At 34.6% G+C, this 113,744-nt stretch overlaps 7 protein-coding genes across 9 annotated transcripts; 4 read left to right on the top strand and 3 right to left on the bottom strand.

The window, feature by feature from the left end:
* The first annotated feature begins 2,408 nt into the window (after window positions 1-2,408).
* On the top strand, window positions 2,409-7,164 carry LOC132293381 (S-adenosylmethionine synthase 2). Its single transcript, XM_059790837.1, has 2 exons — window positions 2,409-2,639; window positions 5,646-7,164. Exon 2 carries the CDS (start codon window positions 5,648-5,650, stop codon window positions 6,818-6,820), a length of 1,173 nt encoding a protein of 390 aa, XP_059646820.1. The 5' UTR covers window positions 2,409-2,639; window positions 5,646-5,647; the 3' UTR covers window positions 6,821-7,164.
* A 200-nt stretch (window positions 7,165-7,364) lies between these two features.
* LOC132293383 (thioredoxin-like 3-3) lies at window positions 7,365-10,105 on the bottom strand. Its single transcript, XM_059790838.1, has 3 exons — window positions 9,867-10,105; window positions 9,658-9,683; window positions 7,365-7,870 (listed from the first exon to the last, which is right to left on the bottom strand). The coding sequence occupies exons 1-3, from the start codon at window positions 10,038-10,040 to the stop codon at window positions 7,651-7,653; spliced, it is 420 nt and encodes a 139-aa protein (XP_059646821.1). The 5' UTR covers window positions 10,041-10,105; the 3' UTR covers window positions 7,365-7,650.
* A 25,259-nt stretch (window positions 10,106-35,364) lies between these two features.
* Window positions 35,365-37,706, top strand: LOC132293379 (pentatricopeptide repeat-containing protein At2g29760, chloroplastic-like). Its single transcript, XM_059790834.1, has one exon. The coding sequence runs from the start codon at window positions 35,449-35,451 to the stop codon at window positions 37,402-37,404; it is 1,956 nt and encodes a 651-aa protein (XP_059646817.1). The 5' UTR covers window positions 35,365-35,448; the 3' UTR covers window positions 37,405-37,706.
* On the bottom strand, window positions 37,557-54,028 carry LOC132293380 (uncharacterized). Of its 2 annotated transcripts, none has more exons than XM_059790836.1 (17): window positions 53,872-54,028; window positions 53,647-53,747; window positions 49,266-49,311; window positions 49,015-49,184; window positions 48,731-48,848; window positions 48,528-48,610; window positions 47,239-47,298; window positions 46,785-47,033; window positions 44,576-44,672; window positions 43,928-43,978; window positions 43,717-43,797; window positions 43,264-43,335; window positions 42,716-42,778; window positions 39,402-39,557; window positions 38,303-38,360; window positions 38,124-38,213; window positions 37,557-38,050 (listed from the first exon to the last, which is right to left on the bottom strand). In XM_059790836.1, the coding sequence occupies exons 2-16, from the start codon at window positions 53,745-53,747 to the stop codon at window positions 38,155-38,157; spliced, it is 1,464 nt and encodes a 487-aa protein (XP_059646819.1). In that variant the 5' UTR covers window positions 53,872-54,028; the 3' UTR covers window positions 37,557-38,050; window positions 38,124-38,154. The 2 variants fall into 2 exon arrangements, with proteins under 2 accessions (XP_059646819.1, XP_059646818.1); XM_059790835.1 differs by having other exon boundaries at window positions 38,161-38,213.
* Window positions 54,029-55,396: 1,368 nt separating this feature from the next.
* On the bottom strand, window positions 55,397-61,380 carry LOC132293378 (uncharacterized). 2 transcript variants are annotated; one of them, XM_059790832.1, is made up of 5 exons: window positions 61,141-61,380; window positions 59,514-59,661; window positions 57,714-57,801; window positions 55,864-55,930; window positions 55,397-55,778 (listed from the first exon to the last, which is right to left on the bottom strand). In XM_059790832.1, exons 1-5 carry the CDS (start codon window positions 61,204-61,206, stop codon window positions 55,725-55,727), a joined length of 423 nt encoding a protein of 140 aa, XP_059646815.1. In that variant the 5' UTR covers window positions 61,207-61,380; the 3' UTR covers window positions 55,397-55,724. The 2 variants fall into 2 exon arrangements, with proteins under 2 accessions (XP_059646815.1, XP_059646816.1); XM_059790833.1 differs by having other exon boundaries at window positions 59,514-59,656; window positions 61,141-61,378.
* Window positions 61,381-71,354: 9,974 nt separating this feature from the next.
* LOC132293377 (probable xyloglucan endotransglucosylase/hydrolase protein 32) lies at window positions 71,355-73,247 on the top strand. Its single transcript, XM_059790831.1, has 4 exons — window positions 71,355-71,678; window positions 71,765-71,865; window positions 72,241-72,458; window positions 72,729-73,247. The coding sequence occupies exons 1-4, from the start codon at window positions 71,480-71,482 to the stop codon at window positions 73,093-73,095; spliced, it is 885 nt and encodes a 294-aa protein (XP_059646814.1). The 5' UTR covers window positions 71,355-71,479; the 3' UTR covers window positions 73,096-73,247.
* An 11,494-nt stretch (window positions 73,248-84,741) lies between these two features.
* Window positions 84,742-89,238, top strand: LOC132293376 (ACT domain-containing protein ACR10-like). Its single transcript, XM_059790830.1, has 6 exons — window positions 84,742-85,283; window positions 85,553-85,771; window positions 86,255-86,360; window positions 87,237-87,573; window positions 88,029-88,313; window positions 88,844-89,238. Exons 1-6 carry the CDS (start codon window positions 85,130-85,132, stop codon window positions 88,979-88,981), a joined length of 1,239 nt encoding a protein of 412 aa, XP_059646813.1. The 5' UTR covers window positions 84,742-85,129; the 3' UTR covers window positions 88,982-89,238.
* The last annotated feature ends 24,506 nt before the right edge of the window (window positions 89,239-113,744 follow it).

Raw genomic sequence — 113,744 nt, 5'->3', positions numbered from 1 at the left:
AAATTAGTTCAAGGTACATTACAAAAAGCTAATATATATATTTTTTTAACCTTACAAAAAGCTAAATGGTATATATGTATTTTCATAAAAATAATATTCCGTTAATAACCAAAGGGTTGCTACTTGCTTTCTTGTCCAATATCAATTGAATTGACACACAATATTATATGCTTTGGTAAATATTGTTCAAACACTAATGAATAAGAGTAGTGCTATTGCGAGAGCACTCTAGTAAAAAGTTTAAAAGAATTCGCCCTTATAAGTCCCATAATTCCTATATTTAGGGATTTGGGAGAGAATTAATTAAGAACTAATCCTTTACAAATAAGGAAACAAATCAAACTTTTTTTCTCTCTCTTCTCTCCATATTCTCTCTCTCTCTCTCTCTCTCTCTCCTCTCTCTCTCTCTCTCTCTCTCTCTCGGTTAACCCTCCACCAATCTGCCTATTTTTCTCTCTTAATTTGAACACATAAAATTTTTAGGATGAGACTATTCCAAAGCTCAAAAACATGAAAAAAAAAAAAAAAAAAATTATATCAAAATATAATTAAACAACAGGTAAAATTTTTGTGATGATGTTATTCCAAATCTTAAATACGCGAACAAATAAAAAAAAAATCTCAAATAGAATGAAATATTGTCACGAACATGATAGATCAAGTCTAACTTATGAGAGCCTAGTATGTCAGCGAGGAAGGATCGAATGCGGGTGGAGAGATTCTTTGATTGAAATACAAAAGGTTAACTATGAAAGAGAAAGAGATAGATTCTTTGAGGGTTAACCAAAAGAGAGAAAGAGACAGATTAGTTGAGGGTGTTAACCAAGAGAGAGAAAGAGAGAACGTGGAGAGAAGAGAGAGAGAAAAAAACTTGATTTGTTTTTTTAATTGCAAAGGATTCTTTCTTAATTAATTGTCTCTCCCAAATCCCTAAAAATAAGAATTGTGTGGCTTATAGTATCCATCGTTTATGGTTAGGACTGCTCCCCTAGCTTTCGTCTCTCAGTGTCAATGTTGGCCCAACCAGAAATTCCCTCTGCCCCTACCGCACTCCAGCTTGGTAGTTTCCACCTTCTGTCCAAGGTTGAGCCCTGGGATTTGACGGCGGACTTAAAAAGCCACCTACAGACGGTTTACGCCCAATCATTCCGGATAACGCTTGCATCTTATGTATTACCGCGACTGCTGGCACAGAGTTAACCGATGCTTATTCCCCAGATACCGTCATTGATTCTTCTCCAAGAAAAAAAGTTCACGAGCTGTAGGCCTTCTACCTCCACGCAGCATTGCTCCATCAGGCTTTCGCTTATTGCGAAAAATTCCCCACTGCTGCCTCCCGTAGGAGTCTGGGTTGTGTCTCAGTCCCAGTGTGGCTGATCATCCTCTCGGACCAGCTACTGATCATCGTTTTGGTAAGCTATTGCCTTACCAACTAGCTAATCAGACACGAACCCCTCCTCGGGCGGATTCCTCCTTTTGCTTCTCAGCCTATGGGTATTAGCAGCCGTTTCCAGCTGTTGTTCCCCTCCTAAGGGTAGGTTCTTACGCGTTACTCACCCGTCCGCCATTGGAAACACCACTTCCCGTCCGACTTGCATGTGTTAAGCATGCCGTTAGCATTCATCCTGAGCCAGAATCAAACTCTCCATGAGATTCATAGTTGCATCACTTATAGCTTCCTTATTCGTAGACAAAGCGGATTTGGAATTGTCTTTCATTCTAAGGCATAACTTGTATCCATACGCTTCATATTCACCCGGAGTTCGCTCCCAGAAATATCAAATATAGCTATCCCTGCCCCCTCACGTGAACCCCACGAGCCTCTTATCCATTCTCATTCAATCGCGGCGGGGGAGCAAGTCAAAATAGAAAAAACTCACATTGGGTTTAGGGACAATCAGGCTTGAACTGATAATCAAGCTTATAAGCGCGAGCTCTTTAAACTTTTTGCAAGAGCACTTTTGCAATAGCAGTACTCAATTAATAATGAATAATATTTAGATCCTCACACCATATATCGTACACATTCTTGATGTGAATCAATAATAAATGAAAACGTAATCTTTAATTACTAATCAGATATGGTGGATAGATACCCACTTACCAAATCAGATATGGTGTAAATATTGGTATAAATCCTCACTAGTATTGTTCATTAATAATTATATCTATATTTATATTATGTAATTTTTTTTTTATATTTTATAATGATATGATGCCTCTCTTGTAATACCTTATAACTTACCTAGAATATATACAATTTTCCTTCTGAACCGAATAATTATGAATTTTTTTTTTTTTTTTAAAACCAATAATTATGGATTTTTTTTTTTCTCTAGTGTATCCGGGAAAAAAAAAAAAAAAAAAAACAAAAGGAGAAATTTTTGATCAGACGTGGGCATCCCCATGGAACCCACAATATAGAGTTTTGATCATTTGTTGACGAAACCATAAGATGAGACTCTGATATCTGATCCCACCTACACCGTTTTTAGTTTGGAGAGCGGGTCAGACGAGATCGCACCCTTATATCGGCTTATATATAGGATGTCTCCTCAAACTTTTCTCTCTTCACATTTCTTATTCTTTTACACATTTCTGCTTCTTCACATCTCACAGCTACCTAACTACACACACAGGTATGTACGAATCGAATTCAGATCAAATCCTACTGATTCTATTTAGTTCTAACACAATCTTGATTGCTTTTGTTCATTATATTAGATCTTTTATTTGTTCTTTGAACGATTATGAATCTATGATTTACATTTTGTTCTCTTTCTGTCAGTTTATATGCTATCTGATTTTGTTCAACAACATTTTTATTTTTTATTTTTTATTTTTTATTTTTTTCCTTTTTAGCAATTTGATTATGAAAGTTCATTGTTGTCCTAAAATTTGTTTGACCTTTCTGATATTTTGTTTTTGTTGGATCTTATCCCTCTGAAGCCTATTGCTTTTTAATTCTAAATATAATATATATACATATAATCAAAAGTGGTTGAGATTATCCACAATATATAATATATAGAGAGAGAGGTTTGTTTGTATTTAATGAACTCTATCTGATAAGTAATTGAACATAGACTGCCTTATTGATACCACTGTTTGTAGCCTCCTGCTTTCATAAATTGATGTGTGTCCTTGTATCCTCCTACTTCCATAAACTGATAATGCTACTGTAATCAGATTTCAATTATCCTATTTATTCTGCAACTAATTTTTCTATAGGATTTTGCCGCCTAGAATTGGAAAATTCAAAATATATGCAGTTTAAAGGGTCACTTGAATAGTTTTGCCCTTTGTTAAGAGAAGGAAGCTATTGAATTTAGTTATTAGGGTTTAATTTTATGAAGTTTCAGACCATTCTGGCATAGATTGAGCTCTGATATAACAATGAATTCATTGGCAATCATGTGCACATAATGGATTATAATTTATAAATCCTCCACGCTCTACTTGGTGCAAGGCAGAACCTTGGGTGATAACCCTATGTTCTCTTAATTCCACTCGGAAGGTTGTCTTCTGTTTGTTACAGTATGTTTGATTGCTTGAGTTCACTTCAAGCAGGTGCTATTGACGATTTCTGAGATTACCCAAACTGGTGTTTCATGAAACACTTTTAACAAATGAAAATTGGATGAATACTCTGCAGCTTTAAATGAACAAATATCTAAATCTAGGATTTATATGGATTCTTTGTTCGAAATTGCTTTGGTTTGTTCTATTTGAGGGATTTTCTTTTTCTAGTCCATTAGGAGGAAAATTGAATAATGTAGGCATTTTGGTTTTGTTCTCTTCTAGAATACATCATCAAAGATATTTCATGTAGTAGGGTGAGGTGACAGGGATGAAGTAGAAGAGGTTAAATAGAAACAAGGATGCAAATTCTTGCTGGTTAAGTGAAAGTCTAACCTCTCGGAGTATTCTTTTTTAGGAGAGAGTTGATTTTCCTAGCACTGGATGGTGATTGGAAGATTTTATGAATGAGACAATCATATAATTTTGAGATGAACCCTCTAAGAAATAATACACACCTTTGTGATTTAGCAACATGGTGTCCACCATAACTTTCTTCTTTTGTTGGCTAAAATTAATTGGTAGAGTGATGTGTGTTTTGATAATTGGTTAGTCATTGTTTGATCAATGCATTAAAGGTGGCTAACAGCAAAAGTTCATGAGACAGTGGAGGAGTGTGTGTGGATGGTGTTAGTCATGCATGAAAAATTAATTAATTTATTACATGCATATATTAATGAAGTCATATTGCGGTTAAGAAGAAAAGTAACCATGACAAAAACTTGAGGTTACGGAAAAGTAACAACTAAGAAATGAAAAGGTGGTAACAAGGTGTGTGTGAGCTGGAGCCGGAATGGTTGAAGTCAAAGGCATTTGCTTATTAGCTAAGGTTACTTGAAGGATGGTCTTGGTGAATTGTACTGTTGGTAAGGCGGTAAAAGGCCTTGCCTATAAATACAGGTGAACAGCAGTGAAGAAATGGCGTGAAGAAAAAATGAGTGAAGAGAATACAGAGAAAATGTTGAGGGCCAAGAGTGAGTGTATTCTTTAAGAAGAGTGTGTCTTCTACTAGTGAGTGAGTGTGGAATACCTCTTGGTAATCTATTGAGAGTTGTAATATTCTCTTTTCTCTAAATAAAAGTTAGTAGTTTTCTTCACCCGTGCGTAAACCTTGTAATTTGTTGAGTGTGTTATTTTCATCTTATTTTTCCTTTTGTTGCCATTGCATATTTGTGTGTGTGATCTTGGGCGGATTAATTCCTAACAAGTGTTATCAAAGTTAATATGAAAGGGATTAATTCATAACATTCATGTTTTCACTTTTTAGATTTACTATATTTTTTCTATCTAATAAATCATTGTTGTATCCGGTTGATTGTGGTGTTTATATTCTTATTATATTACACAAACCTACAATGCGGAAGAGGTAGCTTATAGCTATGAGAAATATGGTGCATGCATTGTACTTTTGCTCATATTATTTGTATACTGTTTCTTACTTCACACTCATCTCCACCCCTCTTCTTTTTGGGGAGGAAATGGGTAAGGCAAGAGTTCCAAGGACAGCTACTATTGAGGATCCCACGGTCATTGGGGTGGTGGTGCCTGAGATTTGATCCCACATTGCTTTCTAATAGGATGCAGCATGGATAGAATGGAAAGACGATACCCTTGGAAATTATATAGAAGATTTTCACAAGAAGTCGAAAGTAAATTTGAGCCAAATTTACGTACTTTGAGCTATTTAACCCTTCAATGCAGAAGCAGCATATGGAGCAAAAATATTATGAGATTTTCATCCATGGATGAATATACTGGATATTTTTCAACCAGTAAAGCCACAAAGACGACTGCATATGGAGCAAAAATATTATGAGATTTTCATCCATGGATGAATATACTGGATATTTTTCAACCAGTAAAGCCACAAAGACAAGCATTTTGTTCTTCCTTTTGGATTATATTTGTGTTATACACGCGACTCATGTTTTCCCTGTTATTATTTTATTTTTAAGTGGAATTTAATTTTTTTTGGTGGAATGATCCCTGTTATTCTTGATACTTTAGTTTTTCTATGTTTACTAATAAAGGATTAACATATCTTTTGATGCTCTTCATCAATATAGATATGGAGACCATCCTCTTCACCTCGGAATCTGTCAATGAAGGCCATCCCGACAAGCTTTGTGATCAAGTCTCAGATGCCATCCTTGATGCTTGCCTGGAACAAGATCCGGAAAGCAAAGTTGCCTGCGAGACCTGCACGAAAACTAACATGGTCATGGTCTTTGGTGAGATTACGACCAAGGCTAAAGTAGATTATGAGAAGATAGTTCGAGATACTTGCAGGGGCATCGGGTTCACATCACCTGATGTTGGTCTTGATGGCGACCACTGCAAGGTCCTCGTCAATGTTGAGCAACAGAGTCCTGATATTGCCCAAGGGGTTCATGGACACCTTACCAAGAAGCCTGAGGAAATTGGAGCTGGCGACCAAGGCCACATGTTTGGCTATGCTACTGATGAAACACCAGAGCTCATGCCTCTAACTCATGTCCTTGCGACCAAGATTGGTGCCAGGCTTACTGAGGTGCGGAAGAATAAGACTTGTCCTTGGATGAGACCCGATGGTAAGACCCAAGTGACTGTTGAGTACCGGAACGAGGGTGGAGCCATGGTCCCTATTAGAGTTCACACAGTTCTCATCTCAACCCAACATGATGAGACCGTAACAAATGAGCAGATCTCCAAGGATTTGAAAGAGCATGTGATTAAACCTGTCATCCCGCCCCAATACATGGATGATAAAACCATCTTTCACCTTAATCCCGCAGGTCGATTTGTCATTGGTGGACCGCATGGTGATGCAGGACTCACCGGACGGAAGATAATTATTGACACCTACGGCGGCTGGGGTGCTCATGGTGGAGGTGCTTTTTCAGGGAAGGATCCTACTAAGGTGGACAGGAGTGGTGCATACATTGTTAGGCAGGCAGCCAAAAGTGTGGTGGCTTCTGGACTTGCTCGCCGTTGTATTGTTCAGGTTTCTTATGCGATTGGCGTGCCAGAACCACTTTCTGTGTTTGTTGACACTTACAATACAGGTAAGATCCCGGACAGGGATATATTGGCTCTGATTAAGGAAAACTTTGACTTTAGGCCAGGAATGATCGCAATCAATCTTGACCTCAAGAGAGGAGGCAAATTCAGGTACCAGAAGACCGCTGCTTATGGTCACTTTGGCCGTGATGACCCAGATTTCACTTGGGAGACCGTTAAGATCCTCAAGCCAAAAGCTTGAGTTCATGGATTAGCCTTGTAATGTTCTCTGCAAAAGGACTTCCTGTGCCATCTTTCTGGTTGCCGAGGATAAGAAGCTTCATTGCATATACTTGTAATGTTGAAGTTCATTTCTCAAGGCTATGGTTGGGAGGCAGGAATACTTGTGCTTCAAGTCAAATCGTTACAATTATAGGAGCCTAGGGTGTTTGGTTCATTTTCTTTTTGACCTTTTTTCCTTTTACCTTTTTCTTGTTCCTGCAAGTAATTGTTTCCAGCAAATCACTTGTTCTGTTGCTCTCTTTTGTAGGAATTCTTATTTGAATTTTTCAAATTTTGAATTTATCAACCAGTTCTTATGGACTAGCGTAGTTTAATTGATGAGCATTTGAATTAATTGATATGCTTCATCTCCAACAATCTACATTTCCTACTATTTCTTCTTTCGGTTGGTAGAATATCTGTTCTCTGAGAGGCTATCAAAATTCTTGAGAGCAGTGGTAATTTCCACATCTTTGAGTTGCTCACCAAATGAAAGTTATGTGACTCTTAACTAAGGAGCATGGTTACCAGGAAATAAAAGCAGATTGGACAATGAGAATGGCCTAACCAACCGTGAGTCTAGTATACATTATAAGAAACTCTTCGCATAATTTAACAGAGCACATGATCTTTACAGCAAATAGATTTAATAGCTGAAATGTTTGTAGAGCTAAAGCTCGGTCAATGCCTTTAGGAGTGCAACCACAACCGGTCATGGAGCCGCTCCTCTCCAGCACCGAACATCTCATCAACCCTTTCACCATCTCGGTAGAAATGGAAAGTAGGCACATACCGTATGTGCTGTGTTGTTTAGGAGTGCAACCACAACCGGTCATGGAGCCGCTCCTCTCCAGCACCGAACATCTCATCAACCCTTTCACCATCTCGGTAGAAATGGAAAGTAGGCGTATACCGTATGTGCTGTGTTGTTTCTGGGCATTCATCAATATCTGCATATATGAAAGAGAGCTTTGGGAACTTGTTGCTTAACCTGCAGAATGCAGGGAGGATCTGGCTGCAAACATGACACCTGCAAATGATAGACCAATTAGCTTGATAGTATTATGAATACCACAGATGTATTAGTTTGAAGAAAACAAGAAAAATAAGTGGTGAAGAATGGCCCTGCTGAAGCCCAAGTTCATATTTTACTAAGATGATCTTATTATATGCAGTCAAGATTAATTATCTTGCTTTAACAGGATTGGTATCCGAACTTCAAAAGAAATGGATATACCACTGAGCAAGAATATTTCTATGCCCACTCTGTGAACAGATATTATGATATATCAAATACTTAAAAACTGGCTAGCTTTAAAGTTCAAGAGAGAGAAACTTGAGGACTGTCGACCTGTATGGTGTATCCCGTAATTGATTTCTTGGTTTTCTGACATCTCATGGAAACTTTCTTGGTTTTCTGGACTCAGTTTTTATCTTGTACCACTTTCTTGTCAATCTGATCCACCTATGTTTATCACATTGGACAGAAACTTTCTTGTTTTTCTGGCCTTAGTTTTCATCTGATCCACCTATGTTTATCACATTGGTCTGTATAAACATGCCAGTATCAACATATTATAGCTGGTATTCAACCCGAGTCGCCACATGGCATCGGCCAATGTGCAATGGCACAAAGACCAAATTGTTGAGCGGTGACTTGGCACTTCCTCAGAGTGATGAAGGCCATGCCAAACCGATACTTACAGTCAATGGAACAAGTCCAGCCCCTTGAAAAAAAAAAAAAAATGGTACCTTAAAGTTCAGGGAACATATCATTGCTGCTCAGCTAAGTATCAGCCCATCAATACATTTCACTAGAAGATCCGGGATTGCTCAACCAAAACTAACTTATTTAAAGGCATGATGTGTTTCATTTTTTTGAACTTATTTTGTAATCAACAGGTAAGTTTGCCCAGTATAAAGATTAATAAAATCAAGATAATGACAAACTTCAATTTGTTAATAATGTATCCTCTGTACAACTAACTCAATCATAATGTATCCCACATAGTATGTGAGACATTTATCATCACAGCTGCTGTCTGCTGACCCAACGTAAAGCTCCAAAGAGAATTTCAAAAGACCGTGGAGAAGATAATTGAGGCTATGATAAATCTGATTCAGGTGTCAAAAGTAGTATGAACCGAATGCAGTCCTTTCAACCCCGGCTCAGAAGATCATGGAAAGTGCTCAGAATCCACCATCTAAACCCCCTTCCCTAAATGCCCAATAAAAATTCAATCCATGTTCCATATTTCAATAAGATGGCTACAGTTTTCTCTTCCTAAACATATCACCATTCACATATCCCAGAAATAGCTCTCTTTTGAGATAAACTTTTATAATCTAAAATTCTATTTAATACATAAAAGAAGAATTTTCTTTTACTATAGTGGTAGCCTCGTAGGTAGGGAAGTGGACATATTGAAAATTGTTTCAATAAAATAAGGACAAAAAAATTGTAATCAAATGCAGAAAAACAAATGAAAAGGGCTCAAATTTGTACTTCAAAATAAATTTCAAGTTTTTTTATGATATATGAAATGACAGGATATTTCCACAATTTACTCTTCATAGGCAAAGTTTCTTGAATGCCTTGCACCTTTTCTTTTACCAAGTACTTAATAGTCAGAGTTCAGAAAGCAGTTTACTGGACTCCTAAAAGGCTACTCATTATGTCAATTTTCTTTTGAGCATTACACCTAACACCTTGAGTTCACATACGATTCACACACAAACACTGACGAAATATGTTAATGAAAATGAAGCTAAAAGGAAAAAATATTAAAGAAAGGTTTAAAGAGGCTGTTGACATACCAAGATGCACCATAGTTGATCACTGCCTGAAAAAACATTTCCAGAAGCAAGTATGAGCACCCAAACAAAAGAAGAATTAGGGGAAAAAAAGAAAAAGAAAAACAAAACAAAACCCAATTTAAATTTTAATAAAAGAAGGTGCCCAAAATTTGGTAATCCAAAAGTTGGATTGCAAAGGAGAAATGAAATTTATAAGTGGGTTTGCTTACAAGGGTTTTGGAAGTTCTGATATGGTGAAAGATGTCCTTGAGGTTTTCATCGCTTGAGGCACTCGTAAGGTTGCCATGGCGATTGCTGGGCAGATTCAGTCCGGTGCCCTCCAGACCTTTCTTTGCCTTGTTGTCTTCGTCCTTCCCTATTTTCAAACCAACATTACCCTCCATTTCTTCTTTGCCTCCACCTTATGCCTGATAAGAGTGATAAACCTTACAATTATAAGGTGAGGTAGCAAAATTTTTGTAAATCCTATTTGGGTGAATTCCATGAAAAATAAAATAAATAATAAATAAAAGAAAATAAAAGAAAAAGAATAAGGAAAAGGAAAAGGAAAAGGAAAAGAGAAAGAGAAACAAAACCCACTCAACCAATCAAAGTAATTCCCTCATGTTTGAAGGGATTTTGTGAGATCAACTACCTTCTTTTGCACAAAACTCAAGATTGAGCGTTAAGTTGAGATTTTAATACAACTTGATTTAAGATTTCGTGTTGAGTTATTTTGGTCATTTTACTGTGGAACACAAAGAAATCTAAAATTTAATCATCAATAATTAAACGAAGAAAATTTATCAAATACTAATTTTTAATTTAAAGATTAAGGTTATGTTTAGTATGGTGGATTTGAAGGGGAAGGATAATATTAGTTATGAGGGAAAAGGAAGAGAATGAAAGGGAAGGATAATTTTAACCCTCTATCGTGTTTGGTTGATTAATAAAGGAAAAGAAAAGGAAGTATAAAAATCATGTTTGGGAAAAGAAAGGAAAAGAAAGGAAAGAAAATGAAATTTACTATTATACCCTTTTTCATTTTAAAAGATATATATAGACCAAAAGTAAAAAAGTAAAATAGACCAAAAATAAAAAATAAAAAAAAAAGTAAAATAACAGCCACGTATATGGATGATATACCACAAGATTTTAGGGCAAATCATTCCCTAATCTTTCCGCCTCGTTCTCAACTCTGAACTCTCTCTCTCTCTACTACAGCCGCTGTCTATCAAGAATCAAAAGTTCAAAACCCATATATTTCACTTTATCTATCAAGAATCAAATGTTCAAAACCCATATCCGCATATCATTTCAGATTGTTCAAAAAATCAAAACCCATATCTTTCAGTTTCCATCACCCATTGTTTGAATTCGGGTTCGCCGTTTGCAAGCTTCAGCCGCTGGCCGCCACCATTCGCAAGCTTAAGGTGACGAAAAGAGGGTAAAATTGACATCACAAATATTACATCAACCATTGCCTTCCTTTTCCTTCCATTTCCGCCCATTTTTGGGAGGATAATCAATTCACTGTACAAAGCAGACCATAACCCTCCAAACCCTTCCCTCTTCTTTCCTTTCCTTTCACCCATTTTACCCAAACACAATTTTTTAATCACCCTCCATCATCTTCCCTTCCCTTTCCTCCCATTTCCACTATACCAAACTGAGCCTAACAAATGTCCCGATGTTTCCTCTCTCTATGTAGAGGCTTCTCTGCAAGTGCAGAGTATTTTCCATTTTGTGGAGCAACAATGGATAGTCAGTGGATCTGCTTACAGATCTATTCCTCTCTATGGTTTCTTCCATTTTGGGTGGGTGTTTTCATGTCACTCACTGGCTTGCCGGCTGTTTTCAGTGTCTTTTGGGCTCAACTATTGGATCCTGTGGGTTTATTCTATGGGGCTTGCTGTATACATATCTCTGGGTGTGGCCTCACATCTTAATTTGGAACCTCATGCTTGTTTTTCCATCCTTTTTTGGACTCAAGTTCTTTGATTTTGGTTCCATGTTGTCTCGTTTTATCATCGATATACCTATAAACGATCAAATCGGTTTACTGGCTTGGGTACACCAGTATCAATTTTCTACTGGGGTTGTATTGTTACTTCTCTTTTCTCATCGGAATTTCCAGTTCATCTTTGCCTCTCTTTCCTTTTGATCCTGGTATTGTAACGGTTGTTTTCTTATCCTGTTTGGTGCTAAATTGTAAATTGTGTTGTTTTGGGTCCTGACCTCTTTACTGGACATCCATTGTCCCTTTCCCTCCGAGCGTCACATCTCTCTGGGTTTCCATGCCGGATCTATGGTTCAGCAGTGATGAACCTCCTTCTCAAACCATGGAGTTTGCACTACGGTGGGGTGTTATTAGAATCCTTTCAACGATGGGCCAATGTTTGGTTCATGGAATTTCTTATGCTTTCTGGGTTTGGCGGCGGTTTGAGGTGGCCATAGGTGTCTCCGCTGCTTCGGTATCGCCGGCACAAGCAGTTCCTGCTATCTTGGATTCCGGCGAGCAATTCCTGTCTTCTTTCAATGCGAAGTACCGTGCAATTGTCAAAGGCAATTATGACGTGGTCAGTTGTGCTTGTGCGTGAAAGACACGTTATGCTTGTAGGGCTTATCTTTGTTCCCGTGGCCCTAGTTCTTAGCCTTTATAGGCTCCTTGGTAGACTCCTTGGATAGTTGGTCTGCAATATGAATTTGATGTTTCATCTTCTATGAAATATGCATAGTTGTACCTTTGATATGATTGTATGTGGTGACCGCCTTACCTTCGCAAGAACACCTGGTATTTTTCTTTTATGTTTTTATAATATATTATATGTTTGCCAGGTTAAAAAACAAAAAATAAAAAATTTAAAGATTAAGAAGTTAAGCTCATAATTCTCGTGACACTTTTTATGGCTTTACTCTAAACATTAATAATTCATAATAGTAATTAATCAAACGCTATCAGTTCAAAATACATATATTGCTTGAATATATATATATTTTTGGGTAAAGTGCAAAAAATCCCCCTGAACTTTGCTCTCTCTCCCAAGAAACCCCCTTGAACTTTTTTTTTTTTACAAAAAACCCCCTAAACTATTCTCATTTTTACCAAAAAAAACTTAGGTGACACTATTCCGGTAATTTTTGGTTGTGCCTATATACTGTAAATTATAAATGGCAATCCTACCCTTATATACAGTACATATATGTTGTAGTGTGTGTGTGTGTGTGTATATAATAGAGTACATATATATATACACGTATATATCTTCCGGTAACCACATTCAAAACCCAAAACCTCTTGCTGATTTGGGACCCGATTTGGCAACTAAAACCAAACTAATCACAAAATCAACCTTAATTAAATCATTGCTCTGGATTTTGCTTTTGTCGTTACTGTTTTTCCTCTCCCGGCAGCCATGGCTACCGGAATCCGACGCCGCCATGATTGAGTTGTCCACAATTATTGGGTTTGAAGATTTGGACAAAAAATATTTATTTGGAGAATTGGAGGTGATGATGGGTGGGTGTGGGCTGGGAAAAAAGTAACAAAGTTTTGTTTTTCAATTAAAACCCTAAACCAAGATCACCAAATTCAACCACAAATATGTCACCTAAGCTTTCATTCTTTGACAAATTGCCATCTCCCTTTGTGAATCTTCACCGATCTGATAACTCAATAATCACAAATCAGTGTTGTTGCTGGAAAGAGAGACTTTTCACCAGACTGAAGCTCGCCGGAACTGTTGCTGTAATTGGGTCTCGGCGTGTAATACCCCTAATTTTAAAAGGATAGTCTCGGTATTTATTTATTTGTTTTAATTGTATTTTTAATTATTTAATTGATTATTTGACTAATTGCTTATGTGTTTAATTGAATTAGGTATTACTTGATTATTTGATAATGTGTCTGTGTATTATTTGTATTTGTTTATGTGTTAATTATTTAATTAGATTATGTGTTTAACTGATATTTTGATTAATTGTAAATTAAATATTTTCTTTTCTTTTATTATTTTATTTTCTTTTTCTTTTATGGTTATGGTTAGTGGTAATGGGCCAACCAATTGGGTCCCATGGATTACTTGGATAGGAGGTTGGATGTGTATGGATTATTACCTATGAATAGTTGTGTATGTATATATATAGATATATATATATATAAAGGAAAATAATTTATTAATTACTTTTATGGTAACTTGGGTAGTAATATTTAATCTGATGTATATGTTTTATATTTAAATAATAAAAATATACATAGATTTGATACGTGTTATGTTTTAAGTTACTTTAAAATATTATGATAACTTAAATATTATTGGATAATCCATTAATAAATAATGGAATGTTTATAATTTATTTATTTAATAAACATATACATAAATTATATACGTAACATATTTTACTTACCTTTTTAATATATATAACAGGGAAAGTAATTTATTAATTACTTTTATGGTAACTTTGGTAGTAATATTTAATCTGATGTATATGTTTTATATTTAAATAATAAAAATACACATAGATTTCATACGTGTTATGTTTTAAGTTACTTTATAATATTAAGATAACTTAAGTATTATTGGATAATCCATTAATAAATAATGGAATGTTTATAATTTATTTATTTAATAAACATATACATAAATTATATACGTAACATATTTTACTTACCTTTTTAATATATATAAAAGGAAAAATAATTTATTAATTACTTTTATGGTAACTTGGGTAGTAATATTTAATCTGATATATATGTTTTATATTGAAATAAATAAAAATATACATAGATTTGATACGTGTTATATTTTAAATTACTTTATAATATTATGGTGACTTAAGTATTATTGGATAATCCATTAATAAATAATGGGATGTGTATAATTTATTTATTTAATAAAGATATACATAAATTATATACGTAACATATTTTACATACTTTTTTAATATTTTAATATATATATATTTTTTTAAGTTGACTTGGATTAGGAAAAGGGTTAGGATTATTTTATTTAGCTTATAAATATATAGGTATAGGTTGTAAAAGGGGGCTAGAAATATTCACGTGATATATTCTAGAGAGAGAGAGAGATAGAGGGGGAAGAAGGGAAAAAACCCTGTAGAGAGAAGATCAAGGAAGAAGAAGTTAAACTTTCAATCCGAAAGTTTAAGGTAAATTCTTCTTCTATCTCTTTCCCTTTGATTCGTATTTCTGTACATGCCTAGGAAATTTCAGGATTTATTAAACACATAAAATTAAATAATTATGCATGTTTAATTGGATTAGAACATAGGTTTTATGAATTTGGTTCATATCTGTTCTTGTGTTATGAATTGATAAATGCATGATTTTGATTTGATTTCCGGTGTGAATTTTTACATGTTTAAATTATGTATTTTTCATATCTGTGGAATGATGGAACGTAGAAACATGTCTAGGATTCCTGAACATTAAATAGGAACTAGGTTTGGGTTTAAATAAATTTAAATAGACTCAATCATAATGATGCTTGCTATTTGAATGTTTTAAACAAACGAATGGATTTAATCTTTTAAAATGTTGTAGCAATTGAGATTAAATGTGTAGGATGAATTAGACATGGAGAATGCTTATTCGACGGTATAATAAAATATCAGGACATATGATATAGGAAGCTTAAATAAATAATAAGTCATTCCTATTTTGTGATAACTTGATATCATATTATTAAAGTTATTTCTGGATTGTTTGATGTATTTCCTTAATCGTTACATCAATTGTTGTTGGATTGTGTGGTTTAATGCACCGGTATGGGACGGTGGCATTCTAGGGACGGATTAACTTATCAGTTAAGTCCTACCTATTTTATATAAGGGAATGGATTAACTAAAATGTTAAGTCCTACTTATATTTAAGTCAGGTCAGCTGAACAAGTTGAATGACTTATGAATGATTAATTTATTACATAAGGGAATGGATTAACTAAAATGTTAAGTCCTACGTATATTCAAGTCAGGTCAGCTGAACAAGTTGAATGACTTATCGAGGATTAATTTAAACTAGATAGGATGGTTACTAGATTATATATATATAAGTATGGTGCCATGATATGAGCTTGAGTCTCAGGATCAGTGGTTAGGACGCGTATATCGCCGGGGATGTGTAGCTAGATATAGTGTAGTTGTGTACCCTGGTAGGTCTAGGTACTCATGCCCACTATATGTGCGTTTTGCATGTTGCCTACTATTCAGGTTGAGACAATCCCATAATCTAGTGAGGTTCCTTTAGTGTGTATATATATATATACGGACTACTAGTTACTGTTGGATTGACTGGGATGTATACGTGTATCAGATCTCTGCTTGGACTGTAGTAAAGTAGAACTTGTTTGTGGGCCTGACCCACCAGTATTTTTCAGGTGTTCGTCAGGAGTAGAGGTTGTTCGTACTGCGCGGGGATCAGTCTACTTCATTCTTCCGATGCTACATAGGAGTTCCTTTATGATTCAGTTTCCTAATTTAGACAGTTATTGCTGCGATACCCCTGATTTCCGGATGCGGGTTGGCCAGGCCCACGCCCGACTACCCGAGGATATCAAAATAATTAGCAATAATCGAACACATAATACAATTAAGGAAACAGGAATAAATAAAACTGCTGAAAAGAAACTAGAATGATAATCCAAACTGAGAACCTCAAAATAAAATTTTATAAATAAAGTATTAAATCTTATACATCCAACTTTTCCAATTCCAATACAACTCGGGAATCCATCTGGTGGACCCCTAATCAAAACCAATACTGGAAAGCGAACAACTGAAAAGAAGTCCACTGCTAAACCATGAAGAAATCTCCTACATCGTCGGTAGAATGAGTAGTCGTCTCTGCTCAGCACGCACAAACTCTAAGACCTGGAACCGTCCGTTACCTGAAAAATAATAGTGGGTCAGGCCTACGAACAAGTTCTATCCTAAATACAATCAAAACAGAAACCCGATACGCAGATACATTTTAGATGTCCCAACAATATCTATATAGTCCGTAATAGATAAATATATATTCACACTACAGACTCTCACTAAACTATGCTGAGGGTCTCAACCTGAATAGAAGGCAACATGCAATATGCACCTAAGTGGGCATAACTACCTAAGCCTAACAGGGTATACCTCAACCAACATAGCTAGTTACGCATCCTACTGCATATACGCACCCTAACCAACGATCATGAGACTCAAGCTCATATCGCGGTACCATAAAAATATATTTAAAATCCATTCATATTCATCCATAGGAAATCCCATAAATCGTTCAGCTTATTCAACTGCACAGACTTATAAAAGAGATCCAATAAGTCATTCAGCTTATTCAACCGCACAGACTTAAAAATAAGGAGAATTATGTTTTTATAATTTGTACCCTTATTCCAAAATAGATAGGACTGAGTAGTTTGAATCAGTCTGTCCCTAGTATGCCACCGTCCCATACCGGTGCATACAATCCACAAAATCCATATAATTGATTGAACAGGTAAAACTGTTCACCAATTAAAATCCATAAGGTAGGAATTTAGCGTTTTAAGCTAAACCATACCTAGTATGTCACCGTCCCATACTGGTGCATACATTTCTCCATATCTATGTAAATTACAACATATAAATAATAAGCAACTAATTTACAGTCCAAAACCAAATATCCAAATAATTGCAGAAAGTAGATTAACAATCTCGCAATTAAAATCCAGTACTAATCCATGTAATTGTATTAAAGAATTTAATATTCTAACAATTAACATCCAAAGCATACATAGTTCCAATCTAAAATAAAAACCTTATCATGCATTTAAAACAAGTTTTATTAACATACTGGATCCCATTAAATTGCTAAAATTTAATTAAGCAATTAATCCGTCTTCCATCCGTTAACAGTGTAGAAAATTTATTAATTTTATACTGTTTGTCCTATTGATTTAAAAATCAACTTAAATCATTTCAAGGTTTTAATCACACCCAAAATTAACCATTTAATCCCTCTGTGAAATCCCATTAAATTTCTGAAATTTAAACAAGCCACTCAGTTCCTTTCTTCTGTTAATAACATGCACAGTTGTATATTTTTACACTGCTTCATCCTTTATCATAGAGACTCAAACCATGCAATAATAAGTTTTTTAACACTTAGAATTAACCATTTAGACCCTCTGTAAAACCCCATAGTCAACAGAACAGTTCCCTTGCTCCAACAGTAAACAAACTTTTCGTAAAATAAAAAAAAAAAATCAGAAAACACTATTGAAAAGAGCCTTCTCCAAAAAACTGGAGAAGGCTCTAAACTCCTAGAGCCTTCTCTAAAAAAAATGGAGAAGGCACTAAGCTACCTAGAGACGTCTCCAACTAAGGGAGAGCATTCTCTAAGATTCAAGAGCCTTCACTAAGTTTTTTTTATTTATTTATTTTTATTATTATTTTTTTTTTCTGTAACACACACTATAACACCCAAAACCACAGAATCTGCCCATCGTTTACTTTCCTACCATTACATCCATTACGTCTGCAGATATATTTTATGCCATATGAGGATTTAAAGTTTCATTAAAACCATAATTAGAAACCCTTGTAAACTTCCAACCCCTTCTGAAAAATGAAACTTCTCCAAACAGTGCACAAAGAAAGTAAAAACGCAGAAAACATCAACTAGAGGAGAGCCTGCTCTTTGAAAATTTAGAGCAGACTCTAAAAGAACCTAGAGCCGGCTCTAAACCACCTTGGAGCCGGCTCTTTATAGGTGGGAGCCGGCTCTTGGTTTTCCCAGAGCCGGCTCTCTCCCATCTGTGAGCCTCGTTCCTCTTCAGCTTCATCTCTGACCTCTGCTTCAACTTCGGCCTCTTCCTACCCCTCTGTTCTTTCTTACAACTGGTCTTAGCAGTCTAAAATATATCCAGTAGCATCCCAATGGTTTGGTTCGACAGTTGGATTTTATTACAGTGACTTAAAACCTCTACCAATTCATTATGCGTTAACATCAAACTTGACCTTCGATTTGCAGACATAACTACAGATAATACTAGAACATATACAGGTAATCAAAATTGATCTTAACCATCCTATATATATTCTATGACATCCTAATCCCTTGTTTATAACAATACGAATTAAATCATTCATTAAAACAAAATCAATCTGTAAGCTTAAAACAAACCAAACACAAGTCATTCAAAAATTGTTTTAAACAACCATATACATACTGATAATCAACTTGACATATATTTCGCATGCCAGATTAGATTAATATTCAATTAAAATCCTAGAAACATCTAGGTATGTACAGAACACAGGACAAAGGGATAGAGAGATAATAGAATTTGCCTCTATAGTTTTGGATTCAAAACTCTGTTGCCGTCGTTCTAAGTTTTTCCAGCGATCCAATTCACTGTTAAATCTCCTATTGCTTCATCTTCCCTTCTCCTACGTCCGTCCTTCAAGCCATGGCCAAACCCTCACCAAAGTTGCTCCGTTTGTTTCTCAAAATCTCTCTTTGTTCCTCTCTGTTTTCTCTCTATAATTTTGAACGTAAATAGGGTATGTGTTTGCTAAAACCCTAAGGTGACATACTGCTCTTTATATATATATAGACCTTACCAAAACCCTACTCCCTGTAGGATTAAAACAGAGCCCTCATCTAAATCCTAGTCGGCCCATAAACAAAGCCTACGTTTAAAATCTATGTCGGCTACACTTAAGTGACGTCTAAAAACTCACTAAACTTAATTATAATAATTTAACCTAATAATGAAATTAATGCAACAAAATAATTTAAACCCAAAAATTATAAATTAGTCCAATTATTCAAGTAAGAAAAATTCAATTAATGCAAATGTCCCAATTAACAATTTAATTCGAATAAACACAATTAAAGAAAATAATTCATTTAAATAAAACAATTAATCAAAATACCACTACTCAAATAAACAATTTGACACATAAGCACATATCCACAAAAATCAATTTATAAATGCACATAGAACCAAATTTAAATTCCAATTTTATCCTTTTAAAAATTAGGGGTATTACATTCTTCCCCCCTAACAAAATGAATTCCGTCCTCAGAATTCACGAAACTCTGAATTATTTTTATGAAAATTCATTTCCATGTCATTGTGGATGCTGCCGCTATGCAGGAGCTCCACTGAATTCCAAATCCTCCAAGGAAACTTATGAGTTCCATATCAAGGAAACATAAAAGTTATACAACACGTAAGTTGTAGTAAGCAACTTCCTATCCGTACCCAAATTGTTTAAACAGGGTACAGATCCACATTCCTCCAAGGTACATAGCATAAATGTGTACAATTTCCATGCCTCTCATCCTAACGTTTTAAATCACGCATCGATAGGCTACCGCCGAAATGGAAAAACACCCTCCATAAAAGTCAATGTAATGTTTAAAAAATTGACCTTCCTCAGTAATGCACCTTACTTCCAATAGAGAAAACATCCCCAAATCAACTATTTCCCACTCCCATTTTTGATTTAGGCAGTGGCAAAAATCTCTAACGATCTCCGGTTATCCATCGTCCACCTGTCTAGCAAGTGTTACTCGTATAGACAATTATATACATGTCTGTCCCCAAACCTGATCACTAGAACTGACATTTGATGTCTTGATGTTCCTGATAACCATCTGAGGGCACTGAGAAGAAATGTCGATTGTGAAATCGCATTCATTTTGACAGCACTAACAAAATTACAAATCGCCCGTCAGTACTTCAAGCTCAATCATATTAGAGATGGTGTCCAAATCACTACATCCCTCTACTTGCCGATTCCCAAAACTTCGGCTTCATACCATGAAGCATTTTATTTTGCACCGGGATGAATAAAGAACTAAGAGGTATGAATCTCAGTCCTTATATCTTCCTTCCCGTTTGTCTACTGAAAGTACCAACTGGTCTGGTACCACCAGCTTCTATCTGCACCCATTGCTTACCTCGAAGCATCATTAAAAGTTAACCCTGCAACTGTATTGTTGCATCACCAGTAAGTGATAAACTCACCGATAATAAAATGAACTGGTACTTCCAGTCATCGTAGATTAACTCCTTATCTCATTTCACTTGAATATGAAACATTTCCCATCCTCTATATAGTCATCGGTATCGAAGCAACAGTTAAATGTTGCAAAAGATACCCCCTAAAAAATTCCCACATTCTATACAATGTAGAAACTTTGGTTCCTCCTCCAAGTGCAACCCCAGCAACTCCTTCAAATGACACCCTCGAAAAATCATGTAGTGATTGCGAATAGACTGATGAAAATTTAGTCAGCCCACTGTTCTCTCTCGGTGTCATTCTAACAAATACTTACCAGCACAAAATCCTCCGTCCGAACCATAGTGGTATTACAGTGATCTTTACCTACCACAACCTCACGAATCCCCAAAACATTAACAACCACCATCTCTTTATAGCGTTGTACCAACAAATCCCTACCTAGCATAGAGTAAATGAATCTAATCATTGTAGATTATTTAACTCGTGTTGATAGTTTAGCTATCCCTTCCCAAGTAGCATACCACACTGATGCATATCCAGGTCCAATAGATTGGCTAGAAGTTGGCATCTCTACCCAATCCTATGACCCTATATCCATAAATCCTAGTGTACATAGCGCTATTACCCATGTCATCACAATAATAGTTGGTTGATCACATACTTGTGTCCCCAACCAATCCATACTCCCCATCCGAACAATTTAACAAAAATAAAACACGTAATAACAAAAACGAAACACATAACAATCAAAGATGAAACACATAGATACACACAATACAACAAACAACCAAAATATAATTATACTTAAGACATCCTCCATTCCAGAGAAGAAAACCTCCTTTGAACTCAAGTTGTCAAATTTTCTCACATAAGTTCATTTTATAGTTTCGTTGGTAATCATCCAACCTTGAAATCCATCTATAACCATAGCTTAAAAGCAACATTCTTTTGCCTAAGCAAATATCCAACGGCTTAACCCTCATCTTCCTTATACTTGGAATGCAAACCATCCATCGTGGCTTTACAATGCTACATAGAACGTCACGACCTAATCCCCATTCACTCCAGAATGTGATATAAAATCACGTCTTCGTTCTGATAAGAACTCCATCCGATTCCCAAACTCTTAAAGGGTACTTTTCAATTGACTCTCTGAGAGACGACACGAAAATTCATCCATATGTAGATTGGTTCACACCAACTCTACTAGTATCATTCACTATACTGCTGGTGAATGAGAGCACCCTCGTGCGATCCCTCATCCTCAAGCTTCAATATCCCCTTTCTTGAAGATGATGTATCTCCTCCCTTAGGATCCTCTTCGGAATCCTACTCTTCGCTTGTCTCCTTTTTTAGAACAAATGAAAATGTGTTGGCCCCGACATGCGGCGACCTAACACCTACACCCTGATCCGTTCTTGGCGTATACCTTCTAAGTAATGCTAACCTTGGAACTAAACCTTCGATCCCAAGTTCTGTTTCTGGTAAAGAACTCGAAAACCTACCCCTTCACTCCTTTGCGTCCGTATCACTTTTACTTTAACAACCCGGATTTCTCAACCCGGTGCGTTAGTGATGAACCGGAAGTTGACCCGATAACGGACCCGAAATGCGGAAGCGAAAGAAGCTAAATGACCTCAAGAGATGTACGTCATCCCTAAGGCCCAAAAATGACTTTCCATGAAACCACGGAACTCAAATGAGCCAAGCAAATGAAGCAAGAATGCCTAACCCGAAAAGAGATGAACTAAGGGCAAAATGGTCATTTCTCACTGAAAATGGTGCCACCGTGCACACCATTGGAAGGACAACGAAAAATGAACAAAATTAGACTCAAGAATCGTCTAATTCTGAGTCTGGGCAGAAAAAATATGAAATTCCAACACTCGATGCGAAAGTTATGAAACAATGACTTAAATTTTCTAATATTTTCATAATAAACTTTGAAAACAAAAGTACATAGAAAAAGAGATACATGTCATTGGCTTCCGGCCTCATCTCATACATGTTAAATACATTGAAAAGAGTGCACTTACATACACTTTACATATACGAATCAACGAATACAAGTTTAAACAAATAGGGCTACAAAGAGGCATCTTATGCTAACACTTGCATAAAATAGAAATTTAGAAACTGTAAGCCATCCAAGGAGCAATGGAATCTTCAAATCCTGAGTCCTGTACCTGAAATATGCCCCAGTATCGTAAGGGTGAGTAACATAAAGCTACTCGTAGGAGATGAGCATGCATCTACCTAGCATTTTACAATTTTATCACATTATAGTGAAACATGTTAAAGGGGCTCATGCCACCTAACGTCTATGTCAAGATTAGACCCAGGGAGTATCCTAAGCTACCTAGATCATTTATATCATAATCACATTGTTCATGCAATTCAAACAACATGGAAACATGTTATACAAGGCAACAAGATATAAATTCTCAAAGTTTTCAACTTGAAATCCAAAATACGAAAACAACAAGTGTAGGTCATGCCACCTAACGTCTATGTTCAAAATGAATCTATAAGGTCATTCCTAAACTATATTTGAACATCAAAACACAAATTATGATATCGATGCAATTTAACCAACAATGGAACTTCCAATACAACGCATGAAGCATGCTTTCACAAAGCTACATCTTAAGCTCAAAATAGGAAATCAAATAAGGAACAACAAGTTAAGATATCATCTAGTTATCAACTTGAAATGAAATACGAAATCAAACAAAGTGGATACTCGGACGTCACGCCGGATCAGACCGACAACATAGTTACTTTAGGGTTACTAGCCCATGGGTAATCTCTCTATGTGTGTACTAGACTATATATATGGACAATCCCCCGTACTAGAACCAAGTCCTAGCCGTAACCAAACAACGACATCCCCAAGTTTCCAAAATCAACAAATTGTGCAACAACGTATATATATCAACATGTATATACAAGATATCAACTATTTACCAAGCACAATCCAAATTTTGGAAACTTATACAATACATGCTCAAAATTCACAACTACTATGGCATGTAAGATGTCAAATACAAAGTGTGCAATTCCTTACACATAGTAACAATATATTCAATAAGGAAAAACATATTCTCATGAATATAAAAGTAACAACTGTGTTATCCAATGCTCAAAAGTAATCAAGTGAACATACATCAAATCCAAATCCATAATTTAAATATAGAAACAACTTTCAAAATTCAATTAAATCCATGGAGTAATAAAGTAGAATTTAATTAAACATAAATAGTTAAATTCTCTAAATTCCAAGTTAATCCAAATAACCTCAATTTAATATATATTAAAAGACATGTCATGGTCATCATATATAGAACATCAAATGACAAGTTAAGTGATTAAAACACTTAAAACAAAATTAATCAAGCTAATTAATTAATTTCCTCTAGATTTTTAAACAATTCCAAATGCCCTCAATTTAATCTATATTAGAGAACATGCCAAGGCCTATTTAAATACCACATTACAACTTGATTTAATGCTTGATACAACCATGAATTAAACTTTCACTAAAGATAAATATTAAATAAAAGTTGTAATTCTTAATCAAATGATCCAAATTTAATATATGTTAACCAACATATCTAAGCATAATTTCCTATCATGTTACAATTCAAATCAAAGTTATATATCATCATAAATTTTAAATCTTATACAAAGAAATAAAAATTACTAACTTTCGAGATTTGTTTCAAGGCATACATATATGTTGTATAATCATGGCAAACACACAATACAACACACAAATAATCCTAAAACATTCCCTACCTCAATTGGAATGAAAATCCCAATTACCATCGAAATGAAATCGCCCCAAATTTTCGGTCCACAAAATAGATTTTTCAGCTTGCTACCTTCAACTTGTAAAATTCATAAAAAATTCAATTCTAACCCAAATTGAATGAATCCAAAGCCCAATGAAAACTTTAACACTGTAATTTAATAATATCAATTTAGTTTAACAAAATATTTTCCCAATTGAAACAGTTTTGACCCACAACTTTGAAACAAATTCTGCCTAGAAAACACATTTTCAGCCTGTACCTTCCAACTTTGAAAATTCATGAAAAATTCATTTGACATTTAAATTGGGCAAACCTAATTTATTTTGGAAGTAAACATATGATAGTGTAAAACTGAAAATTTAAGCCATGATCCAATGTCAAAAGGTTAGTGAAATAAATCATCTAAAAATATGTTTTCTAGTGCAATAAAAACATGGACAGCAGATAGTTTCAGATTTTTAAAAAAAATTAGAAATGCTATAAAATCATGAAAAAATTCTGAGTAGTGTAAAACCCATAGGGGAATTTCCAGTAAAAATTTCAAGGCAATTGAAGCACCACAGCTCCATATAAAAATTTATTTCCGGACCGAAAAGGAAAAGTTTCAAATTTCCAGCAACTAGCTTGCAACTTCAAAAATGCATAACTAATTCATTTTAAATCCAAATTACATGAAACCAAAACTAAATGAAAGCTAATTGAGTATATTTTCATATTCTATATTTAATTTGATAAGATTAATTTCAAGTAAACACAGTTTAAGGGCAAAATATAAGTTCTTCTCTTCCATGCATGTAAAACACTCAATAATGACATAAAAATACTTCAAAATAATAGATCAATACCTCCCTAGAGAATTGAATCTCTAGATACCAAAGCAAAACTAGGAGTTAGGTTAGATCCTTCAAGGGTTTTGAAGAGGAGGATGAGGGGAATAAAAAGTATTCCAAGCTTTATGGTCTAAAGTAAGTGGAAGGGCCTCAAAGATCAAGGTCAATGCCTAAGGGTTCAAGCTCCATCCATGGAGGCTAGGGTTTTCTTGTAAGGAAGAGAATGAAATAATGTGGTTAAGTGTGAGTGGAGGAAATAGAAATCCTCCACTCACTATGTGCTCTTACACCATGGTCAACATACACATTTATGGTCAATTGCACAGAAACCCTCCTTTAAAACCATAATTCCAAAGTGACCCAAAGATATTTGCAAGACTAAATTATGAACCTATACTTGTCACCAATCCATGGCTCCTTCCTAGGCTTAATCCCACACCTACACTTGTCAACCATTCAAGCCAACAAGTGCACCAATCCTAGGCCAACAAGTGGGTGAATCCTCACCCTCCAAATGTCATCATCCAATGCATTAAAGTGTTTACACACAAATGTCAACAAGTGGACCAATGAGAGTGGGACACTTGTCACACTTTTCAAAAATTACAAAAAGGTCCTTTTTGAAAATATCTTCCAAATTTAATTACAAAATGGTCCCCAAGATGAAAAATAATTACTTTATTTAATTACACTAAAACCCCACAAGTTAAGAATAATTACACTAAAGTATGCATTAATGCCCCTTTATGAAAGAAGTAAACAATCAACATTCTTTTCTAGAAAAGTAAAAATACCACTATCATGGAAATCAAATATCATGAATGCATGCAAAATGGGAATCAAATCCGAGCACAAAAAGTGAGGTTGTTTAAGAAAAAAGAATAAACGAGAAAAAGACAAAATGTGAATAGTGTTCGGAAAAAATAAAATATGGAAATGATATAATCCCCAAAGGAAGTTGTCAATCCAAGGAAAAAAGTCTCGGAAATCATTCCAGAGCACTCGAGACGACATCAAGTGATGAAAAACCAAACTCAAAAAGGAAAAGATAACGGAAAAAAAAATATCTGTTAAAATCTGAGAAAAAGAAAAGGAAGAAAAATGACCGGGTCATTACATTTACCTTGAATCCCATCCTCTTCCTAGTGTCAACCATACCATAACTATGGAATATAATTGACATCAGCTCCTCTTAACGAACCATAAAAAAGAGTACAACGAATCCTAATATGGCTCTAAGTTTTAAGAGACGCAACACGAAAGTCTTATAACGAAAACACTCCTAAGGACACTAGAACCTGGAGTGCTCTTATACCAACTGAGATACCCCCGGATTTCCGGATGCTGGTTGGCCAGGCCCACGGCCGACTACCGAGGATATCAAAACAATTAGCAATAATCGAACACAGAATACAATTAAGGAAACAGGAATAAATAAAACTGTTGAAAAGAAACTAGAATGATAATCCAAAACTGAAAACCTCAAAATAAAATTTTATAAATAAAGTATTAAATCTGATACATCCAACTTTTCCAATTCCAATCCAACTCGGGAATCCATCTGGTGGACCCCTAATCAAAACCAATACTGGAAAGCGAACAACTGAAAAGAAGTCCACTGCTAAACCATGAAGAAACCTCTTACATCGTCGGTAGAATGAGTAGTCGTCTCTACTCAACACGCACAAACTCTAAGACCTGGAACCGTCCGTTACCTGAAAAATAAAAGTGGATCAGGCCTACGAACAAGTTCTATCTTAACTACAATCAAAATAGAGACCCGATACCCAGATACATCCTAGATGTCCCAACCATATCTATATAGTTCGTAATAGATAAATATATAACCACACTACAGGACTCTCACTAAACTATGCTGAGGGTCTCAACCTGAATAGAAGGCAACATGCAATACGCACCTAAGTGGGGATGACTACTTAAGCCTAACGGGGTATACCTCAACCAACATAGCTAGCTACACATCCTACTGCATATACGCACCCTAACCAACGATCCTGAGACTCAGGCTCATATCGCGGTACCATAAAAATATATTTAAAATCCATTCATATCCATCCATAGGAAATCCCATAAATCGTTCAGCTTATTCAACTGCACAGACTTATAAAAGAGATCCAATAAGTTATTCAGCTTATTCAACCACACAGACTTAAATATAAGGAGAATTATGTTTTTATAATTCGTACCCTTATTCCAAAATAGGTAGGACTGAGTAGTTTGAATCAGTCTGTCCCTAGTATGCCACCGTCCCATACCGGTGCATATAATCCACAAAATCCATATAATTGATTGAACAGGTAAAATTGATTGAACAGGTAGGAATTTAGCGTTTTGAGCTAAACCATACCTAGTATGTCACCGTCCCATACCGGTGCATACATTCTTCTATATCTATGTAAATTACAATATATAAATAATAAGCAAGTAATTTACAGTCCAAAACCAAATATCCAAATAATTGCAGAAAGAAGATTAACAATCTTGCAATTAAAATCCATTATTAATCCATGTAATTGCATCAAAGAATTTAATATTCTAACAATTAACATCCAAGGCATGCATAGTTTCAATCTAAAATAAAAACCTTATCATGCATTTAAAACAAGTTTTATTAACATACTGGATCCCATTAAATTGCTAAAATTTAATTAAGCAATTAATCCGTCTTCCATCCGTTAACAGTGTAGAAAATTTATTAATTTTATACTGTTTGTCCTATTGATTTAAAAATCAACTTAAATCATTTCAAGGTTTTAATCACACCCAAAATTAACCATTTAATCCCTCTGTGAAATCCCATTAAATTTCTGAAATTTAAACAAGTTACTCAGTTCCTTTCTTCTGTTAATAGCATGCACAGTTGTATATTTTTACACTGCTTCATCCTTTATCGTAGAGACTCAAACCATGCAATAATAAGTTTAATAACACTTAGAATTAACCATTTAGACCCTCTGTAAAACCCCATAGTCAACAGAACAGTTCCCATGCTCCAACAGTAAACAAACTGTTCGTAAAAAAAAAAAAAATCAGAAAACACTATTGAAAAGAGCCTTCTCCAAAAAACTGGAGAAGGATCTAAACTCCTAGAGCCTTCTCTAAAAAAAATGCAGAAAGCTCTAAGCTACCTAGAGACGTCTCCAACTAAGGGAGAACCTTCTCTAAGATTCAAGAGCCTTTTCTAAGTTGTTTTTTTTTTTTTTTTTTTTTTTTGTAACACACTATAACACCCAAAACCACAGAGTCTGCTCCATTGTTTACTTTCCTACCATTACATCCATTATATCTGCAGATATTATTTATGCCATATGAGAATTTAAAGTTTCATGAAAACCATAATAAGAAACCCTTGTAAACTTCCAACCCCTTCTGAAAAATGAAACTTCTCCAAACAGTGCACAAAGAAAGTAAAAACGTAGAAAACATTAACTAGAGGAGAGCCTGCTCTTTGAAAATTTAGAGCAGGCTCTAAAAGAACCTAGAGCAGGCTCTAAACCACCTTGGAGCCGGCTCTTGGTTTTCCCAGAGCCGGCTCTCTCCCCTCTGTGAGCCTCGTTCCTCTTCAGCTTCGTCTCTGACCTCTACTTCAATTTCGGCCTCTTCCTACCCCTCTGTTCTTTCTTACAACTGGTCTTAGCAGTCTAAAATATATCCAGTAGCATCCCAATGGTTTAGTTCGACAGTTGGATTTTATTACAGTGACTTAAAACCTCTACCAATTCATTATGCGTTAACATCAAACTTGACCTTCGATTTGCAAACATAACTACAGATAATACTAGAACATATACGGGTAATCAAAACTAATCTTAACCATCCTATATATATTCCATGACATCCTAATCCCTTGTTTATCACAATACGAATTAAATCATTCATTAAAACAGAATCAATCTGTAAGCTTAAAACAAATCAAACACAAGTCATTCAAAAATTGTTTTAAACAACCATATACATACTAATAATCAACTTGACGTGTATTTCGCATGCCAGATTAGATTAAAATTCAATTAAAATCCTAGAAACATCTAGGTATGCACAGAACACAGGATAAAGGGATAGAGAGAGAATAGAACTTGCCTCTACAGTTTTGGATTCAAAACTCTGTTGCCGTCGTTCTAAGTTTTTTCGGCGATCCAATTCACTGTTAAATCTCCTATTGCTCCATCTTCCCTTCTCCTACGTCCGTCCTTCAAGCCACGGCCAAACCCTCACCAAAGTTGCTCCGTTTGTTTCTTAAAATCTCTTTTCGTTCCTCTCTGTTTTCTCTCTATAATTCCGAACGTAAATAGGATTTGTGTTTGCTAAAACCCTAAGGTGACATACTACTCTATATATATATAGACCTTACCGAAACCCTACTCCCTGTAGGATTAAAACAGAGCCCTCATCTAAATCCTAGTCGGCCCATAAACAAAGCCTACGTTTAAAATCTATGTCGGCTACACTTAAGTGACATCTAAAAACTCACTAAACTTAATTACAATAATTTAACCCAATAATGAAATTAACGCAACAAAATAATTTAAACCCAAAAATTATAAATAGGTCCAATTATTCAAGTAAGAAAATTTCAATTAATGCAAATGTCCCAATTAACAATTTAATTCGAATAAACACAATTAAAGAAAATAATTCATTTAAATAAAACAATTAATCAAAATACCACTACTAAAATAAATAATTTGACACATAAGCACATATCCACAAAAATCAATTTATAAATGTGTAATGACCCGGATTTTTCGGATAAATTTTTTTCGTTGTCTTTTTCCCTATTTCGTCTTTTCCTCGTTTGTCACTCTGTTTGCGTAACCACGCTTCTTGTGTTCAGAGTTGATTTTTGACTTCACGTATCTTCATTCTCAATGATTTTTATGAGATACGTATCTTTACTTTCGTGAGAAAGTACTCTGGTTGCTCCCGGTGCCCATAGGGGCATGAATGTCAAGTTCTTTGGAAACATTTCCTTTTCTTGAGGTATTTTTCGTAAATATCTTTTGAAGATATTTTATTTCAGGGGAATCTAAGAAAATATCTTTTGGAAAATATTTTCATTCTGGGGCAGTTTCGCAGTTTTCACTTTTTAGAGGGGGCCATTGTGCAATTAATGAAAGTTATTGTTCAAAGCCTTGTTTTGAGCCTGGATCCTCGTATGGAATTCATTTTCACATTTCGTCGAGTCGTGGACTCTTAGAATTTCCTCCTGGGCGATGTTTTCCAGTTTCTGGGTTTCTGACCCTGGTTTGCGCCAAACTTGTTTTGGGCATAACTCTCTGCTCGGGACTCAGTTTTCGACGTCGTTTCTTCTGTTATTCATATTTTCTCATTTGGAATCTTTTTTTCATTCACGGAGTTTTTCCGTTTGAGCACGTCTGCTCGAATTTCACTTTTCTGGACCCGGCGGAGCCCGTTCGGGGCACTTTTTGAGTTTTTCTATAAATATGAGGTCTTAGAAAGAAAAATCAGATTTCTCTCTCTTTCCTCTCTCATGGCCGGTCCAAGCTCCTCCCATGGCTGCCATCTTCTCTCTCCTCTTTTGGACTTCTTCCCTTCATTAAAAAATGGTGATGCCTTTATGTTTATTGTTCCCCTCGGCGAGGCCATCGATTCCAACTAATTGGAATCTCGTTTTGGCCATTTCTTGAGTTCGGGTTTGAAGTCAAGTTGTGTTTTTGATGGGGCTTCCTTGGGGGTTATGATCACCGTGTTGTCCCCGACAAAACCTAGAAATTTCGTCGGATTCGGAGCCGTTCCATTTTGGTGGGAATTTGAGATTTCATCTCAAATGGAGGTAGGGAATGTTTTAGGATTTTATATGTATTGTATTGTGTGTTTTCCATGTTTATACAACCTATATACATGCCTTGTATCAAATCTAGAAAATTTGAAATATTTAATTCTTTGTGTAAGATTTAATTTTCATGATGATGAGAAATTTGGATTTGAATTGTGGTATGGTAGAAACTCTTGTTCTAATATGTTGGTTAACATATATTAAATTGGGATTAATTAAATAAGAATTACTCTTTTTAATTAATATTTATCTTTTGTGAAAGATTAAAGTTTATGGCCGTACCTTGCATGAAATTGAGTTGTAATATGCTTTTAAATTAAGTCATGGCATGTTCTTTAACATACCTTAATTTGAGAGCATTTGATTGAGTTTGAAAATTTAGAGACTTTAATTAAGAGAATTAATTAAAATCTAATTTTGTGGTTTCATGGGCCTAATTAAGCTTTTATGTGAATGTATGTAATAACCATGATATGTCTATTAACATATATTAAATTGGGGCTAATTGGAAATAATTTGAAATCTAGAGAGTTTAATTATTTTGATGTAATTAGATTCTATCTTGTTTATCCATGGATTTAATCATGTTTTAGAAGGTGCTTCTATTTTAAGATCATGGATTTAGACTTGTGAAGTATTCACTTGATTGTGTTATATGCATTGAAAGGCATTGTTGTTAAATTTATATTCATGAGAGTATGTTTCTAATATGAATATATTGTTGGCTTGTGATTTCGTAACATTATGGATATGAAATGCTTATTATGCACAATTGAGAGTTATATTGCTAACTTGTTACTATGTAGTAGTAATATGTATAAGTTATGAACTTATTTGGCTTATTTTGGAATCTTGTAACATTGTTGAATTGAGATGGCTAGGGTTTGGCTCTAGTATGGGGACGTGAGTCCTCTAAGTCATTGAGATAGTGCGCACTTAGGGTGGTCTTCCCTGTGGGTTAGTGCCCGGAATAACCATTGAGGTCTCGGCAAAATTCCGAGCGTGATGTCCAAGTCTTCCACTATTTGTTTTCGCATTCAATTCCAAGTTGACAATCATGTTTACCTTGTTGACTTGTGGTTTTGGCTATTGGCGATTTTGATGTTGTTAAGTACATCCATACTAAATTGACATATTTAGTTGATTTCACACTTTTAAATTTCTAGTTGATAACCTGGAGAATCTAGGTCTTGATGTGTGGTATTAGATATTCTAATTATGCTAAATTGTTATATTTAGTTGATGTTGTATTTTAGACTTCAAGTTGATAACCTTGAGAATCTATATGTTGTTGCTTTGTGTAAGCATGTTCCTATGTTGTTGCTTTGTGTAAGCATGACTCTATGTTACTAAAATTGCATGAATGAGGTGATTGATGCTAGAAATGATCTTAGGTAGTTAGGATGCTCCTTGAGTCTCACCTTTGACATAGACGTTAAGTGGAATAAATCACAATAATTAAATCATGCAAACTTGTAAAATGTAGGTCGATGCATGTTCTTTTCCTACGAGTAGTTTTATGTTACTCACCCCTACGATACTGGGGCATATTTCAGGTACAAGAATCAAAGTTGGGGTCTTCATTATGCTTGGATGGTTTGTGGACTTGGAGACTTCCATTTTTGTGAAGGTTGGCTTGAAATGCCAATTGTAATCTTATATGTCAACATGTGTACATGAGTACACTCTTTACGATGTATTTGACATGTATGAGATGAGGCCGGAGGCCAATGACATGTAATTTGTATCCTATGTAATTTTTGACTTCATGGAATATTATGAAAGTATTGGAAAATATTGAATTTTTGCTTCACCATATTTGCATTGGGTGTGGAAATTCCATTTTAATTCTTCCATTAGCATGCATTCACCATGTATGAAGTATGGCCAAAGGCCAAACGGCATTTTGAAACCATCTCATGATTTTAAATTCCAAGTTTTCGTTCCAAACTTCGTTTTTAGCATTTTGGCCGTTGGGGGGTCATATTTTGTATCGGCCATATTTTTTAGCCATGGACCATTGTAGCACATCTTATTAGGTAAGTTACGTTTACGTGCATGGTTGTTTCTGGGCAAAGATTCTTTTTTGGTGAAATGAGCCTCCTACGGACTCATTTCACACTTTTGTTGCATAATCTGACCTAGGGGTATTTTAGGAATTTCCTTTGGGAAATAAATTCCGCTCTTCACATGGTTGAATGGAAAACATGATTTTAGGGGGGGGGGGGGGTTTCTTTTTTGTGTTTTTCCAGAAAATGTCATCTTGACATCGGAAATCGCTTACGAAGTTCAGCTTTCAGTTTTCTAAATAGCAGCTTTTTGGACCCTCTGGACCAGTTTTCTTGGGAGGGCACTTTAGGCATTTCATAGTGCGTATTTTTCGATTTTCTTGCTATCCATACAGAAAACTCGATTTTGAGTGGGGTTTCTTCTTTGTGTTTTTCCATAAAATATCATCTAGGCCCTCAAATTTTCATTTTTTTCAGGAAAAACCCCTGCTGCAAGGTTTTTGGGCTACCCATTCTGCCTCCTTCACATGTAAACGGTTAGAAAAGGCTTCGTAATCGGTTACATGTGCATGGGCAGTGTTTTGGTCGAGGTTTTTGGTCTTCTAACCGGTTAGGAAGGCTTGGTAACCGGTTAGATGGCATTGGGTTGGCTATTTTGACCGTTTTGCCCATGTTTCTTCCGTTAGCCATATCTTCTTCATCCGAATTCCGAATCAAGTGATTCTTAAGTCTAAATTCATTAATTTTTCGTTGTCTTTCCAATGGTGTGCTCGGTGACACCCACTTTTAAGCTAGAAATGACTTTTTTGCCCATAGGTTCATTCTTGCTCGTTTTTTAAAACGTTGCTTCCGCATTTAATTCCTTTGGTTTCCGTGACCTCGTTGAGGGTCATAATGGTGTCTGAGAGCCATGTTGTATCTCTAGAGACCGTTGTTTTGTCTTTTGCTTTCGCATTTCGGATCCGTTATCGGGTCATCTTTCAGTTCATCACTGACACACCGGGTTAAAAAACTTGGGCCGTCTCAAAATGCACATAGAACCAAATTTAAATTCTAATTTTATCCTTTTGAAAACTAGGGGTATTACAATTGCTGTCATTTGTTTAGTTTGGATTTTCTAGGGGTCCACACAGTATGGATTCCCGAGTTGTATTTTGGAGGATCAGTTGTATCAGAAGAGTTTATTAATTAATGGAAATATATTATGAGGTTTATTATTAAATTATCATTTTAGTTTCTTGTACTCTATGTTCGTTTATTATCAATTTGTTTTGATATCCTCGGGTATTCGGGCGTGGGCCTGGCCAACCCGCATTCGGAAATCCGGGGGTATCACACGGCGTCTCGCTGATTTGTCACTTGCAGTTGGCCGTTGAGAGCTCAAGCTCCTCACTGGTGTTGTTGCTAGAAAGAGAAATTTTCATCGTTCTGCAATTCTCGCTTGAGTTCCTTCTCTACAACTTCGTTGGAGTTGGTGGGTCTATGAAGGTGAAATTGGCCGGACTTGATCACGTTGATGAAGGAAGCTATAGCTCTCACTGATATTCACGATGAACATGCCTTATCATCTTACTAGTAGGTCTCATCGATTTTTGCTGTTTTAATCGGTTGTTCTTTAATGGAAAGATGGGTTCTAACTAAGCCGGTTCAATGTTCGAACTCCGGCCACTGATGGGTCTTTAATGTTGTTCCGGCCATGGTAGTCATCGTCCTAATTGCCGCAAATGCTATGTGACTGTTACTTGGCATCAATGGTGGAGTAATTAACGAACAAACCAATTGATGGTTTTTGTCGCTCAACACTGGTTTGGTGCTAAAACGATGCAGAGGAGATGATGAGGTTGGAACCTAGATGTTGGTTGTGATAAGGCAGTGAGCTGTTCAATTTCTATTGGCTTTTGAGATTTTTTTTTACAAATCAGCAATAGAAATTAATAAAAAATTAAAACAGGGCTCTTCAATTAAAGGGTAAAATAGTAATTTTCTTTTTCCGGTAAGGCCAACTTAACCTAATGTCCTTAAATGCAACTTTTTAATAGTTTAGGGGGGCACTTGTTAAATGAGGGGGGTTTTGTGTAATTCGCTTATCAAGGAGGTTATATATGCACTTTACCCTATATTTTTTTAAAGTTGGTAACTAGTGTGGACTACTTTACGTACCGTGCCACTTGACCAAGCAGCTAAATTCAGATAGAATTTTGGTTCTCTCTAGCTTACCCAAGACCGACTTTATTAACCAATGTGAGTGTCATTGAGCAGTAGTAGTTGTTACGGTTAATTTTCTTTGTTTGCTTTCATGGCCCAAGACCACTATGAGTTCAGCCACCCTGACAAAATTACTCAAACTGAGCCGCCCACACCTTTTCCTAACACACAACTGCACAAACATGAAAGAAGTCATGAAGTTCCATGCCCATTTCATCACAAATGGCCTTTCCAATGACACCCTTTTCCTCAGCACTGTCCTATCCTTCACTGCACTCTCTCCTGCTGGGAATTTAGCTTATGCCCACTTAGTTTTCAACCACTTAGATGCTCCAAATTTGTTCATGTTCAATACTATGATCAGAGGTTATGCTTCTAGTTGTGATCCTATACAAGCCATCTCTCTTTACATTCGACTGTTTCGATCCGGGCTCTTTCCCAATAACTATACCTTCCCTTTTGTCATCAAAGCTTCATCCCATATTACAGACTCCACGTGTGGACATGCCATCCATGGTTCTGTTATTAAATTCGGACACTTATTGGATCTTCATATATCGAATTCACTATTACACATGTATGCTAGTTTTGGGTTCTCGAAAGAGATTGTTAAGTTGTTTGATGAAATGCCTGAACCAGACGTGGTGTCATGGAATGTTGTCATTGATGATTATGCTCAATGTGGATGTCTTGGTGAGGTTCTATACGCATTTGATAGGATGTGGAATTCTGGGGTTGAACCCAATTCAGTCACTCTGCTCGGTCTTCTCTCTGCCTGCTCAAAAATGGGTAATTTGCATATTGGGAGGTTGATTCATTTGTATATAATAAAGAATGATATTCATGTTGGTGAAAATCTAGGAAATGGGTTGCTTGATATGTATGCAAAATTCGGAGATATTGATTCAGCTGAGAAATTGTTCAAGAGGATGCCTGTGAAGACGGTGTTTTCGTGGACCTCAATGATAGATTGTTTCATACAGAAAGGTGAATTAGAAAGTGCCAGTGTGATTTTCAATCAGATGCCTGAGAAGGATACAACTTCTTGGAATGTGATGCTTAATGGGTTCATGGTGGCAGGCAATATGAATTCTGCGGAAGAAATTTTCAAAGCCATTCCTGATAGGGATTTGGTTTCATGGAACAGCATGATCGTTGGTTGTGCTCAGAACAAGAAATATGTAAAAGCCCTGGAATTCTTTAGAGAAATGCTGTTTTCAGGAGTTAAGCCGGATCGAATAACGCTGGTTAGTGTGTTCTCTCTATGCTGGTTTACAGGTGCATTGGAACTTGGTGAGTCCGCTCATGCTTGTGTGGAGAAACAGAACATAAAAGGGGAAGAAGTTGAGGTAGCTTTGTTGGACATGTACTCCAAGTGTGGGGCTCCTGAGAAAGCTCTGAGAGTTTTTAATGGCATTCTAAGAAAGTCTGTGCTGGCTTGGAGTGCCATGATAGTTGGATTAGCCATGAATGGTCTTGCAAATGAAGCACTCCACTTCTTCCATCAAATGCAAATTGCAGGAACAAAACCGAATGAGGTCACTTTCATTGGTGTCCTATGTGCATGCAGTTATGCGGGGCTAGTTGAAGAAGGTAAATGGTTCTTCAATGCAATGGACCAGATTTATGGCATCAAACCAAGGGCCGAGCACTTTGGTTGCATGGTCGATGTTCTGGGACGTGCTGGGCTGTTGAAGGAAGCAGAGATCTTTATTCAGAATTTGCCGGTTAAAGTCGACGCTAGTGTCTGGGGAGCTCTACTCGGTGCGTGTAGAATGCACGGTGAAGTTCAAATGGGTGAAAAAGTGGCAAGAATACTGAAGGAAATGGATGCAACTCATTCAGGTCAATATGTACTTCTCTCCAACATTTACGCTGCGGAAAACAGATGGTTAGATGCAGAAAAGGTGAGGAAGGAGATGAAAGCTTCTGGAGTGCAGAAAAAGCCAGGTTTCAGCTTGATTGAGCTGAAAGGGGATATGCACCAGTTCTTGGCCGGGAATACTTATGCCGGAAACAGAAATAAATACGCCATGGAAGTGGAGATCACTGAGAGAATATAGAAACACTAACATACCAAAACCTAGCTTCTTGATAAGAATGCATCCTGGGTTGATTATGATGAACTTAAGCCACGACACCATTATAAGAAATTTTACCTTTCGTGGGGTGTGTTCATTGTATGGAATTAAGGTTGTGTATAATGACCGTCCAGTGGTGCAAACAAAGAAATTCAACTGATTAACAACAAATGAGACAAAGATATTGTTGAAAGATAGAGCTTGAAATTCAAGTAGAGCTGTGTGAGCTGGCTTCTTTACTTCTTGATAATACAAAATCTCTGAATTTGTTTCTAAGTTGACAACAGTTCAATATATAATATATCTCTGGGATAAAATGGCTTTTAAAAGTTGTGGATATTGTTGGCTTTTTCCAATTTTCTTTTCTCATGGCTTTTTTCTCCCCCTCCCCTTTTCAGTGGCAATTACAATGTGCTTTCCTCCAACCATCTGAATTTGAGATTGAGAGGCTGCTACTTGTATTCGGAGATGGCATCCACTGTTGCTATTATAGAGAAGCTTGGATGCTTGGGCAAGCTGGCTTCACGTATAAGAGCAGATCATCCTCAAGTCAGTCAATTTCAGAGAATGCACCAGGTTTAAACTTCTTGCAAAGTGATTCTGCAGCTGCTTCTACTCTTGCTCGATCCTGCAGCCAATTTTGCAAAGGATTTTATTATATATGCGTGTGTGTGTGTGTGCACGCGCGCTTAATGACTTACAAAACCATTAGTCATCCTTGTGCAACCATTCTTATACCTTGCCTTCAAAACTAATCACGAGATGCCCACTTCTGGATTTGCGATAACAACCTTGATGTTTAAAAAAGAATAAAATAATTAGAAGAAAGAACAAACTAAATGTGTCTGACAACCAAAAAAAAATTCTAAAAAAGACTTACCAATGTAAAGATCTGGGAATTCAAGACAAAGTTTTGATAGAGGTTGAGTAGTTTCTAGCTGCAATAAGTGGGGCGCATATAACAATTAGATGATACCACTAAACATAAGAAGATATTACATGATTATCCAACCAAAGCATTACAAGCCACCCCTCGTTAAAAGAAGAAGAAGAAGAAGAGAAAAAAAAAAAAAAAAAAGCATTCATCAGATATCAATAATATGCAGTATCTGCACTGTTCTGCTATCTTGTAGAATTTTCAAAATTCCCAGGTCTTGACATCTTAAATAAAATCTTGACTGGTTTCCTTTCCCCACAAAAGTTGTGTGTGTAAAAAGGAATTCAAGTAAAACAAGAAAAAAAACGGATAAAAAGTCAAAACAGCCAGTTGCATCAAAGAATGACAAGCAAAGAGGATCATTGCTGTAGATTACACCATGCGGACTGGTATTTCCAATGTTAGTTAAAACTTCCTTCAAATTGTAATTTCAGACAAAGAGGACAAGTTCCCTCAATAACCTAAGATAACGCTCCATGTGTAAATATAAACTAAAGAACAAAGATGTAACCAAGAATCAAAAGGCATTCTGCCTTAAGATTTACACCTCCCCTTCTAGGGTATGCTACACCTAATACTTTCACCTTTTTAAGACTTGTGCCTATGACTGGGACAATTACTTTATCAGACAGGACCAAGCATAGAGCAGCAGAAACAACATACAGGATCAAGCCAGACTAAACCCAGTACAAATCGTTTGACACACAAAGGCCAATAATAGCACATAGATCTATGTGCCAAGAATTATATATGTACACCAGCCACATAAAAAATGTTTTCCGTCACACGCAGTCCGAATTGAAGTTAACAGGTCAGATGAATGAGTTTGCCACCAAAACATTAGAGAACCCAAACCACAAGGGAAAACTAAGGAAAAGGTAAAGAAAAAAGCATTGTCCAAATTCATAGAGGGTATACCAAGTGTAAGCAGACATGGGGTGACAATTATATGCAAACAGAAATTCTTCATGCTAGCAGACTTAAAATCACAAAACAACAAAAAGAAGTTAGAAATTGACAGGACAGTAACTTGGACACATACATCTGAAAGAGTTGTTGTCAAGTGCTTTGATACAAATGATTCTGCCTGTACTAGCACACCACTACTACATCTTGATAGTTCAATCAGACAATCCCACTGCCTGTCCAGCTCGGTAACATTTGTTGCGGTAAGAACTATTACATTTAAACACTTGATCTACAGGAGAAAAAAATTGGATTGTCAGTAATTCACAAATTATAATTTCACTTCATAAATCAGTCTCAAACACACACACATGCAGCACGTAAGAAAGAGCTCTAGAGGAAAGAATAAAGATTTAGATCATTCACACTTGAAATAACTATGCTGGAAATCAGTGATGGTGAAGGCAGTCATTCCTCATCTTTTGAATTCTACAGCAATTAACAAATATTCTATGAGAAAGTAAAGGACAGCATTGCTTACAGACAGGTTCAAAATAGCTTTGTCGACCGATAGGATCTATTTTCATTGGTGAGTATCTTAACTCAACAAACCTCAATCTCCTCTACATGGTAGGTGAACCAGATCTGTTTTCATGAATATCCCAATTCTAATTTTAGTTTGACTATGTTGAAGGATTTAAATATTGAAGTTAAACCCTCTATACAACTTAAGCTTTTAGAGTAAATGGTTGTTAACATGGTATCAAAGCCAAACCAAGCTTTTGATTCGGTGTCACACCAAGCACCCATCTAGGTCATTACTGGGCCCTCCTGCCGTTAGGGGAGACGGGTAGACAGGGTGCTCCGATTGCAACGAGAGCGTTGCGAGTCCGGGGTGGGAATAGTTTAAGCTAGTGGAATATAGAGGGATCTTGTCCCACATCGGATCCGGATGAGAAAGGACTTGGGCATATATGGGCGGGTATGCAGTATTACCCAACTGCTTAAGTTTTTGGGTTAGAAGACAAGTGTCCAACCCGTTACAAATAGTATCAGAGCTGGCAAGTTCTTGTGGTCGAACCTTACCGTCACCCTGATAATTAAAATTGAAACACGTGTTGGACCAAAAAGAAGGCCACACACGAGGGAGCGTATTGAAGGATTTAAATATGGGTTAATTTCACTAACACTCCCTTAGGTTTGGCCAAATATCACATTGAAACACCTTTCGAAAATTATTATCACTCACATTACAAATGTTTGTTCCGTTTTTCACTCACACCCCAAAAGTTACTTTTCAGAGGTGTCAGACCACTTTTTATATGTTAAATGACATTACTACCCTTTTGACTATGTGTTGACTTAAAAAAGAGTTGAAATGACTTAAAAACCCTTTCCCACTTTATAAATTTACAACTATTATTATTATTATTATTATTATTATTATTATTATTATATGGGGAAGATAAACTTGTCCCTATATTTTATGGACAAAAATAATCATATTGGTATGTGACACATCATAAAAAATATGGGTATTAGTGTAATTTTAATACCTAAGCCTCATCCTACACCCTAATCACACCAAATCGTTTCTCTCTCCTAAGCCCCTAAATCACAAACTCCATCGTCTCTTTCCTAGGTTACTAGCAGTCGGTTATAGGGTTTTGGTGGTGGTGGTGGTCTGCTATGGGAATGGTGGCGGTGGTTGTGGTGTGGGGTGGGGTGAGGTGACTAAAAGAAAGGCAGGAGCATAAGCTGACATGGACATGTGAGACTACATAAGCTTTATTGATGTGCTAGGTTTTGATGCGGCAGCGGTTGTAGGGGTGAGTGATGGTTATGTGGATGGTTAGCTGTTGATTTTGCTAGTGGTTGTGGAGATTGGTGGTTCATTTGCCGAAATCGATTTGCAGCTGCAGTGACGATCTGCAACGACAGTGGCGACGGTGAATGCTTGCGGCTATGATTTGCAAAACCTATAACACCGGCAGTGAAGTTCTGCGGCGATGGCAGCAACAATCTTCCGTTCAAGCACTTCACCGTCGAACCATGCACAGCTTTGCTAAGTGAAGGAGAAGGCTCCTGACCATATCGCTGACAAGCTCACTGGTCCGGAAGTGATGATAAATTGGGCCAGAGTTGGGGAAACTTCATCCTCTCTTCATGATCGAAGGCCTCTCGAGCGGTTCACTGTTGTTGATTGTTGTTGGGTTTGTAGATTTGGGGGAAAAAGCTTCAAAATCTGGTATGGGAGGGAAAGGAGGCGACACGAGATATATATATATACATATTTGTCTTGTGTGAATCGAAACAACAGGAGAAGAAAGGTGTCGGTGACCGATGAGGCGATGAGGACTTCGTAGGTTGGCCGGATAGTGTATCGATAAACCCTTCTTGTGAGGTATTAACTATGTGAACTTCCTTCCCTTATTTGAGCCGGTCAACAATGGTGATCCTTTCTGCACATGCATCAAACTTGTAAAAGTACATTGGAGTTGCGAATGGAATATGCATAAATATGGTGGTAGGGGTAAAATGGCCATTTTGGTTACTTAATATTTTGGAATAAATAGAATTAAAATATTAGGGGCAAAGTTGTCTTTTTACATGTTTTTAACGGTGTTAGTGACGAAAAAGTAAAATTGGACCAAAGTGAAAATAATTTTCGAAATGTGATATTTGACCAAACATGAGGGGGTGTCAGTGAAATTAACCCTTTAAATATTAACGTTACACTCTCTCAAACAACTTTAGCTTTAGAGTAGATGATGGTTAACAGACTAGAACTTGCTAAATGTATGTTGTTGTTCATGTAACAAGTTAACTCCATTAAGTAAGGATGAAAAAGGAGAGTTGGAAGAGAGAAGTTTGTGGATAACAGAGACCATAATAAAACTTTCCTTTCCAGAAAGATCTAAAAGCTTGATAAGTCACATTTTAATTCCATGCCCTACTGAGTAAGGAGGGTAATCAATCTCAATAATATTCGATAATCATCGAAAGGTGACTTCTCAATGTATCAACACACATATATATAAGCATCAAATTAGAACCCTAATAAAATTCTAACTACTAAAAATAAAACCCTAAAATACTAAAATATCCTAAAATTAGAGCATTACTGAAAAACAATAAACGAAAATCAACACTAATTATCTATCCTTGTCCCAGCTCCAAAAAGCTAGTGCATCAAAGCAAACGTTAGGAAAAAATCAAGTTTTTTTTTTTTTTCCTTTCCAAGTAATTACAGTAATCAAATTTTCAGTTCATAATACAATTAAATGCTCCTCCAGAGTTTTCAGCAGAAAAAGCCAAATTGAAATTCCTGCAACTTGATTAGACTATTATGAAATGCACGACAGAGTATAATAACTTCAAAAAGACTTTCGAAATCACCCAAAAGAATAAATAAATAAAATCACCATATGTCGGATTCTTAAAACATACCAAAGGCACAGGCAACATTTCATGATGCAGTAATTCAGTGATACCCTCTGGTAACTGAGCCATCTGAAACAAACAATACAAAGAAAGAAGAAAGATTAGATCAATTCCAAGTTGTATAACTCAAAACCATAGCATATTGTGCTAAATGGGGTTGGGCCTGAAGGCCCTGAATGATATATAATTACAAATAACATATTATACACACACACACACACATATATATGAAGTTGGACCTTGATTACCCAAGAACAGCTGGAATCCAGGTCTGACATGTGTTTTCTAGCCTATATATATTTATATGGAATTGGACCCTGGTTGCCCAAGAACAGCTGGAATCCAGGTCTGCCAAGTGTTTTCTAGCCTAGCTCCGAGCAGGACATGCTATATAAACTATGTGATGGCATAAAGCCATCCTTCCATAATAAAGCACAAGTATCTTATTACAGAAAGCATATTTCAGCCAACTGAGATGCATTGTACAATCAAAATAAAATAAATTTCACAGCCAACTCTTTGACATCATATTACCAACTCTTTTGACATATTACCTCATTCCGATCCCCAGTGCATTTGTCACCTATAAGATGCCTAAGATATTCTTCAAATTCTTCATCAGGAGCCTGAAATAGACAATCGAATATATACGGAATGCAGTTAGTACTACCAACATCCAATTTAGAACAACCGATACATTTAATTATATCGTTGAATATCACCAACTACTGGCCAATTTGGCTGTTTAAAAAGATTCACAAGTTTAAATCTCTTCCTCTAGTAATATCAGTAGAGTAGGAGAACCGATTAAGTCTCAATAAAAGAAGGAATTTTAACATGCATCATTAAAGAAAGAAAAACAATTTAATCTAGACATAAGCCTCAACTATAATATAGCACAAGGGAATTTTAACATGCATCATTAAAGAAAGAAAAACAATTTAATCTAGACATAAGCCTCAACTATAATATAGCACAAGGGAAGTATCTCTTCAATATATACGCACCAAACGAACCCCAAATGCTTTAGCAACTCCTGCTACAGTAACATCTGACTGTAATGGGCCAACCCCTCCATATATAAAAACCTGAAATGACCAGCTCAAGTTTGGTCCACAAAAAGCATCAGAGATTACACACACAAAAGGCAGTGATTCAATTAATCACAGGAAATAGCTTTTTCACAATAGAGCTCTAAAACAAACTGTAAAGGTTTACCATATCTTTTGTAGACTTCTGCCGTTCAACTTCTTCAGCTACAGAATCTATCTGAATTTGGAAAAAAAACAAATTGGAACTGTAATAAGAAAGTCAAAAAATGAAAACTAAAAACTTCTTCCAAATCCATCGACATTTAGAGAAACAAAATGCTTATGATTATTTAGCAGGATATTCGGTCACAGTTTATTGACACATTTCCATATAAATATTTCAAATAAAATTTGACTAGTTTGGTAAGCAACATAAATACTTGTTGAAGAAACTAATCTGGAAAAAGAAAGATAATGTGAGTGTGTGTATTCGTAACTTTTGCCATGCCCAGGCAAATGGGAGAATGAGATATATATACCCAATATGATGTAGTCCAAAGCCCCAAAACATCAATAGTAATTTTAGAATGTAGAGGAGATTCAATTTTCATCATCTGATTTTTTTTTCTCAAAACCAAGAATCAGTAAAAATCTATTGCATTAACAAACAACTACTGGTGAAATGCAGCCAAATATTTTGTGGGGAGGCAAAGATCCTGATTGATTAAATCATTTAAATAAATCCAACGAAAAGAGTTGTATTACCTAGACAAAGCTATACTACCTCAAATTACCAAAAATAGCTGTGTCAAAAAATTATTGTTTGGTAACTTACATCATTTCGAACGACAGCAATTTGTGATACCACCCAACCTATAGAATGGAGCTTTCTACACAAGCTTGGTCCCAATTGATCCTCAACGGTGCCAAACCTGAGCTATGGAATCAATAGAAAAATATCAGATACTTGATTGACAATGAATGACAACGTAATATAATGTGTAAATTTGGAGGACTATCTTCCCATAAGGAATTAATGAACTTCAAAAAGATGCACATTGCATCGAATGTTTTGACTTTCTGCTGCTATGTCAGGCAACCTCACTCAGATTATGTTCAACACCCACAACTGTGTGTGGCTTAGAATTGCTGAAGTCACACATCAAACACCTAACTTACATGTCACATTCTAATATCCATTCCCACGTCCATGTTAAATAAGTCAACAGAATGAATTTCAATGTAAAAAGGAAATAACCACATAGAAAGAAAGTCAAAGTGCTAAACTGAAATCATTGTCATCATTGTCAAACAAACTGTTAACTGACGATTACAGGATTAGCCAAAGAACATTGAAATAATGAAACATTAGCCCACAAGTACCAAGGTTATATATAGCATTGCTTAATAAAAAAACTATAACAGAAACACAAAAATCATTGACCGAGTGCTCAAAATTACATGAAACCAACAGAAAATAGAAGACAAGAATCAGACAAATGAAATAGTAGAAAAACGATGCAAGTACTTGAGAGTCATACTCTAAGGGCTCGTTTGGCAACCATTTCTGTTTTGCTTTTCTATTTTCATCCGATACAGAAACAACGTTTTTTTTATGGAGTGTGTTCATTTGTGATTGGAAGCATGTTTGGTAAAGTAAAATTTGTTGCAAGATTTTTCGAAGCAAAAACATGAAAATATGTACGGTAGCAAGATTGAGTACCAAAATGGCTAGTTAAAAAAAGCCTGCAACATGTTTTTTGGTACTGTTCACCGCTACAGTGCTTTGCTACAGTACGAAAACATTAGGCAACACCAATTTTTTGTTTCCTGTCTGGGCCTCTTTTTGTTTCAGCAACAAATGCGGTAGCAGCGGTACTATTCAAGTGGCAACAACGTAACCAAACATGTTGTGATTTTAGTTTCTCTACAATACACCACCTGCAACACAAAACACGCAACAAAAATGGTTGCGAAATAGGCCACAAGTCATGTAACTTCATCCCAAATTAGTTTTGGATGGCCTATCTGTCTCTTTACCTTCTAAGAAAAATGTAAACTAATCTTCCTGACTAATATGGGAATGGGACTTGTAACTTTTAAATATAAAGAAAAACAGTGTTTGTTTCATACAAAAAGATATAAGGCCATGACATATGTGATGAATGTGTTCTTGTATGCATACAGATATGTATAATTGTATATGCATTGTAAACACATAAATTGATGACCCTTCTCATTTAATAACCACTGGTACCTTTTGTTCTATGTTCTATAAATATGAACAAACTTTTTAAAAAGTCTATATGACATGTACTTAGATTTTTTTTTTTTTTTTCCACACTAAAATAAAGTCATGTCCAAAAACCAAGATTTATTTCTCACAAGTTAAGACTGTTCAAGAAAGGCCAATAATTTAGGGGGATAAAAACAAGAAAGGCCAGTAATTTGTCTGAAATTATGAATTTTACTTCAAGTTATGAACACATCCAAAATGAGTTGGACACTTCTCTGGAAGTGTTCAAGAAGTGCCTCACTTCTCTGGAAGTGTTCGATAGGTGCCTGCAATTTGTCTGAAATTAAGTATTTTTCCTTTAAGTTATGGACACATCCAAAATGAGCTGAACATTCTCTGGGAGTGTTCAATAAGTGACCCTGTCCAACAAAAATACAACTCCTCTTTAGAAGTGTACTTGCTTCCAAGGCTACAATAAACTTGAAAGCTTAATGAAGCGCTCATTCAAGTGGTACTCAGTAAAGCAGAAGTGGCTTAAATCAGTGTAGTCCAACCCCATATTTTGGGGATTAAAGCTAGTTTATATCAAGTTGAATTGAGTAGAAGGAAATGGCTTAGTGAACGTAAACCAGCATGGAGCTCATTTCCATAAACCCAATGTAATAAACAAGGAACATGGTGAATCTCATCCTTGCAAGTGAAAAGAGTACATCGCAAAAATTTTAAATAACCACAGAACAAATGAACCAGGAAAAATAAACTAGCATGGAGGCTATTCCTAATAAAGGTGCAATAACAAGGAGCTTACAGAATCTCATCTCCCACAGCAATGACTGAGGCTGTGAGCATGTGATTTTGCCGCAAATTTACATTTTCAAGGTCATTGCTAACACGTCCACAGACAGGAGGAGAAAACTTCTTTGCTCTCCCTGCTCTTTCTAATCTTCCGTCTGGTAACAGATATGCAGGTTGAAAATTTTCTTTGCTGTTGGCAGACTTGCTGATGCACAATAATGCATTTGGGACTGTGTCATGTATGCTACCAATTGAAGTGTAACTGTGAACAAAAAGAATAACAAAAATCAAAATGTTTAATGTGAATCAACATGTAGAACCCAGTACGACTTAAAAAGGAACTGAGCAAAATATATCTTTTCACCAGGGATCAGACAAGTACACCTCAAAAGTGTATCCTACATCGATAATGACAAAATTGAACAATCAAGCACAAGAACTTTTCAAACCATCCAGAAGAGAAATACCCTTGATCATAAAGACTGCAGTAGTGAACCTTGCAAGTCAAAAGAAAGGCCCAAACATCTCTGTCAAAACAACAAATTAACCCTTCAGATTCCCCAAAGAAAAAAACCAAGTGAACAAAAACAAATTTTAAACTCTATAAGCACCATTATGCCTACATGGAAAGAATAAGTAATCTAAAAGAAATGGTTGCAAACAACACTGCAGTGACTGTAGTGGCATTGGATGCTGGATGCAATCATAGTGGAATATTAGCAACTATTCTATTTCTACTTCATTTATCATTATTATAAGCAACTAAAGGCAAGATTCAAGGGGTTTAAGAAGTCAGGAAAATCAGCGCCAACAAGAAACTTCACAAACTGGTCGAAAAACCTTATATGATAGCTCAGGAAAAGATTACCTCCAGCCACAGAGGAAAACACACAGTAAAAGGCAAGGATGATGTTTCCTCTAGCCAAGCGGAAAAGGGGAAAAATAAATGAAGAAAGAGAAAAGAAACTATCTTGTGAAAAATAGATCTTAAATTCCAAAAAAAGGTCATTAAAGTTCCCCGAAAGTGCAAGAAGCCCAACGTCTAATTCCATCACATCCACTCTGTAACAGGCTGCTGGTTGTGCAGTATGCACACCCCTAAGTTCTTGTAGAAAAAGGGAAAATATATGAGCAAAGCTTTTTATCTTCTCCTTTGCGTAGAGTAATTAGGTACAAGGGTCATGAATGTTGATATTCACCCCCTTTATCCACAATATTCCTTTTTAGTAGTATTTATTTTCTTATCTCCAAAAAAAGGGAAAAAAACACCATCACTGGGTATTTCAAAGGATTACAAATTATAAGAATCTGAACTGAAAATTTTAGGCTTCACTTGTATCTAATTGCACGTCGTTTTTACTTTTTGTATCACAATTAAAAGCCTAATTGCTATATCAAAATTTTAAAACCTCTATTGATGTTAAGTATTTACTGGCATAAATTAGCAGCACTAAATACTAAATTGTATTTGTTTGATAAAATATCCAATGTTTCAGCTCTTAATTTGCTCAAATTACTAAATGAATGATTTAAAAATGACAAAAAAGAAAAGAAAAGATATTAGTGGATCTGCAACAATCAACTAAAAGTGTAAATGGCAGTTATTTTTCTTTTTATTTTCTACACTTCCTAGGTAAGGAATGAGCAACTTCGCTCCCAAGTCCTTGCTGTTTGCATTTTATAACAAAGAAAAAAGGCATAATTAGTGTTCTAAATAAATGCTAATGTGAAAATCTTATGGTACATGAAGAGAGACCTGTATGACCAATCCAAGATAGGATTCACTCTCATGAACGGTGGCCATCCAGGTGAACTAGGGGAGAATTGTTCTTGGCCTACCTGGAAGATGATGATCAGATAAAATGGTAAACTTTCATTCCTTTTAAGCCTTAAAGGGCATTTATGAAGCATTTGAAAGAAAATCTAATTGGTACAGAAACTTAAATTGCACTTGTATACCGCAGTAGGATCACCAATTCGGACACCAAGAAAGATAACTCTTATTGGCTGAGTTCTAAGGAGAGCCTCCAAACCAGATTTGAAATCTTGGCGAATGATATCCATTTGCATATGATAACTGCTCAAATGGTAATAGATTAAATCAATGTGCCAGAAGTATCAAAATATCAAGTAGTATAATTCTTATAATCACATTATTACACACGAGTACTGGAACCGAAAGGGGAAAAATCAAAACTTAAAAGAAAAACAGAATAGTAAAGAAAGAAAATAGCTTCTCTCACGTAGACGACGTTTCATAAGTGAAGGAGTTTATTTCAGGGAAGGCAGAAGGGCTCTCAAAATATATTGTCCGTATTGGAAATGTGAATTCACGGTCAGTGAGATCCCCATTGGAGTGACTTTGTTCCCTTTTATGCAAAGCATAGCCAGCCCTAAGCAGGTGTAACAAAACCTGCAAATCCAAGTACATTGTCAAAGACCAATGAAAAACAAACTATTAAGAGGTTACTCTTAACACGTATAAGAAACTTACAGTTGAATCCTTTCCTCCATTGAAGCTAAAAGCAACTTCTTCAATACTGTTGATGGAAACGACGTCAGTGCTTACAGACTTTCACAATAAAATGGATAAGGACAATGAAAATTATCGTCATGCGGTTCAAAAGAACAAGATAAAATAAAGCACTTATTGAGTATTACCATAATGACATTACATGCTAACGGCTCAAAAGAACAAGATACAAGTAGAGCAGATATTAACTGTATTTTTTCCTTTAAATGGTGTGATATATCCTAACAGCGTGACTATAAACAAATATAAGTATGCAATCTGACGTAAAACCTGTACTATATTACTCGGCTCAACTCAACTTTTTACTCGGCATGAGAGAACTAGCATTATATTACTCGGTTCAACTCAACTCTTTTTTTTTTTGGTATGTGGCTCAACTTCACTAGACTTGGCTCCAACTACTAGGGATTGAATACAAAGATCCATCTTCACTAGTTTACTCCTTGTAATTCCGAGTCTCACCCGATAGACAATGACTCAGCCGAGTCATCACTGTAATTCAAAGCTTCTAGACGAAGAAGTGACACATTACAAGAAGTTAACAAGGTTACATTGTCTCATCCCATATATTGAGAAAACTTGCACGTCTTGCTCAAGACAACACCGTTATGCAAGTCATGAAGAGTTGTGTGAGGAGTCAGCGAAACATATCATAATACCTCAATGACAGGCAATGAGAGATCAGCTCAATTATGCAGCATCCAAAACCCAACAAATTCAGGTGGATCTTCTACATAATCCTATCCAAGAAAGTCCGTTGCTTTCTCAGCTACTCAAATCCAAATAAAAGTTCCCCTACTCACCCAAAGCTTCATACACCATTTCTCCTCCGAGCATCAAGTACCAAATACTTGGTTCTTTATGTTTGATACTCTGGTATCTTTAACAAATTCAAATTATATTAACATGATTGTGCATATACTGTAAATCTATTGTAGATCTAAATGTTCTATGCTGTTAGATCTACACCAATGCATTTTTTATTTTGTTTAAAAGCAAATAAAATATATGATGCACGGGCAGCTCGACTGGTAAGGCCCTTGGGGGTACTCCCCTTAGGTTGGTGGTTCGAGTCTCTCTAAAGGTGAGACGTGGGTTTAAATGATACAGAATGAAAGATCCCACTGAATTGAATTGGGTCCATGAATCTAACAAATAGTGAGAATTCTTGATTTCTCTCAATATCTCTCTCAATTCGAAAATCCAAGATTTGAATTGACGTCCTTTCATTGATTCCTCATAAATTGCAATGATTTATCCTACAGATTTTATTTCAATTGGAATTTGGTTATTCACCATGTACGAGGATCCCCGCTACGCATCCATGGCTGAATGGTTAAAGCGCCCACCCCCCCCCCCCCCCCCCCCCCCCCCCCTTACCATTAGCAAGAACTTGCTTCAGTTGCATATCATAAGGAATTCGAACAACTGCTTCAAAAACAGTATCCAGAAGTACCGCTTGCGGAACTTCAATATCCACGGGCTTATTAGCTAAATGTGGTTTGTAGGTAAGCGAGTGCATCCAAAGTTTGCAAACCATCCAAGAGTTCAAGGGTGGGTTGATTCATCATTACCCAAAAAAAAAAAATAACACAAAACAAACGCATGTTTTGTGTCTTCAAAAGTATGATAGATTTGTTAAGTTTCAAAATATAACTAATGAATGATGTGTCTTTTGGTATTAAGTCCCTACTTCTCAAAGGGAGGTTAGGGGTTCAAGCCTCAATGGAGGCATGGGTGTGTGAGTACCAACTAAAAAATAATAAAAAATGATGCGTCTTTTGGTAATTGTTTTCACAGAAATTCATGTAATGCATAATAACTTTCTTTGATTCTTGCATAAAATGCATTAACACATGTTTTCTTTACTAATCAAAGTAGGTAGCACAAGCCAACTGCAATAAACTAAATTATTATGTCAGAGAAACAAACGAACCATAGCAACAACTAATGGGATTTCAAACTGACTAGCATCTGAACCGCAATATACTAGAATAGGAACTCACTGGAAATTGCACAATGATTGGATAGCCTCAAGGGAGCTTTGACACTTTACTAGTATCGCAGTATCTTACTAGTATCATATATTTAATTGCTACTTTATACTTTCTATTCTATGTCTTTTTGAAGAATCGTCGTTTTTATTAATAAATTTATGTTCAATCTAAATTTATAGTAACCGTAGTGAATGACATTAACAACAAAAACTAGAAGAAACTTGGAAAATTTCATAATATCAGTGCAAAAATGTGCAAGTAATGTGAGTCATTTATAGTAATTGTAGTGATAATAACACTTAACAAAAATCATAATAATAACAACAAAAACTAGAAGTAACTTGGAAAAATTCACAATATCAGTGCAAAAATATGCAAGTAATGTGAGTCATATAACTACTAGACTATCAAAACTTATTAGGAAACACTCAATTTTAAGTATATTATTCACATCGAATAGACACAAAACAAGAAATCATCCAATCCTCTTGGCATCTAACCACCTAGTAGGAGTGAAACAAACGGTTGAAATTACATAAACTAGAATTCAGCACCATACTAAATTATCAACCAAATATATATATATATATTTGAAGAAGAAAGGCCATTACCAAGAGCTATTCATAGAATTAAGGTGCTGTATACAGTGAACTGGGTAAAAGCTGAAAACCTAAAATCTGGCTTTTCCATTTACACAAAGTAACAGCCTTAGACCCAAGCTTTCCTTCTCACACCCAGGCCGATATTTACCATTACACCAAACAAAGGTTACTAATAGATACCATCAAATTATATACTCAATTTCTAGCCAATGAACTCAACTTCTTATTTCATGAAAATAGAAAAGAAAAAGGAACAAAAGAATAAATCTACTAAAGAAAGAAGGAATAATGATCTTCCCTAAAGTAATCCACCTATAACACATTTTAATAGATGCAATGATGGTTTGTTGAGTGTCTGGTCCATGGATAGCTAGTTGGTCATAGATCAAAGCACTCCAACTCAGGAAGAGTTTTAACTGCCAAAAATTTGAACAGAATGTGACTTTGAAGATGTTGTCAAGTAAGTAGTTTAGGAAGATGTTAACATTTAATCAGAAGTTCCACAAGCAAAGTAAAGTAATTTTGATTTGATTCCAAGATAAGCCATTGTTGACCAATCTCCTGTTAATAATGGCATCCTGGATCAGTGTTTTCTTCGTTGCTGAGTAGCTTTTGTTAGTTCTAGCTACTCTATGTTATAAATTGTACTTTTCCTGTCCTCTTTATCCCTTATTTATTTTTGCTTATTTTTTACAATTTTGTTTTCCACAAAAGGATATAGTAAGATCCATAAATAAATTCAAGAATTTAACATACAAATGTGTCATGGAAAGATTAACAAGAGAAGGCCTGAGGTAGACAAATACTCCCTCTATTATGTTACTGACATTTCCATAAAAGTCCTTGAACAATATATCTACAACCCTGTTATATTTCACACCGGGCGAAATGCCAGTGACACGTGTCAAAACATTCACAACGAAGCACAAAATGCAGCACTTAAGACAAAACTAGTGAAAACTACAATCCGTATACATACAAGGATACTCAGAATTCTTCCCGGCATCCACATCTAACAATCTTTATCCCCCTAACAGTCATAAACTGACTTGAAGATTAATTCACAGAATCTTCAATGATTAAGGACACCCAAATCATATCACTGTGAGAACCTTTACCAACATGAACTTTAAGGCAGGGAAAAAAAAAATGTCAAATCATAGTGGATAAGGAACTGCACATGCGTGTACTGATTTTAACTCTCAAGTTTCATAAAATTCCAATCCTGCAACAATATCATGAAAAAGAACCAAATAATCAAATAAACCATTGAGACCAATATGACTAAAATCAACTCATTAAATTGACAAAGTGGCATACACACAATGACTTTAATTTTTGAGTTCATGAATCTCCAGAACCATAACAATGGAATAAAAAATAAAAAAATGCCCCAAAATCAAACAAACCTAAGAGCCCCATTGAATAAATAAATATATATATATATCCCTACTTTTGGGGGATAAGTTTGGGACGCATGAAAATTAAGGCCCAACTGAAACTAAAACTGAAAAGCAAAGATAATTGGATTGAGGTAAAAGTACGTGCATGCACTGATTTTTCACTCCCAACCCTCAAATCTCCGAACCCCATATTTGTGCCACAAAGAAACACAAAAGGAAAGAAAAAGAAAATAATATAATTAGTGATATAAATTTATATAACGAAAACAAAGCATTCTTGATAATCAAAACCATACGAGAACATAACCGAAGAAAAAAAAACAAACAAGATTGAACTCACGAGTACAGGGCAAGTGCTCTTTGGATGACATAGATGGCGTTTTTGTACTTGGTTTTCAGCCTTCGATCATCACATTCTCTGATTGCTTCTTCGATCTCCATCTACATATATATATATATAATATAATATAATATAATATATGCAAGAAAGATAAAAATAAAGAAAATGGGGTTGCGTAAATTGAAGATTATATTCAGTTCGTTGCAAGTTCGCAGTGAAATTCACCTGTCAAACAGTTTCAAGCACTGAGGTCGGAGGGCTCGGAAATGGAGGAATATCTTTTTCTCTTTTTTTCCGTTCTTTCTTCTGTTTTTGGGTTTTGTCTTTGGCCTTTATCGTAACAGCCTTTTCTGATGCGAGTCCAACAACGTGGTCTTTAGATGCCACATAAAACATATCATTTATACGTTAAGCAAAAACGGTCTTTCACCTTGACCATAAATAAATAAATAGAATTTTATATTTCGATTACATATCTATTTTTTAATACTACGTATTCTACAAATATATTTAAAGTTGAAATAAAAAAATAAAAGCACCATAACTATGGTGTTAAGCGTTAGCATGACATCTTAAAAATGTCGATAATTATTTAACATTTATTTACTCATAATTTTAAGGGTATTCATACAATGAAATATAAAGAAAACTAAAAACAATGAAATATGAGAAACGAATGAGAGTGAAAAATGGATTGCGCAATTCAAGGGCATTCACGTTAGGCTTGATTTCTTCTTCTTTTTTTATGTTTTTTTTTTTTTTAAGAATTCACGTTAGGCTTGATCTTGCACCAGATAATGTCCACCTCAACACAGCCTTGCAACACAATGTCTATTGTCTAATCCTGTTGTCAGGTATCTGTGTGAATGTGTGTGTGTATAATTGGTAAATTATTATTATTATTATTATTATTTGATGGAGACGACCTGATCCAAGAGCACCAATCTATTGTGTCATCTCGGAAACTTCATTAAAAAGAAAAGAAGAAAAAGGGCTGTTAAGAATAATCAAACGAGGGTTCACCGTGTTTGACCAACAGACTTTTATTCAGTAAAGTCACTCACGGCTCAGGCATTCGTAACCCAAATAGCTTATCAGTAATAGTATAACTATGCAGAATTTAAATATTGAGAATTTAAATATCAGTATACTTTTCTTCTCCCTCTTCGTTTTTTTTTTTTTTTGGTACAAAATAATAACACAGAGGTTATATTCATCCACCATCTTTTTACTCCCAACATCTCAAATATGCCATTCAATATTCTTTTTCCTATTCGTCTTGGATGACTTTATCAGACCAAGTCTTTTTTTCTCGAATTCTTTCTGCCTCACTTTGGTTGAACCATTCTACCATAAGCTTGGGGTCCTAGAAACACATTATGTATGATATCAACATGGAACCTTTTTGGGTGTGGGTGTGGGTGTGGGTGTGTGCGTGTGTGTATATTATTATCGCAAGAAACTTACAAGGACCCATTACGAGAACTTGTGGCACCTAGTTCAGTCACAACTTGTGGCTCACAAGAAAACAAGAACAAGAGGAGAGTCCAATTTATCTTTCGGCTGTGCATTACTTGAAACAGGAAACCCTTGTGACAAAAAGGAACTTACACAACCTTTGATCACATACAAAATGAGACGCAAGTCTAAAACCACCCAAACTACAAAGCCATATGCAATGCTGGTTTCAAACTTCTGCACAACTCTTTCGTGGTATAACATAAATTCTGCAGTGCATGATGGAAGCTGATTGCCCACTTAGAACTGACAACTGTCAGAAAATCATTCTATAAATCTGGAATAATCAATCTACTCTACATCTTAACAGGTTAAATACAATTACACAAATGTTTACCTGTATATGGGAAGTGGGAACAATACAAAGTTAATGAGAGTCTAAAATGCACTAGAAGCTAGATCAAATTGTCAGTGAGGCTCCTCTTGTTTATGCAATCAAGAAAAAGAGAACAGACTACACTCTTAATTATCATTCTATAAATCTGGAGGTTTGCCTCTTAGTCATAAGCATCCACAAATGTAACTGCACAATGTCACTGCGGCTTAATTTTCACTCCAATTCAGTCATAGAGGCCTTCTTCATACCAAATATCAACCAAAAAATCCACCATCTCCTGCAGACACCATAAATAACTGAACAAATCAGTATCATACTGAGAGTGAGATAGACAATAGACGTTGATATTTAAGATTACATACAGCTAATGGTATTGGCTGGTGAAAAGCTTCAGTAGATAAAAGCAGATCCTCATAAGCTGTGGTCCAGCTGCAAGAGAAGACTATAAGGTCACTCTTCGATGGAAACAAAACATTATTAAAAGTTCATACAATTGTAATATGGAAAATTATCATATAACTATATCCTCAATGGTGTGCATATCAATGACCCCATCTTACGGGAAAATTCTCAGTTCGGTTTTAGCATAACCTTCTTACTGATATTTTGCTTCCTCATGCCTAAATGATTTTTTTTCCCTTTCTTTTCTCTCTACCAGTCTCGAAACTGACCTAGGGCTTGACAGTTCAGACCATTTTTTTTTTCCCTGCTGAGGAACAGGTTGGTCGAGGAGTCATAGGAAAAAATAGAAGGGGAATACTATTAAAATGCTTAAATGATTAAAAGAGACCCTCATGAGGGTTTACATAGGAAATATAACCTAAGAAATTATGGAAACTAAATATTTGAATTTCCAATCATGCAAATATACTCAGCTATCCTATTATAGTCTTGCACAAATTTCACATTAATTAAACCTGTTTTACTTACAAATAAAATACACCATAGGATTCAGTATATCTAACAACTGTTATACAACTCCCACTAATATTTCCTATAATCCACCTCAAACTCATGGGAATTCAGAAAAACCTCTATTAGTTTACCTTAGGTTGACCCCAAGTAAATAAATAATGTCCATGTTAAGGAAATTGAATATACAATTTCCATATTCTACTAGCTATCCTCCATGTTATTTTATTGGTAGTATTTATTTTCCTTAATTACTATAAAAGAAAAAAAAAAAAATCACTCTTTTATGGAATCTAATTTTTTTTGAACCATTGATTTTGTCATTTCATTTTCCTCATGAAGTGAGAGTGAATCATTACTGTTTTTTGTTGAATTAAACTGAAGATGAGGGGACTAAAAGTACACGATACACATTGTGTTTTTAGTAACTCAACTCAACCAAGACTTTTTTCCAGCAATTTGGATTCCATTATATGAACATGTTTCATCATTCCACTCTATCCAGATTCCAGGGCCATAAACTCCATTAAAATTACCCTTAAATTCAGGCCTGGCTTATAGCTTAGGATGTAAGCTTCGCCCAAAATGGATTTCAGGCTTATCAAGTCATCCAAGCTCAACTCAGTCCAAGCTAAAAGGCGGCTGAATAAAAATATTTGGGCCCAATGAGCTTGCTTCAGGGTTAATCTGGGCCGAACTTGTATATTTGGTTTCCATGTTTAAGGAAATTGTTAAAAACATGAATTACCAAGTATGAGAAAACGAGTTCAAGCAATCACTTTGTGCAAAATGATCTTAAAATTAGGTTTGAACTTTGTGCAAGATGATGTTAAAATTAGGTTTGACTCCTAGCAGTACCAGCAATGAGCTTTTATTCAATTGCTAATTGTCTCATATATTAACCCTCACAAAGTTTTCTTACAATCACACAAAATAAGTTTCAATAAAGCTCCCATTCTTCATTTTCTATAAGTCAAAATTATAATCCATAATCCTAGCCTTTCTAAATGGATATAAATGAATTCATTCACTGTATTATATTCTGTTCAGATTTTCTTCGAGCAACCGACTACTCCTGCCTCATATACACTTCCCAGTTGGTCAAACACATTTAATATTCTTGCCAGATATCAGAGTATTCACTAAATAGTCTAGGAACCTAAAGAAAATTGAAATTATAGTAGATTTCCATGCACATAAAAAATAAATAATTTGACCATTATAAGCAACACTGAAAGCATCATTGTGCAAATCACAAATATGCTAGTAAAATTCAGAAAAATAGAAATGAAGCATTTACCTCACAATTGGTTCTCTAGGCATTATCAGCGATCTTTGAGATCGATCACCAATCCACGCCCTTCTCCTCTCATGCCAATCTATTTCAGCTGCATGGCAAGGCCAATTCATGCTATTAAAAAAATAAAAATAAAAATTACCTGCTTATTTTTTTAATGGTACAACAAGAATTATGAGAAAAAAAGAAACGAAAAAAAACAGCAAGAGGCAGAAATTATGCGCTAGATATAATGGCCACGGCAAAGGTTCTAAAAATTGTAGCATTGTCATGTCAGACACAATAATATAAATAAATTCTCGAAAGAAGGATCTAAAACCCGAGTTTGACTAAGATAATATATCCTTCTATGGAAGGAAGAATATCATGTTAAACACCACCTACTTTAAAAGTTTAAGCTATAAGAGAGTGTAACTTAATAATTTATAACTGTGTGGCCTAATTTCGGTCCAACATGTGCATCAAGAACAAGCTATAAGGTTTGACTCAGGACCTTCCACTGCAATGATACCATGTTAACTACCATCCACTTTAAAAGCTTAAGCTATTAGAGAAGGTTTAAAAACTTTAACTTAATTATTTATACCTCTAACACACCTCTCGGCGTCAATACATTGTTATTGCTTAATTATCATTGTGTGAAACAAATGAAACTATAATCTGCTCTCAATGTCCTGCAGTTTTGTTCAAGGAACTTTATGCATATTGGCCTCTAGCAACACAAAACGAGGATTTAACATAAACAGTACTACGGCAGAGTTTATACGACAATCCAAGAAAGAAAAAAGTCAAACAAGGTTTCCAGCTCTCGCTTAGAAATGTTTATGCCCAAAATTGCCTTCAACCAGACTTGACACCAGAAGTTCTTGCTCGTCCATAAAAAATAAGAACTGCAGATGTTTCTAATCGGTAATTAGCTAAAAGTTTGATCCAGCAACAACAAACTGCTGGTTGACTTTTAAGAGCTGCCTAGGAAATCCAGATGTAGGACAGTCAACTGTGTAAAAAACAAGCAAACCAGCTGGACCAGACAACTTTGGAGCACCAACATTCATCACAAACTTTCTGCACTGTATCATAGAGCAATAGAATACTTCATCATCATCCTTGCAATAAAATACTCCTTCAAACTAACTTTTATCAGTGCTTTAAACAGCTAAAGCACCAATTTCGACCATGTAAAAGAATTGGCTGGTTCAGACTGACAATTCTGCAAATGACCTTCTACAAAATTAAACCAAATTATCAACTATGTTTTCCTTACTTGCAAAATATATTACAAAGCAAAAACTGATGAAATGTCTGCTAAATTTACCATATCATTCATGGCTGTAGATATATCGAAAAGAAACATTAAATATGATAAACGGTATATTTGAGTTGCAATATAATCTTTTACATGTTTACTTTGAATATTGACAGTTATAGGCAGTAACTATACTCCAGGATTGCTTAATAACTTACCAACACATATTATAAATTTGGAGTTCACGTGTCAAACACTCAACAATTAATTAAGTTTGAATACACTCAACAATTAATTAAGTTTGAATAATCGTACCGAACTAAATTATGCTTCAAGGTTTCATAACTATCAATAACCCTTTTGATCATGATTAGAAACTAGCAAGAGTTGCAAAGACAATCAGTGTGCTCCAACTTCCAAGTACAAATTTATAAACAACATAAATTAGTGAATCCATGGTGATGAAATAAAGTTTATAAGAGAGACAAACAAAATTTATAAACGACATAAAATAGTGTATCCATGGGGATCAAATAAAGTTTATAAGAGAGACAAACCATGGTTTATATAAGAATTGTGAACATCTTTTTCAGTGGAGCTCTTGTTTTCATTGACATTTTTAGAACACCTTGAAGGCTGCCTTTCATGGAAATGACAATTCTTTCCATTGATATCCATCTTGTCCATAAATGAACATTGCCTTTCCTTGCACCACATCCACATGAAAGGAAATATTAAGAGGTAGTTCTTTTGTAAGAAACAACACAACCACATAGCTAGTAATTTACAACGCAGGAAAAGATGCAATCTCAGGCAATCAAATGAAATGTTTTGGTGCAGCCATCCATTAAAGATTGACAAAAACTGAAATCAACAAATCAAAACAAAAAACATTCTCAAAATTCATAAATCAAGCTTGTTATGAAAAATAGCCAACTAGTTCCATGTTATCTCTGGATATTACCCTTTAATGCATAATAATTTTTATCCGGCACAAATTTAGTTGAACTTGTGCTCCACTTCGAGTATGTTGTGATACACTGATCAGAAAACCTGAAGAAACCTAATTTGTGGTTGTGTGTTAAATCAACAAGAAAAAGAGTCCAGCTACCTCCAGGGGCTTCTGAAATATCAAATACAGTATGGTTTTGGGCCAAATATATGGGGTCAAATGCACGAATCTTTTTTCAGCACCCCGCTATACTAGGATCCCATCTCATGATAAACTCTGATATTTTCATAGCAACACCTACTCGCTTTTTGGCCTTCCCTTGGATCTTTGACCATCTTGAATTTGAACCATATATTCTCAGTGGGGTGGTAAGTCCTTATTGGAGGGGTGACCAAATCAAGAAATATGATTTTCCCCCACCCGCAACGGTGCAGTGCCATAGAGAAATCAGCCACTGCTTTGATCTGTATTTCAGACTAAAAATTCACTAAACCAATAAAGAAGACAGTTATCAATTCCTAAACCTAGAGTTGACTTTCTGTACTTCTTGCATCAAACTACTACCCGAAATCATAGACTGTGTGTGTATATGTATATATCATCACAAGTACCCAGCATTTTTTCGAAAATCCCCTACTTTAATATCGAAAACCTAAAACCTTTTATATACACAAACCTCAACACTTTAATTCATTCAAATTATACTTCTTGCACAAACAACTACCGACCCAAAATCATAGATGCCTGTGTGTGTGTGTGTGTGTGTATGTGTATATATAATCACAAGTACCCATCATTTTTCTAAAATCCCCAACTTTAGTATCTTAAACCTAAAACCTTTTATATACACAAACCTCAACTCTTTAATTCATTCAAATTACAGGTCATTGAATATAATGAGACGCTGGATTCTTCAAGTAATAATATATCATTTACGAGTACTAAAATACATATTCTTTGTCTATGCATCGAATTACTATCAACCCAGTGAACATAAAAGAGCCACGAGCATCAACTACGCAGAAAAATCTATGAAGAAAATAATAAAAGACACCAAAGAAAGAACCACACCAATCTGATACCAAACTAAAAACATAAACTACAGAAACCCATTAAATTGCACGAAAGTAAACCACAAAATTTCATTTTAAGCTAAACCAATTTAAAGAAATTCAAGAAAAGTAACAATTCGGATGCAAGAAAAAGAAAAGGAGATTGAGTCTACTACATACCTTTGTTTCAATTCCGAACTGGGTAACTGTGGATTCTGAGAGGGTTGAGCCAAGTTTGGACTTCATATGACAATATTTGGTTCTAAGATTTAAGATGGTTTTTTTTCTTTTTTGGCAAGAAAGGTGATATGATGGAGATTTTGAAGATTGTTTAGTGTTTACTAGAAAGATATTGATTGACCACGATATGCCCAAATTCCAAACTATACAGTCGAGTCCGGTTAAGAATGCCCACGTTATTGTCTCCTATTTTGCTAGTCACACCCAATTTTTATAATCGTATTTAATTACCTACAGGGACGGAGCCAACGAAGACCTAAGGGGGCACGTACCCCATGAGTTGGTCAGCAATCTACAATATATGTGGTAATTTTAAAAAAAAATTCCATATGTATGAAAAAATTTATATAGTGCCCCCTCAAAATTTGTAGTTCATAAAATTATATTCTTATTTTTTATTTTACTCTTCACATTTCTTAAATTTTCTTAGTAGAAAAAGTCAAATTTTTCTTCCTCAGTTGAAACTTTTTAACTATTTCCTTCTTTCATTTTTATTTCCTTTTATATTTTAATAATTTTCTTCTTCTTTGTCTTTTTGAATTTTATACTTGTTATATATATGTGTGTGTATTCCGTATTGTTTTTTTTTTTTTTTTGTTTGGCAGTGTGCCCCCTCACTTGAAATCCTGACTCGTCATATGCTTCGTTTGGTAAGATAAAATTAACTATAAAATATTAAAATATTTCAAATATTTCGTCAGGTAGAATTAACTAGAAAAAAAAAAAACAGAAAAGAGAAAAATTATAAACCTTTTTAGAGTTTGAATAGAAGGAAAAACAAAAACCAAAAAAAAAAAAAAAAAAAAAGACAAAATTTTGTTTTCCGCTGCCTATTTTTTCCCAAAAATTTTCATAACACGCGAAAATATTATTTTCCCTTTTATTTGACTTTTCTATTTTATTCAACTAACTTGTTTGTATTTATTTTGGGGGAACTATTTCTTTTGTCAAGGAGTATTTTTATGAAACAGTTTTTTTTTCTTTCAATAAAATATGATATGTTTATCTTTTTTATAATTCACCAACTCTTAACCCTTGATAGACATAAATGGTGATTAATAACGAAAAAAATAAAATATCTAATGTGGAAGTTTAAAATAAAAGAAAAAAATATTAATATTTCTTTAATTATGTCTAATTGCCTTATTTTATTATATATATATTTTTTATCATCAATTGCACAATTAAATTTTAACTAATATAAGGATTGTTTTGGTAAGTGGCTTTCTTTTCATTTTCATTTTACCCAACTTAACAAAATCATATTTTCTCGTAATTTTTTTGAAAAACTTTCATACTAACAAAATGCATAGTAGAAACTTAATTTTCTTTTCTTTCACTTTCACTTTCTATCGTAAATTTCTATCTAACCTATAACTTTTCTCACACAAAACACAGGAAATAATATTTTCTCCTAAAAACAGCTTCTTTTTATTTGAAAATCCTATTTTATCCAACAACCGAAGCATGTAAAAAATTAACTTCTTTATTTTCTAAGTGGGTTTCTTTTCTACTAAGTTTCAAAGAGGCAAGTTCTCTAACAATTTCTATTTTAGTAGACTTCTAGAAGGCAACTTCTCTCCAAATATGTTATCTTGCAATACTATTTGGACGATTTTATTTAATTTTTGTTCCAAATATATACATTGTATAATTTGTATCAGATACATTATATACCTCTATTATATATACAAAGAATAATATATATATTTTTCTGTTTTTGTATTATATGGTTGAAAGCCCATACATCCATGAGCCCAAATTTTGAATTTTGAATATTTTTAAATTATTTTTAGCTTTCTTATTTCTCTTAAATGAATAGTTAGTTCTACATCTATTGTTCTACTTAAGAAGTATTGAAGTATTGTTTTAATTTAAACAATTTAAATAATTATACTATTAAAATTTAATAATTCATCATTTTATTAAAACTTTGATAAAAATAGACATCATCAAACACAAATTTATTTATTTTTTTAGTATTTGAAATCATAAGAGTAATTTTGGTATGCACAATCACTTTCTTTTCATTTTCATACTATCAAAACTAACAAATTAATATTTTTTAAAAATTTCCCTGAATAAATTTTCACACTAACCAAATACTTCATAAAAAATAACTTTTCTTTCATTTTCCATTTCTTTTCCTTTCTTGCTTATTTTTATCTAACCAAACGGAGCTAATGGAATGAGAAAAATGGAGGGAAAAAAAATATATATATTGATGTGGCTTGTGTAATATACAACAATTTTATGAATTGAAACGTGACAATGTAACTTAACAGACCGTTAGAGATTAAAAAAAAAAAAAAATTACATAATATATGTGGCACTGTATATTTTACACAAAAGAATGTTTTAACAAATCGCTGGAGATACTCTAAGAAATACACACACCAATCTAACACTAGGGTTGATTTTGAAAAGATTAGGGCATGTTTACAAACACTCTTACTTTCTATTTTTACTATTAATTCCTAAAAACGCAAAGTAAAGGTCCAAATCATGTTCACTAGTATAATTTTATTTTTTAATTTTAAGAGAGTAATTCCATTTTTAATGAAGAAAAAACGAAAATAAGAATTTGTTACTTTCTCTACTTTGCAATCCTCTTCTTCTACTCACCCATCATCCTTTTGTCATTAAAATATTATTATTTTTTCATCCTAAGTAATCAAAATCATGATTTTACTTTCTTAGAAAAAGTAAAATTTAATTCCTATTATCATAACAATAACTATTTTGAGTAATGGACATTCACTTTACTGTTATATAGACTTTAGGGACCAGATGCATTGGACTCATCCGAGCCATAGGCCCATAAGTATTGTGAGCATGCAAGGACATATTGTGCACATATAGCTTGAATGAATTCGGTACACAGTGCAATGGTGACTGGGCGAATCCAATCCCTTCTCTGACTTTAGGTTTTTTCTTTGCTAAATTAATTGGGTTAGCATTTTGCAGATCCACACTTAGTCATATTTAGCATATTTAGGGTTTGGTCTGTGCCAAAGCCCAAACCGTCATGCTGGGCTAAAAACTATAATGATGACTCAATAATAATGGTACTTTAAATAATAAATTGGCTTATTTTAAAAGTTTATTTTTTAATCTAATTTATTAAGTAAATTAATTACATGTGTTGATAATTATTGTTCATATCCAAAATATCCTTCAAACTCTTATTTCACAATATTAAATTATTCTTCTTAAATCAAATAATTTCTTTATTAAAAAATTTAAAAAAGTTTCAATAATAATAATTATTACTTTCAAATTATAAAATGCATAACAAAGTTAAAAAAAAAAAAGTCCAATAAATACAAGACTCTCATCTCAAATAGACTCGCCCTAGCTCAGTTATATCATGATTGAAATTATTTCATCAATAAGATCAAAATTATTTAGGTTTAAAAGGTATTGACTAAATTACGGAAATAAGGTGGGGTTGATTAATTTGTTCTGATTACTTCATTCAATCTTTTATTATTTATTTAACAGACTGTTGATTCTGGTTTATATCTCGAGATTCTATTATTCAAGTCCGCCTTAGATGCTATCAATTATTATAACTAATATTATTATTGAAGGGATTATTTTTTTTAGAAAGGGAAATTTCGTATTTGAAATAAGAACTTAAGCATTTTCAATATTTTATTTAATTTAACTGAAGTTAAAAATAAAATTTAAAAATAGATCATTTTGTTATTTGAGTAATGCTTTTAAGAAGTCTCTTTTACGAGAGAAGAGTTATGAGTGTTTCCAATTTAATCATTAGATTAAGTCATTTTTATAATATGTAAAAAGTCAAATCAATTATTTAATACATCTAAGTTAAAAATTCGGAAAACTCATAACTCTTTTTAACAAAAATAAATATATAAAACGTGATTTGGATATGGTACGATTAAGTACAATAAAATCAATCACAATTAATAATTTGAACTTAATAAATCTAATTATCCAGTAATTACAAACATTATCATGAAATAAAAACTAATGTTAGACTCCATTTGTTGCGATACAAAATATTTTTATTTTTAGGTCAAAATTTTCTTTTATTTTTATTTTTTGGAGTTTGGTATATGGTCTAGATTGAGTCTATTGGGAGGAACGTGTAAAATAATTTGTTAAAAATTAATAAATAAATTATTTTGTTAAGTTTTTATATTATTTTTTTTGTAAATATTTTACGAATACCAAACACTTAAAATTTTTTTATAAAAAATTAGTTAAAGTAAAAAAAAAAAAAAAAAAAAAAAAAAAAAAAAAAAAATTGATTCAGAAGTTAGATTCAAGAAAAAGAACATGAAAGAGCGAGACTGAGAGTAAAATAAGTAGATGTGAATGGCTCGAAGTAACAAGTCATTTTGAAAAGTCTCGTACCAAAACTATTTGTTTACACTCTAGAAAGCCCAACAAAGTGTCGGTAAGGGACGTCAAAGTCCAAGTCTCTCTCTCTCTCTCTCTCTCTCTCTCTCTATCTATCTATCTATCTATCTATACATATGTACATATATGTATACATATATATATCTAAATACTTATCATTACAATCTTAAATGAAAAAAAAAAAAATTTGAATAAAATATTTTTACGAGACCAAGGAAAAAAAATTTGTTGAATAAATTGTCTCTTTTGACTGGATAAAAAAAAAAAAAAAAGAAGTAATCATTACAAATTATCTCTTTTGACATGAAAAAACCCCAAATATATATATATTTATCGAAGAAATCATTTTTTTGTTAAGATTTAAAAAATTTATCTCTATTGAATAAAGTATCTCTTTTGATAAAGGCCAAAAAGAAAAAAGTTTATTTTAATCGAATAATTTTTTTCTTTTTACAACACCCATAAAAAATTACCAAAAAAAAAAAAAAAATTATTTCTTTTGACTCGACTAAAGAAAAATAACTTTATTGAATAAATATCTCTTTAGATTGTATTAAAAAAAAAAAATCACTAAGAAATAAATTATCTCTTTTGACAGATAAAAATAAAATTATTAGTATAAAATAATTTATTTTTTTTAGAGGACCTCCCAAAAAAACAAAAAGAAAGAAAGAAAAAGATAGTGAAGAAGATTTAAAAAAAAGAAAAAAAGAAGTTAAGTTATATAAATGATAGTTATGACATTATAAATTAAGTAATAGTGTTTAATGAATTCGAGAATTTTTTTATTTTTTTATTTAAAATAAACAAATAAATAAAGTGTAATCGGAGAAAAATAAAGTAGTCTCAAATAAGAAGTGGATTGAGTATACAAATATTACTACTGTAACCATTAAAGAACCGACAAAAGTTCCCCCTTAAGACATTTTGCAATTCCAGCCTCGTACCGGAATTTCTTCTTCTCCCCTGTTCGCTATTTTCTATATGATTTTTCCAAACATTTATTTAAAATGTAATTAAGCACTTCTATTTTTTTTATTTTTTTCCATTTTAAAAAGCATAAACATTTCTTTTTGAATTACTGCCACTTACTCTACCTATTATCAGTAAAATATGTGGATGAATTTTGCGTGTGATTGGTGTGGAGTCTGGACACAAGTAGAGACAAAATTGTGCACAAAGTGGGTTGTGAGAAAGTGATTGGTCATCTCTTGAAATACCTCGAAACTTAGGCACCAGAGACCAGACCATCTGGTCTACCACGTCTATATATATATATATATATATATATATATTACCATCCAAATTAAATGAAATCACGATATATATACCAGAGACTAAGATCATTAGATTTACTGCTCCCAAGAATATACAATTAATTTACCTTTTAATTGCTATATCATTTATGACTCAACATTTTTTCTCGTTTCAGTAACTTATGATTCCACATTCTTTCTGCATGTTTATTGTCTTTCAATGAAGTGCCATAAGGATCACTTGTCATTTTTTTTTTGAAAGGAATGTTATTTATACATGTGTATTTTGTGTGCGTATTGTGCGCACACAGAGAGAGTTTTATGTTTAATGAATACATTGGTCCTAAATATCACATAATAGAACCAATCATAATCCTATATTTGGTCTGGATCTTTAAAGTTTTTAAAGACATCAAAACATTAAAAGAACAACTACTTTAAAACGTTTTACAAATTATAAATAATGAGGCCAAAAATAATTGTGTATTTATTTATACAATATGTATGTTGCAGTCTAAAGAATTTTAGAATTATTGAAATATGTGAGTATAGTTTTGATTTGTTCATTTGCTGAAACTACTGAAACAAGTCCCAAAAAAAAAAAAAATGTTAAAAAATTATGCTAAATATGTTACCCTCTATATAATTGGAATTTCAGTTACCAATTCTTAATTAATCATTTACTTTATCACATGGTATTAACCCGATTGTAATTTTTCGCTTTTCAAAATAGTCTGAGTTTTTTTTTAAATATATATATATATATATATATATATATATATATATATATATTTATATTTTCCATCACATTTTAAGAATCCCATGCTAAATAGAGAGGTAGTAGTACGTACCATCAGTAGTGGGCACAATTAGGGATGTCAATTTTTACCGCCCCGTCCCGTCCAGTTAATAACGGATATGGGAACACTTTTTATATTGTTGGGGCGGACATGGATACAAATTTTGTACCCGTTGCGGGTCATGGGGTGAGTAAGGGTTCCATATACATATCTTAGGGGCCCCGCCCTGCCCCGCTAAGCATATAATTATATTTAATATATATATATATATATATATATATAATATTAATAACTTATCTTAGCGACTTACCCAGTTATCCATCTCTTATAATCTTAATTTGGAATGTAAACTTGGTATTAAATTTGCTTTTATTTTAGTTATGGTGGAAGTTGGAGCTTAAAACTTCTTGTGACTTGGTTGTATTAAACTTTTATTTTTGTTTATTATGTTATCTGAATTAGGTTATGTGAATGTTATTTTTTTTTATTTTTGTTGGGATACATAATTTGAGTAATGTTGTTTCATTCCTAGGCTTTTCACATTTAAATAGCAAGAGCTTAAGTTTTAAAAAGTAGGAGAAAAAAATTTATTAGCAAGGCGGGCACGAGGGCATAGTATTTCTTAATAGGGCAGGACTGGACATGAAAATCCAACCCGTCGCGAGTCTCAGGGCAGGTATGGACTTGACAAAAATTAAAAAAGGTGGGGCCGGATTTAGAAAAAATCGCTTCAAACCCGCTCTGTTACCACCCCTAGGCACAAACCATGAAAACCAATAGTCGGGCTTCCTGAAATTTAATTATTTTTATTTCTGTCGGTAGGTTTGGATGGGCCCATCCCTTTCCCTTCTCGGATCTATATCTCTGTGTGTACAAAATACTACTCCTATAGTTTGTATTTATATATATATATGTGGGCTATGTATGGCCGACACAACAGTACAACCTCTTAGGTGTAAATCTTTCAGTCCAAAAAAGAAGCTGTAATATCTAAAGTCATGGTTTTGTAGGTCCACATTACGTACCAGTTTTTGGGCAGGCGATGGTCAAAGCATCAAAATTAGCTACAGGTCAAACATGGTGGTATTTTTTTTTTAAACCTCCCAATAAAAAAAAAATAACGACAAGGCATTTTCAGAGAAAGTTATAAATGGTCGTATAAAGATAAACAAATCATGAACCAATAAAATAAAAATGAAAGAACAGGCTTCAAATTTACTAAGAAACAATGCAACAGCGAACCACCAAGGGATGAAAGCAACAATGGGAGTGACCAGCAAACCACCAAGGGAGGAAAGTAGCAACGATAGTGACTTACAGATCAGGCCATCGTTAAGGTAACTATTTCAAAGCTGCATTCACAAGGCGCCGCCGATAGAGAAGAAACCCTCCAAACCCTGCACAAGAGGCAGGGACAACAAAACCCACACAGAGGCGAGGATCACAAAACCCACACAGAGGCGGGGACAACAAAACCAGACATAAATCGGAGATCTAGTTAAAAACAAAAAGCAAATCTACTCCGTTAAGTCAGAAACAAGCCTAATATGAGTAGATTTAACAAAATAACAACAAAACGGTACAAAAAACCACCCACCGAATGACTATGTACAACACGTCAAATTTATTACGTCCCATGGGAGGGGGTGGGGAGCAAAACAAAGGGAGAGAATGAAGGGGGAGGCGAGTGCAAAAGAGTGAGAGAGAGAGGGAGGGGGAGAGGGAGGCGGTAGGCAATGTTGATGGTTGTGTGATCTTTTGATTCACTAAAATCAAGAGGCTTAAAATCGTTCTGGACAAAAATAAATAAATAAATAAATAATCGTTCTGGACATGCCAAATCTTAGTAGTCTTTTTTAAAAAAAAAAAAAAAAAATTAGTTATGTGATTTAATTAATTTGATAATTGGTGGTAGGTCTTGATCTTTATTGTGCTAGTGTCGTACGCCTCCATATTATAGACACAAAATATTGTAGGCAACGTACCATACCAGTCCATGATCTCAATCTTTTTTTGCCGATTCGGTTCAGACTTGAAGCCCACAACATTAGTGACACACAATAAAAAAAGTTCTAATGTTCAAAGAGGTAAGATTAAGAGTCCGATTCTTACTACTGTCAATAAAAATTGTTGATCATGTGTCACTAGCAATGTTTAGAGTAATTAAACTACTATGTATGTTCTGCAACAAAGTTTTGCTTCCTCTATTGTGGGATTCCTAAAAAGTTAGATGTGTGCAATTTTATCTTTGGATTCGAAAATATTATTTCTTGACTCGAACTCATAATCTTCAAATCACAATAAAACTTGAAATGCTCATTAACTATTCAAATTTCTCAAAGTGTAAGAATTTTTTTCCTCCAAAGTCATGAGAATCCTGCAGATGTCGAATATTATTTTATAGTGTTTGGTTTAAACTGAAATTAATGAATAATATGAACATGTGGTCTTCTTTTTTTTCCCAATTTTGTTGGAAATTAAGAAAAACCAAAATTAATTGACTGTTCAAATTTTTTCTTCTCTCATATTATGTTGAACAATTATTCAAGCAATCTCTATTTTTCAGGGATGAAACAAACTTATCCATAATTTAATTAGGTGTGACAATGTATGGACTAATTTGATTTATCAATCACCATTTCATATACATTCTTATCAAGAGTTCATTTCACAAGTCTATTACATTTCCAATCTGCTTTTTATATAATAATCAAAATTGTACTGTCTGGTCCCATTAGAAAATGCCTCATGACCGTCCCCATTAATGGACCTCTCAGGATCAAGTATATCACAATTCGCATTTTACAATCAATGAAATCAGAATCTGACCCACATTTGGTCCTCCACCGGCCGGAATCTTTAGTAATTGAAATAGTGGCAAGGTAAAAAGATTACACTAGTTGGGGTAATTCAAATTTGGTGCATTAAAGGCTTGAGACAGACAAACATGTTGCTTTCAATAAGGATACAGGGTAAGGGACTTGGAGCACTAAGTCCATGTTTCTGTGGAGTCACAAAATTATAACTTCAGATTCTCTGCGATGCACCACACATTGCGATGTATCATGAATAACTGTGATCGCTCATACATGTAGTGGTACACTAATTGGGATAATTCAAATTGGTGCTTTAATGACCGAGACAAACAAACATGTTGCTTTCAATAAGGATTTAGTCTTGAGAGACTTAGAGCACTAAGTCCAAGTTTTTCTAGGAGTAAAGAGTCTCAGGTAATACTCATCACTGTATTATATAACGTTATACTTTAAAGACGACTGTGATCACTCGCACCTACAGACGTTTGAAGCTGAACGCTCCACATATATTAATAATCAAATCATCTTATATAAATTATAATACAACACGGAGTCACAAAACTATACATGCAACACAATAGGGGCACATTTAATAGGTACCCATCTACCTCTTCCACAGCTCACAGCTCATCTTCGTTACAATGCTTTTCCAGCCATGCAACCAAAGCTAACAGATTTTCCCATAAAGGGGAAAAGTAGTTGTGATGAAGAAACATTAAATAATTCTCAATACTTTCTACTTATTACTTTGTCTGTAATCATGCATCAAACCCTAGATGCTGTTGATATCATTCATATATATAACCGTATACGTATCACCTTATAATGTTGGGCCCCACTAATCTTTTTTATTTATATCAAGTGTACTGCCATGCCCTTTTCTCCACATACAACTTGTCATCAATTATCTCTCTCTCTCTCTCTCTCTCTCTCTCTCACTGCATTTACACATCACAATAATTCCTCTTTCTCAATATAGTCTCTTGATCCTCCTCATCTTCATTCCAATTTTATGGCTTTCTTTCTCTCTCTCTTTCTCATTCTTATGTTCCCTTCAAGCAATGTTGGTTTTTGGCCACCTTCTCCTGGCTACTACCCAAGTTCCAAATTTAGGTCCATGACCTTTTACCAAGGGTTTAGAAACCTATGGGGTCCTCAGCATCAAAGTTTGGGCAATAGTGGAGTAAAAATTTGGCTTGATAGTACTTCAGGTCTTACTTAGCTACAACTTTTCGTGTCAATTTTCTCATTTTCTTGGTGATTTTCTTCCATTTTCTTGATTGTTTTCTGATTATAGGAAGTGGGTTCAAGTCTGTTCGACCGTTTCGATCCGGGTATTTTGGTGCCTCCATCAAACTCCAACCTGGTTATACTGCAGGAGTGATAACAGCTTTCTATGTGAGAAATGGACTAAATCTGAATTCTATTGTTTTTAGCAAAAGTTATCCTGTTTATGAGCTTAATACTTACTATATCTATGCATATATTTATTATTATTAATTAATGTTGCACGAATGTCTGTACGTACGTATAAATGTTTAATCAATATGACTGGTAAAGTTGGTGAATTAGTATTAATCATTGTGTCTTATTAAATTCTTCATGTTTTACAATTTTACCCTCTTAATTTCTCTCCTAATGACACAATTACGTACTGTGAAATACATATTTGTGACATGTTATAATGTTAATTATATAAATGTCTAATTTAGTATATATAATTTTTAGAGGCTCAATTTTTATATCCCCTGTTGATAAATTGTGCAATGGCAGCTTTCCAACAATGAAGTTCATCCGGGGTTTCACGACGAGGTGGATATAGAATTTCTTGGCACAACTTTTGGGAAGCCATACACGTTGCAGACCAATGTTTATATCAGAGGCAGTGGGGATGGGAGAATTATTGGGAGAGAGATGAAGTTTCATTTATGGTTTGATCCCACAAAAAATTTTCATCACTATGCTGTATTGTGGAGTCCTAAGGAGATTATGTAAGTGGCTTCATCATTGCCAATTTACTACTATATGTTACTAATATGCATGTTTTTGAACCTAATAAATGTTTGTATCACATTAAAATTGGTTGCTCAATTGTGATTTAAAAGTCTAAGTGGAAACAATAGCAGGTCTGACCCTACCTAACTCTAACTCGTGCAATAGCGGGTGTCTCTTGCACTGGCTTTGCCTTTTTGTCGTCATAAAAAAGCAAAATGTTGGCACTCGTTGTTGAATTTTTTTTTGTTTTTTTTTTTTTTTTTCAGATTCTTCGTGGATGATCTGCCCATAAGAAGGTACCCAAGGAAGAGTGATACAACCTTTCCACTGAGGCCAATGTGGGTGTATGGTTCAATATGGGATGCCTCATCTTGGGCTACTGAGGATGGCAAATACAAAGCTGATTACAGATACCAACCCTTTGTTGGGATGTACACCAATTTCAAAGCAAGTGGTTGCTCTGCCTATTCTGCGGCTTGGTGTCGACCGGTCTCTGCCTCCCCATATAGCTCCGGCGGCCTCAGCCGCCAGCAGAGGATGACCATGAGTTGGGTCCAAAGCCACTACATGGTGTATAACTATTGCAGGGACAGTAAGAGAGACCATTCACTTACACCAGAGTGTTGGGGTTAAAAATTAACTCCTTTTACTCTATATTTTCACGTCTCTTACAAGCACTTGTTTTGGGGTGTCTTGAGATGCGTGCTATAGTCCTACAACTATTGGGGGATTAGCTTAGTGTCCAAGTCTCCAAAAAAAAAAAAAAAAAAAAAAAAAACACAAAATTGAAAACTTGTGTGTGTGTGTGTGTGTGTGTGTGTTTGCTTTAATGGTACCATTGGTGTACATTAGTGTGACCATACAAAGAATGAGAGGTGAATAAGAGACAGAAGCCAGATGGATGATGATGGGGTCATGGGGTTTGAGTGAGTGCATTCACTTATGATTTCTAAATAAGGTAAAAAGTTGTGTCATGTGCAGGTATTGGATGCCATAACAGTTAGTGCAATTTATGATTGGGGGATGGATGTTTTCACTTTGTTGTTCATGTATTATATGAACACTGTCCCACTATTTAACATACTATTATCTCTTCTTTGCAAAGAGAAACTTCAGAGTTCAAACGACAAATTGTGAGTGTGTAATTTGCTTTCTCTTCCCAAAGAAATAAAATAAAAATGAAAAAACAATTATCTGAATGCTGAATTTTTTATTGGCCTTTTTATTAGGTATATAACTCTGCGCGTGGAGTAGATTGAGTAACTTAATTTACACTAATTTTAGCCAATTTCTAAATCGACAAGTCTAATTGGAGCATATTTTTGTATTTTATACTTAATAATTGAATCAGATAAAAATTAAAAAGCATGGATTGAGCTTAAGTTACTAATATTTCAATATGAGTTATAATTTTCATGCTATTGGGAAAAAAAATAAATAAATAAATAAAATCAAGAGAAAACAATCGCATGGCATCCAATTGGGGTCCACAAAGTCGCAATATAAACTGAATTTGTGATTCAGGCTCCACTTGCCTAATACTCCTATTCGATGCCAACCTGAACTGAAGCAAAACCTGAGCAATAAAAAGAGCTGATCAAGACAGATGGATTAAACAGTGAGCAGTTTTATTTTTTATGTTAAAACAAATAAGGCCAAATCTTGGAGGCACTCATTTGTAATACTAAGAAATGAGATGTTCCTTCTTTGTTGAAATTAGTATCCTTCTAAAAGCAATGTCTCAACCATAATATATATAAAAATATTTTAATTATATGATAAAGATGATATTCCACTTGTGATACAATAATTAGAATGAGAAATTGACTAGTGTTTTAATTGAGTGCAATAATTAATTAGTTGCAACATTAGCAACATGAGCTAATTGATTGATTGATTGATTGCTTACATGTGAACTCAATTCTTGTCTATCAATAATTTTTTCATTACGTGCAGACACTTTGAAAAGTTGCAAAGTAATATACAAGTCACAAAAGTGTTTGACATTTATGACTTCTGTTTTTTTCACCCCTGCAATTGGTTCCATTTTTATTATTATCCTGTGATTCTACTTTTTTATTTTCTTGTTAGTGGAACTTCGACGTTTCACATCGTTTAGAAAGAAGTTGCTGGCACTTATACGTGGGAACTTCTCCTAATTATGTAGATGCGCGTTTTAAAAACTAAGCACATCAAGTGTGCAAAGCGAACAATACTCAGAAAGTGAGACGAACCTTTTTCAAAAAAATTGAGAAAAGTTGAGAGGCTCCATTTTCAGACTTCTCCTAACTGTGTATACGCGCGTTTTGAAAACTTTGAGCACAACAAGTGTGCAAAGCGAACAATACACAGAAAGTGAGACGAACATTTCTCAAAAGATTTGAGAAAAGTTGAGAGGCTCCATTTCCGATAACCATTATTTGATGAATTACAGGGAGTTGAAGCAAAACAGAAAAGAAGAGAGCAAAAAAAATGTCAATTCAGCACAACACATCCAGTGTGGCCCTTAATAAAACTAAAGGGGTGACATGTTTCTTTTCCCAATCAACAAATAATCAATGAATCTGAAGGCAGAGATTGCTTTGCAGTTCAATAATGCAAAAGCTTAGAGGTGCTGCTATAATGCCTAAATGAAACCAAAGGGGGTCGTTGGTGGGGAGCTTTTAAACTTTAAATGCAATGAAAGGATAGAATGTTTCCCCAAACAAACAGATATGGTTATGCATGAGTCCATTTCCATTTCTAACCTTCTCTCTCTTTTTGGCTTGTGCAATAAGAAGCAGTTGTGAAGAATCTTTACATATATCTCATCCTTTTCACAATTATTGTGACTTGCCAACCAATTCCTGCCACATAACACAAAGTATTCGGAATTGATGGACACGCTTCCAATAACATTGAGAAATATTTAGTCACAGTCCTATCATCGCAAATGAGAAGTTACTCAGTGGGACTAAAGAAAAGAAACAAGATTCACAATCACCTTTTAATCAATTGATAAGGAGACACTCAGTATCTGTGTATGTGTGTGTGATATGTATATATATATACATATATATGGATGATGTATAGCAGTGGGGGACTTGGGAGGTTGTCCCCTACAATGGCATGTCAAGTCGAGGTTGAGGCGTTACATCCACTGTCCCAAAGTATGGAATGACCCATATAAGTTAACACCCAGAGAAGGATGCCTTGTGAGCATCATTGCTTCCAAATCATGAATGAGGCCTACTTCTGTTTTTATGTCCTTTTTTTAATGTTGCCACTCTTTTTAAAAGCAGAAGATAAATGATTGAGATTCAGAAAACTCAAACCAAATAATTGTGAAAAAAAATAAAACTTGCAGCATGAGTTTGGAATTGGTCTACCCATCAACAAAGTTGGAGAAAGGATCGTTGAAATCCATTTCAGTAGCAGAGAGATGGTCAAAAGCCTCTGTACTAACTACACAATTGTCAAAGTGCATGTAAAGGGAAGCTTGTGAAGAAATTTTTTCACAAACTCCATTGATAATAGGCTAGTGATACATCTACCAAATTTGGAGATGCCAAATGGTAAATTTTATAAGTGGTGGCGTGAATCCCATAACATGATGTCAAGGTGATGTCGTATGGTAGGATCCATCCTCCCACACGTCACCCTAATTCGGTATCTTTTAAATTCGGAATGATGAATCATGTTTTAAAAAAAATACGGATAGAGTTTTTCAAGATGAAAAATTATTAGGTAGTGTTGTACCATTCAACACTTAGGGGTTCGGTTTAATTAAAAATAATATTTAAATTTCTTTCTTCACTCTTATGAATCCACTTTTCTTTTAGAAAATAATTCAGTATCAGGAATACCATGTTCCATTTTTGACCATGCCAAAGGATTGTTTACCATGCCTCTTGTTTAACCACGTAAAAGGATGGTTAGGAACTAATATGTTAATGGATGGATATTTATTTATTCATTGGTGAGTAGGTGATTTTTTCTAAACGTTTAATGTGATTCAATTACAAATACACATATTATTTGTAATTACAAAATTAAAAAAATAATAAATAAAGTAAACAACAAATTTTTTTTTTTGAATAAATTCAGCCATCATCCTTGTTTTTCTTAATTATTACTTTTTTTTATTTTGTAATTAAAAATTACATGTGTATATGCGATTGGATCACATCCCTACCATGATCAAATTGTTGAGTATTGTTCATCCCTACCTTGATCCTGGATGAATCCTCTTAAAATGAACTAGGATTCTATCATGTACGGTCCAACGCATAAAGATTTACATCACCCAGTGTGGTCTACTCGGCCTTGAAACCTCCTCCGTATGATGTAATCTTGTAGCCGATAATCTATATATATATATATATTCAAGGTTCACACCGTTCACCGCATCACTTAAGTAACAGAAGCATTTGATTCATATGATCAACTAGTCTATTATTGTAAAAAAAATATATATATATAAAAAATAAAAAAAATCTAAAATAGTGTATTATACTAGAATTTTTTTCTTATCTTTCCCAACGGAATGATGGACTTTGTTGTGATATGTCTGAAAAACCTTATTGGATTGGGCCTCTTTTTCGAGTACTACTTGGTTTAGGAAACTCCTGTTCAACATTGGGCCCTATTCTCCACAGCCCCACAGACGTAGCTATTGTTTTCAACAGATGGGTATTGCTTCGACCATTCTAAATAGATAAAATGGTACTCTGTATTCAGGCCCAAAGTGAAAACTCATGAACGGGTCAACCCAAAATCTAATAAACTTGCTAGGCCTACTGGGTCTATTTTCAATCCATTAATCAATAAAAGAAAATAAAAATACTTGCATGGTTTTAGAGAGAGAATTTTATTAGTCATTTCACATTTGGTCTGGTTGCACTCATTGGAGTTCTAACTTCTAAGCTTGTAAAGAGAGGCATAAAAAAACCTAGTGCAAATAAAAAAGTGAAATTAATTGAAGCTATTGCTTGCTTTTCACATTAGTCAATTTAAAGCGAAGGAAGATTGAGGCTTATGAACAGCCTTACATTAATGTTTTACACAGGCATTTGGATGTCAGTAATTTATGTTGTTTGGAAGTATGGTATTTAAAACGGGGAATTTGTAATCGATGGGATTTCAAATCCCATTTTTTACCTATTTTAAATTCTGTCCAAAAAATGCAAAATTTGATGGTATTTGGTAAAATATCCTAAAATTAGGTTTTTTTTTTTTTTTTTTTTTTTTTTTTTTTTTTTTAATAAAACTCCATTATCTATAAAATGATTAAAATGTATGGTGATAGTGGGGAAGGTAAAGAAATGGAGCACGAGTGCAGCAGGGGCGGTAATGCCACTCCACCAACCAAAAACATTAAATTTGTGGAGAGTGAAACCCCCCATTAAAGCTTTGGAAAAAAAAAAAAAAAAAAAATCAATTAGTAGGGCCCTTGATTGATTCAATAAATAGGACAGGTTAATAGAATATTGCAGAGGTGTTATCCCTTTCAATTAACTGGCAAATCTACCATCCCGATTCTGTGGGGACCTTTTGCATCTAACTTTGCTACCTGCGACCACTAGGAGAAGCATCATCCTTAATTGAATGCAACATCAATTATTGTTACCCTTCACCTTTCTTCAATACCATCTGCCACTTCTTCTTCTTCTCGTTTCTTCAATTGTATGTAAGTTAATCATCACATTTTAATACTTTTTTGAATCAATGCCTGGACCCAATTCAGGTTGGATCAACATTCAATCTAACCTACCATTGAACATGTATTTTAAATTCTAATTTTTATTTTTGGACCTACTCAACACAAATAATAAATAATAATACAATATATATATTTGTTGTTAATTGTTGTGGCTACCAGCTGTAAAGCATGTTGTGTAACTTATGTGACCGGTCCAACACCCCATGGGGAGTTTTTATTTATTACATGAAATTAAGTCCCTAAAAATTTATTGTGATTATTTGATGTTTAGACCATCTAAGCCCCTAAATGTGTCACACTCAAATTAGTTAGGAGATTTAATTAAGAGAAAATATGGAACTAAATTAAAGGTGGTTGAAGAAGCTATTTTACTGTGTTTAGGTGAAGTCGTTTCTTTTTTCTTTTTCTATTTCTTGAGTCTAGTATTAGGTGAATGGTTGTTACAAATCATTGATTTTTCACACAAGAAAACTTCACCCTAACACCTGTAAGAGCCTTTGGAAGACTTTACTTTTAATGCAGTAATTCCCCCTTAGAAGATAAGAAGAATATACGTAATATATATATATACTATATATAATGTTTTATTACACTTCTAAGTTAATAAACATTTGTCTTCCATAAGACTATGAGAGAGCCTACACACCCTTGATTTTCTTTCCCATTGGTATGCTTCCAGGGTGGCATTTGGTCCAACTCTTATAAATAAATACCTTTTTGTTGTCTAAAATGGACTTTGATTGTGGGCAGAAACACGAGGCCAGAATTTCCCCAACGCTTGCCTCCCTCTCCAGCTCTCTCTTGTTGACTGGATTATATATATATATATATATCTATATATGTATGTATGTATATATTTATTAGGAAAAATTACATATAAATGGAGTCAAAGTTCCATATTTACTTAGAGACTGAGTCAAAGTTCCATATTTCTCTAAAATGGATTGCTGAGGTGGCACATGGTTTTTTACTGTTTAAAAAATTGTGGTGCCTAAAATGCCCTTCCTTAACAAAAAAGTAGTACCTTTAGTTCAAAAAAGTAGTACCTTCAGTTCAAAAAAGTAGTACCTTCGGAGAAAAAGTAGTACCTTCGCGGGTGTTTAAAAAACATGGTACCTGAACGCCAAAAAGTAGTACCTTCAGTTCAAAAAAGTAGTACCTTCGAAGAAAAAGTAGTACCTTCGTGGAAGGGTATTTTAGGCACCACAATTTCTAAACAGTAAAAAATCATGTGCCAACTCAGCAATCCATTTTAGAGAAATATGAAACTTTGACTCAGCCTCTAAGTAAATATGAAATTTTGATTCCATTTATACGTAATTTTCTCTATTTATTATATATGTATGTGTGTACTTTAACCACATCTTATGAGACTCCCCATGGTCCATACGTTTCCCACTCGCATTTATAACCTCAACGTCATTATGCAACTTGGTTTCCTATACCCTCCCGGTATATCACACTCTGTCCCCCTGCCTTAATTATCCTATGTCCCAACCAAGTGAAATTGAATTTCTTTAGTCATTCTTGATGAAGCTTAAACAAATATCTTTCTTAATTCTTAATTTTCCTTTTAACAATTCATAAAATAAAAAAAATAAAATAAAATAAAAACTTTGATGCTACATTTGAGACTATCAAATCAACGGCTTTTAACAAATATCATATCATTGATCATTTTTTATTTTTATTTTTATTTTTTAAAATTCAAAGCATCGATTTAGTGTTCCTAAACACAAATTGATTGATCTAAGACTAATTTTGTGTGATTACATGAATTTGACCTTTACATTAAATTTAGTTGTACCTCTTTTATTATCTGATCTTTGTACATGTCACTCTTCAAAACAACGTACTACACAAGCTCAACTAATATTTGAATTTTTATGCATTACCTAAAAAAGAAAAAAAAAAAAATGGCTGGTTTTGACAAACCATATATGGTTAACATTTTATTTCAATTTATTCGGATCACAAATTTAGCCTCGGCTCTATAACCTTTACACGTGTTAAGCTAGGGTTAGGTTGTTAATTAAATAGATCAAAGAATTTGAAAATTCTTGGAGTCAAAATCCAACTTGATTGCGATATTATAACCCAAGTGCTCAGAATGTGTGGTCAGTGGTGGGGAGCCATTTTTTAGATTATTTATATGTTATATATATTAAGAATTATAAAGTTAGGGTTTTAGTGAAAAGTATGTGGACTACCACTCGTTAATGTGTATTGTTGTGATCCTTTAATCTAAAAAATCTGTAAACATCTATGGTGATGTTGAGAGGGAACTGACTTAATAGTACTTAACTGGGTTATGTATGTATGGATATGAAGTTTATTGAATTTAATGTTGATCCCAAAAAAGCCATAACATATATAAAAAAATTATTGGAAAACATAAGGTGCTGATTTAATCAAACTTATCAGCTTATGGTTGTCTACTAACTGAATATGTATGAAATTACTAATTATAAACTTTCTAGAGACAAAACTAGATTCTACTTCAAAATTTAATCATTATGATTTTCATCATATTAAGAAGTCAAAATCCACAGTTGAAAGTGAAGTATTTGATTGTAGAAAGAAAAATATAATAATATTGTAGGTTTAAGTGTGAATATATATATATATTTAAGTGTGAATATATATATATATATATATATATATATATATATATATACTAGTATACCGAATGTGGAAATATTTTGTTAAAAAAAAAAATTCCTACATTATGCAATTGTTAAAATTATAGAATCAAATGTGTGCAATTTTAGGTGCACACAATACTATTATCTTATTTAAAATCCATAAATGTTAAGACTAAAATTCCTGACCACCCGATAAATCAGTGGTACCTGAGTCTTTATCTTCACTGACGAAGGAGGATCACCTGATGAATCAGTGGGACACAAGTCTCTATCTGTATCCACATCAAGAATGGACAATATCCCATATTATAAGATTGGTTTCGTGTGATTTGTTCCACCCAGTAATGTCCGGTTTAAGGTTTTTGCTTAGGCAATTAAGGTAAAACGTCATCTTCACTTTATATGTACATATTTAATTGGTGGTGGGAAATAAAACCCTCCAATGGACATATTTTAAATGGCAGTGGGAAAGCAACCCCCTTCCTAATAAGTCCATATTGTGAAATTACTATTATATATGACAAGTCATAGTCTTTGCCATACTCAAGTGGGACACAATTCCATGACTAAAAACTTTATAAACAAGATTCATGTACTTATTATAGTGTTCTCTATATATGATTTGTATCTCTATCAACCATTTATCAAAATATCAAATTCAATTTTGATGTAATATTATGTGGTGCCAAGCCAATCAATAGTTTTGTAACCTTTTCATGAGACATGCCTATCTATGGGCTCTTCAAAGTCATGCCCAAACCCAAAATTTATTGCTGATTTTATTATTAATTTTTTTTTTTTATTGAAAGAAAATTCAGGATATATTTCAGAAAAAAAGGAATTAACCATTAACAAATACTTAATAGCTATATGCATGAATTTCTTTATTTTGTAATTAGAAATCTAAAAAATCATAAAAACAGAAGAAAAAAATGAATAAAATTATTGAAATGTATTTTTATAATTAATGGGTGGTGGCAGTGTGGCAGGTGGAGTTTTTTACTCTCCGATTCAGTTTAAACTCAAGCTTTTCTATTTTTAATTATTTATAGAAACGTGATAGCACAGGTAATGTTTGATTTTTAATATGCACCATCATTATGAAGCACTTTCTGTCTAATGTCAAACAAAGAAAAGAACAACATTATGATGCGCACCATAGCAATATAACATTGGGCCTAACTCAGAGTGGAATATTCTTAACCCTAGATTCTAACTTTGTTTAGTTTAACCAAGAAGATTCTATCACTCCACCGTGGATTAAACAATCAATATATTGGGAATCTACAAAGACTTGACCGACCCCCTTTTGTCGAGCATAGAGACATGCTTTCTCTTTTCTATATAAACAAAAGACAACGTAAAGACATGGGGGTGTGTTTAAGTATGATTGTTTATAATGCTCCTTATTTAGGCAAAATTAAAAGTCATAATTAGGTGAGATAATAAGATTAAACAAAAATGGTTTTAAATTTTGAATATATTTAGGCTCGTGTGAGATTGCTTTTGTAGCATCTAAAATTTCTTCCAATTTTAAAAAGTGAGTTTAGAGGTGTTTGGTGATGAAAAAAATGGTGTTTTTAAAGAGTAGAGATTTAATTTAAAATTTTCTTTTTGATGAAATTAAAAATTGTAACATTTTAAATTGCCTCCTGGGGTAGAGGGAGATATCTATTTTTTTTTTTTATATTTTATGAAATAACTAAATGCATGCGTTCTTTGACGCATGCTTCCTTGAATGCATATACCAAATCAGTAAATGTAAATTAAATTAGGATATCATACACATACTCAATATAATTAAGTTAAACATACTTGCAAAAGTTTAAACTGAATAAATTCAATTACCTGTGGCTGTTTTGCTCTTCAACATACGTCTGCTTTGATTTGTTTTTCCTCTTCACATCTGCTTAGATCTGCAACATCAAGAAAATAAACAACAGAATATTGCTTTGATTTTTCACTCTCCCCACTTTTGTTGAGATGTCTATTCAATGGAACTAGACTAAACCCAATTAAATGCATGTGTAAAAGTGGAGACTAAGGCTGTATATATAGATATTATTATCAAGGAGTCAATAAGTTACCCCTATTATGTGTAATTCGTGTCATGATAGGTAATTATATATACTTTTTATTCATATCTGAAGACACAAAACTAAGGTACATCATAACCCAAAACTTTATAAATATCACATGTGACTAAGGTACATCTATATAAATAATGTAATAAAAGTATTTAAAACAATATTGTTTATCAAACAAATTTAAAATTATTTAGTAAAAATAAAGTATAAAGAAATTTAAACATAGAAGTATAAAAAAAAGTTTATATAACATATTATTTTTTTATTGATATAATTTGATGACAGCTTTACTAATAAAAGGATTTATACCATTACACCACTAATGTCAATTGCCAAAAAATAGAAGAAATTTCCATCATTCAGTCATTATTCGGAATAAAAAGAAAAGAGGGAGGAAATATAGAAAGAATAAAGCATCCCTCTTGCATGAATGGCCTATACTTTTTCATGCGTTCAAAATTAAGTGGAAGGTATAGGGGAATGAAATAAAAACTGCTTCATAATATCATTTTTATCCTACAATTATTTACAAAATTATTGTATTAAATCACACTTTATTTATTTATATAATAAGATTGTATGAGTAAAAATATATAAATATATATAACCTTTTCGTTACCTTCCTTTCAACTAAATAAAGAAAGTGTTAGATTGAAAAAATAAAAATTGAAAATACAATGACAATCATTTATTTTCCATGAATGCCACCCAAAAAAAAGAGGCCTATGTTACACCTACATGGTAAAATGATGTGAGAGGCACTAATGACAGGAGTTTAATTGTAAAAAAGTGAGAAGTAGGTGAGAGAATAAGATTAAACAACCGAAAAACAATCGTATTGTAGAGAGAGAACCTTTCTTGAACTGTCCGTCAAGAAAAGCACGTGGGGGGACCATCAAGAAAATAGGACACGTGATGGCGGCTGCAAAGCTTGGGGGACGAGTCACGTGATATGTACCCTAATTTCTCGCGGCACGAGTTTGTTTCAAGTTCCAGTTTCTCTCTAAATGATATAATGGAGTTTGAGTAAGTCAGTCACACCGACATTTATACTTTAGTAATAACTACCAGTAATTTTATGCCATCTCAATACCACATGACATTTAGAAAAATAAAAAAAATAAAAAAAATACCACATGACATAGAGAGAGTTCGGTCGCAGACTTATAAAAAATTATTGTTGAAATTATAGCGGGCCATTTGTCAATTGGGACATGCAAATAAATGAGTTTTTTTTTTTTTTTTTTTTTTTTTTACCTAGTAAAAAAACAAAGGTTAATTTCTTTATTAATTTTATTATTTAGTGGTCAATTAATTATTGGGCGAGTCAAATACTCTCAAGTAATAATTTTTTTTTTTTTTTTTTGTATATTATTTAGGTGTCAATTAGTTATTCGGCGAGTCAAGTACTCAAAAGTAAAAATTTCTCTCCATATTATTTAGTAAATGAATACTCACTTTTCTTATTATTATTTTAAGAATAGAAAATAATAATTCAACATCATTCATTGTAGTAGGGTTCTGTTTGTTTTGATATAAAATATTTTTGAAAAAATATTTTTTATTTTTAATATTTTTAAAAATAATAATTAAAATTTAACAAAAAATTAAAAAAACAAATAAAATTATTAAATGGTACTTAGAGTTATTGTCCTTGGTGTGAAAAATTATTAAATAGTCCTCTTTTATTATAATTGTCCTTGGACCCTAATTAAAAAAAAAAGTTCCCTCTTTATCTTTTAATCAGACACGAGAGAAAGCTGTGCTCCTAGTTCTACACAGCTCACTGAGAACACCAATATCTCGTGTGTCGAACTGTTAAAGGCACACAGTAGATAACGAAACAGCACCTAAGCACCAGTTAATCACAAGAATTAGCAGAGAAACGCAGATCACCCCCTTGTCTCTCTCTCTAATCTCTATATGTGTGTGTCTGTATATATACATATATATGTCTTTTCTATACACACATGTCCGGTCAATGAAAAACAGTTGAATTTCTGTATTGAGTATGTAAAGGAGACACAGGAAAATAAGAGAAACCCAATTTCTCTCTCTATATTTCGACCACCTATGCTTCGTCTTAGTTTGTACAGAGAGAACAGGCAGAGAAAAACATTCTAGACGGAAAAATATAGAGAGAGAGAGAGAGTGAGAGCAAAGAGCAGTTGAATCTTTGTCTTTGAAAATTTCAGGGCAACAACACCACCAACCACAAGAAGAAGAAGAGATCGATGGGAATTCTAATAGACGACGTAGTGATAATCAGACAGTCTGAAAGAGAAGGAGAGCCAAGTGTGATTACTGTCAATTGCCCTGATAAGACTGGCCTCGGTTGTGATCTTTGCCGTCTCATCCTTTTCTTTGGTTTGAGCATTGCCAGAGTTGGTATGTCCATTTCTCTCTCTCTCTCTCTATATATATTATTTGTTAATTTCTCTCATCTTTCTTTAAAATTTTGTGAACCCAGTTAATTGGATTTTGTGATTTGTTTCTTCGATTTGTTGGGTATTTGGGATTCTTGTGAATGTTCATTTGTTGGATGTTAAAAGACATGAGAAATGGTGCTACACAGCTCTCTCTCTCTCTAGAACTTTTGTGGAACAAGTGATGCGTGTTCAAGATGAGTTAATCTGTATATATATTGTGTTGTATAGATGTGTCTACCGATGGGAAATGGTGCTACATAGTGTTCTGGGTGGTTGGGAAGCCGAGTACAAGATGGGGTTTATTGAAGAAGAGACTCTTAGGGGTATGCCCTTCTTGTTCTTCAGCTTCTGGGATCTCTTTTTACCGATCCGAATTGCAGCCGCCCAAGCCTCCTGATGTGTTCCTCTTGAAGTTATGTTGCCATGACCGAAGAGGCCTATTACATGGTAATTTAACCTATCCATATTTTTAACCTTGATACTTCTGTTTGCCTATTTCTTGTGAAAATTGTCTCTTGGGTTTGATTTGAATTTGTTTTGTTCGAGACTCATTTTTCACATATAGGCTATATGTTTCAATTATTGAATTTTGATTTTATATCTTTTTTCTCAGTATGCTAGGTTTTGAATATAAGCATCTCTTCTTGTTTTAAGTTTAAGTGTGGCAATTTCATTGTTCTTTATTTTCCATACCTTCTGTTGGGTTGCATATGAACAATAGGGAAAATAAAAGAAAACTTAAGCCTATAAACAAAATTTTGGAGCAGAATGAATTACATGATTTTTATTTTATATATAGCTATTTTGGGTCTGAATTCATCTGATTCACCCTTGTTCTTCTGTGTCATTTGTTTGCTACCTGCGCATTTAGATTCTAGGACGATATCAATGATTTATTCGTCATTGAGTTTTGGAGAAAATTTTGGGCAGATGTGACGGAGGTGCTATACGAGCTTGAGCTCACTATAAAGAGAGTGAAGGTATCCACCACCCCAGATGGGAAAGTGATCGACCTGTTCTTCATCACAGATACCAGGTTTTAAATTCTTGACAGAGTCTCCACTGAAATAATATAAATAATTTTCTGTTCTTTCTATTTTTATTATTATTATTATTATTATTGAAGTTTATACTCTTCTTTCTTGAGTAAGTGAGTGTAGAAATTCTTAATTATTCAAGTGACATTGATGCTATATACTGTGTTCACTGAGTGGAAATGATTTGATTATGTGGACATCACTGAAACAGGAAACCTAGTAATTATTATATTTTATGGGAACAAGTTTGACCCGCATCATTTTGAAGCAAACACTTTGCCTGCTTATCCTTCTTTTAAAAAATGGAATGAGGGATGAGATATGTAGCGGCTGACTTGGCCTGTCCAATCAGTTGACCACCTCCAGACTTTAACAGTTGCACTCTCATACTAATTTGTGATTACCACAAATCTGCACTTCATTTAGAAAAGTCAAAGACTATTACAATAATATTGTATATGAAATTTTGGTTACTTAGCAACTAAAATTGTGCAATAAGTAGATTTTGAATTGTGGTCATGTAAGCAGAACCCAGTGGATGGATAATGGGTAAAAGGAATTTTTGATATTCAAAGGACTGCAGGTGCATATTTTCATTTTCATTTTCATTTTATTTATTTATTTTTTAGGGTGGGTACATCATGAATTCAATCTGAATTGTATTCCTCATAAAATGAACAACTTTTCTCAGTGATATGCAATTCAGGTTTTTGTAAAAGGACTATTAAATCTTAGTAGTTATCCAAGTTATCGCATTTTTTGTGGATGGATGTGAGTAAATTGAGGGGAATGTTCCCTCTCTTAAGCATTCTTGAGTTTATCTTGTTCTTTACGCTCCTGAACTTATTGTAATTTCAATGTCATCTTATCACCAGGGAACTTCTACATACAAGAAAGAGGCAGGAGGATACTTATGACCATTTAAAATCTGTTATGGGGGATGCCATGATAAGTTGTGACATAGAAATGGTTGGTCCTGAAATTACTGCATGTTCACAAGGGCTTTCTTTTCTTCCTCCTGCAATCACAGAAGACAAGTTTAACTTAGAGATGCTTGATGAACGGCAAAGTGAAAGGCTCACCTTCAACAGTGTATCTATCACAATGGATAACTCACTCAGTCCCGCTCACACGCTTGTCCAAATTGTTTGTCAAGATCACAAAGGTCTCCTTTACGATATAATGAGAACTTTAAAAGATTACAATATCCAGGTAGATACTTCTGATATTATAATTTGATATAAATAATGAAAATACCCTATAATGTTTCCAAGTTTAGTAGGATAAATACATTCAATATTTCTTGTACACTTTGAATAATTTTTACTCCATCAAGTTCTATCTACAGTAATTTGCAATTTTTAATGCATTAAACACATAGTAAAAGTGTACAGAGTGGTAAGGGGTCACGTTCTTCCTATTCAATACTCCATTTCTACGTTTGCTTTGCTTACAATTTGTGCATCCATATCAAAGACCATATAGCCCAATCTTATCCAATGGTGCATGACATAACTGCACTTGCATACCTAGCATCCTTGTAGCCTTACAATTTTGAATCCTTCTTTACTTTCTTATATATTTCATATTTCCAGACATCCTTTGGTTCTTAAACTGGAACCGAAATTTTAATTTTTTGTTATTTGATAATGATTAATGTATACCAGATATCTTATGGGCGCTTCACGTCGAAAGAGAGAGGTAATTGTGAGGTGGACTTGTTCATTATGCAAGCAGATGGGAGGAAGATTGTTGACTCTAGCAAGCAGGCTGCATTACGCTCTCGTCTTCAAATGGAACTAATCCGTCCCTTAAGAGTAGCTTTGGAGAGCCGGGGACCTGATATAGAACTGCTGGTAGCCAACCCTGTGGAGTTATCTGGCAAGGGTCGACCTCTCGTTTTTTATGATATCACCCTTGCGCTCAAGATTCTCAACACTAGCATCTTTTCGGTACTTCCTTATCTGCATACTATAGTAGTCAAAATCAGTACTTCTCCATCTGCATAATATAGTAGCTCAGAATGGGATTGGTACTTATTACTTGAAAAATCGGGATTCTCTATTTATTTACTTTAAAGGCCAATTTAAAAATTAATGCATTATAACAGTTCATTGTTGGAATTTTTAGCCTTGCCATGCATCATTGGCCAAGATGCTCCTTTGATTGCGTACTTAGGCTTTATTAGATTGGAAGTTGATGCCATAATTCCAGGAATTGGGTGGCTTGGAACTGCAACAATGCATTATCCTTGTCTTCCCACCTATATTCCATGGTGCGTTGAACTTAAAATGGCCCTGTTTCCAACCATCCTTTTCATGACCACAAATTTATTTTGGTTGTGTATGAAATGGTTTTGAACAATTTATTCTAAAATTTTTCCCTCAATCGGTTCCTTAAGAATAAACAATTATTGTAGTCAGTACTTTTTTCCCTTTCTCAGCCCTTATTCCCCCGTAAGTTGATCTGATTGCTTTTCCAGGCTGAGATTGGGAGGCACATGATTGGAGATCGGGAATGGGAAGTTTACAGAGTTTTACTTGATGAGGGAGATGGCTTGTCTATGCCAAGGAACATGATTGCGGAAGCAGTTTGGAAGATGTTAATGGGTTGGGAATAATGATGTATCAAGATATTATTCCTCCAGGATTGCAAAGGCTCCTTCAACCTCTGTATAGTATACCTTTTCCCAGTTATATTTACTGGGTGTAAATATGGACATATATTATGAGAAGGTTGAGCTGTACCAAATTTTAATTTGCTACTTCTGTAAGACTAATTCTGTAGTATGAAAATGAGATAGATAGTGGATAGAAGGGGTGTGTAGCCCTCCTGGCATTGTAATATTGTATATATAAAAGCTGCAGTTAGAGGGAATTATGGTGCCATTACACAAATGCTTCAATATATCTGAAATGCTTTGATGGGTTGTTTTGGATTAAACCATGCTGTCCAACAATACTCGTTTTCTTTTTTAAAATGAATTCTGTTTGTATAACATTTTGTATACAAGAGGATGACAGATTTTTGGTTCAAAATTCACAGGGACATCCTAAGTGTGAGCTGTCCGAAAGATCTCTATGTAGAACTATTATGTGAATTATACTACAGTTTTCTTGCATCTCTGTGATTTTGTTATTTGGATCAACTATCTTGTATATACACTATTAGTTGTTCCTTATTTTGATCATGAATCGCATCTTTTGTCCCTCTTAGAGCACCCCATAATCCACTGCCGGGCACTTGCAATTCCCCTGTTCCACATATACCAGAAAAATTCTCTGGGGTTGGCCCTAATAGTATTCGAACTTCCGGCCTTGAAGAGGTGAGATGAGATCTTCAGGATATTGAATCCTTCCCATAAGTAAGTATTACTTTTTTCTATCTTTGACAGGTTGACAGGTATGTCTTTCTCCAAATTGTCCTTCTCAAAGTTAAGTTGCAAGATCTTTTTAACCCACCTTGGTGGGCAAGATTCCTTAATACATTTGATGGATAGTTTTCTTGACAGAATATGTCTCTTAAACAATTGCTCTAGGTCTTTCTTAATATTCATCCAAGTTGAATAATCTGTCTTAGGTTGTGCTTTCATATATTTTTTCATTTTGGAGCTGACAAAGACTTAGTTATAGTAAAAAGGAAACATATATATTTACCCCTTACCATTTGGGGTTCTTAATAGACATGATTAGACGACGCTATACGAAAATATCTATAGTCACTTCAAAGGCATCTATATGCTTAATAAACTGTCTACTTATATTTTGTATCTAAATGTCATTGTCATTTTCACACGAAGATATTTTGGTTGTATTTATCTTTTTTATAACAGAGTTGTCTTTGAAGGAGTCAATACTAAATTGAATTTATGTGGAGCCCCAACTTTGAGTTCCATATAGTTTGTAGATATTTGGTAAAAAATCGTTTTTATGATTAAAATTACCTGTGCTCATATTATTTATGTACTTTCACTGAATGACCTGTGCAATGCTATTAACTTCTGACTTCTTATTGTTCATGTACCATCAGTATGCCAATGTCCCTTGTTGCTCTTTGCAAGTTCTGGATATATATATATATATATGATGTGAAGTTCCATGTTGCCTAGAACGGAGGTTGTTAGCACTTATATGCATGAAAACTCCTTAATTGTGTAGACGCATTTTGAAGAAAGGCTCGAGCACGAGAAGAGAGCGTACAAAATGGACAATGTATACACGGTGTGAGTGAGTCGTGACATATTAATCCAATTATTTAAGTTACTTTCTTCGACAAAGGTATTCGATTGTTTTTTCGTGCTCGTTTTGTTACATGGACTCAAAGGTGACAGCATAGGGATGATTAATGAGATGGAAAAGAGTTGCGTGTGGAAACCTTGTTCCATTTGTTCCACAAATAAATTTGTATGAGATTAAACTTTCTTGATGTGTGCAATTTAATCAGTAATTTGTGGTTAAAGCAGATGTCATTATCTTTACATTTCAAATACCAGTAGTTTTTTACATTTTGCTATCTGGACACCTGAACTCTATATCATATTACTGGTGAAAGCAACCCTTTATTTCCTGTACAAATAAACACCCACTGTCGTTTTCCTTACCATTAGAGTGAAACTTCTCTTTCACCTTTTACTAAAGAATACCTTGTGCTCTTTGTTGCATCATTCCCAGCATTAGATTGAAAAGGTGGGCTGAAAAAGATTGACTACATGAATGTCTGAGACTAACTAGGAATTAGATCATATTTATTATCCTTCTTTTGTTGAAGAAAGGACTGCTTATACATTTGAAATTTTGAATCAAGCTCCTAAAACTTCGCAGCAGAACACGATTGATATAGAACCTTTTTAGAGGTTCTACATTTCTTGCTTTTTCTTGTGCTTTCTTTGGTCTAGGGTACAGCGGAAAGTGAAAAACATGTTCTATCTTCAACTTGAAGTTCACTTGGAATTTTGCAGTAGATCGATACTATAATTTAATGGAAGGGTTTTTTTTATTAATTTATTATTTATTTTTTATTTTTTTCTATTTGCATGGTTCCATAATTTGTATGCATAAACCTTTGTCCACTACGACAAGAATACCATACGCTATATATATTATTTAATAGAAGAGTTTAAAGGGTTGAAGAATTCTGACTTCTAATGAATTCAAGTTAGCAATAAAAGAGCGGGTTGGCCTGTGGGAGATTATTTTCAAAGTGTCAACAAATTTGTCTAGGTACATTTTTTTTTGGGTGGGCCATTAACCTTAAAAATTCATGTCATAAGAGAATTTATGTGCCAATATTATAGACTACGTCACCCGTCTATTGCAATGATTAAAGCATCCACACTACCTAATCCTAATCCTCTCATTCCGTCCGCAATGTTCTCGAGTGTCACTGTTAAATCTAAAGCACAATAGATTATTACATCACAATACAACATGACTTGACATGGGTGCTGTAACGGAGAAATAACACCATTATCATACCTTTATATAGAAATGCAACATTCATGCAATTTATTATTTTGTGTTATAATACAACATCGAGACGAATCTGGACAATAAGGTGGGAAGAATAATAAAATCTTTTAATAATTTCAAGGAGATAATAGTAATATTTTAAAAATATATAGCTGAAAAAGAACAAATTAGTAGGATATATTAATTAAAAAAAAAAAAAAAATTCATGGAGCCATGTCAATGTAGGTCGGTCCCTGAACATCATAAGATAACTGTTTGTTGTACTAAATAAACTCAAATTAGATTTGTTTCTTATATTAAATATGAAGAAAATTATTGTTGTAATAAGGAGAGCAATTAGTTATGAACCGGAACAAGATTACCCAACAATAAGTAAGGTAGTTGGAATGCACTTTTCAAAATTGTACGGTATAATTTATACCCTCAACTAACCTTAATTAAGAAAAATGATCAACTTGACGAATGCCAAGTCAAGTCATGCATCCATTGATAGACCGCAGACCAAGTATTATGGAGTTCGCTTTGTCACGTCTTGTGGTACGTTGTCTCTATTACTTTGACTTATAATTATTCCACCATAAAAATAAAAAAAATAAAAATTGACATAGTTCAATCCATTCAAAAGTACTGTAGGAATTTGTTCTACAAATATTAAACAAATTAACTACAACTAATATATAGTGCATGTGTATATTGTAAACTATAATTATTCATGTCAAGCATTAATCACAAATTTACATGAATCTTATATCTTATAACTTCATAATTTTCACATATTTATAATGCATAAATAAATAATTAGATATAAATATCTTGATCTGTAATTGTAAAACTCGAAGAGATCAAGACAAACGTCGATATCCTTTATGCGGAACGAACAACATACTAAACTGTAATAGTCAAAACGTGGAGACGGATTTATCTCCCTTGGCCTTTTACACACATAAATATTATACATGTTGTTTTCATTAGCGTACATAATTGATGTGAATATGCACTTTTATAAAGGCAGAGAGAGGACCAGTTTCCTTTTAGTAACTATAATTCCACTATCCATCAAAGTAAAGAATAAATAGGAAAACACTTCTCCAATAATTAATTACCAAAAATGTAATTTATAAGTTGACCAAATAATATAATGTTAATCTGATATGTATTTTATTTAACCACCAAATAATAGAAGTAAATCATGTGTCCAAATCATGTAGATCACAAATATAAGAAAATATCTTACAGTCTCCCACTTGGCTCATATGATAACCTCTGTAGTGCTTTAGTAAAATATTTATTAGTTGTAATACCCCTAACTTTTGAAAGGATAGTCTCGGTAATTTGTTTAATTGTTTTCTGTTTATTAATTATTTTTGGTTCATTAATTTGTTTACTTGTTTTCTGTTCAGTGTTATTTGACATTAATTTGTTTAATTGTTTTCTGTTCAGTGTTATTTGAATTAATTCGTTAGTTTATTTGTTTTCTTTGGGTTAATTAATTATTTGCATTCTTTACATTAATTGGAATTTTTATTTGTTTCTTTAATTGAATTAGTAGTTAACTTGGAATTTTTATTGTTAAATTAGTAATTACATGTTTTAATTTGTGACTAGGTAAAAAAAAAAGTGTGGTTAGGGTTTTAGTTCTGTTTAGGTTTAGGGTTATTTAAGGAGCCGACGGTTGAGTTTATGGGCCTCGTTTCAGACTTTAGGTATAATTGGACTTAGGGTTTTGGTTGCCTATAAATATATAAGATAAGTCTGCTTAGGGAACAGAATAATACAACCAAAACACGTCTGTGGAATTAGAAACGAGGAACAGAGGAAGTTGCAGTGGGAGTCGCCGGAGATTGTAGAAGACAACGTAGAGATTTTAACAAAATCTCAAAAGGCAAGTTCTAACCTTACTCTCTCCCTTATACTCGTGTTCTTTGCATACTCAATGGTTCCAGGATGAATTACAGGTTTAAAAATAAAAGACGTTGTCTGTGTCATGCTTAGAGTGTAACTGAAACTGAGTTTGGTTTAAAACTTGTAAACTGTTTAACTTTGAACTGTCTTATTTAATTCTTGGTTTAATCCATATTAGTAGCATAATAAGGACTGAGTTAAGGACTGGAATCTTCTAGGATTAATTGAAACTCTCTGAAACCTTCTACTGTGAAGTGTCGGAGGCGTAAACGGCGACCGGAGAGGAGAACACGAAGAAGAGGAGGGAGAGAGCCGGCTCCTATTGGATTGGAGCCGGCTCCCCTTGGACTGGAGGCGGCTCCAATGGTCTAGGAGCCGGCTCCAGGGCCATTAGAGGCGGCTCCAATATTCTGGAGCCGGCTCCCGGTTGTTTATGCGTGAGTTTTGATTCTGTGGGTTGTTTTTCCAAATTTTTTCAGTGATTAGGCTTCCTAGTGATTGTTTTAATGTGTTTATTGGTGAATGAATACTGTAATGGGTGATTTAGGAGTGGTCTAGGGTAAACATAAATATGCAAAGACCAGATTATATAAAATTGGACACAAAGCGTTAACCATTAGGATTACATGGAGTTAATTACGAAGGTCTTGTAGACTGTGTAGATTTGGAGGTTCTAATTTCTTAATTATATTAGAAATTTTCTGTGAGAGCTTGTCCACTCGAATTATATGTTCATGACAATAGAAACTATGCTAAAAATTTATATTTCACTGAAAATTAGTTGATGATTAACTTTAACGGTTGGTGCGGCAAGTTGTTGGACAGGAAACGATAAGTATAATAGATTACTTATATTTATTCTGCATGCTATGGATGTGAGTGGGAAAATATATATTTAGACTCTGTTAATTCTATGGAAACTGGGAATAGGTTATCATTATAAAGAAAGCCCTGTATGATCAAATTATGGATTCTGAATTGGCTTACTTAAGCATGTTTGTTAATCTGTTCTAACATGTTTAGTTTGGACTGTTGGTATTGACATTTATATGGTCATTATTTTGTCAACTGTGCATGTAAATAAGCATGTTGATTATCTATTTCAAGATGCATAGTAAGGAGTAGTTGACATTGATATTTATATTTTCAATGTGAATCAATTATTGGTATTTTTAAGAATGGTTGCTAATGCATTCTATTATGTTTAGTATGGAATTGTTGATATTGTTGTTATAATTATCGATGCTTTATCAACTATTGGACGGATTGGATTGTATGTACCGGTATGGGACGGTGACATACTGGGTTGGATTAGCTCAAATTGCTAAGTCCTACCTATTTTGGAGTAAGGGCACGGGTTATAAACTACAATCCTCCTTATATATATAAGTCGGTACGGTTGACTACGCCGAGTGACTTACTGGATTTCTGGTGGATGGATAGAAACGGAGTTTAGATATATTTTTATGTTACCGTGTCATGAGCTTGAGTCTCAGGGTCGACGGTTAGGGTGCGTATATGCAGTTGGATGTGTAGCTGACTGTGAAGGTTGAGGTATACCCTGTTTAGGTTTAGGTACTCATACCCACTCAGGTGCGTATTGTGTGATGCCTTCTATCCAGGTTGAGACCCCCTTCATGGCCTAGCGAGAGTCCAGTAGTGTGGATATATTTATGTACGGATTATTAGTTATTGTTGAACTATTTAGTATGTACATGCGTATCGAGTCTCTGCTTGGATTGTAGTAGGTTAGAACTTGTTCGTGGGCCTGACCCACTCCTATTTTTCAGGTGTACGTCAGTTCCAGGCTTGAGCTTGTTCGTGCAGAGCAGAGACGATCTTCCATTCTACCGAAGATGTAGGGTTTCTTTCCAGATCTTGGATTTGGGTTTTATCTTTTATTTTACTTTCATTTAGTGTGAGACTTTTATTAGGGGTCCACTAGAGATGGATTCCCGAGTTGTTCAAATTATGGATATTTGGTTTATCAAATTTAAGTATTTAATTATTTAAGGATTATCTTTTAGTTTCTTTTCAGCTTTAAACTTTCATTTCTTAATTCATTTTGTATTCTGTGTTCGCTATAAAATATTAATTGTTTGATACTCCCTCGGGTTTGGGCCTGGGCCTGATCAACCCGTGTCTCGGATCCGAGAGGTATCACATTAGTGTGCACCATAAATCATATTGACTCATTAAGTTGGTCATTATAACTACCATGGTAAATAAACTACCAATGCGAGTCATGGCGGTTATATATCACTAAATAACACAGTCCCTTCCATGTACCACAACACTAGTGTGATACCCCCGGATTTCCAAATGCGGGTTGGCCAGGCCCACGCCCGACTACCCGATGATATCAAACCAATTAGTAATAAATGAACACATAATACAATTAGGATAAACATGAATAAATAAAATTTGCTGAAAAGAAACTATAACGATAATCCCAAAAACTGAAACCTCAGAATAAATTTTATAAATAAAGAATTATTCTGATACATCCAACTTCTCCATTTTTAATACAACTCGGGAATCCATCTGATAGACCCCTAATAAACTCCAACACTGGAAAAATAACAACTGAAGAACCCAATGCTAAACCATGAAGAAAACTCTTACATCGTCGGAATAATGAGTAACCGTCTCTACTCAGCACGAACAAGCTTTACAACCTGGAACCGTCCATTACCTGAAAAATAATAGTGGGTCAGGCCCACAAACAAATTCTAATCTAACTGCAATCCATACAGAGACCCGATACGCAGATACACCCTAGATACCTCACAATACCTATTTAGTCCATAAGTATATATATACACACACTAAGGGACATTCACTGGACTATGTAGGGGGTCTCAACCTGAATAGAGGGCAACATGTAAAAACGCACCCAAAGGTGGGCATGAGTACCTAGATCTAACAGGGTACACCTCAACCTACTATAACCAGCTACGCATCCACTGCATATACGCACCATAACCAACGAGTCTGAGACTCAAGCTCATCTCGTGGTACCATAATCATATATTTAAAATTCGTCCAAACCAGAGTATGTTATTCAATTCTTTGTTGATCTGACATAAGACGTATAATCAGTTAACCACTCAACTTATTCAGTTGATATGAGTTAACTCCAAACAATAGTAAATCCAAATGGTCACTCAACCTACTCAGTTGATCTGACCTCAACCACAAACATCAATTAATCCAAATAGTCTCACAACTTACTGTGATACCCCTCGGATCCGAGACATGGGTTGATCAGGCCCAGGCCCAAACCCGAGGGAATATCAAACAATTAATATTTTATAATGAACACGGAATACAAAATAAACTAAGAAATGAAATTAAAGCTGGAAGGAACTAAAAATAGAATCCGCAAAATATTATAATTATTAAAATCCATCAAACCCAAACTCCAAAACTCCATCAGTTTACAACTTGGGAATCCATCTCTAGTGGACCCCTATTAAACATCCAAACGGAAGATCGAACAACTGTAATAAACGTCTAGAAATAAAACTATAGAGAGAGCCCTACATCGTCGGAAGAGTGAATAGAGACCTCTGCTCAGCACGAACACGTCTAAGCCTGGAACTGTCGTATACCTGAAAAATAGAAGTGGGTCAGGCCCACGCGCAAGTTCTATACTACTACAATCCAAACAGAGGCCCGATACGCATGTACATCCTAAACAATTCAACAATAGCTAATAGTCCGTAAATATATATAGTCACACTAAAGGACTCCCACTGGACTACAGGCCGGTCTCAACCTGAATAGAGGTAACATGCTAAAACGCACACGAAGTGGGCATATGTACCTATACCTAAACAGGGTACACCTCCAACCATCGTAGCCAGCTACTCATCCCGATGCATATACGCTCCCTAGCTATCGGTCCTGAGGCTCAAGCTCATACCGAGGCACCATAACAGTACATATATAAAATCCATCCAAAATCCCTGGTATTGCCGCTCAACAAGTAGTTGTCATGACAATACAAATCCACGGGACTTAACTTTTAGTTAATCCCATCCTTATTCCAAGTAGGTGGGTAATGGTATTGTTTTAAAAACCAAACCCATCCTTAGTATGCCACCGTCCCATACCGGTGCCTACTTTCCAATCCTCCAGTAGTCAAAAATACCAATAAATCAAGTATATATCAACTAAATTCCAACATCCAACATTCAATGTTAGCAGTGATAAAATAAGCATTGATAAACAGGGTCACAACAACAACATATACTTGCCCAGTTTAAGTTGTTCCCTTTAGTCTGATATAAAGACAGAATTAATTAAAACTTCTATTTAACACCTTACAAATGACATACAGATATGTAGGGTATGTATCACAAAATCCTAACCTCCACAGTTGATACTAACTGTGATAATGTAAGCATCAAAACAATATTCACAGTATGTATGTAGACATGCTCAAATTATAGTGTTCCACAAAACCGATCTAGTGTTAAACTCAAATCCTCTTAGTATTTAAGTTCCAACAGTTGCTATTACAGAAATTAAGATAGCTATCATCTAGACCCATCCTTCCAATAATTTATACTAGCAGTGGTAAGGAAAAACGTGAACCACAGAACCACAATGCATCCACAAACATGCTTAGTCTAGGTGGAATAAGCATACAACACTACTGTAACTACCAGTTTCATAGCAAAACAGATATCATTTTCGTTTGGTTTAATCTTCATTAATCCTGGAATCATTTAAGAGTGCAAAAAGTATGAAGCCTAAGGGAAAGAGTAAGGATAGAATCTTGCCTCAGAAACTTTTGTTCAAAGTTTCAACGTCGTCTTCTTAAAAATCCCGGCGAGTTCCAAAACCCGGTTACTGTTCACGGGTACGAAACACTATTCCCAAACTCAAAATCTGATCTCCACCGTTAAGATTGTGCGACACTGAGTCATGAACCTATCCTCCAAATTTCAGCTCGATCGGACCACGGACGAAGCGGTATCGGAGGATTGATGAAATCTGGGCAGAATGGAAAAACCTGTGCGACCCAGTTACTGTTCACGAGTACGAATCACTGTTCCCGAGGTCAAACTCTGATATTCATCGTTCAGATTGTGCGTCACTGAGTCGTGAACCTCTCCTCTAAAATTCAGCTCGATCGGACCACGGACGAAGCAGGATCGGATGTTTGATGAAATCTGGGTAGAATGGAAAAACCTGTGCGACCCAGTTACTGTTCATGAGTACGAATCACTATTCCCAAGGTCAAACTCTGATCTCCACCGTTCAGATTGTGCGTCACTGAGTTGTGAATCTCTCCTCCAAAATTCAGCTCGATCGGACCATGGACGAAGCGGGATCGGATGTTTGATGAAATCTGGGCAGAATGGAAAAACCTGTGCGACCCAGTTACTGTTCACGAGTACGAATCACTGTTCCCGAGGTCAAACTCTGATCTCCACCGTTCAGATTGTGTGTCACTGAGTCGTGAACCTCTCCTCCAAAATTCAGCTTGATCGGATCACGGACGAAGCAGGATCGGAGCTTTGATCAAACCTTGGCAGAATGTGAAAAACTGCGTTTTTCCTTCTCCACTTCCATAAAACGTGTGCTTTGTTAAAAAAAAAACCCTACACAGACGTCTACCTTATACTTATAGAGTTTTCCTAAACCCTAGGTTCATTTAAGTCCAACTCACAGTCCTAACCAGCCCATCCAATTAACGTAGAAACCTACGACGGCTATAATATAAAACCCTAATTTAAACTGTAATTAAAACCCTAGTTAGATGTATTTACCTAATTACCCTATTCACCATTAAATACTTAACAAATAATCTAATTGAACAAAATAATAATTAGTAAACCCAATAAAACAAAATAAGACACACATAGAATAATTAAACCAATTACACTTGAACCATTAATGTCAATTAAATAATTAAAACACTAATAAGTAATTCCAATCAAATAACTAAACCAATTACACTTAAACCATTAATGCCAATTAAATAATTAAAACACTAACAAGTAATTCCAATCAAATAACTAAAAATAAATATCATTTAAATAAATTAAATCACCACAAAAGAAAACAATTAAGCACCTAATAAAAAAAATAATGACACATAATCAAATAAAATGCACTTAAATAATAAATTAAATACCATTAAATAACAAGAATATCCTTTTTTAAAATTAGGGGTATTACTCTTACTCAGTTGATCTGACTTAAACAAAATTAGGATTCAATATTTTACAATCCTTTCCTTTAATCCAATAGGTTAGATTTATGCGTTTTAAGCTAAACCATCCCTAGTATGACACCGTCCCATACCGGTGCATACAATCCTCCGTATCTATGTAATTGACAGAATATATATTAATTCAGCAATTAAAATTCGAAACCATGTAAAAATTATAGACTATGATAAATAGTACAGCAATTTAATATCCAAAACCAAAAGCCAGGTAATTGCAGAATAGTTCATATAATACTTCAATAATTTCAGTCCAAAACCATCATCCAGTTAATTGTAGAATAATATATACGATTTCACAATTAACATCCAAAACATATAAATTAAAGTTTAGCAATTCACAGTCCAAACCAATATTCAAATAATTGTAGAACTGTGTTTAACATTCAGCAATTCAAATCCAAGCTTATAACCATATAGTTGCAAGAACCGATTTAATAATCCAACAACTAGCATCCCGAGCATGCATATATCAGAACTAATAATTAAATGACCTTATCATGCATTTTAAACAAGTTTTATAATCATGCTAAATTCCATTAAATTGCTAAAATTTAATTAAGCAATTAATCCGTCTTCCATCCGTTACTAGTATGTTAAATTGTATAGTTTTATACTGTCCATCCTTTAGTGTAGAGACATAAACTATGCAACAAGAGGCTTTAACCACACTTGAAATTAGTATTAAGAACCCCAGTATGCTCATCACACAGTCCAGACCAAATTAAAAACATCCAAACATCACCTAAAACTTCAGAAAATCAATCCTCGTGAGAGACTGCTCTAAAACCAAAAAGGAGAAGGCTCCAAAAACAAAAGGAGAAGGCTCTAAAAAAAAAAGCAGGCTCTAAAAAAAAGGAGAAGGCTCTAAAAAAAGAGAGAAGGCTCTAAAAAAAAGGAGAAAGCTCTAAAAAAAAAAAGAGAAGGCTCTAAAAAAAAGGAAAAAGGTCTAAAAAAAGAGAGAAGGCTCTAAACGCAGAAGAAGGCTCCAAAAAAACAAAAGAGAATGCTCCAAGAATTCCTAGAGCCGTCTCCAAGAGGGTAGAGCCGGTTCTACCTCTCCTAGAGCTGGCTCTACAATTGGGGGGAGCCGGCTCCCTCCTTCTGGAGCCGGCTATCTCCCTTTCTGAGAGCCATCCGCGATTCTGTGAATTCTACGACCTTCGTCCCCGACTCCGGCTGCTTCCAACCCTCTCTGTTTATTTTAAACCTAAACCTAGATGTCCCAAGTATGTCCAGTATCATCCAGATTCATTATTCATACCAAATAGCATTACTAAAATCCTTTAACACCTACCGATTATAGTATGCTTATAAAAACAAGTACTGTAACCAAACTTTCAAACATTATCACAGAACTAATTCAAGACAAAAATATGATTAATTTGACATATAAAAACATGCACGATTCAGTTATTGATCCATTAAAACCCTAGAGCATACCTAGGTGCACAGAACACAAGCCAAAGGGAATGAGGGAGAAAAAAACTTGCCTATGATTTCAGTTGAAATCCTGGCGTCGTGTCCGCTGTTCCGGCAACACCTAGTTACTGTCTAGCCTCCTTCTACTTCTGCTCTTCCCTTCTCCTAGGTCTGACTTTGAAGCCTCAGTCGGAAACCTCACAGACTTACTTTATTTCTCTCAAACCCTCACTCTGTATCTTTCTGTGTTTTGATATGTGAATAGGGTTTTCCAACCCTTCCTTCAGACTATAACCATATATATATAGGCACAGATAAAACCAAATTCCAATGTTAATCCGCGACAGAAACCCTAATCTCAATTAAACCCTAGTCGGCCCATAGGATAAAACCCTCATTAGAAACTTTGTTGCTTCCACCTACAGAACTTCTAACAGTTTCAGTTATGAAATCCCTAAAGACTTTATTAACGTAATTAAATAATTAAACCTCTATATTAATAAATCAAGGACACACAAATAATAAAAACAATTAAGATAATTTAATTAAATCCAGTAATACAAATAAAGCAAATAATGCCATTAAATAATTAATTCCAATTAAATAGAATAATTAATTACGTAAGGCAAATTCAAATACACAATTAACAATTAAATCAAATAGAAATAAAACAATTAAACACATAAGCAAATAGACACAAAAATCAATTAAAAATGCACAAAAATAAACGTTAAATTTCAATTTTATCCTTTTGGAAAATAGGGGAATTACAACTAGTAACCTAGCAAACATAGTCTATAAATGAGAAGTATCAATAATGATCTAACAATAATATATTTTCTAAGATTATTCCTATTACCATTTATTAAAGCAATACGTACATATACATTAATTAATAGAAAATATCAGAAACATATTTAATGAGCGCAAAATGTCAAATATATATAAGCACTATTAAGCAATCCACAATTAAAAATAATAACCATCATTGACTACATTCAAGACCCATTCTTTTAACATGTTCCATAAATGTCTTGGGTGGTTGTTCATTCGTTAATGGATTGCAATCATAAGTTGTGTGCTTATTTGTTCAATAGACATTCGTTATTTCTAAACATCTTCTTTAATGATAAAGTATTTCAACTTTAGAATACCTATCATTTTTCATACAAGAAGATCAACAATTGTAGTATAAATTTTCAGCAATCTAAAAAAATGATACCCATGACTTCATATCCTAAAATATATTTTGCAATTATAAATTTTAGCTTAAAATTATGTTATAAATTTAAAAATTCATAATAGACAAATTAATGATAAATTACTTTACACTTTTTCATAATAGTATTCCTCCAGCTAAAAGAAACAAATAACCAATTAAAAAATGTCTTCCTAAGTGTGAGCATATAATCTTTTATCCCATACCAACTTGTATATATATCAAACTCCACAATATATGCATAAGGAATATTTTTCGTTTCTTTACTTTCTAACTAACTCATTCTTTGGGATTGCATTAGGCTGATTTTATCTCCTTTTATGTATGCAACAATATTGGTTGAATAATATTCCATATCAAATCTTTTTAAAACTATTTCAATATATGCTTTCTGAGACAATCCTAAAAATTCATGTGATTTATCATGAAATATTTCTATTCTTATCACGTAGGATGTCTCATCAATATCTTTCATTTCAAAGTTCTTAGAGATAACTTTTAGTTTCATATAATAAACTAAGATCACTATTAATAAATAAAATATCACCAATATATAGAATTAGAAATATAAACTTACTTCCACTAATCTTCTAGTATATACACTGATCAACAGTGTTTTTCTTAAAATCAAAATAAATAATGGTATCATTGAACTTAAAATACCATTGTCCGGAAGCTTGTTTAAGTTCATATATTGACATCTTTAGTTTATAAACCATATGTTCTTTACCCTCTAATGTGAAGCCTTCAGGTTGTTCCATATTGACTTCCTCTTCTAAACTTTCATTCATAAAAATTGTATTCACATCCATTTAATGTAACTCTAAATCATAATAAGTTACTAATGCCATGATATTTTAAGAGAATCCTTCTTAAATACTATAGAGAAGTTTTCTTTATAATCTCTTCATTCATGACACTAATCCATTTAGTAAAATTATTATTGTCAATGGCTTATGAATATGTAGCTGGATCCTTATATATCTTACTATCAAAATCAGATTATTGCAAATATATTACATAGTCATCCGGAATATCAGATCTCCTTTCTTTTTGAGATTTTCTTAATGTTATTCCTCTGTGGTTCTTCTACAATCTATTCATTGGTGGCAATCTTATCATGGAGTTGTTGATCATTCAATTGTTCTTCGTTGTTATACGGTTCAACAACTGAAGAAACAATTATTTCAATAGAAGTTATGGGTAAATGAATTTGTACCCGAACTTCTTGAATGATATCACATTCTTATTTTTATCACTCCCACTGACTTTACCATTCTCAATGAATCTGACGTTTATGATTTCAATAATTCTCGTACTATATTTAGGATAGTAAAACTGTACGCTTTAGATTATGGGTAACAAAAAATTTCTTAACATACTCCTAACCATGTCCATAAGAGTACGCTTACGCCTTTCAGCTACACGCTTCTACTGTGGCATGCCTAGCATAGTGTATTGAGCACAAATACCATACATTTCAAGAAGTTTAGCAAACAGTTAGAGTATTAACCTGTTTCATCATACTTTCCATAATATTCACCACCTCTATATGACCTTATGATTTTCACTTTTCTATCTAGTTGTTTTTCAACATCATTTATGTATACTTTAAGCGTACCTACTGCTTTAGATTTTTCATGCAACAAATAGATATATCTATAACATGAAAAATTAACTATAAAGGTAATAAAATACTTTTCTCCACCAAAAGATGGAACATCAGAAGGTCTACAAATGTCTGTATGAATAATTTCAAGAAGCCCTATACTTCTTGGGCTCATTTCTTTATGTGTTTGGTTTGTTTACCTTTAATACAACCCGCACACACAACAAAATCAGTAAAGTCTAGATTAACAAGAATCACATCATTTACTAATTTTTCCAACCTTTCACTGAATATTGTCTAGTCTTTTATGCCACAAGATAAATGAATTTTCATTAATTGAGGTATGCTTAATTCTAACATTATGATGCAATGTCAAAAATGTTTTAATAAATAAACTATCAAGTTTGAATTTAAAGAAATTATCAAAAAAATACCATAACTCACAAATTAGAATTTCTTGAATAAACATCATTATCAAATTTAAAGTAAAAACCATTAACATAAAGTTTTTGAAATAAAATCAAATTATAGGAAATTTAAGAAATATAAAGAATTTAAAATAATTTAAATAAAATTCATTGTCTAAAACTAAGCAAAATGTCTCAATGGTTTCAACAAAACTCTTTTCCAATTCTCATAAATAAGAAATTTTCATTTGAATTTGTGGTTTAGACCATAAAAAATCCTTGCATCTATTAGAAATATAAACATTAGTACTTAAGTCAGCCTATCATCTACTAGAAGGAATATCAATAAGTGATTTGAAATATCCAAAAGCCAAAAGCTTACCTTTCTTTTTCGAATCATTCTTTGTATTTCATGTAATATTTCTAAAAGTATTCAATACATAAATGACACTTTTGCATTATTACATTACTTTCTTTTAATTGATTAATCAAAATATTTTATTTTTACACGTTGTTCACTTAATGCCATTTCAAGCTTCTTCCTAAATTTCTTTATTGTTTCTTGAGTCATGAGATGAACATAATGATTATCTTGCTACTTAAGCCTTGTCTCCTCCTAAATTGACATAATGGTCAATTCTTTCACTTTTCATTTGTCTTAATAGTATTAATTCAACATGAATCATACTGAGTAGACAAAAAATTAAGAATAAATTGAATGAGAAAATTCTTATTCACAATCATCTCTAAGGTTCTTAAATTTGCAGCAGCATTAGTCATCTCAAAATTATGTTTATACATGGTATAAATACCAACAAAAATGCATAGTAGTGATATCAATTAATAATTTTTGTTTTAGATATTTTATCTACAATACGAAAACATTATTATAGTCAAATATTTCTTAGCACTATCACTATGGGGAACAATTATTCACATAATCATAATGCTTAATATGTTCGATCTCTTCTAAACTTTATGCATAATCTTTTCTTTTTCATTGTCTTTAATAGTAATAACAGTAGATTTTTCAATTTAAAATGTTAAATCAAGATTTAGCACATCTAAATTTTGAACTTAACTTACTCATTCAGTTATGAGAAATTAGTCCTATTGAGAATCAACACTGATGTAGCATGCGAATAAAGGGATGTAATATAACAAATATAATAAGATAAAATGTTCACAACAATAATGCTTTGAGTTAACAACACGTATATATAAATAACTTAAAATATAAATACAATGTATAGCTATAGTACTCCTTTGAGTGGCAACTATAAAATGATAATAATAATGCTTATATGTATATATATATAGATATATATATAGATATATATATACCTTTATTGGTGATGCATTATTTAATTAAATAGATAAGTTACCTTTGGATATCCTATATCTATCTAATTAAAAAATACATACAATCCCTTAATGTTCATTTAATCACTTGAAAATCAATTCCCTTTGTGAAATTATTTCTCATAATAAAATAAACTCAATATTCATGAATATCACAAGAAATCATAAGCATCATAATTCATGAAATATTACAATTATGTCTACTACTAAAATTAATATTCATTAACCATTATGGTTGGGTCACTTTGGTAGCTACCAACCTTTACATAATATGAATATTAAATTAGCTAGTAACAAATTTATGATTAATTATGTCAACTATAAAAATTAATATTCATCAATCATTATGATTGGGCCACTTTGGTAGCTTCCAATTTTCACATAATATGAATATTAAATTAGACAGTGATTAATTCATAATTAAGTAACCCATTTATCATTATAAACACATACTCATGCTGATCGATCTAAGTTTAAGTAGGTTCGATCTCAGAAATTTAATAGTCTGAAAATTCAATAAAAATATCATTTTACTTTATATATTAAATAAAACATATTATTTTATTTTCGGACTCAGGAAATTATAATTGAATCAATTTAAAAATTGATTCTCCATTATGTATGTATGCATGGGTACAAAACAATAATTTATACATACACAAGCATATACAATTCAGGCACCAAAAATATAAACAGGTGAAACACAAAAAATAACCATAAATAATAATTATACATAATTACTTAATAAGGTATTCAATTCAGGCCCAAAAAACAATATATGCAATCTGATTGAATTAAAATATTATTCAAGACACAATTCTTTGAATCATTCAATCAAATAAATATAAATAATTTTACTTTTCAATTGTCCGATATTATGTATAATCTATCTAATAGCAATTCTATAAATGTATTCCACTAAACAGAATGTTGTAATCATTGGACAAAAATAATACCAAACCAAACTTTTCAAAGCAGGCACGTAAATCTAGAAACAAACCCATGTTTGTTTATATCTGCTTATAAACACAATTGACCAACTATGAAATCAATTGCAATACTGTACCCAAATTGACAAACAATTCCATTAGACATATACTTTGCATTTGTTCGTATATATGTCGATTTTAAAAGAAAATTAAATTTCACAATTTTTAATTTTACTTTATATTTATACATATTATTTATGCAACGTGAGTGGAAAATTATGAGTTCCTAAACCATAAGATCTGATACCATATGTAAATTATAATTATTCATGTCAAGTATTAATCACGAATTTACATGAATCTCATATCTTTGAACTTCATGATTTTCACATATCTATAATGCATAAATAAATAGTTAAATATAAATACATCGATCTGTTATTGTAAAACTCGAAGAGATTAAGGCAAATGTCAAGATCCTTTCTGCGGAACGAACAACATGCTAAATTGCAATAGTCAAAGCGTGGAAACTGATTTATCTTTTTTGGCCTTTTGCATATATAAATATTATACGTGTTATTTTCATTAGCGTACATAACTGATGTGAATATGCACTTTTATAAATGCATAAAGAGGATCAGTTTCCTTTTAGTAACTTTAATTCTAATTTTCATGAAAGTAAGGAATAAATAGGAAAACACTTCTCCAATAATTAATTACCAAAAATATAATTTATAAGTTGACCAAATAATATAATATTAATCTGATAGCTATTTTATTTAACCACCAAATAATAAAAGTAAATCACATGTCCAAATCATGTGGGCCACAAATATAAGAAAATATCTTACATATATATATGGTCCCGTTAAAGCCTAGCAAAACATTCTTGTACTTTAATTTCTTATACAAATATACGGAGGATGTAAAATGTGTTTGCATTTTTGATTTAATAACATTGCATTTTCATGTAACATATTTTATGATTTTTGTAATTTTGAAATAAAATGAGTGGTGGGTGTTTAGAGTGGAATATTTAGTGCATTAGAGTGGTCCTAACCTGTATACGAAAACATATGTTGAATATTTCGTTGCCAGATTTTGATCATTTAGATTTGAATTATTATTGAATACAATTAATTTTTGTCATTTTTAGATTTGATCAATGTAATATATATATATATAGAAATGTATCAAAATCACAGAAATTACAGTCTATTGAAGCCATTTATTGATCCATTGTCAAGGAGGCTCTGGCTGCTTTGGAAAATGCAGGTGATCTTAAGCTCAATGACTGCTTATATGGAGGGATCATTTTAAATAACTTTATATGGAGGGATCATTTTAAAGTCAGCAATTTAGACTTTTTTTTTTTTTTTGGTCCAGAGAGAGAAAAAAAATTGAGTAAAGGGCAAAAAACTCCATTGAACTATTGGTCATTTAGTAGAAAACCCCTTTGATCTAATAATTTTGCACATAACCCCCCTGAACTAACCATTCTGTTGCAATTAACCCCGTCCGATAAATAGCCGGTTGAATTTGACCGTGAAGAAGCACATGACTGGTCACGTGATAACCCAAATTTCTTTAAATGACTATACAACCCTTTATAAAGCTAAAAGACCACAATGCCCCTTTTAGTGCGTTAAATCCCAAATAGGTCTGAAGATGCAAGAAATTCCTTCTCCTCTTTCTCTCTCTAGAATTCTTACACTTCAACCCAAAAAAGATCCCCCTCCTTTCCATTCCATATCCTATTTATAGATATTTACAAGATATTTACAAGATATTTACTGATTGCTGGATCTGGGCCTATTCCTCCATAAGCCCTGGTCACCTTTGATGGGCTTACTCCCGTTCGGCCCATATGGCAGTGTCTTTATATGGGCTGACCCAGCTGTACGGATTGAATGTTGTGTTTGCGAGTCGGATCTGGCCCATGTCATCCGGGGCCTCCTCAACTGCCCCTATAATTGCCCCTTATTTAATAAGGGGTAATTATTGATGGCGTCTCATCATGATGTTGACGGCTCGAGATAACCATGTGGGGGAGCGGACGGTCAGATCCAGAATCAATGTTCCGGGGCTCGAGGGATTTCTCGCCTTCCCGACGCTTCGGCCCTCGGGCCCCCTCGCCTTTATAATGCTCTAGAATTCCACTTCACTTCCCTTTACCGTCTCCATCATCAGCCAAGTCTCTCTCTTTCTAGAACAGTGCTAAGCTTTTTCTGGTGAAATCCTTCAAGAGTCATTCTTCCAGCGATCTTGCAGTCCTCTGAGGTTAGTTTCGTTCTTTTTACTTTCGGCAGGCTTCCATTTACCCCCTTTTAAATTCTTCTAGCACTTCCACCATGGTTGTAGATCTGGATGTTCTTCGTATGAGACTTAGACTTCCTGACAACATCGAAGTTAGGGTTTGCCCCCAGGATGTTAACATTACGACCGGCGCCGGCCTCCTGCCCGGCGAAGTCTTATTCACGAACCTTCAATTGAATGTTGTTAGGTTCCCTCTGCACCCTTTCTTTAGTTATGTCTTCAATAGATTGGGGATATCCCCTCTGCAGGTCAACCCCAACTTCTTTAGAATCATATCTGTTATGCTCTTGTTGATGCGTGACAGAAATCTGGACCTCGACCTCATAGACCTCCTTCTGTGCTATAAGGTCAGTAAGATCCGTACTAACGAGCCCTTCTACCACCTCTACCCGTTCGAGAAGATGTCCATATGTACTGACACAATAAAATCTGAAAAGGGTTGGAGGGATAGCATAGTGGGCATTAGTGGGGCTTGGTCTTCGCCGGCTGCAGAGGATTACCCAATCCCGAGCGCCTTTGGTGTCTGTTCTGTCTCCTCCTATAAAAAATTCAAATCCCATAAACAAGACTGCCCCTGCGAAACATGCGTTCCTCGTTTTTGCACTTTCTTATGCCGTTCCTTGGGAATACCTTGTGATGACTTGAGCTATAGTGTTTGCAGGGATAGGAGTAACTACTTGAAGAAATACGTTCTGAACGATATTCCTTCCTGCTCAGATCTCCTCACTTCAGACAACCTCTTAGCGCTCTCATCACTCGGCTACAACATGAGCAGACTTCAGATTCCTTCTTTTGGCAGGAAGAAGAATACTCCCCCAGCCACTCCTGCTGCTGGGGCGACCTCCTCTCCGGCGTCAGCTTCTTCCTCAGCCATCATATCTGACACTGTCCCGAGCGCAGTGGCTATTAACCCTGTTGCCAGCGCCCCTGCTGCCAACCAGAACACGTCCCCCCCAGCTACCATAGCTCATGCTGCTGCGGGGGGCGGTCGGGACAAAGAACGAGGCAAAAGGCCTCATCCTGATAGTGAAGTCGATCCTGAGGAGGAGCCTCTCATTAGAAGGACCCAGGTCTCCGGGCCGGGTGCTCTCTTGCACCGAGCGGTCAGAGCTCCTGCTCCCTTTGGGCCTGCTGCAGCTGGTGGCTCTGCTTCTGCTTCAGGCCCCTCTTCTATCCCCACCTTACCGCCATGGGCCCCTCGGTACACCCGAACGGATGGGACGTTCGTGAAACCGAACGAGACCATGCTGAAGGATGGCCAGACCGCTATGGCCTACTACAGGAGCATGTGGGCTCCGAAGGACCTTGAGGCGGCAAAGGGTCTTTCCCAGAAGGATGTGTTCAGCCGCTTTCCCCAATCTGCTATGGAGGTGACTTTTATTTTCTAACTCATGCATTCTCTCATATTATTTGGTCTTGCCTTCGCCCGACCTGACTATTGGCTTAACCGTTTTTAATGTGCACCTATGCAGACATTGTTCGGCATGATGGCCATGCAGAAGCAGGTGGAGATGGGGAACGCCAGGGCCCGTAAGTTTTCTGACAGCCTGGAGGTGGCAAATAAAGAAAACGACCTCCTCGCCATGAAGAATACCGAGGTACTGGCTCGGCTTGACAAAACCGAGCAGGAGAGAGATGTCCTGAAGAAGGAGAATGATTCCCTTCAGGATGAGAAGGACGCCCTCCAGCTTGAGAAGAGCGTCTGGCAGATCGAGCGGGAATCAATTAGAGAAGAGAAGGCAGAACTCCAGCGCCTTCTAGCTGATAAACAGTCTGCTCGGATGGCCTTTGAAAAAAGAGCTCTGGACGAGCGTACCGCTCTGATCGACGCGATCAGCAGAGTGGGTGGTGGGATGCTGGCCCTTCACGCTCGGTTCTCAAGGGTCGGTGCTCTTAGGTATGCTCAAGGATTCCGGGAAGGTTTCGCCGACCGGGTTCCGGATGAGGGACAGACCAGCTCCACTCCGGATGAGGTAGACAAGGATCTGGGGATCGAACCTCTGGGGGTCTATGTCGACCCCGAACCTACCGAAGCGGAGCGTATATTTGATGAGTGCCAGGACATTGCTTCCTCCAGGATCATCACAGCTCCTCCTACCGCTCTGCCACTGACCGCTCCTCAATCGTCAACCGTGGTTCCTTCCATAGCCACTGCTGACGCTGAACCCCAGCCGAACGATTCAGTCATTCACCTTGATTCCCCACCTCATGAAGGTGAGACGGCTGATGGGGCCGAGGAAGCGAGTCGGCACGACCAGGATGCTGTTGGTACTGAGGCGTCTAGCTAGGGCTCCTTTGAATTCTTCCATTCCATATCTTTTTGTAATAATGGACATCTCTCTTTTGTAAACTCAATGCTCAATATTAATGAAACGACAGAACTCTTTTTCCCTATGTGTTGTGCTCTATTCAACTTATCTTCAATACATACATATCTCTTCTCTTTTTTTTTTTATATTAGCTTTGCCGTGTGTTTGTTTATGGCAAGTGCCTGCTTAAGTGCCTGGCGCTCGGCTAGAATGCCACTTGCCACTTGGCTTTAAGTTTTTAGCAAGTGTCTGGCGTTCGGCTTATAGTGCCAGCTGCCACTTATCTTGCTTAAGTGCCTGGCGCTCGGCTAGAATGCCACTTGCCACTTGGCTTTAAGTTTTTAGCAAGTGTCTGGCGTTCGGCTTATAGTGCCAGCTGCCACTTATCTTGCTTAAGTGCCTGGCGCTCGGCTAGAATGCCACTTGCCACTTGGCTTTAAGTTTTTAGCAAGTGTCTGGCGTTCGGCTTATAGTGCCAGCTGCCACTTATCTTGCTTAAGTGCCTGGCGCTCGGCTAGAATGCCACTTGCCACTTGGCTTTAAGTTTTTAGCAAGTGTCTGGCGTTCGGCTTATAGTGCCAGCTGCCACTTATCTTGCTTAAGTGCCTGGCGCTCGGCTAGAATGCCACTTGCCACTTGGCTTTAAGTTTTTAGCAAGTGTCTGGCGTTCGGCTTATAGTGCCAGCTGCCACTTATCTTGCTTAAGTGCCTGGCGCTTGGCTAGAATGCCACTTGCCACTAGGCTTTAAGCTTTTATAGTAGACCGTTGGAAAAGAAAATTCTTTTTTTTTGTAAATTTCAGTAACTTGCTCATTCATATGTATTTGATTGACAACAAACAACATCCAATTGAAGCCGGAACTTAGCTTTTATTGGTAGTACCTCTTCAGAGACGTGGCGTTCCAGGGCTTGCTGACCAACCTTCCCGCCATGGTTTCCAACGTATATGCCCCCTTGCCAATGACTTCTGCAATTCTGTATGGGCCTTCCCAGGGTGGCATCATTTTTTTGACCATCCCCACCTTTCTTTTCAGAACCAGATCGCCAGGGGCAAAATCCCTGTGTTTTACTCTCTTGTTGTGACTATTCGCCAGCACTTGCTGATACGATGCTAGCCTTATAGCCGCTGTGTCCCTCCTTTCGTCTATCATATCGAGGTTCAATCTTAACATCTTGTCGTTCTGATCTCGACTCCATGCTAAGCTTCTGATAGTGGGGACTAAATGCTCAACCGGTATAACTGCCTCGGTACCATACGCCATTGCGAACGGGCTCTCTCCAGTCGGCCGCCTTGGGGTGGTTCTGTAAGCCCATAGAACGTTCGGGAGTTCATCCAACCACTTCCCCTTATGATCTTCCAGCTTCTTCTTAATGCAGGCGAAAATGGTTCTGTTTGTGATTTCTGCTTGTCCGTTGGCCTGAGGATGACTTACTGCAGCCAACTTCTGGTTGATTCCATACTCCTCCAGCAGCTTTCTTACTTGCCCGCTGTCGAGGTTTGTGCCATTGTCCATGACTATTGATCTGGGAACACCGAAACGGCAGATAATATTGTTCCAAATAAATCGTCTCACATGAGTCTGAGTCACGCTAGGATATGGTTCTGCCTCCACCCATTTAGTGAAGTAATCCGTGGCCAGTAACACATACTTGTTCTGAGCTCTTGCAGTTGGCAGAGGACCGACCACATCCATCCCCCATTGCGCGAAAGGCCATGGCGAGGCCATTACGTGCAATTCCTCAGGTGGTTGGTGGATCAATGGTCCATATCGTTGGCATTTATCGCACCTTCGAGAGAACTCCTCCGCATCTCTTGACATGTTTAGTCAGAAATACCCTTGTGTCATTGCTTTATGCGCTAACGATCGCCCCCCAGAATGATTGCCACACACACCCTCATGAATAGCTCGCAATACCTGCTGCGACTCCGCGGGGGTGACACATTTCAAGTATGGGCCAGAGTAGGACCTTCTGTACAGCTGGTTCCGCACGATGGCGTACTTGGCAGCATTCTTTTTGAGTCTCCTAGCTTCATCCCTTTGCATAGGCAAAACGCCATCTAGAATATAGGTAATGATGGGGTCAATCCAACTCGGTTCATACGGTATGACGTTAACTTGCCAAGGGTCAGAGTCCAATAGTTCTTCGAAAATAGATGGCTGGGTCACTATTCCTACTGGAATCACCCTCGCCAAT

This window comes from Cornus florida, unplaced genomic scaffold (assembly GCF_030987335.1).
Source record: "Cornus florida cultivar Cherokee Brave unplaced genomic scaffold, ASM3098733v1 CherokeeBrave_3.0.0_Hap2_Chr02, whole genome shotgun sequence".
NCBI classification, from domain to species: Eukaryota; Viridiplantae; Streptophyta; class Magnoliopsida; order Cornales; family Cornaceae; genus Cornus; species Cornus florida.
Note: the sequence above shows the minus strand (reverse complement) of the source record. Positions and strands in the feature narration are given on the sequence as shown.

Excerpts from the sequence above, each read along its gene's own strand:
- LOC132293381 (XM_059790837.1), top strand. The coding sequence starts at position 5,648 with ATGGAGACCATCCTCTTCACCTCGGAATCTGTCAATGAAGGCCATCCC.
- LOC132293379 (XM_059790834.1), top strand. The coding sequence starts at position 35,449 with ATGAGTTCAGCCACCCTGACAAAATTACTCAAACTGAGCCGCCCACAC.
- LOC132293378 (XM_059790832.1), bottom strand. The coding sequence starts at position 61,206 with ATGAAGTCCAAACTTGGCTCAACCCTCTCAGAATCCACAGTTACCCAG. Across the intron at positions 57,802-59,513 it reads CAATTCTTATATAAACCATG|CTGAAATAGATTGGCATGAG; the intron begins GTTTGTCTCTCT and ends CTTGCCATGCAG. Across the intron at positions 55,779-55,863 it reads ACCAGCCAATACCATTAGCT|GAGATGGTGGATTTTTTGGT; the intron begins GTATGTAATCTT and ends TGGTGTCTGCAG.
- LOC132293377 (XM_059790831.1), top strand. The coding sequence starts at position 71,480 with ATGGCTTTCTTTCTCTCTCTCTTTCTCATTCTTATGTTCCCTTCAAGC. Across the intron at positions 71,679-71,764 it reads TTGGCTTGATAGTACTTCAG|GAAGTGGGTTCAAGTCTGTT; the intron begins GTCTTACTTAGC and ends TTCTGATTATAG. Across the intron at positions 72,459-72,728 it reads TGGAGTCCTAAGGAGATTAT|ATTCTTCGTGGATGATCTGC; the intron begins GTAAGTGGCTTC and ends TTTTTTTTTCAG.
- LOC132293383 (XM_059790838.1), bottom strand. The coding sequence starts at position 10,040 with ATGGAGGGTAATGTTGGTTTGAAAATAGGGAAGGACGAAGACAACAAG. Across the intron at positions 9,684-9,866 it reads TCAGAACTTCCAAAACCCTT|GCAGTGATCAACTATGGTGC; the intron begins GTAAGCAAACCC and ends ATGTTTTTTCAG. Across the intron at positions 7,871-9,657 it reads ATCAACTATGGTGCATCTTG|GTGTCATGTTTGCAGCCAGA; the intron begins GTATGTCAACAG and ends TATCATTTGCAG.
- LOC132293376 (XM_059790830.1), top strand. The coding sequence starts at position 85,130 with ATGGGAATTCTAATAGACGACGTAGTGATAATCAGACAGTCTGAAAGA. Across the intron at positions 87,574-88,028 it reads TAAAAGATTACAATATCCAG|ATATCTTATGGGCGCTTCAC; the intron begins GTAGATACTTCT and ends AATGTATACCAG. Across the intron at positions 88,314-88,843 it reads TCAACACTAGCATCTTTTCG|GCTGAGATTGGGAGGCACAT; the intron begins GTACTTCCTTAT and ends TTGCTTTTCCAG.
- LOC132293380 (XM_059790835.1), bottom strand. The coding sequence starts at position 53,747 with ATGGAGATCGAAGAAGCAATCAGAGAATGTGATGATCGAAGGCTGAAA. Across the intron at positions 43,336-43,716 it reads AAGCATTTGGGGTTCGTTTG|GCTCCTGATGAAGAATTTGA; the intron begins GTGCGTATATAT and ends TGTCTATTTCAG. Across the intron at positions 42,779-43,263 it reads GCACTGGGGATCGGAATGAG|ATGGCTCAGTTACCAGAGGG; the intron begins GTAATATGTCAA and ends TGTTTGTTTCAG.